This window comes from Hoplias malabaricus, chromosome X1 (genome assembly GCF_029633855.1).
Source record: "Hoplias malabaricus isolate fHopMal1 chromosome X1, fHopMal1.hap1, whole genome shotgun sequence".
In the NCBI taxonomy this organism is placed as follows: domain Eukaryota; kingdom Metazoa; phylum Chordata; class Actinopteri; order Characiformes; family Erythrinidae; genus Hoplias; species Hoplias malabaricus.
The window spans coordinates 4970182-5114360 of record NC_089818.1 but is presented as its reverse complement, the minus strand read 5'-3'; the positions used below and the strand labels follow the sequence as shown (position 1 = coordinate 5114360).

The following is a 144179-nucleotide window of genomic DNA, read 5'->3' as shown; positions in this document are numbered from 1 at the left end:
CAGTTTTAATGTGAAAAACTCACAGACGTTGCTGCGTGAAGATGAAAAGCTTTTAGAATGAAATACAATAATAGCAGCTACATCAGTTTAGCTATTAGCACCTCACTCTCGTATGTCTTGATGATGCAGAGTCATTGGGCTGACTATAAAAACCTCTGTAAGACTGCTATTCTTGAATCAATACGCTCTCTCTCTTACACACAGTCATGCCAGTGTCACCTCAGGGCTAGAAAAGTCCCCCACAATTTCACGTCTTCCATAACACTGTACAGTGTAAATATATTCATTAAAATCTGGGTGGCATGCTGGCACTACAGGGACTGTCTCACCCCCATACAGCTCCAGGGTCCTAGGTTTGACTGTCACCTTAAGCCAGTGTCTATGAATGGTGTGTTCTCCCTGTGCCTCTGCAGGTATCTTCCAGGTGTTCTGGTTTCCTCCCACAATCCACAGGTAGGTGGACTGGCAATGTAAGACTGCCCACAAGTGAGAGAGTGTGTGTGACTGGGTATTTAAGTCGTTTAAAAGCTCAATTGGCTTTATATCTCATACCGCAACTCAATGTGGAATTCAAACAGAGAGCCCCTTTTTTGGCAGCTTTATTAGGAATGTGGTTAAAAAAATTGACAAAATAGACAGGTGTATGATACGCCTCTTTCAATTTGGCCTGTCTCCCTTCACATTTCAGCCTGGATCCTTTCGAATGTCTCCAGCAGTTTGTGTGCGCTGGCTTTGAGACGTGTCTCCTGCGCCCCTCGGCCGACTTGAAGACTCGAGCTGCCACCGCCAGTGACACAGATTCTGTTATCTCAGCTGGAGGCTACAACTGGTGGCAGTAAAAAAAAATATGCCACGGTTCACTCACATATGGCAGCCTCCCACATCGCACTGGTGTCCCAAGGCCTGGTCGTATGTTCAAGATTGACCTTTCCCACTTTTGTCAGTTTCAGTTGACGTTGGAAGTGTTACACTTAGGCAGCTTGTCATGTAATCGCTGCCCGAGTGTGTGTTAAGTGTGTTTGATAAGAGTGTTTTAGCTGACCCATGACGCGCTGCCTCTCACACTGAGTTGGCAGGAAGACAGTCGGATGATTCAGGCTAACCACCATCCAGAGTCTTCTGGACGCTCAGAATAGCCTTTCAAGAGGCACTTTAGACAAAAATAAAAAATAAAAATTGTTTAAATCCTCTCTGTTTGATTGTAGATCTTGTTTTTGGGAATAAAATGTTTTGGTGTGGTTTATTTGTTTTCAATGTATTAATTTTCAGCAGCTTTGGAAGCCAGATGTCTTCAAAACAGATGACATCAACAGAAAGCATCCATTAGCGCAAGCTGAATGCTAAAGTTAGCTCTGGCTTGTTTTTTCCAGCTGAAATTCAGTATAAATTAGAAAAAACTGAACCCTGAGAAATCAGTTGTTTCTTTAACCAAGGTTTGAGGTAATTCAGACTGGGTTGTATGTTTAATCTAAAGAACAGTGGCTAGGCTAAATGTATGCTAACACTACAGAGCTTTCCACTTGCTAAAAGTTGTGTGTCTGTAGTTTTTAGCATTTATTAAAAACCAAATTATCAACACTTGATTCTGTTGAGTGGCTGAATTTGTAATACAAATTTATGCAGGGTTTTGATTAGCATTAAAACAATGAGCGCTAATTTGACTGGTTAGCTTGCCCTCCATTTTCATAATATGATCTTGACCTTGCTATTTTCACTCACTATTGGCAATGTTAGCATTCCGGGTGATGTGGCATTGACAGAGTGATGAGCAAAATATCAAGTCTCAGGTGGGCTTTGGTGGGATGTGGAGTGCACTGTTGGCTTTTAGCACAACTTGATAAACATGGGGGGGATATACCTGAGCAGGAGTTAGCATTTCCTTTGTGTATGAAGGCATATCTTCTTGTAGAACTACAAGCCACACAAGGGTCAATCTTGAAGAACTTGAGACCACTGGCTCTTAGCACACTGCAACACATATCTGATTGAAGGGGCCATCACTTAGCAGGGCATGCTAAGCTAACATGCACTTGGAGGGTTATATCCAGCTAGGCTGGGCTTTTACTTGGGGCTTTTACCACAGAACAAGTGCCTGATTGACTGATCCATCACTTAGCAGCATTTCCTGGGCTAACACTGGGCCAGGGTTCATGAAAGCTCTGCTTTTATAAGGCACCCGTGGATATGCCTATAAAAGCTCCTCCAGAGAAAGCTCCTCAGGTGGATATCCAATTAACTTTGTCATCCAAGCCAAGTCTGAACACAAAAATGAGAAACTTTGCAGCACCCGTAAAATCATGCAGCTCCATATATATATATATATATATATATATATATATATATATAGGTCTTATTAAACTCAGGCCATTTGCGAACTAGCAAACGTTGACTATAAGTACGTGAGTTATTATACTGCTGCTCACCAGAGTAAGTTCAAATTCACTCTGCTTTGTACACTCTGTAATTGGAGGCCAGTTTTTAAGTGTGATGTGTAAGTCAGGTCAGAAAAGTGCAAATCCTTCACAGAATGTTCCTTGGTCTCTAATAACTATGCTGTTACATATTAACAATACATGCTACAACAAGGTATTCACGGTTCCAAATGAAAATAGTACAACCTGCGTAAATGCACATATCGGCACTGTCCAAGGAAAATCATGTATCTCCCTTTTTGTGGATTCTTAGATTATTACATCATTCAAACCCAGAAGCTGTTCTTCACATTGTGAAATAAAATGTCATGACCAATAGAAATGCTTCAAAATTACTTGGAATTATTTTACACTGACTTCCATTGAATTTAAGAAGGGCACTACTTTGGACTTACATCTTCCTCTTTTGAAATTTTCATCCAAAATCAAAGTCAAAAAAGCTTTGTTGTAAATGTACAGCTTGGTGTTAATTGCTTCACTTGTGTGTTGACGTTTTAAACAACAAAATGACATATCTCTCAGTTCAACATTGTGACTGGTTATGATTACGCTATTTATAATCCAAACAAAAATATACTTTCCAAACAGCAATACCCTTGTTTTCTGGAAGCTCATAATTACGTATACAGTAAAAATGGTTATCATAAACATGAAGTGGTCCATTTTACTTAATGAGCTTGCAGTGTGAGGCATGAATAATGCATGGCGGCACTTCTGTTTCTCTTTCTCTCCGAGGGACCCGTGGATAATTTAATTACTTTTTGAAGAGACCAGACCCAAATAATGCAATTAGATTTCATAAGGCTCTCGGAACGCTGGAGCTGCCATGGAGTCTTAATGCAGCATGATCCTCTGTTTAATACGCGTCTAGCCAGAGTCCAGCCGGAGTCCAGCCAGCGTCCGACCAGGACTCACTTGGAAACACTATTGAATTAAAAGAAGAAAGACAACACCCACCGTGCTTACAGGCTCATGCAAAAGTTTGGGCATCTGTTTTGTGTTGATGCAAATGAAAACAAATATATAGCCACTGAAGAGAAAGTACATTTGCATATTTAAATGTGTATTTACTGTTTGTATTTGCTGTAGGCTATTTAACTTATTGAGGATAACACATGCAAACAACCATAACACTCATTTTCCATTTTGTAGTCCTACGATTACAAAGTGTAGTCCATCTGTTGTTGTGCATACTTGTGCTGCAGTGACACTGATGTGGAAGAGATACTCCGTGTTGAGTTGGTACACGTGGATCAGACACAGCACTGCTGTTCAAGTTCTTAAAAAAATGTGCCCACTCACTGTGCGCTCTATGAGTTAGAACTACAAAAGCCTTTATACTGTCAGGGGCACTGATAAAATGGACAGTGACTGTATGAAAAAGGAGGTTTTTTGTTATAATGGACTGATTATTGTACATTTTTAATTAAGTTTGGTGTGTATATGTCACACAAAAACGTGAAGTCCAGCACCACGGACACATAATAAAAAATAAAAAAGGTTGTGGACACTTATTATGTCTTGCTTTCTGCATGAAACACAGTGGTCAGCTGAGCACGCTCACATCGATGAAGAACAGACAAACCGTCCAAAAAAGGGCACAGGTTAGGATTTCAATTTCTTCCAGGCCATGGCAGAATATGGGCGAGGGTCCAGACCAAAAGAGCCCGAGTCCGGCCAGGAATTAATCTCTGTGACACCAAACAAATGGCTTTCGGCCACATGAGAAAAGGAAGACCAGAGAAATGAAGGCAGTACTTATTTTCTATCTGTGGTCGTTGTTGTTCCGAATAAAATCCCAATGTCCTGTGATGCCATTCAGTCCGGAATGGCCACGCATTAGACTTCCTACACAAGGGATTTAGGTCATTGAGTGTGTGGTGGTTATGTTCCATATTAAAAGGTTCATCGAGTCACTACTGACCTGTGACCTCATCAACCCGCCCCTTTATGTCTTCCATTTCTTCCAGTTCATAAATGACAAGGACAAATTTGATAATATTGACAGTGAAATGGCTGGAGATATGAGAACAGTCGCCTCTAGCTTCCAGTGAAAACAATGAATTAAACATGATGAATTGTTTTTAAATAACCACATTAGCTTTAGAGGTTCCTCTGTTGATATCTCGTTGGGAAAAGTCTTTTTATTGTGTCGGATGTTGTCGTGGCCACTCAAGAGTCCAAGAGGTCAAAGATGGCCTTACTTACATGATGCCTAAAACCTTTCTCATAATGCTAACCAGTACAGCATCTGTTAGCTAAGGTTAACATTCTCCTCCAAGCATGTAGAACTTCAATGTTACTTTGGCAATAAATCATGTGTTCATGAAAGTTGCATCGCAGCCTTTTCAACAACTGTCAAACTCAAAATTCAAGCAAGGTCTGGAAGTTTTCTTTTCATTTGACATTTAGCGTTCAAGTGCCTTATAAAACCCACTCTGATTGAATACAGTTAAACACCAGTAGCCCTTGCCTCATTTAGAGGATCTGGCAGTATATTGCTGCTATAGAATCAAATGAGGGCATCACCCAAAGCAGGTGTCATCAACCAGCAGCTGAATTCCTGAAAGCAGTGCAGATTTTTGACACTGCACATGTTCCTCTTTTGACAGTGGATGTAAATTCACTGAGCAATGTCATTCCAAGCTTAGAGTTACCGATCCACAAACACATCACACAAGAAGCAGACAACTTGCCAGTGTTATGTTTCGTCATTTGAGTCAAGGCTCCTGCATCTCGCAAAACTAGCATGGTGCTGTCTGTCGAATCCAAGACATGGATAAGTATATTTGTCCCTGAGAGAGAAACAGAGACGGGATGTTCTAGTCTTAATGCTGCTTTCATCCATCAAGGTAGACTGAGCTATGTATTGTAAATGTGACACTTTTCTTGAAGAGTCTGTGAAATCTGTTCTGGGAAATTAAGCACATTTTTTCTGTTATTTTAGCAGGGCCTTATTCATGTATCTTGGAGGAAGCCATTGTCGTACAATACTGCTGCTTCTTATGATTGGGGGAGGCCGAGTTAGGTGGAGGAATTGGGAACGCTGAAGCACTGGGAAGAAAAGTGGGTAAATACTAAACTGTAGGTGGGATTCTGCCTTGTCTAAGCGTGCCAAAATGGGAACAAATCCTTTTAGCTATGTGCACAAAAGCAAAATGGCTCTTTTTTCACCCACAACTACAGCATTACAGAGGAAATAAATATGACAGGGCTGCTGTGGCGAGTTTCGAGAGCAAACGTTGGTCTAAAGAGTTTGTCGAGACCTGTGTAGTCAGTGCGGACACACTGAAAGATAAAAAATAATGGTATGGAGTGACAAAGAGTGTGAAGGTGGAGGATGGGGGATGAAGGGGAAGTGAAGAATCGCAGAAAGGGGAAGAAGGAGAAGGGAGAGATAAACAAAGAGTGGGTGAGAACGAGAGGGAGGTAGAGGGAGAGAAGTGTGAGCTCGCCTCTGGCCCTCTCGTAGCTCTTGCTGCCATCTCACACTTCATTAGTTTTCAGCCATTATGAACAATATTTGTCATCCCCCCCACTAGCCCCCGGAGCTGTTGGTTTACAAGGCACCTGATAGAAATAAGTACACGACTTCACATGGAATTACATGTGCCTGGCTTTCATTCGCGCTTGCTCTTCTCTCCAAAGGCCATTTCCCTCTCCTTTCGTCTGCACCAAAGTCCTGTTGATTTTCCTGAATTTATTGACGTCTCCGGCAGCCCTGCTGCTATATCTGTTCATGACGAAGGTGTGCAGTTCAGGCAGGCCTCTGGCACATAACTCCCAGTGCCATGCCTCAAATTAAAGGTGGAACTTGTTTGTAGCAAAGCCTGCTAAGGCTCAGATGCACATGAAGTGTTCTCAGACTCAAACAGCTGCGAAAGGAGACTACTTTATACTCTGAGGTCAGCCCACACTGTTATTCACCACTACACAATACACAGGACACAGTCGAACTGAAAAGATTGGATTTCTATTGACTCTATAACATACACTTAAACTCCCAGTGCTATCCCTCAAATTATAGGTGGATGTAACATGTAGCGACGTCTGCCAAGAATCAGATGCATACAAACAGTTCTCAGAATCAAATAAAAACAGAAAGAGACTTCTAGTACGCGGAGGTCAGGCCACAGTTTATGGATATATTTATGGATTTGTGTTTTCAGCTGCATTCTACACTACAACTGTCTGAGGGAAATACCAAATACCATGTCCTAAGGTAAGATCAGCCAAGATCATGATATCATAATACAGATTAACATTCTAGACTCTATATAATCTTATTCTTACAACTTCTTCCCTCAGCTGAGGTTGATCATCAGGCATTATATCTGTTTCCAAGCGTCATCATCACTATCTTTCCCAAGTCATCCATTTTGGGGTCTAGTTGGCAACAGGGTAAGCAAAGGTGCCCAGACAACTGTCCCCACAACTTCAGCTAGCTACTCCCGAGCGAACCCTAGGAGTTCCCAGGCCAGCTGGGAGATCTAATCCCTCTAGCGTGTCCTGGAGCTACCACGAGGCCTCCTTCCAGTTGGCCATGCCAGAGGGAGGCATCCAGGAGCTGACCCACTCATCCCAAATGCCAAGGTTTTTATTTATTTATTTACCTAGTTAGTTAGTTAGTCATACTCACGTTATCACTCAAAAATCAGTATCTGATCTCAACCTTATTCTTGTGGCAAGATGCCATCAAATCCTCACAGACATATTCCGACATCTAATGTAAAGTTTTCCCAAAGGAGAAGAGGCTGTGGTCACTTTAAGGGTGGGGGGCAAACCAGGAGTGTTTCTAGATCACTTGCTGTACTGAGGTGCACACAGAATTTAGAAGGGCTCAGCTCTACAGCTCTGCTTGCAAATAAGCCATAACGACATAGCAGTGCATCTAGTAAAAAGACAGCAAAACACTAAATAACTTACTCTGCTTTGAATGAAAATGAAGAACAAATTAATGCTAAAGAGAAATCTTTTTAATTCCATTTATTTTGTTTATGTGCACTTTCCTGAACGAATAAAAACAGAAAAGGTACTGTGTAAATCTCAGTCTTAGAGCATTTGCCAAAACCTCATCCACATTTCTTCCTCTCACACACACACACACACGGGGAACACTGGAAATGTGAGAGAGCTGTTTAATTAGTTACTTTTCTACAGTTCCTAATTTAGTAGGACATTTCCTGAAATGGAGTGATTCAGAAGCTAGTCTTTAAAATGAAACTGCTCATGAGAATTTATGTTGGGTGCTGTTACAAGCTCTTACCATTATTTTCTGTGGGCAGGGAATGTCAGACTGCTTTAGTATTGTATTATACCTTTTTTGGTAGGTTATAAAGTTGTAACTATAACCAAAACATACTTTGAGCTACCATTAACTCCTTTGATTTGTGGCAGACTTTTGTTTAAATATTTACAAACATTCATTATTCTGTGGGGAAAAAAAAAAACACAAAAAAAACTGGCTCTGCTTTTGGAAAATGTTATTTACAAACCGGATTCCAAAAAAGTTGGGACACTAAACACATTGTGAATAAAAACTGAATGCAATGATGTGGAGGTGCCAACATCTAATATTTTATTCAGAATAGAACACAAATCACAGATCAAAAGTTTAAACTGAGAGAATGTATCATTTTAAGGGAAAAATATGTTGTTTCCAAATTTCATGGCGTCAACAAATTGCCATTGCCAACAAAAGCCATTTTTTACCACTGTGTGGCATCCCCCCTTCTTCATACAACACTCAACAGACGTCTGGGGACAGAGGAGACCAGTTTCTCAAGTTTAGAAATAGGAATGCTCTCCCATTCATGTCTCATACAGGCCTCTAAATGTTCATTCGTCTTGGGCCTTCTTTGTCGCACCTTCCTCTTTATGATGCGCCAAATGTTCTCTACAGGTGAAAGATCTGAACTGCAGGCTGCCATTTCAGTGCCCGGATCCTTCTCCTACGTAGCCATGATGTTGTGATTGCTGCAGAATGTGGTCTGGCATCATCTTGTTGAAAAATGCAGGGTCTTCCCTGAAAGAGATGACGTCTAGATGGGAGCATATGTTGTTCTAGAACCTGAACATAGTTCTCTGCATTAATGGTGCCTTTCCAGACATGCAAGCTGCCCATGCCACAAGCACTCATGCAACCCCATACCATCAGTGATGCAGGCTTCTGAACGGAGCGTTGATAACAACTTGGGTTATCCTTGCCCTCTCTGGTCCGGATGACATGGCGTCCCAGTGTTCCATAAAGAACTTCAAATCGTGACTCATCTGACCACAGAACAGTCTTCCATTTTGCCACACTCCATTTTAAAAGACCCCTGGCCCAGTGCAAACGTCTGAGCTTGTGGAGCTTGCTTAGAAACGGCTTCCTCTTTGCACTGTAGGGTTTCAGCTGGCAACGGCGGATGGCACGGTGGATTGTGTTCACTGACAATGCTTTCTGGAAGTATTCCTGAGCCCATTCTGTTATTTCCTTGACAGTGGCGTTCCTGTTTGAGGTGCAGTGACGTTTAAGGGCCCGGAGATCACGAGCATCCAGTAGAGTTCTACGGCCTTGACCCTTACGCACAGCAATTGTTCCAGATTCTCTGAATCTTTTGATGATGATAACTTAAAAGTCTTTGCTATTTTATGCTGGGTAACACCATTCTGGTATTGCTGCACTATCTTTCTGCGCAACAATGGTGGAATTGGTGATCCTCTTACCATCTTGGCTTCAGAAAGACACTGACACTCTGAGAAGCTCTTTTTATACACAATCATGTTGTCAATTGACCTAATTAGTGTTAATTGGTCTTCCAGCTGTTCGTTATATGCTCAATTTCCCTTTTCCAGCCACTTATTGCTACTTGTCCCAACTTTTTTGGGATTTGTTGACACTGAAATTTTGAATCAACATATTTTTCCTTTAAAATGTTATATTTACTCAGATTAAACTTTTGATCTGTCATCTATGTTCTATTACGAATACAATATTGACATTTGCCATCTCCACATCATTGCATTCAGTTTTTATTCACAATTTGTTTAGTGTCCCAACTTTTTTGGAATCCGGTTTGTATTACTAACTTAATTTTAAGTGTTTTTTATTAATAACTTTCATAAACAACAGCTTAAAAGTTATTTTGCATTTAACAAACACATTAACATCCAAAATTATGGAAGGAATATGGTCACTTTATATCTTCAAATAGTTTGCATTTATTAAACAATGAAATTTTAAGTTAAAAGTGTGCTGCAAACTGAGAATGAGTCGACTCCAAGGGTCTCAACTGTAAGAATTAACCAGCTACCAACTCGTAGAAATGACTCTTTAGGAGCTGGCTCTTCACTATCCGGCCCAGCCACTCTCTAACTCTGACAACAGACAGACAGAAATGCATTTTCCTGGTTATATTTTTTAGATTTTCTGTTTTCAAAACAGGAATAACAGATTTACCACTTCCAGCATTCTGTTTTTCTTTCTTTCTTTATCTTTTTCTTTCTATTTTTCTTCCTTTTCTCTTATTGATTATGTATGTATACATTAATCCAGTTCAGGGTCACAGTGGGTCTGGAGCCTACCTGGAATCACTGGGCGCAAGGCGGGATCACACCCTGGAGGGAGCACCAGTCCTTCACAGAGTGACACACACTCACATATTCACTCACACACTCACACATATGGGCAATTTATATATATATATATATATATATATATATATATTAGAAAGACCATACCAGTCACCCTTCAAAAGAGGCATGAGGCTAACCCTCTGTTTCCATGGTTTTAAATACAGGGATCAAACAGGTGCACCCAGTTAGCACCCATTGTATACCTGCTCTCCTAGTGTAACACTTAGACCCCCTGCTGGTGGCCTGTGGCATCACCAGGCCCCATTACAAAGTAGGTGCGTCTAATAGAGTGGACAGTATATGGTCACAGTGTTTAACAACTCCAGTAACAACTGCTGTGTCCGATCCACTCGTACCAGCACACCACACACTAACACACCGTCAACACCACGTCAGTGTCACTGCAGCGCTGATAATGATCCAACACCCATAATATTCAAACACTGTGGGGGTCCTGATCACTAAAGAACAGGGTGAAAAGGGACCATTGAAGTATGCAAAGCACTCGCATGGAGTGATCAAAATTGAATTGTTAAAAGAATCAGTTTCTTTTTGTGGTGTCACCATGTAGTAAATTGAGCTCATATCCCACGGGGCCAATGGCGGCTCATCATCATTGATTTTTTTTATGATAGATTTACTAAATCAGATAATTGCTCCCCACCCAAATGGAAGCCCTTCGGAGTTTATTTCCATCCCTGGAACGTGTCATATGGCTGAAAACCAATTGATCAGCTCCAACATGATAACAGATGGCCACCAACTGTTCATGCTATTCACAGCATAAGTCGGAACATGCCAGGGCACGCCAGCGACAATCAATAAGACAGAGACGCCATTATTACTGTTACTGAGCTACTGTGGGGAACGTATATTCCTTTCACTGTGAATTGATTGAGAAAATTCAATTAAACTTGTCGCTCCGAGTTGTTTACGACTTTATGAAAATGTATCTGTGGGAACGTCGATTATTTCCTCCAGGATTTATGCCTTTCCCGATACTTTATGTTCTTTTCCCATACACTGCCAATGATTGCATTCACATCCTCCCCAAGAAAAGATATAGAGATATTATCACCCAGCTATTGACACAAATAATCAACTTTGTCAGTTAGCCAGAGGTGCTTATTAGCTCTTATTCCCTGCGAAATCTCCTCAACCGGACGTACAGGTGTCCACCTCTTTCTTTGTTATCTCCGAGTCCTGTAACTTAGTGTGAGGCAGGACAAAATTAAGCTTGTCATTAAAAAGCTTTATACTTGGCTGTAATGCAATTGCAAACGTAGCAAGGTGGATGTCTGCTCAGGATAATCTCATTCTGTCACTGGAGCGTGAACTGGCTGCAGCGGTAGGAGGCTTCAGCATATAGAGCCAGACCACAAATTGGATGGTTCTTGTAAGCGGCCTGAGCAGCGTTCATATTTCCAACGTCCAAAAACAAAGTCCCTCACACTGGACAGTTTCCAAACAGAATTCCGTAATCATGTGAAAAAAGATACGGACCAAAACATCTGGAACTACTAAGAGTCCTTTTGATCAGTTACAATGCCAGTGGATCAGACACAGCAGTGCTGTTGGAGTTTTAATCTGTTACACGTTGTAGACGGTAACTCATCTGTTGTGTTCTGCACAATTTGTACTGATCATCCTCTAGTCCTAATCGCCAAATAATTTTGGTTGGTGGATTTATCTCAGTCCAGCAGTGACACTGTAAGACTTAATAATTCCAGCCGCAATGCTGTATTTGCTCATAATGGAAAAAAAAAAAAAAAAAAAAAAAAAAAAACCTTGGGCGGCGCGGTGGCTTAGTGGTCAGCACGTTCGCCTCCCAGGGCTGGGATCTTGGCTTCAAGTCCCATCTGGGTGGAGTTTCCATGTTCTCCCTGTGTCTGCGTGGGTTTCCTCCGGGGTCTCCGGTTTCCTCCCACAGTCCAAAAGCATGGAGGGTAGGTGAATTGGCTTCTCTAATAACTGTCCTAGTGTGTGTGAATGAGTGTGTATGCGAATGAATGTCTGTATGTGTGTGTGCCCAGAAATGGATTGGCGCTCTGTCCTGGGTAAAATCCTAGTGCCCGATGCAGTTCTCCAGGTGGATGGTCGTTCCTGGTCGAGAGTACGCTGTGCGAGTTTGGATCCTGCTTCTCGCCAGTGTGTGTGGATTGAGCGTTCTGAGCCGTGTGGATTGTAAAGTGTCCTTGGGTGTCTAGAAAGGCGCTATATAAGTGTAACGATAGAATAAACCTATAGTGTAATTTTCCATTAATATTTTCACATAGAAAGGTTTGATCACAGCATCAGTAACAAAGGAGTGCATTCAACGGCAGAAGTAAATTACTTTTTCACCTCAGTATTAAAGTGTTAATCTTTCACATGTAAACTCATCCCTGTTTCCATGGCTTGACTAGAGAGCTTCATTCCACACTCTTCAGCCTCAGGATATCTAAGCGTTGGGAGTTAGGGGAGTGAGCTATGTTGGCATGGAGATTATCTCTTGTCAATGCACTTTTAATGTACACTAAGTGGAATTAACCCCGGATAAAGTCTTTGAAGTAAGAGGCCAGAACATGTCTGTTAGTGTTTTAGTCTCTGTCAGATTTTGGGAAATGCTGGTTGTATTTAAAGCCAGAGAAGATTTTTAGTTTTGCTTTGAATTAATAAAAATCAGTTTGCAGTAAAATGAAAAATGAAGGGCTTTCTGAGGCAAAGAAATCCCAAAGATGTTATTTGTCTTTACTTCTCACCAGTTTACATATAAATACTCAGAATACATGTGGACTCCAAAAGATTTGACAAAAGAGCCTCTGCTATCTGTAACAGTTTTGTTGCTATTTGTTCTATTTTGTAGTAATTTGTAGATTGCTAAGCTAACCCTGCCCACTCATGGCATTCTATTATAAACCTGAAAAAGTGCTACAGAAACAGTGCTGTAAACCGATTTGAGAACTTCTAACTTTTGAGGATTTCAGTTAAGTTTAGGGTTAATGTCAAAGTAGGTAGCATACATTGTAAGAATCCGGGTAATGTTTTTTTAGTCACATGTACAAATTCACCTTGAGATAAGGCCGTAGTGATGTTTTCGATAGTAAAACACATCTATTTTTGAGTTGTGGACGCAGTGACGTCTGGTTCCCATCAACACCACTGAAAACAAATCAGTCTGGGAGTTTCTCTACCATTGCACCATGCACATTTTAAACCACAACAAACCAATTTGAATGCCTTTGTTTATATCTCAATGATTAAATGATGCACTAACTTTTTTAATAAAATTCCCCAACGTAGGTAAAAGAACCAGTAGATCCATCCAAATGACATTTCCAGGATACGGTTTCACTGCAATCAAAATATGGCTGTTGTCTTTGTTTTTGTGTCTTTTTTTATAAAAAAAAAAAAAAAAAAGTGGTACAAAAAGCTTTTGAAAAGCCACTTTAGAAGCAAGAACAATGACCAATCTTGATGGAGCCTCTAATTAAGTGATTGCAATCAATTGGTGGTCCCTTAATGCTAGTTTACTACACAGAATCCTTCTTGTTTGCATCTGTAATCAAGGTTCTAATGGGGCCAGTTTTCAAACTAAAAAGAAAAAAAAAGAAACACACAGAGCCATTCTATTCAGCTGTAGACTTTGTTTCTTTTGTTTAAACTCATATTAAGATCTGAAATAAAAGTGTGGCAGGTTTGACCTACAGGTAATGATGCTGCCACACAGCTCAGGGGTCTCAGGGTTCTATGTTTGATTCTCTATGTGTGTTTTCTCCAGGAGCTCAGGCTTCCTCCCCCTGTCCAAACTCAAAAATTAGTAAGTGGATTGACTATTCCGTGCATCACCAAACAAGCACATCGTAAAAAAAATGGCAAAATGTCTGGCAGCTACATTTTCCAGCAAATTATGTTAAATAATGGTATTTTGCCTGATTTCAAAATACAAACATGCCGTATTTTACCGTATTTGCACATACTTTTAACATTTAAATACTTACGAAACATTTCCATAATTTGATATGCATCTGTAAATTCATTCATTCATTCATTCATTATCTGTAACCCTTATCCAGTTCAGGGTCGGGGTGGGTCCAGAGTCTACCAGGAATCATTGGGCGCAAGGCAGGAATACACCCTGGAGGGGGCACCAGTCCTTCACAGGGCAACACAGACACACACATACACTCACACACTCACACCTACTGACACTTTTGAGTCACCAATCCACCTACCAACGTGTGTATTTGGACTGTGGGAGGAAACCCACGCAGACACAGGGAGAACACACCACACTCCTCACAGACAGTCACCCGGAGGAAACCCACACAGACACAGGGAGAACACACCACACTCCTCACAGACAGTCACCCGGAGGAAACCCACACAGACACAGGGAGAACACACCACACTCCTCACAGACAATCACCTGGACCGGGAATCGAACTCACAACCTCCAGGTCCCTGGAGCTGTGTGACTGCGACACCTACCTGCTGTGCCACCGTGCCACCACATCTGTAAATTGAGTATAATCAAAATTCATATTTACACAATAATAACCATTAAATTCAAGGTACAACCCATTAGCAATCTTGGAAAGTAGATACCCATAATTCACTGCATTGGTTGGTTGGTTAAAAACCCACACAAAATAGTGTTCAAAATCACCCACTACCCTCCTGAATTCAGTTACTTGTTATAACCAATTATATAAGGTATAGGTGTAATATAGAGATAGTGAGTTGGGATCCATTTCAAGCCCTGTGTTTAATTGACAAGATACAAAACTAAAAAGAGTAAGAATGAAGGAAAGGGCCGCACGGTGGCACAGCAGGTAGTGTCACTGTCACACAGCTCCATGGGGTTGTGGGTTCGATCCCTGACTATCTGTTAGGAATTTTGTGTGTTCGCGTGGGGTGCTCCGGTTTCCTCCCACGGTCTGAAAACACACGTTGGTAGGTGGATTGGTGACTCAAAAGTGTCCATAGGTGTGAATGTGTCACCCTGTGAAGGACTGGCGCCCCCTCCAGGGTGTGTTTCCTCCTTGCGCCCATTAATTCTGGGTAAGCTCCGGACCCACCGTGACCCTGAACTTGATAAACGTTTTAGGCATGAAACTCATATGTCGCCTTTGGCTTTGATTCAAATGATCTGTCCTGATAATAATTATCTAAAGCTGCTTTGTGACTACACCACTTTTAAAAATGACTATATAAATTAATTTGATTTGATTTGATATTGTTCTAAGAGAAGGAAATAGACACAAAAGAAGCTGCTGGTGTTCACAGAACTGTGGACTGACCTGGACCCAACACAACCCACAGTCTCTGGGACTGACTTGGATCAAGAGAAGAATAAATTGCAACTCATTACTAAGACTGTACTCAGGAGGAGTGGCTGCACAATTCTTGAAAAGCTGAAAGCAAGTCTCCTGGAGAATGGAAGCAGTAATGAAGGCTAAGTGGACACTATAAGTGCTAGGAAACCTGACCTTATCTGTCACATGTATTTTCTCTGGATGTATAGACACTAAAAAGTTAATATCTTGAATTCCTCCTGGAATATTTACACAACTTGTGAGACACAACTGTCAGATTGTGAAGCTGGTGTCTGTTTGTGCAGCACAGCGGTGTAGCATTCGTCTCCACACTCCAGCGACAGCAGCATGCTTTGTGGAAGGAAGGGCTTTGGCAAGTGAGATGAGTCATGGCAGGGGGCTTCAGGGACTGGAGAAAGCCCCCACCACTATGTCCACTATTTAAGGGAATGTGTGAAAAGGCTCCATCGGGTGGGCCGGGGCCTTCTGCGGGGGGCAGTTTTATGGAAAACGTCCTAATGGCCTGACCCCAGAAATCCAGCCTCAGTAATAACCCTGGCTTTAGGGACGAGTGGGGGCTCCCTGTGGGGAAATGTCATTTTTCTCATATGGATGGATGTATAGATGGAAAAGAAGCCTGAGATGTAAACCTGGTTCATTTTGAGCAGCTGCTCCGTGTCTAAACATCAACGCAGCATGGACTCCGGATTTGGGATAGGGGCTGCAAAGCGGGGTATAACCTATTATAACTAGTGTGAAATATTTAGTGTGCAATAACTAATCTTCCACTATGCACTGTGGCACTTCTTAGTCGTAAGTTTCTTATTTGGAGACACAATGATTCTTCTTAGCAGGGTGATCCAAGCTGTGCAAGAAAAAAACATATTTATAAAAAGTTTTAAATAAGCAGTTTTCCACCTATAGGAATATTTGGGGAAGGCTATTGATGCCAAGCCTGTAGCGCACTTACTTATGGGTTTAGGCCACCCTTCCTACCTCTGGCCACCGTCCAGAATGAAAATCAATATAATGCAGAAGAGCTGGTTGTAGTTTGCTTTATTCTGTACCCTATGCTCCTCCTGATGTGTAACACTGGTCACATTGTAAGGACTGGCTTGAGTCTAGCGAGGAATCCACCAAGGTAAAAGCTACATTATAACCCACAATGGAATATTTACCAGTGAGCCACTTTACTCACTTTATATACAGCCCACAGTTACCCTACAACACTGAACGATCACTGGATTAGGAACAGCTCCCTGTCCATTTTATCAGCTTCACTCAGCATAAAGAAGCACTTTGTCATTCTACAGTTGCAGACTGTACTCCACCTGTTTCTCTGCGTATCTTCTCATCCCCATTTCACCCTCTTCTTCAATGGTCCAGAGCCTCACAGGACCACCACAGAGCGGCTACGATTGACGATGTTGTGTTAATGTATGTTGTGCTGGTACGAGTGGATCAGACACAGCAGGTCTGCTAGAGTGTACACTCTATACACTATGTAATTTACACAGTCTAATGTATATATAATAGCGGCACGGTGGTGCAGCAGGTAGTGTCACAGTCACACAGCTCCAGGGGCCTGGAGGTTGTGGGTTCGATTCCCGCTCCGGGTGACTGTCTGTGAGGAGTGTAGTGTGTTCTCCCTGTGTCTGCGTGGGTTTCCTCCGGGTGCTCCGGTTTCCTCCCACAGTCCAAAAACACATGTTGGTAGGTGGATTGGCGACTCAAAAGTGTCCATAGGTGTGAATGTGTGTGTGTCTGCGTTGCCCTGTGAAGGACTGGCGCCCCCTCCAGGGTGTATTCCTGCCTTGCGCTCAATGATTCCAGGTAGGCTCTGGACCCACTGCGACCCTGAACTGGATAAGGGTTACAGATAATGAATGAATGAATGAATAAATGAATGAATGTATATATATTCTAAACAGTACACATGATATTTACACAATGTAAACTCTATATTCTAAATGGCCTGTGTACTCTACTCTCTACAAATATGCATTAATCATTCTACACAGTTGTGGAAAGGATGTTTGAATTGAAGTGTGAAGTGTACGGCTGAAGAAGTGAGGGTTCACTCAGCAAGGAGCAGGAAGGACTCAAAATAACACATTCCGTGATAATTTATTCAAACATAGCACACGTGATGACGTCACGATGAGAGGTACCAAAAAAGAAAAGAATTAAAAACAGCAAGTTAGAACTAAACAGACCTAGTTTGTCCGTACTGCAGTCCCAGCTACATTCACTGGCTACCAGCCAGATCCCCCTCCTTTTAGTAACTTAGCCCCACCCCTCTCTTAATTGGACTAACCCAACTCTGGGAAAGGGGTAACAAAGTTACTTACAGGAAGATATTTATTCCCTACAATATAACCATTAACCGATATCCCCGGCACATCTTATTCCGGCTTCAACGGTGAGTATTTACCTATGTACATAGTTTGTTACTTTTTTTACTTATTTGCTTTTTCCCTTTCACAGGTTCCCGGATCCAGCTCTTCTATCCTCTCTATACCTCACCGTGGGCCCTTCGGCTAGCACAAAGAGAGACAGGAAATTCGCCGCCATTCCCCCAGGAACAGGACCTGAAACACAAGGTGAGTAATAATACCAGCATATAGTCCTTAACGTATATTCCACAGTCTTGGTGATGGGGCCAATTCACTGACCTCATCACAACAGTGTAATCTATACTCAATACACCTCCCAGTCTATAAACTTATATTCTACAGGCTGACAAATCAATACACTTTCTATCAGTTTATATACTGTAAACTGTCTTTAAATACCCTCTACCCAGGCTTTGAGCTCTATACTGTTCATATGTTAACCAGTCTGTATGTTCTATACACTCTAAATACACACTCTTTATACTCTATACCTCTCTATACACTATATACACTCTACATACAATATTGAATACAGATGTCCTTCACACACATGCGCATTCATGCTGTATACTCGATACACTCCGTATACACTCAGTTTGCAGTCTATACTTTGTACATTATACAATCAATTTACTCAATACTATACACTCTGTACACTCTATACTCCATACACTGCAGAGCTGTAACTCTGTGGTGTGGTCGGACAGAGAGAGTGAGTGGCTCTCACTGACACTCATCATGGTCAGTGATTGATGACCAGGACCAAACAGTCTGGGCAGCAAACATCACAGTTCTCTCTCTCTCTCTCTCTCTCTCTCTCTCTCTCTCGCTTTCTACTCTTTCTCTCTCACACACCCTTCCTCTCTCATCCCTACTCCTTTGTTCTTTCTTTTTCTTTCTTTCTCTTTTATTCACTTTTTCACATTGCTTTCTATCTTTCTCTCTCATTGTCTTCTGTCCTCTTTTTTCTCTCTCACTCTCTTCAACCTCTCATTATATTTTTCTCTCCTTTGATGTCCCTTCTGTTGCTCCGCCCTCCCTTGCCGTATTTTTTTCCCTTTCTCCCCTTCCTCCTGACACTTTTAATCCTCACCTCTCTATCCCTCCCACTCTGTTGTGTCTCTAAGGTGTTACTGAGCATTGTGTTTACTCCTCTGACTTCTTCTCTCCCTCCTCTCTCTCTCTCTCTCTCTCTCAATCTTCACTCTGTTTGTCATTCTCTCTTTGTTTCTTCTTCGCTATCTTTCCTTCCATGTACATCTCTTTCTCTTTCTTTTCCTCCATCTCCTTTCATCACCCTTCTGTTCCTCCACCCTGACTTACTATTTCTTCTTGGCGTTCTCGTTCTCCCTCTCTTTGCTTCGGCCTGACACTTACTCCCCTCCTTCTGTCTCTTCCAGCTCTGTACCCTTCATCTTCTGTTCCACTGCTTTCTCTTTCACCTTTTTTCCCTTCCCCCTGACACTTTCTATCCTCCCCTCTCTTTCTCTCTCTCCTGTTCTGTTCTACTGCTCTCTCTCTCTCTCCCCCTCTTTCCTCTCTCAGAGGTGTTATTCCCCATTGTGTGTTTACTCCTCTGATTTACAGCTTTTCTCTCTCTCTCTCTCTCTCTCTCTCTCTCTCTCTCTCTCTCTCTGTGGTGTATTAAGGGGCTTCACTCTGAGCACATACTCGTGATCCTGTTGAAATTAGCCTGCGGTTGCTGCACAAATACGGCCACCTGTTACATCTTTGTCAAATGTCATTTTTTTCTCTCAGAAACAAAGTGCTAATGTACTGCTCTCCAGCCGCCTCTCTCCTCTCAGCTCAGGAGCTGAGATAACACAGCATTCTGTCGTTTCCCTGTCATTTTCATCACCCTTTGTTCAGTAGAAGGGCCACAGAAAACACAAAGAGATTTCCCTCAGGGCAAAAGCCAGGGTCCACTGTTTTTCTATTAATTTCTAGTCAACACGGACAGTTAAATAAACCTTATTCACATCAGGAAATCAATGCAGAAAATACCCTAATAATGACATTTTAATATCAGAATGTTAAGTATTTACAGTTTCCTCATTTTTCAGCCTGGTCCCAAGGTGAATTCCTATATTTCTGACTAAAAGACAACTCCCAAAATTCATACGATGTGTATTAAGTATAACTGACATGAGAAACCTATACTAATTTTATTTGTGGATATTTGCATGATTTTCTGACAAACCCAGCATGAGAAATCGGCTTTAAAATGTCCCCTAATCATAAACCTCACTGTAAATACCAAAGGGGTAAGTACTCAGTGTTTTGTGTTTGTCTGTGGCTCTCAGACAGAAACCAGCTCCATTTTATAGTTCTTTAATGGGTCCATAAAAGACAATTTGTGAAACATGCCAACTAGTGTCACTACCACAAAATTTTGGGGCCACAGGAGCTGTGCGGAATTCAGATTTCCTGCCCATAACCGCTTCCCAGCCACTGCGGTTGAGCTTGTGCGCTCCTGGTGCCAGAGCCAAGCGGAGGGTGGAATAGGAGGGCAGTGATGGGAAGGGAATCCAGCGTAAAAACAGAGCCAAATTGTTGTGTGGTTGGGTTGGTGGATGATCTGCTACCTGTGCCCTCACGTTGCCTTTGATACATCCCAATGATTTGGAATTATACAAGAAACCCATAGTTCTCTTAAGATCCTTTCCATGGCTTGTTCTTTTTTGAGGATGCTGAGACATTAAGTGAAGGTTATTTAACAAAAGTCACAAGAAGGCAGACCTCAGTTTGGTTATGGTCCCAGATACTGTCCTCTCCAGACCTGGACCTGTAAAGATCTGTAAGCGCTTATCCAGTTCAGGGTCGTGGTGGGTCCAGTGCCTACCTGGAATCATTGGGTACAAGGCGGGAATACACCCTGGAGGGGGCGCCAGTCCTTCACAGGGCAACACACATACTCACACATTCACACCTACGGACACTTCTTGAGTCGCCAATCCACCTACCAAGGTGTGTTTTTGGAGCGTGGAAGGAAACTGGAGCACCCAGAGGAAACCCATGCAGACACAGGGAGAACACACCACACTCCTAACAGATAGTCACCCGGAGGAAACCCATGCAGACACAGGGAGAACACACCACACTCCTAACACACAGTCACCCGGAGGAAACCCACGCAGACACAGGGAGAACACACCACATTCCTCACAGATAGTCACCCGGAGGAAACCCACGCAGACACAGGGAGAACACACCACACTCCTAACAGACAGTCACCCGGAGGAAACGCATGCAGACACAGGAAGAACACACCCACTCCTCACAGACAGTGACCCGGAGGAAACCCACGCAGACACAGGGAGAACACACCACACTCCTAACAGACAGTCACCCGGAGGAAACGCATGCAGACACAGGAAGAACACACCCACTCCTCACAGACAGTGACCCGGAGGAAACCCACGCAGACACAGGGAGAACACACTACACTCCTCACAGACAGTCACCCAGAGGAAACCCACACAGACACAGAGAGAACACACCACACTCCTCACAGACAGTCACCCGGAGCAGGACTTGAACCCAGAACCTCAAGGTCTATGGAGTTGTGTGACTGCGACACCTACCTGCTGCGCCACCGTGTCACCCTCAAATCAAACATGCAGATGCATTTCAGCCAATCAGATTCAATTGTGATTTGAGTAAATAAAACACATAAGGGAAAACACCAGACACTGCTACACAAGGACCAATAAAAGTCTGACATGATTAAAGCTCTTCTTTCATGATGTCACTGTTGTGAAATTGTCTCTAACTGAACCTTTAAAAATGTAACTTAATAATCCTGTTCTATAATGTTTAAAAAACTGAGCCATGAACCACTTAGGAAACGTTCCAAATACAGCCTTATGTGCTCTCTGAAGGAATTTAGCCCTGGACCACTCAAACAGATGTCTGACCACTGACCATTGACCGACACCACTGACCACATGATTAACAGTAGACAGTTTAATGACTGGTGACCAGGGAACCACTGATAGCTCATTATTGACAACACTGAACCCTGTCTATTTTTATGACTTATCACTCTCATAAGCCATATAAAGATTGTTGGTCTGAGTGTCAGGATTATGGCAGTTCATTGTCTCTCCACAGGCATGGAGAGGGGTCTCAAAAAAAACAGCGCTTCTCCTCAGCAGACATGTGGCAGGTAATCGTTGCTCGATTGCAGAGCTCTGGCCAGAGTCTCTTGAGGTCAATCCGTGGCTAAAGGGAGCGAACCTTTGCACGGCGACTGATAGGAGTTCTCTGAAATGAGGTGAGGGTCGCTGGGACCCTAATGAAAAATTAAAGAATGGGGAGCTGGCAGAAGAACTGGAGGAGACCACTCAAGGGGCAATCGTCTCCTTAATTACCGCACGCTGCCGTTTCGCCATCGCATTCGGGGAAAAGTGGAGATTGAGGTTATGTTCAATTTGCCCTCGCTGTTCCCGCCAAGCGGACTGGACTACAGTACCCAGGGGACACTGCTCTGGGTTTTTAATTAATGTTGGGTTTGTTGGGCCCAGTGTCAGAGCGCAGGTAGCAGCTATTTGTTACAGAATGTCTCCTTTATTTGAAGGTCCCATCACAAACATATTAAAGGGGAATTCTTAAAGGAGTACTCTGTGGTTATGTAATATTCCTTAGCGCAGTATTGCATCCCTCAGCCTCATTGGTGTGAATTAATTAACAATTTTGTTTGCTTTTTGCAGTTTTCGTTCATCAGCGTTCTCTCACTACAATACCCAGCAAGCATTATGCTAATATGTCAACCCTCCCGATCCCCTCTTCCCCTTCAGAACAAACACAGATGTGATATTTGATCTCTTTCATAACCTTAAAATAAGAGGAGGGGTCTATTTGGACCCGTATAGTACTTCAAGACGTATCATCAGTAGTGGGGTTGTAGTCTTTAAAAAAAATCTCCCTCGTGAAAGTTTGCAGCATAGGCGTCAGAGGTGGGTATGTGTACAACAGACATAGCAAAGGCTGCTCTTCGAATTTTGCCCAGAGTGCCCCTTTAATATTAACCCTTAACATGCTAACAAATACAACCTTTCACAGCAACTGTTATGACGTTTACAGAGTCTCATTCAACCTTGAGTTGTTTATGTAGTTTGTAGATTAAATTGAACTCATTTGCTATTATAGCCATGCTATTATCACAATCAGCTGCAACAGTTACCAGTCCAACTTGTTACCGTAGCAACTAGATGCTCTACAACGTGTAGTAACTGTAAATAAAAGGAACGGCTGTTATATTTCTCTTCATATATCCTTCCAAAACACAGAACTGCACAGAGCCGGTGGGAAAACTTCATCCTGGAGATGTTAGAGTATTAAAGCATAATGCTAAATATCTCCAGTAATTACACATCTCTCCACTCAGCTTCGGAGAAGAGGAAGTGGCGGAGAGAGGGGTGTTTTGGTATGCCGAGACATGGGTGTAGTAAAAGGCCTAACAGTGCGTATTAAGACTATTAGCGTAATCCCCTGTCTCCTCGTGGCTTCATGGCGCATTGATCCTCCAAAATGGAGTATGGATCCCCTTTTATCCACTGGCTCACAGCTCTGTGTAACTTCATAAGTGCCAACCAGCCTTTGGGATACAAAAGGTACAGAAAGGAGATGTTTTGATCTGGCACAGAGACAATAACTGTAGGACACTAATGTACAATTAGCATGCTAATCATACATTTGGGCAGTTTTGTTGACAGCATAATATAAATTTTCCTAAGTGGGCTGTTGTAAAATAAACTACACTCTGGACTTACACAAAGTGGATGTGTTTGTTCAGGATGTTAGGTCGCTAGGATTGAATCTAATAAGCAGTGGTTAGCCTGAGCCTGTATGAGACCCACTGAACCTCGGCATGCTAACAAAAGCCCCGTCTCCTCCCCACTCCCTGTGGACAAGAGGGAGTGAGCTAAAGAATCCGCTGTGCCACCGGAATGGGGCCCATCGCTGGAATTGATTAGCATTTAGATTGTATCGGCCTCTGATTCAGAAAAGAGGAGAGGCTAGCGGTGGCAAGATTTCAGAAGTAGATTTTGAAAATCGGCCACAAATGGATGCAATTACATGGAACCCTTCGTTTTCTCTCTCTTTTTTGGCCATTTCTTTGTCATGAGATTTTATTTAAAAAGCCCATTATGTTTCTGTAACTTCTACACACTGAATAGTAACCAGTGTGCGATCTAATGACCCCATGAACAGCAGTCCTGAATGGGCTGATTAGCGATCTGTGCACATAATTACAAGGCCCTCGATAAGGCTTTTACATGCTCGCTCAGAGCGGCTCCATTCATTAATCGACTCGGTATTTGTTATTAATTTTACCGTCCCATTACACCGATAAAATAAGGTCGCTAATAAGAACAAGCTGGTGGGAATTTTTTTCCCCTCATTCACATTTTTTCACATTTTTGAATGTGATAATGATCTTGGTTCTCAACGCAGCGCTAAACATAATAAAAAAAAAATTAAGAAACATTTAAAAACAACTTTGCTCCATCTAAGAAAGTATAATATAATAAATAAAAAAGCAATGTGACTATGGTCCTCTTCCAAAGTCTAATAGACAGTTTGAAAACATGGTTGGTTGCAGGTTATACAATGAAAATAAATGCTTAGCCTAATTAATGTGTACATTAGCATTAGCCACTAGCTTGAAGCTCCTGTGGCATAAGGTCAAATATATTTTTTTGTTCCCTTTTTTTTCTTGAAACTTGAAAATTGAAACACTGCTTATAACTTGTGAGGGGTTTTGTGACATCACAAAACTGACTTCAAATCAGGCTTGTGTTGCAGCATAGCCTCTACATATGGACTATAACAGAGTTTTTATTAAAGTGTGAATACCGATGGACTCTCTAATGGGAATGCAGTATTTGTCCTGAAACCCGTGGTCTGTGTAACACCCCCGAGAGAGACCCACCCACCTCTGCAGACCCCTGGCTGTATTAACCACAGCTCCTCACACTTCTATCAGTGTGCAGTTTCCAAGGGCTTGACATTAAGAAGAATAAATGGCACTGGTCTCGCAACACAACATAATTCATCAAAGTCGCTGCGACGAGTAAATTAATCATGGGCTCGGGGTTCTGCACTCTGCGTGAATGTTCAAACACTGGGCCAGCGCCTTCCTCAGCATCACAACCACAGAACTCCACCTTTACATCCACACATTGTGGAGCGTCACTGTGGCAGTGCAGAAACAACCTGCTGTAAACACAGAATATTGTTCCTTGTGAAATCAGGTTTGTTTGTGTGTGTGTGTGTGTGTATGATGAGATGCTGCTGTAACATTAGCTACTGGTACATTGCTATGCATAAATGCTAAATGATAGTCCTGGATCACAAACACCACACAAAATCATCACAAAAATGAATGATGCTCCATATCTCCAGAGAACACCGTTCCACTGTTCCAGAACCCGAAGCCTTTGCCCTTTCAGACTCCTCTCAATGGCTTTATTTGCATAATTACCATTGATTTAAAGTAACAACAGGTAATATTTTAATCTTAATATTACAGCCTCAATATCACTGTCATGCTTCACTGACATGTAATAGGAAAACTAAAGCCTCTGTCTTTGCTACCTTAGGCTCAGCACTGCAGAAACTGCGCTATGTATCTTTTGGTGGAGGGTAGGAATCCATCCCCTTTGATTTCAAAAAAGCACTGTAAAATTGAATTACAATCTAACTGTAAGGGGAGCCCAGGAGAAAAAAATACCTAAACTTACATATTGTTCCTAAAATAAATAAATAAATAAATAAACAATTAACCTTTTAAAGAAGGTTAATGGACTCCGAAGTTTTAACACACAAATAAATAATAATACGGAAAAAAATTTCAATTAGACGTTTGCGGTATTGCACAAACAAACTTTGTGTTACATTAGCACCTAAGGCGCTAAACTGATGTGAAGCATATGCTCTGCAAGACTGCACCTATTGTGCACTAACAAGGTGTTAATGCAACACAGATGATCCTGCTGTGAACATACATGAACATAATCCACTCTCTAATCAGGAACAAAGGCTTTGTGTGGAGTGTTAATGAACTGGGCTCTGCTGCTCATGTCTACAGCTCAAGAGCTGTGATTATCCAATAACACAATACGGCAAAACCAAAGACATACTGTTGACCAGGAGATTAATGCATAGCACTGATTCTTTCATTTCAATACCATAAAGCACCTGGGAGAAATGAATACAAGGCCACAAATGGATCTATTCAAACAGGTGGGCATTTGGGTTCAGCTGCAAGGATGCAGGGTGGGGGGTGGTATGCTGCAACTACAGTAACTTTTAGCACAGAGACACAAAACGGTCAAATAACTGAACTATGTGTGAGTTTCTAATGGAGGTCTAACAGAGAAACAACTAAAAATAAGGCCAAACTGTGTTTACGCCTGGGCTCCCCCTACAGTTGCAGAATGTAATTCATATTTATAGCACTGTCCTGAAATTAAGGCAGAGGAGCTGATTTCCTACCCTCCTCTAAACGTTACATAGTGCCGTTTCTGCAGTGCTGAGCCCAGAGTAGCAACCATAGTAGCTCTATTCTTCCTATTACAGGTCAGTGAAACATCACGATGATTTTGAAGCTTTACTTTTAGGTAAAAAATATCCAATAGTGTTACTTTAAATGGTGTGGCAGTTACATTATAGCGCATCATTTAAGGGGGAACTTTCTAACTTTCACTGGTCCATTGTTTAAATCAGGTGTCCTCATTCAAACCTTGCATTCCAAGGAATCTTGTCTCTTCATGGTGTATCTGGAGAATGAGAGGAAAGCATAATACAAATAATAAAAATCAGCTTTGTCCTCTGGTCCAATCACAGAGCCTCAAAAGCAATTTCAATAACAACAAAGTGGAAATTTGACCTCTCTGTACGTCCAGCTCTTGGGAGGTTTACTAAGTGGACCATTAAGATTCATATTTGAGTGCCCCAGAGCTAAAGATTAGATATTTTTCTTTACAAATATATGTGTAACTTGTTCCCCTTGGCTGCAGCAGCGCTGACTTTTCTGGAAAGGGTTTTTACCGAATGTCAGAACATCTCTGTGAGGATTTGATTGCCTTCAGCCGCATAAACATTAGTGAGGCTTGTGTACTTACATACTGATTGAATATAAGTGACGGGGATTGTTTCTGAAAATGCTTTTACTTTTAATAAATGGTATTTTAGAACTCATCACTCACTGTAATTATTAACATTATTAACTTGGTGCATAGGGGCGGCACAGTGGTGCAGCAGGTAGTGTCGCAGTCACACAGCTCCAGGGACCTGGAGGTTGTGGATTCGAGTCCCGCTCCGGGTGACTGTCTGTGAGGAGTGTGGTGTGTTCTCCCTGTGTCTGCGTGTGTTTCCTCCCGGTGACTGTCTGTGAGGAGTTCGTGTGTTCTCCCTGTGTCTGTATGGGTTTCCTCCGGGTGACTGTCTGTGAGGAGTGTGGTGTGTTCTCCCTGTGTCTGCGTGGGTTTCCTCCGAGTGCTCCGGTTTCCTCCCATGGTCCAAAAACACACGTTGGTAGGTGGATTGGCGACTCAAAAGCGTCCGTAGGTGTGAGTGCGTGAGTGAATGTGTGAGTGAATGTGTGTTGCCCTGTGAAGGACTGGCGCCCCCTCCAGGGTGTATTCCCGCCTTGCGCCCAATGAATCCAAGTAGGTTCTGGACCCACCGCGACCCTGAATTGGATAAGCAGTTACAGATAATGAATGAATGAATGAATTTGGTGCATTTAATCCACTGATAAGTATTTTTCCAGATACATAAATCAAGTCAGAATATATACAGCGCCTGTTAAAACCCCAAAATGGTTATTTGCAGGATTTACTTTTACTATTTACTAGGACTATTACTTTGAAAATGAGTGAAAGGAGTCTGATTTTTTTTTTTTTTCAAACTGATTTTAAACCGTTTGTCATGGACGTATGATGGATGGTATATGGCAGACGTCATTTTTAATAATTATTATGTAAACAATTATACCTAATATATGCTATTATATGACAAATATTTAACACTGAAATCAAGCCTCCTGTAAAATGAACTAAAGATCAAATCAAATCAAATCATCTGTGTTTAATGATCAATAGAAACAAACCTAGGGGTGATACAGATAACGAAAAAGTTCCTGTATTGCTCAGGAACTCCACTGCTGCAGATCTGAGAAGGGCTTAAGGTCCAAACGTTATTTACTCTGCTTGTCTGGCAACTGAACAGCAAATAAACTGCTTGACATAACTGTTTCAGAACTCAAGAGTAAGATCTTCTTTTTCTGCTTGGCTAGGTTGCCCTCTACTGGTCAGTTGTCCAAAAACACACTCCCAGGCAGAAAAGGTCTTTTGTGTTATGGAAACTATTTTCCTGCAATCCCATAGGGACAGCTTGAGTTAATTATCACAGAGAGAATTATTTGAGAAACATGTTTTAAAAAGCACTATATTGTCAGCTATGTCGGTAACAAATTTTAAGCCAGAGTTTTAGACTGAGTTTGAATTTCATGATGAACAGACCAATAGAAATGGTCCATTTAAAACATTTATTGAAATCTTTCAGGTCTATGTGCTTGTGTGTGACCCTTAATGCTGCCCCCTAGAGGGCAGACTAGTGTTCAGTTCCTAGCTTGGGCAAGACGTTTACCAGTAAGAGTCCAATAAGTAACAGGATTAACATTGTAAGCGTCTGAAACACCGTAAATGTAAATATAAATATGTATATACATATAATATGTATTTCTCTAACTTCCACATCACAAGTTTTCCATATGTTAGCAACTGACGAAACATGCCAGATATTGATCACCTGATGATTTAAGAGCTGGATGTTTGCATCTTTCCATCGCTGCTGGCTACAGTGGACCTCATACTCTCCAGCCGTCAACACGACATTCATCAAAGGTGACAAGACTTTGAAGTTTTTGTGTTCAAGAAAGCCAAAAAAACCTGCAGTTTCATTTCCTGCAGGTTGTGTGTGTCGATAAGCAGCGGCTGCTGTGGGCAGCATTGCTTAAGTGCTTTTCCTTTATTCTACTTTAGTGTCAGTGCAGGATAAATCTCAAGAAAGCTGCTGCTTGGTTTTAAGAAGAATTCCACTGATGTCTCAAAATCTCTGTGTAATTCCATGGCTGAGATGTAAACACAGTTATTGGGACAGGCTGAACTTGCTGAGTTTTAGACAAACCTAATGAGTCACAATTGTTTACAGTGGGGATGAAGGGGACCAGATGTCTGAAGAGTTTGAGTTTGCCTCTAAAAGGATCCACAAAGAAAGTTATAACATGTAATTATCAGTTTACAGTGGATTTAAGATATGATTTTGACCTTGAATGTACAGTGAAGCTTCAGTTAGTTTAAAATGCAGCAGCCAGGGTGCTCACTAGCATATAACCATATCACCCCAGTTCTCTCGTCCCTACACTGGCTACCTGTAAAACTTCGCATCGACTATAAAGTTCTCCTCTTAGCTTATAAATCTCTAAATGGTTCAGGCCCGCAGTATCTTACTGAACTCCTCATACCTTATCGCCCATCGCATACACTTCGTTCACAGGACGTCCGTCTACTCTTAGTTCCTCACATTAAGAAAAACAATGCAGGAGGTAGAGCGCTTTCTCACGAAGCTTCTCAACTCTGGAATAGCCTTCGGTTACTGTTCGGGGCTCAGGCACACTCTCAAACAAGCTTTTGGTTAATCACTCACTTTCAGGTTACTCCTTCTCTATTGGTGTTAGAGCTGTTTTCACATTATCACTACTTTGTATTAACTCGGTCATACGACCATACCTACGGCCTTTTTAGTTAGTTTTCTGGTAACCACCAACATTCTGTCTGTTGCTGGGTTCTCTTGCCTGACCCATGGAAGCTTTTTTCGCAGGACAATTTTGCCCGTTCTTTACCATGAACCTACTAACCTCTTTATTTTTATGTGTTCCCTTTGTCTGGTTTTCTTTCTCCTGTCTCTCTTATGCTTTGAGATGTCCTGCTGCTCTCCAGGTGTTGCCCTGATCCAGCCTCTGTGTGTCCTGTACAAGATCCTGGCCTTGTCTCTTCTACAATAACATACCTGGCGTGAATATCATACGTGAATGGATGCTGTTTTACCTCAAATTAACTCCTACTTTTAACTCACACAGAATCACTATTCACCTCCTCCTTCCTCAGACTCATACATCACTAATATTCTACATTCACATTACTATAAACCCTTCATCTGTCATCAGTTCACTTTTACTTCTGTTGTGTCTCCGGTGTCGACTCGAGGAGGAGTTGGTTCCTTCCAAGGTTTCTTCCTGTGTGCTGAGGGAGTTTTTCCTTGCCACTGTTGCCCCTGGCTTGCTCATAGGAGACTTGGACCTGGATCCCTGTAAAGCTGCTTTGTGATGACATTTTGTTGTGAAAAGCGCTATATAAATAAAATTTGATTGATTGATTGTAGGTGGAGATGTATACACAAAACAAAACAGTTCCTAAAGAGAATGTATTTTTTCAGACTTACCACTGTTTTACCATCATCTACTTTCTCAGAAGACGTGTAGGTTCACTGGTGGTTGCGGATACTAAATGTTGGATCATGAAATGGAAGGCCTTTCCATCTCAACAACTGAATTAGGCAGGAATTTTTGAAGAGTTGGTGGAATTGTCCAAGAAGGATAAGTTTATTTTTGACCATTGTCCAGGACCTATGCTCAGACTGAATCTGAGGCTACACCTACTGTGCTGGGCTTAATCCATGCCCACAGAAGCTATGACTTCATGCCCAGTAAAATAAATAAATAAATAAAACAATTTATTAATGGGTCATTAAAAAGACAAGTGTGGAGGGGCATGTTTCAAAAGCACAGACGTTTGAGGGTTTATGAAATAATAGTTATGTTCCTCCCACTCTTCTGAGAAACACTCCGTTTCATGCCAGAAATTACAACATCTCTAAGACTGGCCAAGTTTTTCCATCTCTCCCTCTCTCTGTATCTCTCTCTCTCTCACTCTCTCTCTCTCTGGTTGTCACAATGGTCTAGTTACAGAACAGAAGACCCTTTCACACAATGACTAATCAAACATTCAAAAAAATACAGCACATTGGAAACTTCAGCCAGTGCCTACACGTCTATACTGACAGAAATTCCTTTGCTGTAGGGAATGTGGGGGCAGCTGTAAGCTCTTCCCTCTGCCTCATGCACTGAATCCCCCTGCTCCCTCCTCAGGAGTCCCCACACAAGCCTGGAGCCTTCGCAAAACCGGATTTCTCAGTAAATCTGATTATTATTTCTGATCTAATTTAAACATCTCAAATACCGACAATGTTATTACAGGTATTTTATTATCTAGAACCAACACTGAACCTACTTGGGTGTTCTGAGCGTTCATATATAAAGATTATGATGATAAAACAGTGATTAATCCGAGTATTGTTTTATTCCATTATTTTAAAGTATTTATAAGTATTTTAAATAATACTTTTCCTTGGGAACTACTCTGTCTTGCATGTGCTTCTGCCCCTAGTGTGTATATTAAGGCTATAGTAACTTTGCATATTTGCATCTAGTGTCATTTAATAACTTGATATTGCTTTTAAAGGCATTAAACCCACTCAGACGTCTGGTTCCTATGGCCTCCACTGAGAACATACTCTGTAGGTTTAGCATTTTATATCAAACCACACTGAATGAGATGTACATAGCCATTGAAATACAATGCCCAACACCATACAAAAGCCCTAATATCTTCATTAGATGGTAAAGTTTTCGTATATAACTGGAAAAAGTGGGCCTGGTTCTGTTTCTGGTCAAAAACAAGCACCTCCCCACAGCAGCTGTTCAGCTGTCACTTGGGAGCTGCCTGTGTCTGGAGCATCTCCATTTTTGGTTGTGTAAGTGTAAGTAAACTTCACATTCTGGGAAACCACAGCAAGCTAGTGGTCAGTGCTTGGATTTGTTTTGAGCTGAGCTGGTCTCACAGTGTCCCTGTCAAGCCATTTTTGAAAGGTTTAGCCTGTATGGCCTGTAAATATCTAACAGTTGTGTAAGCTCACATCTGAAATAGATTCAACAGCAGACACTTCTTATAACATACATGGCTTTGCTAGTCAGGAATGCTCCAACTACTTTATGGCCAAGGAAATATTTTGTCCTCATTTGACCTGAGAATATGAGAATAAAGGGGTATGAGTGCTGTTTGCAGTTCACCACTTTTAATGTGTACCATGCAGTGTTCATTAAGTGACCGTATACCTACATAAGCCCTTCAAATCAACTGACAACATAACTGAGCTATATATATATACATTTATAAACCCTTAACACAGTAGGTGTCAATTGATAGTGAAAATAATGACCCCAAACCTTTGACATAAGAGTAAACTGAACTGAACTATTTTCTTTTTAAAAAATTGTTTTATTACAAACAGCAAAAAAAGACCAGCTTTAAAGTTGCTTCGATTGCATTAGTGCTTTACAACATGTCTTTCATAGCCAAGTGTCTCCATAACAGGCCAACAGATATCCTCTATTAATCTAATGTCATCAGAGGCCATATTTTCTGCCCACATGTTGATTTTAGAAGGAGATATGTCCCCTTCGTACGCTAGATTATACAAATTTGTGGATGCGGCAAATGTGAGCTGGTTTATGGCAGCCGGTGCAATGGGTATCCCAAGAAACTCATGTATTCTCCCTGCTGTCTCCTCTGGGAATCGCACTATATCCTCAAATTTCACCCTGAGATAGGTGTGAGGTGGCAGGTCTGTACTTGCCCTGATGCTGCCGGAGGTGTGGGCCAGCCAGAGATGAGCAAGCAGCAGCACAGGGTTAGCATTTGGCTGAGAAAGGATGCTTGCCAGTGGCTGAAATGCGGGGTCAAATTTGGTGCATCTTTGCCCAGCCTCGTTCTTGCTCTGGCTGATTATTTTAAGCAAGTGTTTTTTGATGTTAATGCGAGCATAAAGGCTTGGGTTACTGTTGTACAGCATCAGATAAATCCAGGCGCGTGGATCTCGCACGACTTGGACTGAGCGTAATGAACGTCCAATGACTTCATGAATGAAGGGCAGTTTTAGGGACCAGCTCCCACTGCGGAGGTTCAAGACAGGGCAGGCATTTGGGTAAGTCGCCAAATGTTGCCGGAGGGCCTTAATATACTCCACATTCCGGTCTGTCAGTCTCTTCCCTAAACTTGCCCTTGGCTCCATCAACAGCTTCCTACTTTTCTTGCCAGTTTCCTTAACACTCAAGGCTTTCCCTGATTCAAGATTGCTTTGGTAGACCTGAATGTTCTGTAGATGCATCCTGATACTGTGCATCATAGAATGGAACCATCCCTGAATGGCTAGAAACTTCCCACTTTGAGCATCTGACCTGGACCACTCGCAAGCATCCAGCAGAGAGTCTGGCACAAAGTTGGTTTCAGGTACGGGGAGGTATGCAGAAGGGATTCGGAGGTACACAAAGTCAGAGCTGTTGTCAAAAAGATGCTGAAGGATCTCGGCCCCTGAGCCTGGCAGGGAAGTTATAATTATGAACGGGAGGGGACCGGGGGTGAGATTGAGGATTGTGGTTCTTGTGACCACCTCATTGGAAACCCGCATATCCTGCCATGCCATGCCACACAAGACGTCCCCACAACTGCGAGACATCACCAAAAGTTCCAGCACCCAGAGAAACAGCACTGAAATGAGAATGAATCTGAGAATCTTACTAAAAGGTACATTGAGCATTTTTTTCATGGTCAAAAACACAACAACAAAGCAAATAATCCACACTGCAATTATACTGAACATGAAACCAAAGTCAAATGTGGAATCCCTTTTTTCTTGGCTCTCTTGGCTGGTTATTATTTGAATTCCCTGACCAAACCGAATGACCCTGTGCTTGTCCTCTGCTTTCGCAAATCCTGGGAAGCCCAAGTAGCTGTGCCTGGCACCTATATCTTTGTAATTTGTTGCAATGGAGACGGTAGTCTCTGTGTCGTTCAGAGTAACAGATATCTTGACCCCATTTTTGCTCATGTCAGTGAATTTGCAGTCGGAAACTTTGACAAAAGGGCCATGCATTAGGTAAACTACCCTGCTGACTGAGCTCTCCATGGAAAAAGTCACATTAATGAATTGGGTCCATCTCTTTTTGAACTCTGCGACCTGTTCCACTTCTTGTATACTCGGGTGTGGACTAGACCCCTGACTGTCCAACCAGAACATCTTATAATGGGCATCCCACACATCCATCAGTGCTCCATTGTACCTGCCCAAAGAAGTGTGAGGCACATATTTCAGATCAATGTCCAGGTTGTGGAAAAAGGCACTGAATGAAGTCAGTGGCGACTGTTTCTGCTTTTCCACATGATCCAGCACCAGTAAAGTCTGAGAGTTGAGCAGAACTAGAGCTCTGTATACACTGTTCAGCTTCATCGCTGATGAATAAGCAGAGACAGCTTCCCCACTAACAAACAGAGTGTCTTCGTGGGAGGATGCTGAGATGACCTCGCCGGCACTGTCTCCTTCTTCCTTTCCTCCCCATCGAAGCCATTTGGAACATTCTCCTAGTTGCCCCTCCCATGGTTTATTGCACTGACTTGTGGGGGAGGGGGAAAACACCAGCACGTTGTTAAGGTAACTGTGTTTTGGCCCATACAGGGCCTCTGAGACAAAGACTTGTCCATTGGGAGCAAAAGTGAAAGAGTTCTGATCTGGGTGTTCATGGCCGGGGTTGAAGTTGGTCCACCCTTCGACCCAAGAATAGGGCTTAGAGTGGACAATTTCATATACCGCCCGACCACCTAACTTCCCTGATTTGAAAGAAACAAATGTGTTGTCCTGGGCATAAGGTAATCCTGCTCCGTAAGTGACGACGCCCCAGTTTGAAAACACATGCATGCCTGCTTTTCCAAAGTCTTGAGGAGGTTTGGGAGAAAGCTCTGCATTGTACCAGATGAACTCGGTGTGTAAAGTAGCCCAGCCTTGAGCTGCCGATGCCACCATGGGTCCGTCTTTGGGCCGATGTTTTCGAATCTGCTGTGCCAGCCAGTTTCCTGAACCATTTCTGAGCACAAAAGCATCCAAGAAGACCAGCTGACTCTCTGGTCCATAGAACCAGTTGTAGTTGGAATCTGCAATGCCCACAGTTCTTTGAAAGCCAGGGAGCACAGTGGCATAGTAAAACATGAAGTGAGCTCTCAGCCAGTTGTTCATGCTGTTGTCGATGTCGAAATGACGCGAGGCCAAGAAGACATACTGGGTGATGGATTTGGCTGTGTAGCTTCCATACGCCACGCCTTCATCAAGTGAACCATCCACTATATGGTTCAGGAGGAACATGGTCTTTTCCATGTAGTTCACAGCTACTTGCTTCCAGATCATGCTTTCAGGGTCATTATGCTCCCCCGCCACAATAGCTCCAGTGAGGATGGCTAGGATGTTTGTAGTCTGGTGGTTCTGCAGGAACTGCCTGCCCCAGCCTCTATGTTTAGACAGCTCGCAGAGCTCCTCTGTGACTGCCCTGATCTTCGCAAGGTACCGAACCCTTCGGTGAGTGTCCAAGTAGGGATAAACAAAGTCATAAGCTGTGGCAAAGCCAGTGAGCGAGTGGGCCATTGGGACTTCATCATGTGGCGCACTGCTCACCATCCAGTCTGGATACTCTGACATGCGATCCATGTATTTTATCAAAAACTGGGATGCAGCAGTGTCCTCAGGCCTAAGGAGACAGTACAGCGCAAGCGGTGGCAGGTTGTTGCCATAAATCTCATTCCATTTATTTGCAAAGTCCTCATGGCTCATCGGGGGCAGGTAGAGAGTGGGGTTCTCCAGCATGGTGGCGACTGCGTTGCGGACGATCTTGAAAATGTGGCTGTGTGAGGTGGTGGCCTTTATTTTCAGGCCGTTCACCTCAGTCAAATCAAAATAGAGATGGGGGTGAGCCTGTGACGGCATTTGCTTTTCCTCCAGGAGTTTCCCTCGATCCGAGTCCTCTGCAACTGGGGCAAATTTGCCAGAGGTATCATGGAGTGCAGAAAAAGAAAATCCCAGCATCATGAGACACAACAGAGCCCCAGACCTCGCTCCCCACTCAACAGCCATGATCCAGAAACCAGATGTGGATATTTTTCCAACTCTTTGAAGAGCTCAAAAAAATGTGTAGATCCTTCTCAAGTTCCAGCTGACTACCATTGCTCTTTGCTTTTTACTTTTCTCACTTTCTTAATGGTTAGATTATAGTTCTTCTTAAAAATCCATGCCAAATAAAAATTATACTTAAAAATGTAATCAAAAAATTGATTTGCGATCAAAAAGTAGACAAGGCAGATCACAAAAGTAAATTTCAAAAATTATTCACTCCTCTTTTCAGTCAAGGGTGTAAAAATAACTCAATAAAAGTATTATAAAACAATAACTATATATTTTTTTAAAAATCCAGTATGACACTCAAAATATCAAAATCAAAACAAGTATCAAAATAGCAGTCCAAGCAGATCACTTTTTTCTTTGTGTGAGGAATAATCACTGTGCATAGTGACCTTTAAAATATATATATAAAAAAATAAAGAATAAGATTCTTATGTCAAGTGTGTAGAATCATTTTAGAGTTCTTGATAAAAGTCCTTAGACAAAAAAAAAAAAAAAAAGTCTTTTTGCACCATGCCTCCTTTTGTGTTTCTTATTGGTCAGGTACCCTTCATAATCACGTTGAAGCTCTTGATAAGTTATTTCATATATAAAAGTCTTTCTTTGGTCTTTCCCTTCAAATATGACCGTTATCGGCAGTAATCGAGGTGTTAATAAGAACAATCCTTTTTAAAGTGGGGTTGAGGAAGACCGTTAAAATTCTTCCCAAAAAGACTGAAGAATCTGAGACAAAAGTCCTTTCAAGACGGGGAACAAGTATAACGTCTGGCAGCAGGAGTATCACACGAAAGATAAAGGCAACATCTGATAAACGTTACCTGTAAATCAGACAGCTGTGGAGCACGGAACAACGCGTATATAACCACGGAGAAAAAAATGGGGAAAAAAAGTAGAAAAGAAGAAACCCGTTGTCATTAAAAGTTAGCGGTTACTGCTGGAGTTTTGGGGACTTCAGTCTCCTTGAAGCATCCACTGAATCCTTGACTAGACCCTGTAGAGATGATTGTCCCGGTAACGTCCCGTTTTTAAAGACCATGCGCGAGGTTTACGTTACCGTTCACGCCTTCTTCTTTCCGAGGCGAGATAATCCACCTTAAAATCCTCCTTAATCCAGTCTGCTGATGAGGAGCGGTTTACTCACGGAGATGACCGTTATTAGTTGTAAAAAGCCCCCCAATGCTGGGTTCAAATCATAACACTAAGTTGGCGGTTTGTTATTTTACAGTAAAACGTTTTGTAAACGTTGTGTCCGTCCTGTATCCGACCACACGGTGTGGAATTTAACATTCCTTGCCCTAAAACACAGCGTTTTGCTATTAGTTACTTCCCTCTTCTCAAATAGCCACAGATATTGTTACTCACGTTTGCCACTAGATGGCGCCGTGGTACGTGGGATTATTTCATTAAGCGTCCCACGCGCCAGTCAGCCATAACTTTAAAACCACCTACTTGTTGTTTCACTCGTTGGTCTTTCTCTCAGTGCAGCGAGTATATAGCGGTCCACTGGCATAAAAAGGCTGGCACACCACTGACTGTAGACCACTGCTGGTCCACCATTGGACCCCTCAGATTACTGCCCTGTACAGATTTATAATCTCCTTAAACAGATTTTACATTCACAGAGACTTTTATTCTGGAAAACAAGCTAATACAAATATTAGCAACAACTATGAGAGATATAATAATGAGTATAAGCCTGATATAAAATGATTATGCTAAATATGTTGACCCTGTGCTGGATTAAAATGATTTACTAATCTTATTTATAAAGAACAACAAAAGAACCTAGTGAAGGGGAAAAAAAATGTAAATTGGACTGTGAATGGAAAAGTGCTAAAATGTGGCATTTTGTCTAAAATTCTGTTTAATCACCGGCGGTTCGCCCAGAAAACGCTGTGTAAAACACTAGTGGACCTCCAACTTTGTCCTCAGTGGAACAACAGTGGTCTGCCGTCTCCTTGCTATCAGGGTTGCTCTGCATACTTTGATTGCTCCCTTCTACTCTGTTCTTCAGTGGCCAGGACCCCCACATGTCCACAGAGCAGACATTTTTATGGAGCGTTAGTTTGAAGTCCTGCCCATTAAAGATGGTGTATGAGGATCCAATGATAATGAGGTCCTATCCTCTTTCATATTATTCATGAATTATGAATATGATCGGAATATGTGACATGCATTAGTGAGGATCCGTTATTGAAATTAAGGTGTTGTGTTTATCTATGTTAAGAATGACGACTGAGTCCATGCACAACTGGAGTTAAAGGGGAATTCCACCAAAATGTCTGCATCATTGAATCATTAAGATGTAAATAAATGTAGTGTGGAACAGTGCTGGGATCTTGGGCTCAAGTCCCACCTGGTGGAGTTTCAGAGTTTCCGTGTTTTACCCGTGTCTGTGTGGGTTTCCTGTTTCCTCTCACGGTTCAAAAACAGAGGTTAGGGGAAATGTCTACTCTAAAATGGTCCTGTATAAGTATGAGTGAATGAGTGTGTATATAAATGAATGTCTGTAATTGTGTATGCCCAAATATGGATGGTCACTCAGTGCACGTTTGTCTGTGTGGCACTGTGTGTGTGTTGTTTGAGTGTTTAATGGAATGCTGTTCTTTGCGTTGTTGATTGTAAAGCATCCTTGAGTGTACATTCATTCATCCATTAATTATCTGTGAGCGCTTATCCACTTCAGGGTTGCCACGCAGACACAGGGAGAACACACCACACTCCTCACAGACAGTCACCCTGAGGAAACCCATGCAGACACAGGGAGAACACACCACACCCCTCACAGGTCCCTGGAGCTGTGTGACTGCGACACTACCTGCTGCGCCACCGTGCCGCCCCTTGAGTGTCCAGAAAGGTACTATATAAGTTTAACTAATATAAATAAAAACGTTAAAAATCCAGAAAGCTTCAAGTTGCTCACCAAAGTTTACACCAGCTTTGAGAAAGTTTTCGCCTGAAACATGTTACATCTTCACATAACTGTGGGATTATTCCAGCTTCATCAAGATATATCCAGCATCGACATATAAAAACTCAAAAGACACAGTTAGTTTAGAAACACACACGTTTGGATGGTTTAGAAAAGGGTAAAGCTTGTGTTGTAGATATATACGATGATGTCTGGGGCCCTATCACCAAGCACTGTAAAGGACTCAGTTCAAGCCTCTGTCGGTCAGTCAGTGACTCAGTAAGAAACACTGACCCTTGTAAGCTGTTCCTTTAAAGAACAAACCATCACATTATGCAGAAGTGTTGAGACCTGTGATCACTGCTGATTCAGTGCATTATGCCGACAGTTCCCGTATGTAGCTGTAACGTATGCCACAGTATTAATTCTGATCAAACTGTCTGGAACCTATCATTGATCATAAACTGTGGTGGAGTAATATTAATAGTTACCCTGACTTTCTTGAGCTTTTATAAAGAAAGAAAAATCATTGCTGTTGTGCAAAAAAAAACTTTTTACATTGGAAGCCCTTTTCTCATAAAACAAATTCAAAGTAATTTTCACAGAAATGTGCTAAAATTACCATTAACCTCCTTTTCCAATTTAAAAGAACAATTTGTTCCAACTGCAGGTCACACAGAAGTGCCACGAGTCTTCTTGAGCCACCACAGCTTCCTGGACTTCTTGGAACTCCTGAAACGAAGAACCGTGAAATATGGGACCATCTGGTGAGGGGACACTCCAGACTTGTGTCGCAGGAATGTGTCGCACACTACAGAACTGTAAGGCACAACCCTGAGAGACAAACATCAGAATCTCAGGGGCTTTTTATGAACAACATTTGCTCGACATAAGGAAACTAGAGCTGTAACAATTGAGTCAATACAGTGTGTTTAGGCCAGTGACACCTCCTGTGACACGCTGATAATATGCAATTAATTTGTAAAAGGCTGCTTCTACTTCTCCAGTTGTGTTTTTGGGGAATGTATCAGTGATAACAGTGAGTATAAAAAGAAGAGGGATACATATGGAGTCAGTAGAATGTAATGAGTTACAGCAGGGAATTCCTACTGGGCAGAAAACACACTTAACATTTCCCAAACATGTTACCACTTGCTGACTTTGCAGTAAAAAGATACTTTAAATGCTTTGAAGGAGAGTTCACTTAAAGGACAATTCCACTGAAGTTTTCAAATTTCTTGGTTACTTAATGGTTCAGGTGTAAACATTCATTCATTCATTCATTCATTATCTGTAATCGCTTTATCCATTTCAGGGTCGGGATGGGTCCAGAGCCTACCTGGAATCATTGTGCTCAAGGCGGGAATACACCCTGGAGGGGGCGCCAGTCCTTCACAGGGCAACACACACACTCACACATTCACTCACACACTCACACCTATGGACACTTTTGAGCCGCCAATCCACCTACCAACGCGTGTTTTTGGACTGTGGGAGGAAACCGGAGCACCCGGAGGAAACCCAGGCAGACACAGGGAAAACGCACCGAACTCCTCACAGACAGTCACCCGGAGGAAACCCACGCACACACAGGGAGAACACACCACACTCCTCACGGACAGTCACGCGGAGGAAACCCACGCACACACAGGGAGAACACACCACACTCCTCACAGACAGTCACCCAGAGTAAACCCACACAGACACAGAGAGAACACACCACACTCCTCACAGACAGTTACCCAGAGGAAACCCACACAGACACAGAGAGAACACACCACACTCCTCACAGACAGTCACCCGGAGGAAACCCACGCAGACACAGGGAGAACACACCACACTCCTCACAGACAGTCACCCGGAGGAAACCCACGCAGACACAGGGAGAACACACCACACTCCTCACAGACAGTCACCCGGAGGAAACCCACACAGACACAGAGAGAACACACCACACTCCTCACAGACAGTCACCCGGAGGAAACCCACACAGACACAGAAAGAACACACCACACTCCTCACAGACAGTCACCCGGAGGAAACCCACGTGGACACAGAGAGAACACACCACACTCCTCACAGACAGTCACCCGGAGGGAGCCCACACAGACACAGGGAGAACACATCATACTCCTCACAGACAGTCACCCGGAGGAAACCCACACAGACACAGGAAGAACACACCACACTCCTCACAGACAGTCACCCGGAGGAAACCCACACAGACACAGGAAGAACACACCACACTCCTCACAGACAGTCACCCGGAGGAAACCCACGCAGACACAGGGAGAACACACCACACTCCTCACAGACAGTCACCCGGAGGGAACCCACACAGACACAGGGAGAACAGTTAGTGAGAGTAGGTTGATGTGAAATTGCTCATTGTAGAAGTTTATTTAGTGTTGGTGAAACATCAAAGTTTATTATCAAATTATATTCCTCAGCTGTAAAGCACAATTATCATAGCGTTTTACATGGAACGTGGTCTATAAATACATGTATATTATTATTATTATTATTATTATTATTATTATTATTATTATTATAAAACTCCTCTGGACCATTCACAGATTTTAAAAGGTTTTGGAACTGTTTAAATCCTTTAGATGTCTGTGATTTTACATCAAACCGTTCTTAATGAATTTGTGTTAGCCTCTGATTTATGTGGTAATATTAAAAGAGATTTAAAAATTATTGTTTTTTTAAAGAAACAATATTATTAAATGTGATATTATTTAATGCAGTGCCACTTGTGATCACACTAAACAAAAATTCAGTCATACAATACAAATAAAATGGCCATGAAATTATTATGCTAGTGCCATCATGCTAATCGGTGGCTACATGATTCCATTCACTGTTAGCCACGTTAGCATGTTTAGCCAAGCTGTCCTTTTAATCTTTTTTCTTGTTTTCATTCCTCTTCTGTGAGGTCCCTTTCCTTTGAGTGACAGCTGGGCGGGTCCCAGTCGCCAGCAAAGCTCCTTCATCTGGATTGTCATCCTCCACTGGCACAGCGGTGCAGACCCCCCAGACAATGATGCTCACCAGCCCAACGGGCAGTGAGAAGAGGAAGCAGGTGCCTAGGGGCGCCGATGCAAAACTCGTCTAAAACAAAACAGAGATAGCAGTAAGTTTGCACTAATTACTTAAAACACGAGAAAATAATATTTAATCATTTTTATAAAATCAAACTCACAGATGAAAATTCTGGTTGCTTGCGACCAGTTTATGCTTCAGAGAGTGGGCCCCCCTGATGGGGGTGGCCATGTTTAAATAGGGTTTCTACAAAATTAGGTGTTAGTATAATGGCTGTATCATAAGGTAAAGAAGAATCACTGTAAGAAATGACTGATTTCTTTTTTAATCAAAAGTAGAAGTGTAAAAATAATATATGTTGAAGTATGGTTGTATTTTTAATAATTTAAAAAGATACAAGTTTATTTAACAAAACAGATTTCTAAATTAGTGAAGTGAAATTATTCCCATAAATACTCAAGGAAAGTACAGATACTTAAATAATTGAGTACCTTTGCAATTAACTACTTAAACACTCATATATCCTTACTTCCCACCACTGCTTTGAAATCATGTAAACAGCTGGTAACTAGGATATCATTGCCAAAAATATTTGCTGGTATTTGTTCAGGATGTTTGCACCTTGTGGAAAAACACACAGAGTTAATCTGATTTGACACCTTCTGTAAGAACAACGTCTCACCTTTATAGCGGACTTGGCACGATAATAATGTCGTTTCATTCTTCGCAGAAACCCATTCCCTCCGAGTAACTGGAGGAAAAAAGAAAACTAAGAAACAGGTCCCAAAGCAAGTTATCATAGCAGGAAGATAAAGAACCAGTCAAATGTTTAGACACAACTTCACTATACTTTTGAGTTCTCTTGGAAACAAAGCTATGAAATAAACCACACATCCTGAGACTGTTTTGCATTTAGCTTGTCTATAAAACACAGCTGAAAGTATTTGGATATTTTGGAAATTAAATCAAACACACCATCTCAGCTCAAATATGTATCTAAAAATGTCCATCGTCTTCTATAAATGCATAAAGGTGCTTCAATCTTTGTCTTTACTCAACAGCCCTTGAAAAGACTGTTTAAAAACTCCAACAGCACTGCTGTGTCTGATCCACTTGTACTAGCACAACACACAGTAACACACCAACACCACGTCAGTGCCACTGCAGCACTGAGAATGATTCATGCTTTGTGGTGGTCCTGTGGGAATCCTGATCCTTGAAAAACATGGGAAAAGAAGCTAACGAAGTATGCAGAAAAACAATAGACTGCAATCTGTAATTGTAGAACTTCAAAGTGCATCTATGTGATCAGTGTGGCTGATAATATGGATAATGATGCTACAAACTATGCTCATTTTAATGCCTCGGTTGATTGATGCATATTTAATCAGATGAATCCACATTTCTGGACTAGAGAAAATATTTCTGGAGAAGAGCTGAACTTACATTTAATCTTTCATTCAGGATGTTATTGAGGAACTGAAGGAGCTCTTCAATGGTTTCAATGTCATGCTCTGGTAGGTAATATCCATCGATGGTCATGTTCATCACAATGAGAGACGGCATTTCCAGATCTCTGTTGTAAAGAAGCATTAGATAATTAGGATGTGTACAATGAGAGGTACAGAAGTAAATAGATACGGATTAAACTACAGATCTTTTGAGAACATCCAGACTCTTATCATTTTGGGGCCATTCTGTTGCACAACAAAAGGCAAGCTCTAAACTGGGAAAAATGGACAGAGGGAAAATCAGTCCTGGATTAGAACTTACAAAAAAAGATTGGATTTAAACCCAAAAAATGTATAATAAAAAGAAGTAAATGTCACAAATCAACAGCTTCATAATGTCTCTTACATTTTCTAGTAAACAGTAAACAATCCTTTTCAGGATCATCTGAAATTTGTGGCCTATTTGTGACGACCTCACAGAAGATTCTAGCTTTTTCCATCAGCTGTTTCTTTGTCTGTTTGTCCTTAAGCATTTCGCTATACGCACCCCATAATGAAGCCATTAATGTAGTCGTTTCCGTGCATGTAGCCAAACTGAAAGTTCCTGTAAAGCATTAAAATGACAGATTTAGCACTGTTATTATTTTGTTTCAATTTTTGCAATCAATTACACAGGGTGGGCCATTTATATGGATACACCTTAATAAAATGGGAATGAAACTGAATGAAGCTATGGATACTGGAAGCCTGTGCTAGCCTTTCTCCTGCGGTGTTGCTATCAGTGTGTGAAGAGTGGAGAAGAGGGTTGCACTGACAATCCAACACAAAGGGCAGCACTTTGAACACATTTTATAAGTGGTCAGAAACTTGTAAATAACTAATGAAAGAATAAAGTTACGTTAAAACCAAGCACACCATTGTTTTTCTTGTGAAATTCCCAATAAGTTTGATGTGTCACATGACCCTCTTTTCATTTAAAAAACAAAAGTTGGATCCAAAATGGCCGACTTCAAAATGGCCACCATGGTCACAACCATCTTGAAAAGTTTCCCCCCTCCCATATACTAATGTACCACAAACAGGAAGTTAATCTCACCAACCATTCCCGTTTTATTAAGGTGTATCCATATAAATGGCCCACCCTGTACAATACACAGTTTAAAAATAAACTTGCCTCTGTGCACCACTGTTGGTTTCATAAAAATAATACTTTGGACAAGTTGCCTGTAAGAGTCAGTGTGTCTTACTGAGCCACTGACTGATTGATGTGCAATAGTGAACTGTGTAAGTTCTTTAAAAAGATAGGGTTTTTTGGTATAGCAATGGTTCTTTATACTGCATGGCGATATGATTATTTGTTTGGTGAATTGTCTCTTTAGACTGAGAATTAGTTTTAAATGGTTCTCTATAGCAACAAAATGTTTCTTTATAGCTACGAGGTGCTGGGTTTTACAATATTACACTCACTCTGTTTTTTGCTGTATAGAACCATTTTTAACAAGGTTTACACACGATAGAACTACATACAAAACACTCTACACTAATATAAAGAGTCATTCTACCATATAAATGACTATATTACCAGGTAGGATAGAACCTATTGCTATAAAAACTAAGAACTTTAATATAAGTTTTACGTCAGTATATTGTTCCCCTAAAATCAGTCGAGGCCAAAGTACAGATAAGGAACCCTTTATTTTTAATAGTATGTGAGGTCACAATTTCTACACATTAAAGTTTCTACGTACGTGTAATAATGATCTCTGTGATCTCTTGCCACTTTTTCCAGGAGTGTCTTATATCTAAAAGGAGAGAAATTAAGATGAATAACATTAGGAGAAAACATGAGTCACAACATTTAAAGTCAGATAGCTTTAAAAGATATGTCACTCACCGAATACCGTCTGTAGTTGGATTATTGTCGTCCACTACGGCTAAAGCTACAAGTTTACCTGAAAAAGACATGAAACATACAGTGCATTATTTGTGACTGTTATTTAAAAGTTTTTGTGTTCCCACAGCTTAAGATCCTCTTCCTAGTTATTATTAATTTATAGCTGCCCAATATTATTTATAAAAAATGATGTCACTATGGGGTCTCTGTAGCCTCTCTGTCAATAATTCAGTGTCCATTTATGATTGGAAAAAAATGGGTTACATTTTTCAACCACCAATCAGACATTTATCAAATAAAGGTACCTATGTTGATAGTGCCAATCATTATCTACAATTGGTTAGGACTTCAGTATCTGAACTGAAGGCTTAATATGCATTGTTAACATAAAGAAAAAAATTACAGGCACAAATGTCTGTATATTTTCTAGAATGACAACAGAATGGTCAGCCATATTCCTGCTAGCTTAGCATTCATATATTATTAGGCTCTCATAGATGTGCTAGCTGAAATTATCATTCGTCTAAAAGGTGTTGTTTGCCTCATTTTAAAAAGCTGCTGTCTACTAAGTATTTGTATGATTTAATATTATATTGAAATAGCTATGACACTGAGTACCATTCAAGTGTTATTGTTATGTTATTACTTGTTTCCCCCATCTGGTAAAGAATAAAGCTGTCCATCTGAAAGTAACTGGGGAAACGTTCTTTGCCGACCCAGTCCGAAAGATTACCATCACGTTCTTCTGCATGGAAGAGACAAGAAAATAAAACATGATTAGTCTTAGTAAATACACAGTTCTACAAACTTGGCTATGCATTAAAATGCTGCTCCTAAAAATAAATATCTAAGAAATATAATTAACATAGAATTGTAGATATTTTGGGGGGTTGATGCATGAAATTTGCATAACAAATATAACTTGCAACTAACATTATTGCAGTGGGTGTATTGCTCCTTTAAGAAAACATAGCCAAAAGATACTCATCTAAATCCATTCCACAAGGAAACCTGTTTAAATAATAAGTGACAGGACACCTGTGCAAAGTCAGTTGACAAAGTGGGCGGATAGAACATAAATTTAGACACTTAAACTCTGCAGACAAGTGACTCTGAACATAGATCTGTCCAACATTCGCAGCTAAACTCAACATGTCCAGCTCCTGCAATGACCAGTCATCTGACCACAGTTTTACTGTATTCCCAGTTCATGAAGGAATGTTTATATAAGTGAAGGTAAGTAGCCACAGTCATATTCTGTCAGGTTCTGTGCTAAAATAAATGTACCTTTTTAAAAGTAACTTGAATGCTATGTTAGCATTGTAAGCATTTGTGTTTGTGACTACACCAAACTGGTTCTTCAGTTTTGTTTAAGCAAACAATTCTGTTCCAAGACATGTTTAGCTAAGTGTTTGAAGTGTGTTTCTGTAGTTTTGCAATGGAACCACAATGCTAATGTAGCTAACAAGTAAAAATAACTTTAAAGCATGTTGTTTAGCATGGCTTTATAAACACAAACTAGCATCAAAGCACAGGCCAGTTTGTTACTTGTAATACTGAATGTATTTTTCATATATGTTTAAAAAAAACTTATACAGGTAATTTTGCATGTGAGGGGAAATTATAACTAAATATTTTTCACAATTTTGGTTAGTCTATTCATTACTACATTTCTACACAATGCAGAATCTTCAAATGCAGTAATATTAAACAACAAAAATGAGATAATAATGGGGTATAATTTTTAGTACATCTTAGCTACATTTAACATGGTATTGTTGCTAAGCATTTAGTACACACATTTGTAAAATTGGACCAACGTGTGAGTGCAATTTTTTGTGCCACTAAAGCAGAAAATGCACACACATTTACTACACCACCCCATATGATGCTGATTTAAAGTTAGAATTGTGTTTTTGTTTACGTCTTGGGTTGTGTTTTGCCGTTAGCAGTTAGCAGCATTTTAGTAGTGTGTTTCACACTTTAGAGCCATGTAAATGTGACAGTGGTGCACTAAAATGCTCATTACACACTTTGCCCTGATACGGGTTGCTGCTTTTGCACAGTATCTAATGCACCAAATGTTTGGGGTCTAGAGGAAATTATAGTAACTTTGTTGAATCCTCTTACACACTTTCTGTCATGGCCGAACACACAGTACACAATAACGAATAACGAACAGTGACATAAAGCTGTCATGACATCACTATAGCACCTGTCAGGACAATTACTGGTGATGGAAACATGACATTGTTATTTTACTGAATGCAGTATTGAATAACAACTGAGCTCATGGTACTTGATGACATCTGTGAAGACGTGTTTATTATACAGAGTGTCTCAAAAATTAGGAAAAACCTGTATAAAATTATAAGGGTTTGGCAGATGGTGATCCTATTTTAAACACACGGTATAGGGGACGGTGGAAACCTGTTTGGCCATGGTTTCAGTAGTTGCTTAGAAAATTGTGTAGGTTTAAACTATTTGTTTATGTTTGTGTGTGTGTGTGTGTGTGTAAACTCAGTGTAGCTTGGCTACACTGAGAGTCTAACATCACGTGCACCCCCAGAACTTTCAATATTGTTCATGCCTCTCGTTCAGCAAGTTATTTTAAGTGTCTGAATGTGTATTCAAACACAGGCTTATGACAACACTATTGACCTACTTTTCATCTTTGTGGGTCAGTAACGGATATTGTCGAATATTTTAATCGTTTATAAACAGGAACCCAAAGGGCCTGTAATATCACGTGTCACTGTGGGTAAGAGTAATACCCTTTTATGAATCTCAGCATGAAGATTTGTGCTTTTATCTGTGCTTTTCAATCACTGTGTTATAAATGTATGAATGGCTCCACCCATTCCATTCTAGCCCAATGATTATAAAGTTTAAGCATTAAGATCCAGAAATCTGCGCTATTTTAAACCTATGTCATATTCAGTTTTTATTAAAAGGGCAAGCCTGATTGCATGGGGGTCCGTTCATGCCAAGTGTGAACAGTAATGTAGCTGTCAGATGTAGAGATTATTGTTTCCTTTGTAGCTTGTGATAGTATCTTCCACGTTTTCCTCCAGATGAGCCTGATGGACGAGCTGACCATTCATTTACTGGAGAACTCCATGGACACAGCTGTGTTCCGGATCCAGGTCCGGTGCTCTAACACCTTCTTGCTGGGCTACTGGATCCGGAAAGCCTTCTTCGACAATGGGGAAGTGCAGCAGACCAACCTGCTCATCCAGGAGGACTGCACTGGGCTTGAGTTTGTGCTGAGGGTCCTGCACCGCTGCTCACGTCTCCCCAACGACTACTACCTGAGCCCTTTCCTGGTAACACTGTGCTTAGACGCCCTGATCTTCAACTACCAGCTCCCCCAGCAGCCCAACTGGGACGGCACCATCCGGGAGGCCATGAGAGGAAACTGCCTACAGCTCAGACGCTATGAAGCAGCCAAAGACTTTAAATAAACCCTGCTACACAGCAATGACACTGACATAACCACTCCACAATCTTGTCATGGCAGATGTCACATGCTGTCATGAGTCAAAATACACTATGCTAATAGGTAAATGAGTCAACTTGTTACAAAGGTTATGATTGGTCGATGCCGTCAAGTTTCACACACCCAATTCACCAAACCAACATCTGTTATTGAACTACGAGACAAAACAAGAGCACCTCACAGACAGTGACCCAGGGTGAGGTTTGAATCCACAACTCCTGGACCCTAGAGCTGTGTGACAGTGACTTGTTGCACCACTGTGCCCCCTGTTGACCTTGTTGTAGTTTTTGATAATGTCCTTGCTGTAAGAAGCCCTTACAAAGTCAAAACATCTCACCGTTATACAAGTAGTACGTCCCGTCTTTGAACACTGCAATGGCTGGGGCTTCGGGCAGATGTACGGTCTGTAATAAAATAAGAAAAATAAAAAGCTATAACTCTATTCATTATTTACAAAGTGTCATGAAGTAACATCCTCTTTTACCTGTGATCCTCTGTGAATACACTGACATCTGGATTGGCTTTGACTGTGTTTTCCTGCTCCTCCCCTAAGGCAATATTGCAACCTACAGTTCTGTGTTAATTTTATTTTTCTCCATATGTCAGTGTTTGTCACAGAGGAGAGGTGTAAAACGTTCATAGATGTGCTTCCAATTAACTACTCCTACCTGAATATAGCATATAACATACAAAGACGATTTTACCTGGGGTAAAACCTCTTCAGGAGCAGAGAAGAAGTAGTTGTAGATGATGTATTCAGCTGCCACTTTAAAAAACTGGCCCTGAGGAGAGTAAATACAAACAGTAAGACAACATAGCACACTACAGCATGTTGCTTGTGAACATGGAAAGGATGCTCCACTAGCACTGAACATGGTGACCCGGTGTTTGCAGTCTCTGTTACTAGAACATGCATAAGGCCTTACACACCTTAAGGGCTGACCTCCCTCCAATGTAGAGAAAGAAAAGCTCATGTCGGTTCAAGATGTGCTGGAACAACTGGACACTGGTCAAAGGTCTCACCACTGGCCTGGAGAAACAGAGGAGGATTAGTGTTAATTATATCAAGATGGGGAGCACAGACTTTATCCTGGAAGTCCACCAACCCCTCCCCTGCAGCTAAACTGAGTTTTGAAGCTAAACTTCAGAAGCCCCCGTGTGGATTCAATTAAGGCTAGAACTAACTCAAGCAGGAGGTAAGGCTCACGGCATCCAGACCGAAGTCCAAATTAATTTCCCAGAACTACAACTCTCATGAGATTTAGAATCAAATTGCTTTACAATCCCTGAAAAAATCGGTTTATGCTCCACAGAGCGGGTCCCCCAAATTGGGGCTGGCCATTTTTTAAATATGTTGCTTCCAGGCCACTACGTGTCTGTATAGTAGCTGTTTGAGTAATGTATGTGTAATGCAGAGTTTATTTTTGCATACGATGTATAAATGTTGGCATATACACATATTCATGCACATTAATAAACTCATGCTCATGCTGAATGTAAAACTAAACTTCATTCATTCATTATCTGTAACCTTTATCCAGTTCAGGGGCGCAGGTCGGGAATACACCCTGGAGGGGGTGACAGTCCTTCACAGGGCAACACACACACACTCACACATTCACTCACACACTCACACCTACGGACACATTTGATTCGCCAATGCACCTACCAACATGTGTTTTTGAACTGTGGGAGGAAACCCACGCAGACACAGGGAGAACACACCACACTCCTCACAGACAGTCACCCGGAGGAAACCCACACAGACACAGGGAGAACACACCACACTCCTCACAGACAGTCACCCGGAGGAAACCCACGCAGACACAGGGAGAACACACCACACTCCTCACACACAGTCACCCGGAGGAAACCCACGCAGACACAGGGAGAACACACCACACTCCTCACACACAGTCACCCGGAGGAAACCCACGCAGACACAGGGAGAACACACCACACTCCTCACAGACAGTCACCCGGAGGAAACCCACGCAGACACAGAGAGAACACACCACACTCCTCACAGACAGTCACCCAGAGGAAACCCACGCAGACACAGAGAGAACACACCACACTCCTCACAGACAGTCACCCGGAGGAAACCCACGCAGACACAGAGAGAACACACCACACTCCTCACAGACAGTCACCCGGAGGAAACCCACGCAGACACAGAGAGAACACACCACACTCCTCACAGACAGTCACCCGGAGGAAACCCACGCAGACACAGAGAGAACACACCACACTCCTCACAGACAGTCACCCGGAGGAAACCCACGCAGACACAGAGAGAACACACCACACTCCTCACAGACAGTCACCCGGAGGAAACCCACGCAGACACAGGGAGAACACACCACACTCCTCACAGACAGTCACCCAGAGGAAACCCACACAGACACAGGGAGAACACACCACACTCCTCACAGACAGTCACCCGGAGGAAACCCACGCAGACACAGAGAGAACACACCACACTCCTCACAGACAGTCACCCAGAGGAAACCCACACAGACACAGGGAGAACACACCACACTCCTCACAGGCAGTCACCCGGAGGAAACCCACGCTGACACAGGGAGAACACACCACACTCCTCACAGACAGTCACCCGGAGGAAACCCACGCAGACACAGAGAGAACACACCACACTCCTCACAGACAGTCACTCGGAGCGGGAATCAAACCCACAACCTCCAGGTCCCTGGAGCTGTGTGACTGTGACACTACCTGCTGCACCAACGTGGCACCTAAAACTAAACTTAAATGTCTTAAATACGTTTACCCAGCAACTCTGTTGGTGAACTCAGTGATGCCATCTTTTGTCCTTGGCCCTCTGTATTCGAAAGACTTCTCACCTTTCAAACTTAACAGGAGGTAAATACAGATATAAACTACAGTTATTAAAAATGAACAATACATTCAATTAAACAAAACTAAATAAAAATGCTAAACAAGCACATAACTGTACAATTATGGACTGAATTCTGTAAGAAACGATGTGTGAATGAGGTAATCATTTTTATTTAATTTGATTATTATTGTATAATTATTTAGATATTTTATTGTTTTTTTCATGTTATAAATTTTCTGAAAATAATCTCACACTCACAAGAAAATTGCTGGATATCCACGAATATTAAAGTCTGAAACAACACCTGCAATAAAAGAATGAAGGTGGAAAAAATGTCAGCAGGAATAAACATTCAGAAATAGAAATATTATTGTGTCATTTTATTTTTTCATGTGATTATTTGACTTTTTTATTGGTTCTATTTCAATGGTTGAGAATCAAATTCATTTTGAGCGACTTGATTTAAAATGGTTCCCTGTTGTGAAACAAACTTAGCTTCATCCCAGTAAACAAGGAACGTCCCTGGACGTTCAAAATAGGTCTAAAAGTAGTCTGTCAGTCAAGGACATATTTTAAACGTCAGTGGACGTCCAAAATCCATCTTAATAAGTTAGTTAAGTGGTGACCAATCGATAACGTCAGTGGACGTCCAAAACGCGTTTTATACAAGTAATTTATTTCAGAACCAATTAATAACGTCAATGGACGTCCAAAATACGTCTAACAGTCGTCTTTTCAATGTCTGTGTTTGGACGTCTTTTCAACTTTCATTTTCAACCTTAAGAGAACGTTGATTAGACGGCAGTCATTACGTTATTTCAACGTTGAATCAACGGCTAATTGTTTACTGGGAATAATGTAGATGAATATGTTTTTAAACAGAGGAACATGGGCCATTACACTTTTGCCATGAAATATATGTTTAAGGCTAACATTTTATTTAAGATAAAATACCCTAAGAGCAAACCCTTTCGAATAAATCCATTTATGCTCCGCAGAGCGGGTCACCATGGTGAAAATAGGCTACTGTCAGCTGCCCTGTTTAATACAAGTGCACACAAAGGCCACAAGGTGGCAATATATTGTCTGTTCCTTAATGTAGTATTAATCAAAATCAAAAGCAAAACTGTCTGCACTTTTAAAACAGCCTCCAGGGCAGGATTTGTTGAGGATACAATGCCTATACTGACTTCAGTAATATAAAGCACATGTTCAATGATCACTGAAAACTGCAGCCAGTGAATGGTGCCTACACAGACTGACCATCTGGATATTAATTGGGAGATGGTCAGTGTACGGAGGGACCTCACATCTGATGAGAGACTCCGCAGGACGTATTAGACCTGTAACTAATCTTGTTACAAATAGATAAGCTCTTCTTGTCAGTCGTGCTGCAGCGTGATTGGTCGTTCCACAGCTTCACCCAGGAGTCTACTGAAGCAGGTCAGGTTTAAAATGAGCCAAACAGGCCAACTGATATATATTATGTAATACATTATGGAATACAATGGTATGGTAAAAATGTCATATGTACGGTCAAGATCTTGGTCTTACTTCCAATCCTTGGGCGTGTCCTGCACCAGTGATTGTATGCGGTAACATGAGTGAGGTGCTTCAGTGGATATTTAGAATTTGACTCACTGTTGTGGAGGGTGGTGTCCAGTTTCCCCACATTAACAGGAGACCCCAGACTCTTTAGCTCTGAGCCTACTTCATACCACACCGGCTCAAACGTCTTGCAGTACTCACACCACGGAGCGTAAAACTAGAATATACAACATATACACATCATATAGTTATTACATTTATATTTCAATAATATCTTATACATATCATAAACATCTATGAATACAGCTGGTGCAGCTGAAGTTTTACGTGTTATTTCTGTTGGGACCAAACCAATCATCTCTCAAACGTTAACTTTACAGGAGAATGTGGTTTGACTAAAATTGTGCATATGTGATCAATCACATGTAATATATATTAGAACAGTCATGCTGCTTGTAGCAAAATAAACCTGGAATAAACATCACACTCACTTCCACTAACCACGGCTCACTCTTTCTGTTCTCGTTAAATCTACAGAGAAGTAAATGAAAATTAAAATCTTTATCATTTCTGTTTAACCCAATATGCACACAACAGTATTTAAATAAGAAGAAAGTACAACAATGGCTTACCTCTCATCAAGTTCCTCAACATACGCCCACACAAGGGATGAGCCCAATATAAAAGCTGAGAAACACAGAAACAATCACAGGACATGAATAATTACTACTGATCAATAAATAGTGTAAGATATCAGACATGAAATCAGCTCTTTGTAATAACCCCACACCCCTCCTGTGATTATATTACATACTTCTTTCAGTAGTTAAACTGTTCAATTATTATTTGCTCCCTTTTGTTCCAATCTGAAGTTTAATAATAAAAAATAAAGTGTTCTATATGATTTTTTTGTTATCTGTTGTATGTTGATATATCTCATACCTGCAAAGATGAAATGTCTTGTTCCTGCCATAACTTTCAATTGTGAAAGAGGTTAGACTCTAAAAATAAGGCGACGTTTGTTAGCATAATTGCCGAACAGCGGACTAGTAACCTACTGATGACAAGTCAGATTAGGCTCTGGGATTAGAGGCTGTCTGTAAAGAAAATCTGGAAGAGCACCTCCCTCTACAAACAGCCAACTGGACAGTTTATGGGTAAATACATGGCCACTTAATACGCTTTATAATCCAGTTATTTCAGTTATACAGCTTCCAGCCAAAGCCCAATTGATGATCATCAATTAATCAATTTTTTTTTTTTTTTTGGGGGGGGGGGGGGGGGGGACTGTAAACAGACGTAAACAGAAGTATCAGTTTAGTTTTTTCAGTATTTTTTTCTGTCCACACTTTTTTTTGTTTCGAATATCTGCAGGATTTTTTCCATACGTCAGAAGCCAGAGAGTATTTAATGCTGTTGTCACCCCACATTTTTTTAGGATTATATATATATACAATTAACTGCACTGGCCATGATTCCTGGAGCTGATTGTAAAGTTTTCTCAGGACAGAAGATGGCGCTAAAGGCTAGTTAGGTTAGTTGTTTCAGTTTATTCATTTTCTGATAAATAAAATGTCCTGTTTCCTAAAGGGATATGCGTAGGGCTATGTTTTAACCATCAATTACCCGTTAATCACCAACAATATCTTCCTTTTGTGTCTGAAAAAAAGAATGTAAAATAAAAATCCTTTCAAACTCTATCGCGAAGCCTCAAAATCAGCCCGTTTTAACTGCACTATTTTGTGTAAAATTAAATGGATACACAGATCTGCCGAGAGGTTAAACTTTCACTGTAAATAAACTCCTTTCAAATGTTAAAAGCTAAAACGCTCTCTCTAACCTCAGCCCTTTTCTCTTTTCGTATTGGGCAAAATTTCCTCCACTCAACGAACGTTCTCGCCTCTGATTGGCTGACGGGATTGTTTCTCAGAACGAGCATGAAAGCAACACGAGAGGAAGGGGTGTGAAGAGCTGTTTGAATCAACTAACGAATCGATTCTTTTGGTTTGTTCATTTTAATTAATCGTGTCAGAAGAGTTTAGATATATATTTTTTTATTCACAATAATAATAAATGTAACTCAGAACAATTCAGTATGTCCGGTAAATTTCAAAAGATTTTCCAGATTTGTGTGTAACCGTGTATTCGTTGGGAGTGGATTCCACAAATCAGGATTTCTGAGTTGAGCTAGATAGGTCTCAAATAAAGGTGTCAAACAGCAAAATAACAGAGGACAGTCCTCAAATCTTTGCTTTATCTGATTTAATAATTTTGTTTCTAATAATGTCATAATTTTACCGACCTAAGATTATTGTTTATAAAGTGACAATAGTAGTGAGAAATGGTTGCGTCCCCCTTTAATTTCACAGTGGATTAAAGTTTAATGAATAAGCCAACATTTAATTGATTCCAAAAAAAAACTTTTAGCGTTAAATTAACAAGATTTGTCACACAGGAACACATGTTCAACAATCACAAAAGGAGAATGTTACATTTTGGCTGAGTAGAAGCTGTACATTTATTTACACTGGACACTTTAGAAAATGATTGTATAGCCTCGTGAATCGATTCGAGTGATTCATCGGTTCTAACGATTTGATTCATTCACGAGTCTGTGGAGGGGAGGAGGAGTTGATTATCATGGAGTATCCCCCCCACGGTGGAGGATATTTACTTCACTGTGTTTTGATGGAGATTAACTTCAGTGTCGTTTCGAACGAGGCTTCGTTTACAAAATTAAGGCACAGTTTGGGAGACTAACTGAAACACAGGCAGCGAGGAGGTGGGGAAAACTCTAGAAAGAAGAGAGAAGGGAACGGAAAGGCACCTCCAGCGTTGTTTATTTATATTCTCTTGACCACTCCAGCTTCTCTTTCTCCTGTGGAGAGTACGCAGTTTGTCGCCTGTACGATTCCTGGATTGTTTCACGCTTCAGACATGTCTCAGGACCTTTTTTCGTAGCGGTTCGTAACATTTGAAGTGTCCCAAACAGTCGCGAGTGTGTAACGTTAGTTCAAATGACGCTGACGAAGAGGCTGAAACTTTGAACTCTGCTCAAACCTGCTAATAAACACTGAGACGTCTGTGGGCATTTCTGTAGCCTGTGTTTATGGCTTGGACGATGAAAACTGCTTAATGTCGTGTGAAGAAATGAAATGGGATTAAGTGAGGCCTTTCGACACAACACAACTTTGCCTCGGTGTAGACGGTCAGGTAAGAGGACACTGAGCACCTAAGGCACCTTTGGTCAAATTACACGATTTGTTGATGTACTTAGTCAAAATGTGTGTAAAAAAAACTTTTCTACATGTGACATACTTCAACATGACACTCCTCTTCTAACGGCAGTGCCCAGTTGCTACTTATTTGGTGAATGTAACATGTGCAAATAGAAATGACAGACTAAGCTGTATCCAAACTTTTATGTGTGCAGAAATTGGCTCTAATATTATAAACCCAGTGTCCATTTTATCAGCTCCACTTCCCATATAGGGGCACTGTGTAGTTCTGCAATTACACACTGCTCTGCTAACTTCTTTAGCCCATTTTCCATACTCAGGATCCCAACAGGACCACCAGGGAGCAGGTATGATTTGTGTGGTGGGTAAGTTCACTGCACTGCAGTGACGCTGACATTGTGGTACTGGTTTGAATGGATTAGACACAGCATTGCTGCTGGAGTTCTTAAACACCTCGTTGTCATCGCTGGACACAGAATAGTCCACCAACACAAAATATTCAGCCAACATAGTCTTATGTACAACGTCCTGTGTCCACTAATGAACAAGGCGATCCAACAATGTGTGACTGAAAGTGTGAACGGTGAGTCTGTGCGGTAGAACGATCCACATCCCAAACAATGTCTGCCCTGTGGTGACCCTAAACACTGATGACAGAGTGAAACAGGGCCAAATGGAGGATGGAGCACAGTCTCCAACTGCAGAACTACAGAATTCATCAACAGTGAAGCAGATAACATTCAGAATGGGTGGAACATTTTAAAAGTGACCCTTTTTATTTATTTATTTTCACCCAGGCAGTACGCTCATGTTCAAATGAGAAGCTCAGTCAGCGTTCCTAAACCTGTGCACAAGACTGTGTGTCATATTTTACAGTCACAGAGGAAGAGAGTGGTTCAGCAACCATTTAGCATAACTGTTTCCTCATAAAGCCATAGTCTAACTTCAAATGAATGGTTATTTGGGTAGAAGTGAACTCTAAAGTGAAAGCTTTTTTTTATCAAGCATCTTAGAAACCTAAAGAGGAATTCCACAGGTGTTTTAAATATTCTGCATAACTCTGTTGCAGATATGTAAACAAAGCAATGCAGGGTGTTTTGATAATTGAGCTTTCTAGTCAACAGAAACTCACTGAATAAATCTTGCTCATGGGTATGGTGATGGGAAGAAGACATCTCAAGGGGTTAACAACTTTAAATGCTCCCTCAGAGGCAGGTAGCTTATTACATTAAACATTTAGCTTAATGCTCAAGGCGTTGTTTATGATGGTTTAGACGTACGGATTTGGCAATTTGGCGTGCCAGGCATTACAAAAGAAAGCAGATTTTACAATGGTCAATTTAACATACAGCTAAAACCCTGAAGTTGTTGAGTGATTTAGGATATTGAATAAAGTATCGAGGCTGTACTTTCTCTGGTGATTGGAAGCAGTAATCCGGCTTGATATAAAGTCAGACTCTTTGACTAAATTGTGCACAAATGTTGAAACATTTCTTGAATTCTCCCTAAATTCCCCTTGCTGCTCCTGCAGTACACGCTTTGGTGTTTTCCCTGCAATAAACCTCCTGCTTCAACTGTCTGCTTCATTAATAAACCCAAACTGAGGTGATTTTATGGGTTAGAACAGGGAAAGGTTGCAACATGTGAACCACTGCTTTAAGTGGATCCGTGTGCCTACAAACAGCGTGAACCACAGAAACCCCCAGACTGTTGAATAGTCGACTAGTTGCAGTTGTTACATCGACAGCACGGTTGCAAAGAAACTGCTGTAATTGCAAGTGTTGCTTCGTCATATGCAGCAAGTGAATTATAGGGACAAGTGAAACTAACATGAAGACAGTTACTACCACAGCGTTTTCACAAAGCACTTTTGGTTGCTTAGTAACTGTTGACAAGGGGTGGGTGGAAACGTAGGGTTCAATATGAAGATGTATTGTTTTTAAATGATGTCCTTAGCAGTGACTCACCGAACATTTGTATAATTCAGTTGGTGAAATGTTGAGGTTGCTATAAACAACGGTATGAGTTAATGTTAACAGTGAAGAGTGTAGAACGAACCAAACTGGTAAAATCGATTATTTAATTCTGAGTTTATTGGTAATGGCCGTCTTCAAAGTGAGGCTCAGAACTGTATCCACGAACACACGCTGAAGTTTTCTAAACTAACCAATGAAAACAGATTGGCTTAATTAAGTGGAAGTAGCTATGATTAAAATGCCTGATATTTTTCACTTGGGTGAAAAAATGTTAGCACTCCCTGTCTAAACATCCTTGATGCAATTACAAAAATGTTCTGCTCATCCTTGTGCCCTCCAGTCTGTATTTCAGATCTGAGGAATGTCAGGCATGCTATGGTTCAGGTAATCTCTGTGTACGATAGATAGTGCAGCCTGGTCAGGCCACTGAAAAATACATGTGGCCTTGTGTAAGTGTCCGTGAATGGGTTGTTTTGAAGGCCTTTGCTGTATTTAGCCTACTGTTTACAAGCTTTTTTTGGGTTTGATTTGCTGCCAGATGCTGAGACTAAAGTATGGACGCTGGGGCTTACCAAACATGTCCTATTTTCTGAACATTCGGTCTTTGTGACAGTCATTGTGATCATTGTTTTGGGGGGAAATGTGCCTAGATTGCTGAATCATAGCCTTCGAATTCAATGGGACTCCAACTAGCCAGACGTTTAGTATTGTGTTTTTATGTTTACTACGTTGTAAAGTGCACTCGCCAGCTGCTGTACACTTTTAGAGCAGGCCACCTTTGCTGTTATGTCATAAACCAAAACAGATAGGATCTCCAAAGTCTGTATGAACCGAAAATGTTATGATTGTGTTTATAGCCAAAGCAGAGCCAGAGTTGCTTTGCCGAATGTGACGAAATGACCATCAGTAAAGTATCCAGGTAAATTTTAGCGTCCAGTACAAAGTAAAAATGTCTTTGTAGATTTCATGGCTCTGACAGAATTTACTTCAGTCCTCCCATGAATATTTTACACACTTCCCCATTCTAGGTTTGAAAGGCACATTGATGGATCAGTCATGACATGGTATTGTTTAATTATACCTTCGTGAAGACAGCATCATCAAACAACAGGCTGGTTGAGGTGCTCAGTGAGTACATTTTAAACATCGTGACTTGGTTATTGCTCTTTTGCATATTATAGCCTTTTCTGATAAGTGCATTGAAGTGTCTGTGCAAGGTAAACAGTAAAATGTGCAATATTGCTGTAGATGCTCGCGGTGCACATTTGTCTGAAGCTTTCCTCCATTCCCCCTTCCACAAAGAATATAAGGACTCCACAGAGAAACAGTTTTGGTGATTTATCACATTGTTGTGAGAGCAACCAGCTGCTGAGAAGGCTAACGACTGGATGAATGTTTAGCCTCTGAAAGTGGCTCTAAACTGGGGCGCGGTGCAGCACTGCCTGAGAGGAAAGCCAGTGTTTAGATGCTGGCAAAGCCACACATTATGCCTGTGTTTTCTTTTTTCGTTTTTTTTTTTTCTATTTCATTTCAATGGGGGATGAAATGGAATGTCAAGGGGTGGCACTTTATCCAGTATCCGTCCACTTTGTTGTTTTCTAGATGAATAAAGGGAAACCAGAAAGTTTATTTGGAATCTAGCTTTATTCCAAGCATATTCACAATGAAAAAGCATCAGGAGGGTGGTGTTCAAACTCCTTTCTCGTGGTGGTCAAGACAAGGTGAAAATGGTTCTGGAAAAGACAAGAAATCCCTTGTGTTGAATTTAGCTCTCGTTGTTTTTACTGCAAAAGAGTTTTGACCAAGTAGGAACTGGTGCTGTTAATCTAGCCTTTTAATGGCGTTAATGGTGCACTGCATGTCCCAATATTCAGATGTATGCCCATTCACAGTAATAGGTTTCTTTGGATGATTCAAAGGAATGTTTTTGTTTTTTTTCTTCCTCAGGTTAGAATTTTTTGCTAGTCTTCAATCTAGAGTCACGGATGGGTTAAAGGCAAGCCTGAGTCAAGGTGTCAGTTGGTCAACATGCAGGTTGAATGATTTGCTGACTCAAGTCTCCATTTCTGCTTTGAGCAAGCTGTAAATATACTTGGGCAGGGTTGAGTTTTCAAGGCCAGAAATGGAATCAGTAAGCATTTTTAGGCCCTATTATTGTTCCAGATTTCACCTTTGGTCAGCTTCCAGTATCTGAAAGTCTGCCTGTGCTACAGCTGTAGAATTCATTCACAAGAGATCTTTGGATGAAGTTTCGTGTATTACTACATGGAATACATCAAAGCCCATGAAGCAAGAACTAATCTCTCTGCTAAAACAAAAACAATGAAGAGTATTTTTAGTGGGATTTGTGGTGTAACGACTTCAACAGACGTTTAATGATATGTACCATCAAGACAACTTGTTTTTCTAAGTGTCTCAAGATCATTAAAATGATGTATTTGTTTCTTGTCTTGTTTTACAAGGTCTGCTGAGGAAGGTCACACCCTAGAAAATGTGAAAGTCTCATTAAAAAGCCCTCCACCACATCAGTTGTGCAGCAATAGCAATGGAGAGGAGCAAGCGCAACTCCATTGCTGGGTTCCCTTTGCGGCCTGATAGGCTGGAGGACCTAGACGGTGGTGTTGGTGGTGAGACAGGCCCCACCCAATTGGACAGGGTTTGCCCCTCCTCCTACCGCGCCCTCATCAGTGCCTTCTCCTGCCTGACGCGCCTTGATGACTTCATTTGTGAACGGATTGGCTCAGGCTTCTTCTCAGAGGTCTACAAGGTAAAACATTTACATTTTCCCCTTAATGGCTGTGGTTATCATTCGGTGAGAATTTGCGCAAGTCAAAACTAAAACATTGTTTGAAACTCAATTCGGCAAGTACTAGTCCCTGAGGAACGCCAGCAGTCACATTATACACTTTGTTTTGTAATTAATGTAAATTTAATAATATTTATATCATTTGTTCTTTGCTAAAAACGCTACAGTAGCAGTGCAAAGCTGTCAGCATTCAAGTATTTTTTACAAACGTAGATGCAGAATTGCTGTCGCGTATCAAATCTTGGTCAACTTCACCTGGCAAGAGTGAAGTTCAGGCTACTGGTTTAAACTCCACTCAGTTCATTGTTGCTGACACCCCCCTCCCGTCAATAGAAGGCCACTATCCCTCTGTGCATTGGATGACAATTGGAAACTATGTAAGCTGTGAACAGATGGTGGTCTTTTTTGCCAGGAGACATGCTTTGGGACACCAAAATACAAGAGAGCTGCCGTTCCAGGAAAATAAAATAAGCGCTAGACAAATGAAGCCGAGTGAGTGCTAAGAGTTCTTTTCCCTGGACAATGAGATTGCGCTTACTACGTGATGTTGCACAGCTATTTTCACACTACACATTTGCGTTTCACAACCAGTGTGGGAAATTGGAAACCACACTAAAAGCGGTTCATGCAGAAGGTTCGTGCACAGACTGAAGATACTGTTATTTATTGCTTTAAATAATTATACACACATTCTACATGGTCAGATTTCTTTTCAATATATTCTCAGATGTGTCTACAGGCGATAAACCTGTACATGTTGCTGACTACTGCACTTTATTATTAGCATCAGAACCAATTTGGCACTGTTGTCATGCTGCCCTTAGATTCAGTGGTGCACTAAGCTATCTGTTACTGGTTTCCATGACTTGCTCTGTACTAGTGCAATGCCCTGAAAGGATCCTATGGAGTTTGGAGGTCAGATGAGGCCTGGAAGCAGATCTTCTCGCTTGGCCGGATCTAGCCCATTACAATAATCAATTCTCCTGTCAGCAGGGCTTGGAAGTCTAAAAATAATCATTTTTATTTTTTTCATTGTTTAGAGGAATGGAATTATTGATTAATTTTGTATAATGATATAAACCAGATCCCAGACATGCTTTACATCATTTGAGACTTTTCCTTTATCGTAGAGGAGGCAGAGCAGCGTTATGTAGATGTTTTGTAGCGCTCCTGGTTATATTGTTTTGTTCTAGTGAGAATAGGTTAATAGGGTTTGGTGCTTGCTAAGTTTGGCGTTGTCTAATCATTTGAAATATGACTAATACATCGGGCACCTGCATACAGAGAAGTGACTTATTAAACTTAGTCTTTTATAGAGAATGTGTTAGATTTTACGAAATCAACCAACAACTGAGCTTCCTTTAGGGGAAAATCCCTTCAAGATGTAAAGTGCCAATGCATCGATTTGCACAACTGCAATCCCTGGAGTTAGCATGCTTGAAAGAGAAAGGCTAACTATCAATTCTTTGACCAATTTCTGTTAATCATGAAAATTTCACGCAAAAATTAGACATGGTTTTTACAGTTATATAATAAATGGCACACAAACCAAGTGGAGTTATTAGGTCTAGATATGCACTTATCTATTGATTATTGTAATAGTTTAGTATTTTCCAATCACCATTAGCTGTATATCCCACTCATTGTTTTGCTGTAGGTATATGCTCATGTTTGCTGTATATACTGTGTTAGAAGGGAGAGAGAACCTAAAGGGGTTGGGGGGGGGGGGGGGTCATGCAGATCATCAAAAGCCCTTCTGAACATGTGTAGCATGTGGCACAGATAGGGTTAACCCAGTAAACCAAATGCCCTGTGAGATTGGGGGATGGGCTGCCTGCTGTCATCCTGTCTGGAGTGGCATCTCACTGCATTTACTGGTGAATTTTCACTATCAGTTTTGTTTTGTTTTAAAGCTCTCTGCCTGTTTGACAGAGAGCTTTATGTTAAATGGTGTCATATTTGAAGCTGTAATCTGTTCAGCTGCAGTCAATTTAAAGAACTGGTTTTGTTCCTAGTCACTCACCACTAATCTTTGTGTTTTTCCCCTTTCATGTCTGGACCAACAATGGGGTGCATAATCCTTGATCCTAGTCGAACATGAGGATGTATACAGCAGCATACTGATTGTTTTGAGAGCTCATCTCCTAGGCGAGGGATACTTAAATTTCAGAAACATCGATAAAAATGATAAATAATAATAAAACAATAGAACGAAACCTGGCTGTAAATGTTTAATTAGTAAGTGGAAAAGAGGAAGAGATTATCATTTTTTTAACAGTGGAGTTACTTCAAAAATTAACCGTTTGGACAGAGAGAAGTGATCGAATGATTCTATAGATGGATCAGTACGAGTTTTCATGGGTGTCTGAAGGTTTGCCTGGACCCTTGTCTCAGCCAGGCTGTTCGCTCTCTAGGTGGGCTGTAAGGTCATTGCAGGGGGCTACAGATGGCCATCTGCCGTCAGACTCCTCCTGAACACGCCTTGGTAACCAGGCGACGGATAAATCACCTGGATCAAGTGCGCTGCAGAAGTGGAAGCAGTCTCTTTGCGTGGGAGGCGAGGGTTTCATTTGAGCAGCTGTGATCCCTTCACTGAAGATCAAATTTACTTAATTTCCCTGTTGCGACAAGTGTAGCCAGTCAGCCCAGACATGTTTGTGGTTAGAATGTTTTGCTACGGAATTACAAAGCACATGTAGCAAGTAATGGGTGTTTTTCATGTGTATTCCATATCTAAATGATGTTTACCATTACTTGCCATAAACTGTGTAAATAGCAGATTAACACAGTCACAATGCAGGCCTCAACTATATGGGACTGTATGTTTTTAGCTGTGCGTTGTCCATTTCTGCCGAGCTCTTGTTTTAAGCCGAATGCAGAAGACATAACCTGCAGGACACCACTTTTTAGAACCATTTGGATTACATTGGATTCGTTTATGTGAATATGTAGGTGGCTAATACATTTCATTTGGGGAAGCTCTGATTTCTTTGAGAGCTTCTATTTTGGTAGAGCACAATGTGGTATCCTCCTGACTCCAACTAATAAGTCCTCACACAGCACTTTGTCTGATGTGATGTATGAATTGTTCTGTAATAAAAAGCAAATCCATCACTGACCTCAGCATCTTATTTCTTCAGAAATGGCCTTGTCCAACACTGAACTAGATTAAAGCAAGTAAACGGCACTGTAATGTTTATTCGACATGTTTGTTCCTCTCTCTTCTTGTTTGTGTGTGTAGCCCACAATGGTTTATTGGTTTATCGAGTGTATTTCAGCTTTAGGAAGTTAACCCTGGCCGATATAAGAAGTCACTTTTTTCTCACTCAGTTGTTGAAGCTTCCTGTGGTTTATCTTTCTGAACATATTTCTGTCCATCAGAGGAAAGCAGATGAAGAGGAAGCTGAGAAGTAGGTCTGCTGCAGCATGCTATTCAAAGGAGTCTGTGGACCATTTGACATGATTCTCACTATGAGAAGTTCCTCCAAGAGAGTGGGCTTAGTTCTGTAGAGTTGTTTTTATTTGGGCGCACCGCTGGCCTGCTTTCAAGTTGACTTGGTCTTGTTTTTTGGAATTACCCAATGTTAGACAGCCCATTTGCTATGAAACAACTGATATTTGTTATAAATTTAGTTATTAATAACAGTTCTGATACAGAGGGCTTCAGTTTTTAAAGAAACCTGATGTCTATTAAAAAACTTGGTGGTGTTACTAGTGGTAGTGGTTTTTAGTGACGTCTTTGGCCTAATCAAACAACAACAAATGTCTCAAACAATTTTCTTAGAAATATAGGTAGCTTACTCTTTCCATATTGGTGACTGAACTTGTGTAAAGTAACAATACAATGTGCTTACTGTGTAATTGCGTGTCCTCTGTTCGCTGTGGTCAGTGTCTCTGCTTTCAAATTCCACATAGCACATGCTGTTTTATGGTCACATTGTTTTCTTAGTCAAACCAGTTGACACTGTGATATTTGAAGAACAGATAAATGTTTTTTTTTTCAGTTGTCCTTCCATTGCTGATAGCTAAAGGTGCAGCGGTATCTACTAGGTAAATACCTTTTGAGCAACATGTAGGAGGACCGCAAGGGTGAGGGTCTGTGGATCCATAGGTCTTACTTATTTCAGTGGAAGTAAGATTTAAATTAGTTTGTTCTGTTTATTTATATCTGTAGAACTACGGAATGTAGTCCCTGATGCTTATTGAGTGTGTATATAAAATAGAACATTACCCTACTTTGAGATATTTACATCCTATAAGTGCATCATTATATTTAGTTTTCTTAAGTTTGATTAATTGGGACTACGAATGGCTGGTTTGATCATCGTTAACGCATAATTGGCTTTGCTTTCAGGGGTGGGTGGGATGCACATGCACTCCTCCTGCCTCTTATTATGCGACACAATGCCAGCCAGTGTTGGTGTCTGTCATCTAACGGGCAGTCAGCACACTCCTCCGGCACATTGGGCTGTCAAAGAGACATTAGCAGTACTGTAAATACAGCTGTGTATTTAGGATCACTTGGTCATTGCAGCCATTAATGTGTTAAAATTTTGCAGAGACGTGTATTACAATTAAATTAGCCTTTTATAATATATTTTAAATTGAGTACACAATGAAGAAACTTGTATTTTTTGCTCTAGGTGCGTCACAGAGCCTCAGACCAGGTCATGGCTCTGAAGATGAACAAGCTGAGCAGTAACCGAGCCAACATGTTGAAAGAAGTGCAGCTCATGAACAGACTCTCTCACCCCAACATCCTCAGGTACGTTTCTCTCTCTCTCTCTCTCTCTCTCTCTCTCTCTCTCTCTCTCTCAACATGTATTAAAACCTGCCATTATTCTGCCAGGATGTTTTAGTATAAACCTCTGAGTTTGAGTGTGTGACAGAGCTAGATGGAGATATTGGAACTGTGCTGCTCAGGAGGCTGGTTGTCTTCTTTGTGAACTACACAGTTTTTCTAATGAAGGGTTCCTGTTACTCAGCTTTAACACGATCTAAAGGAAATTTCCAATGGCAGCTGTTCACTTACACTACATTTTAATCCAGCACAGTGCTCTCATTTATGCCATTTGTTAAAGTCAGATTTTTGGGAGGGGATTTTGACTTTCTGATATTTTATCATCCTATTTCTTTACATTGAATGGCTCCATTAATCATTGCAATCTTTAGGGAGACTTTGGACGGGCGACTTGTTTTTGGTCCCTTTTTGTGCTGCAGATATGCATGACCTCTTTTTGTTGTGTCCCTCCGAAAGCAGGTCAGAAATCCATTAAGAATGGATGGACTGAAACATCGTCCTCGGTTTAGATCACTCGGGGTCTTGGCTGTGCTCTCTGACCTTGTTTTTGGTGGTTATAGTTGTCTGAGCCTTCAGGGTGGTGGCTGGTCTCTGATCGAGCAATTAAAGGAATGTAGTTCAAGATTTCAATCCACAGATTGAATGAAAGTATCTACACACCAGATAACAGGATGAGGTCATGCAACTGTTGTATTCACGTGTTAATCATGTGAGTACTTTTGTGCTAAAGTGAACCTTGGTCTAGATTTTTGCACAAATCTTATGTAAAATGTTTTTCTTTGTTACTGTTATTGTACTTTATATTAAGCAGTACATTTGTACGTTGATTTAATCAACATGTATCCTGACCTTGCTGGCAGTTGTCAAGGTATTCATCAATCAGAATTTGCTGTTAGAATGATATTGATCTTTCTATTTATTGGTTTTGAGGAAGTGTGGCACTTTCATTTATTTAAGGCCATTTATTTTTGAAGGGTATGAGTAATCATAATGTTTGTTTTCTGTGTACCAAATGTTGACAAAAAGGTTCCGTTGACATGCTACAATTGTATTTGCTCTCACATCTGCTGAAGTGTCCATCTAAATATTTTTAGGTATTTAGGTTGGTATTATTATTATTATTATTATCCATCCATTATTTGTAACCCTTATCCAGTTCAGGGTCGCAGTGGGTCCAGAGCCTACCTGGAAACATTGGGCGGAATTATGGGAATACACCCTGGAGGGGGCACCAGTCCTTCAGTGCAACACACACACTCACACATTCACTCACGCCTACGGACACTTCTTGAGTCACCAATCCACCTACCAACGTGTGTTTTTGGACTGTGGGAGAGAACCGGAGCACCCGGAGGAAACCCACGCAGACACAGGGAGAACACACCACACTCCTCACTGACAGTCACCCGGAGGAAACCCACGCAGATACAGGGAGAACACACCACACTCCTCACAGACAGTCACCCAGAGGAAACCCACGCAGACACAGGGAGAACACACCACACTCCTCACAGACAGTCACCCGGAGGAAACGCACGCAGACACAGGGAGAACACACCACACTCCTCACAGACAGTCACCTGGAGGAAACCCACGCAGACACAGGGAGAACACACCACACTCCTCACAGACAGTCATCTGGAGGAAACCCACGCAGACACAGGGAGAACACACCACACTCCTCACAGACAGTCACCCGGAGGAAACCCACGCAGATACAGGGAGAACACACCACACTCCTCACAGACAGTCACCCAGAGGAAACCCACGCAGACACAGGGAGAACACACCACACTCCTCACAGACAGTCACCCGGAGGAAACGCACGCAGACACAGGGAGAACACACCACACTCCTCACAGACAGTCACCTGGAGGAAACCCACGCAGACATAGGGAGAACACACCACACTCCTCACAGACAGTCATCTGGAGGAAACCCACGCAGACACAGAGAGAACACACCACACTCCTCACAGACAGTCATCTGGAGGAAACCTACGCAGACACAGGGAGAACACACCACACTCCTCACAGACAGTCACCCGGAGGAAACCTACGCAGACACAGAGAGAACACACCACACTCCTCACAGACAGTCATCCGGAGGAAACCCACGCAGACACAGGGAGAACACACCACACTCCTCACAGACAGTCACCCGGAGGAAACCCACACAGACACAGGGAGAACACACCACACTCCTCACAGACAGTCACCCGGAGGAAACCCAAGAAGACACAGGGAGAACACACCACACTCCTCACAGACAGTCACCCGGAGGAAACCCAAGAAGACACAGGGAGAACACTACTAATAATATCTGTTTTCATTACTAGTGTTAACTCTTCCTTGAAGCATCTGTACAAGTGCTTACTGAAATAGTAGTAGTAATACTAGTAGTAATAGTAATAATGATAACAACAGCAGCAGCAACAACAGCTTGTCTTCTTGATCTAGTACTTAAGAAAATGAGAGCAGACTCTCTTTGTGAAATATAAATAAAAAGATAATACAGGGATAAAAAAACTCTTCAAATTGATAAAGCGGGGATTAAAAAGTACTCTTTAAATTGATGTCGGAACAAGAAGGTAATGTTCAAACATTGGTTCTAATTACAGCAAACTGACTGATTTCTTTTTTCTTTTTCTTTTTTATTTGTGAGCGCTTGTTGCAGACTTCTTGGTGCCATTTGAGTACCATGCCCACATAACCTCTCCCACTTTAGAATGAACAGCCAAGGCTAATCTTATCACAGCATCATCATCATCATCATCATCATTATCAAGACACCAAGTTTAGACCAAGACTCGATGAACAAGTGTTGGCGGTTAGTTGTTGTACATATGAGAAGAAAAGGCTCAAACTGAAAGCAAAATAAAAATGTTCTTTTTATAGCAAAAGGCTTTCCAGCGTCTCTGTATGGCTAGCGGTGGAAAGCGTCAGTCTCATAAAGCTCATACATGTGCACATTTGTCTATAAATGGCTCTCCTCTCCAGTCCGTACACCCTCTTGTGGGTTGTTTAGGGCTCTATTTTTGTGATGCCCTCTCTGTGTTTGTACAGCAGCATATCTGCTGAAGCTACAGAGTTAAAGAGAGAGAGAGGGAGAGAGCACGAGAGACTGTGATTTATACAATTGTGCCATTGTTGCATTTCACTGAATGGGGGTGGAGGGCCCCTAGCGCTGACGAGTGGTCTAAGGAGATCTTTGTTTAAAAAAATAATAAAAACCCAATGAGGGCCAGCAATAAATAGCAGGATGTGACGTGTGGGACCTTACCACTCCAAAACCACTACCAAATCAGGGTACTGTGTGCCCACTGGTATGAGGGGATGCAGGGACATTGATACGGTCTCTGTGTGTCTTTACATCGTCACCTACCGTCCTGTGTTGCCTTGTTCTTGTAAAGACACTGACATTCCCTATTGTGCACCCACAAGCGGAATATGATTTTAATATAGCCTATGGGGTCATGGTCCCCTGTGTTTGCTCTGTTTATAAAATGCCAGCACTTGTCTGCCAGCCTTAGGGTGTATTTCACAAAGAAAGATTTCCCAGCAAGAAATATCTCCTTCCAAGAAACATTTGTGGCACATGGTACTTTGTGGCATAAAACAAGTGGCAAATGTTTTTTAATTATTTATTGTTTGGAAGAGAAAACTGTAAAAACATAGTCTGTGGTAGCAGTGTGCATCTGGTGTGTGTGTGTGTGTGTGTATATGTGTGTGTGTGTGTGTATATATATATATATATATATATATATATATATATATATATATATATATATATATATATATATATATATATATATATATATATATATAAAACATGCTTTATAATGTTTTTGAGATATATTGCTGAGAGATCATTTTTATATCTCCCCCGGGTAAACACTTGCCTGCATGAAAGATGTGCTTGTTTTTAGAGAAAAACAAGTTTATTTCAGCAGATATCTCACTTTCCATATCTGCAACACTTCTCTTTGGAGGTGTGTAACCCCCCCCCCCCCCCCCTTCACACCCTTTGCTCTCATCTTGGAAGATCTAAGCAGCATTAATGCATGGCACCGTAATAAATCTCTCCATCTCTGTTGGCATGTGATGTGTAAATGCAAATGAAGACAGCTCTACATTAACACTTATAGTGTTATGAGAGTGCAAGTGTTCTCTTTTATACTGAGCAGTTCCCATTAGATCTTTTTGCTGTCTGCCTGCTTCTCGAAGGGGGAGGGGGGTGGGGGTTGGCAGCAACTGAGATCACACATTGCTCTCTCACCAAACACACAACAGTGAGACAATTCGGATGTTTCGGTTTTTTCAGATGAACTGACAAATGTGCACTTTGCAGAGTTTGGATCTCAAGGAATCTCCTCCGTCTTTGGTGTCGAGTGCACGTCTATAACAATGTACAGGATGCATTCCTTGATTATTTTATTATAGGCCTCATATGCTGCGCTAGCTGTGGCTTTCACTTACAGTAGCAAGCTTCTTTCAAAAAGACTTGTGAAAAGTTTACAGATTGCATGATAGCACTTCTGATAGAAATGTCTCAGGCCATTGCTTTATATACACTGATGCTTGATCCTATTAGTCAGTACCTTTTTAATATCTCCCCGCTTCAATACATTGAAATCATTGGTTACTGCAACCCGATGTTACTATGTGTTTGTTTGTTTTTGTTGTTTTTTTACGCAGATTTCAATTTTAAATAAATAATAATGCACAATTAAGTCATATAAACCATTTGGGCTTGTCTGTTGGAGACCTGTTTGATGATAACAGTGTGAAACGGTTAGGTATAAGCTTCCAGTAACAATGCATTAGCTACATTAGCTTGGTAGCTCCAGTACAAAATTATAGTAGCACCCATAGTTCACACCCAGAGCATGTCTTGGGGGATTGACTACATTTGTTGGTTAGATTCTTCTCCATTTCTGTAGCTACAGAAAAAATGCATTGTATGTATATATTTTTTGCTGTGAATTAAGAAAGGAAAAGCCTGCTTGTTCATTGTACCCTTGGGTTATTGACTGAGTTGTTGTTGTTTCTTGCCTCACAGGTTTATGGGTGTTTGTGTGCAGGAAGGTCAACTCCATGCCCTCACAGAGGTAAGAGGAGCCTCCGGGCAGGCACAAACACGTTCTCCTTACCACACGCAGCCCCATTCATCTCCAAATAGCTTTAGAGCCCACTGCACTTCACTGCAACTGTTTATTCACCAGGACTGGTTCATTTTGATGCCCTGTGGCTTCTTTTATAGAGTGTTTAATTTAAACATACAAAATCACTTCACATAAAGGGAAATGGAAAAAGGTTAGTTCATAAGTGTCATCACATATGGACCACTGCATCATTGTGGCAGAACGTGTCCAAAAATGATAATGTTATGGTTGCTTGGAAGAACTAAAATCACTTAAGCACTGAAACATTATTTCAGTAAAGATTTAATTTAAAAATAGTAGCTAAATAAATGTTTCTCTTAGTTTCTTGCACCATCAGTAAACCATAAAGTTTTCAGACATAAAAGTGAAGGCTTTTTCTAACTGTGGTGATTATTAAGCCATTGAGTAGCGTATGTAACGGTCAGATAAGGTCTAAATCTGCATTTACGTTGTGTGGTGGAATATTACTGTAGTTTCTTACATAAATGAGTTTAGCAATTGAAATTTATTTGGTTGAATAAGCTTGAATTAAGAGGTGATGTGGCGTATAAAACTGTTAAAATCTCTCGGTTAAGCTCAGTTTTTGAATGTCAGAAATGATAAATTAACATTCTCAGAGAATTCTTAAATCAAGGGGATTTTTGTATTGTTTTTTTTTTTTTCTGGAACTGATTAAGATGTAAGGGCTGTGTGGCGTTTATCTAGAGTTTAAAAGCTATTTGTTGCGTTATGTAGAGGTCTGAATGTCGTTTATCCCTTGTCTGGTTTGACCAAATTTTAAATTCTGTATAATTTGTCATGTTTTTGTCTGTGTTTTTGCACTAAAACACACAAAATGCATAAAGCAAAGGGCGTACAGCTGTTTTGAATCTCTGTGGTGTCAGGCCATCTTGACAGCTAGCGTATCTTTGCTTTAGCTTGGTTAGCCTTTAGCTTGTTTTTCTCCATATTTGAAGAAGTACCTCTTCTGCAGTTATATGGCTGCAATAAACTACTTATCTTGGGAGCAGTGATATCACCCTTTGTTCTGCCTTTTAACCAAAGAGAGAGAGGAATTTAAAATGGCTTCAGAAAATCTCCCTCAAAGCAGCTGCATTTTTTTAAAAGCTCCTCCCAGCTTCAAGATTCATCATTAGAAATATGTTTTCCTGGCCTTTTAACTGGAACTTCTCACAGTTGAGAATACCATGGCATCAATTATTACGATTTTAGCCAGAGTGTCTCTCTTTAATACTCAGGCTAGTTGGTGTACCGTTGGTTCATAGGTGACTGCTCTGGTCGTCTGTATCTCCACTGAGACTGTGTTGTGCTCCGGGTGATTGGCAACCAAGTATAAATGCTACTTCTCTGGCATGTGATGCTGTAGTAGTGGAGTTAATTAAAAGTTAGCTGTGTGTGTGCGAAGATGATGAATAGGAGTAGGGGGCTGGCGGCAGCACCCACCCTCAGCAGAACGACAATGGAATGTAACCTTTAAACAAGCAGGTTTGCACATGTCCTTGGGGGAAGAAGTTGTATTTATGAAAACAGCACTGGAATGCATGATATTGGGCCTAAAATCAGTAAGGTAATAGGCAGTGTTGCAAGGTTTAATCAGCACAAAATAGCCCAGATAATCATACTGTTGAGATTTCAGCATTTGTCAGATCATGGGTGTGTAATGAAGTCTCAGACCTGGACTATTACTTCCCTACATTGTACAGCTTTATAATGCCTACAGTGCAGTTGCCGCAAACACAGGAATGTTTTCTTTTTTTTTAATTCAGATTAGTTCCTTGTCTTTATTTCACAAATAGTGGATACAGGATAATCTCATAAAACAATGACAAAAGCTTTTGCAGTCCACATAGATTGTCATAGAGGAAGAAAGGTGTCTAAAAGTTGACCTTGCAATATACAAAAACTACAAAACCTGGCGAAGCAGGTTAGTGTCGCAGTCACACAGCTCCAGGGGCCTGGAGGTTGTGGGTTCGATTCCCGCTCCGGGTGACTGTCTGTGAGGTGTGTGGTGTGTTCTCCCTGTGTCTGCGTGGGTTTCCTCCCACAGTCCAAAAACACACAAGTGTCCATAGGTGTGAGTGAATGTGTGTGTGTGTGTGTGTCTGTGTTGCCCTGTGTAGGACTGACGCCCCCTCCAGGGTGTATTCCAGCCTTGCGCCCAATGATTCCAGGTAGGCTCTGGACCCACCGCGACCCTGAACTGGATAAGGGTTACAGATAATGAATGAATGAATGAATAATGTTGCAGTATAAAACGGAGAAAAGCTTAAATATCCATACATTCATTTGTTTTCTGTAACTGCTTACTCAGTTCAGGGTTGTGGTGGGTCCGAAGCCTACCCGGAATGACTGGTTGCAAGGTGGCGCCAGTCCTATAGGGTGCGCCAGTCATTCCCAGGGCGAAACACACTCGCACTTTCACTCACAACTATGAACAGGTTTGAGTCGCCAATCCACTTACCTACGTGTGTTTTTTTTTTTTTTGGACTGTGGGAGGAAACCAGAGCACCCGGAAGAAACCCATGCAGACATGGAACACAACAAACTCCTCACCCCAGAGCAATATAGTGATAACAATATAGTGCAATATCTATGAAGATATTTACCTTCCAATACAAAAGCAGCAAAAATCATAGGCTTGCTGTACAAAAAGTATAAAAAACAACAAATGAAATCCTTACAGTAAAGAGTGTACAAGTTCGCACTTTTCACTTCTGTTACTCCATTTGTGATGTTTCTAAATGGTGATATTTAAAATTCACTGGTGAACCTTTTGATTTGAATTTGTAGATTGTCACTTTAATTTATTCAAATTCATTTTTTTAGATGTGTCATTCAAATATTCACAACAGCCATATCAAAATCGTAAAGTTCAATATAACAGTAATGACCACACTGTGCAGCCTGGACCTTTTTTCAGACCGTTTTTAAGGGATGTATTCTTTTAGAGAGAAGAGCATTTTAAAAGCTCTCAGCCCATTTGAGGGTTACGGTCCAAACAGATAACCTCATGCTATCGATGAGTATTGATTAAGCAGGGAAGAGCGTGCAGACAACTGATTAGATAAACGAGTTACAAGTTTTTACTACTTGCTCGTTGACTAAAAATGTTATTTGTTATCAGCTTATGTTCCTGTGTGAACTGGACCCCTGTGTAAACAGGATGAGTAACAGATACCACACCATGTGCTGCTTTGTCTGTAATCTACACCTTAGGTCTTAACCTACAGCCCGCCACAAACAACCTGAAGCCTGTCATCAATAAAACTAAATACCTGGAACCACATCAAACACCTGTGCTTTCTCTGTTCAGGAGGTGGACCGCTGTGTTAGGGTCCAGTTTTGGGTCAGGAGCAAGGCCTGAGGGCAGTACCAGGGCTTCCTTTAGCTGATAAAGGCCTGGTTCTTACATTGACATGTATTTAAAAGTCTCTTTAGATAGAATGTCTAATGTTCCTCCAAAATGTTAATGTGTTAACTTATGACATGAACTCATGACTCATGAAATTAATACACAAACTATTGATACCCTTCGCTGATTTTAATTCTTGGTTTTCATAGGCCTTTGCTGCAAAAATTTAACAGAAACAAAATAAATGACCAATGATATGATTTCCACCAGTAATTTTAATTATTGTCATTGTGTCTTAGCAATAATGGCTTTTACCCAATTGTTCAGCAAACTGAGCCTTTCCCGGACATACCTTCAGTCTAATTCTTGCCGTTGGCGCTGTGACCTTTGTTCTGTTTCTCTACTGCCTGATGACCATTATCAGAAAGGCGTATTACTGCAATTATAATCATGGGTAATCTCTGGCCTGCTGGGGATTATACTATTATTCCAAGCTGCTGTAACACAGTCTTATTCCAAACACTGACAATTCCTAATCCTCCTGAACTTAAGGCAGCAAGAGTTCTTTCAAAGAGGTTTAATTTTTACGCTTCACAACCATTGTAGAGGATAGTTCTAAAAAGTATATATTAAACATATTACAAATTACCCATTACTTATCTCATTTTCCCTGGTGAGAGCTTCCTGTTTGCTTTCCTCTTTATCAATACACATGTTCAGTCCTGAAATTACAAGAGAAAACCCAGTAGATCTTGTCAGCACTTAATCTCAGCCACAGACACTCAGCACACAAGTAGACGAAGGGTCAGATAGCTTCAGGACGTAAAGTTCGCTTCATTATCAGGCATTGCGTTCTGATTGGCTATCAGTACATCTGTATATACGCACTTCCGTGGCTCTAATATTGGTCTGATGTGAATCAAAGATAGCTACCTTCTACATGTTTTGTGAAAATAGCAGACTTGTGATTGGTCCTTTTGCCTGTCCATCAAATTTCCCTTACTGTGGAAGTAGGCAGTTGTTGGCCATTCTAGTCTGGCTCATTATAATCGATGTTCTAGGCTCGATTTCACAAAAAGAGATGTGCCTAATCTGTTGTCAATTGCACTTAAAGCTGCATTTGTAATTTTGGTTTAATATTTAATATATAACTAAAAATGTTTTTTCACTGACTTCCATTGAAAGTTTAGAAGGTTTTTTCCTTCTCCTGTAAAGTTGCCCTTTTGGAAGTTCATTTTTTTTCTCTTGGTCAGCTGTATGCAGTTTTGCTCTGGTTCTGGTCCTTCACAGCGCGACACACACTCACACATTCACTAACACCAACTGACACTTTTGAGTCACCAATCCACCTACCAACATGTGTTTTTGGACTGTGGGAGGAAACTGGAGCACCCGGAGAAAACCCACGCGGTCACAGGGAGAACACACCACACTCCTCACAGACAGTCACCCGGAGGAAACCCACGCAGACACAGGGAGAACACACCACACTCCTCACAGACAGTCACCCAGAGGAAACCCACGCAGACACAGGGAGAACACACCACACTCCTCACAGACAGTCACCCGGAGGAAACCCACGCAGACACAGGGAGAACACACCACACTCCTCACAGACAGTCACCCGGAGGAAACCCACGCAGACACAGGGAGAACACACCACACTCCTCACAGACAGTCACCCGGAGGAAACCCACGCAGACACAGGGAGAACACACCACACTCCTCACAGACACTCACCCAGAGGAAACCCACGCAGACACAGGGAGAACACACCACACTCCTCACAGACAGTCACCCGGAGGAAACCCACGCAGACACAGGGAGAACACACCACACTCCTCACAGACAGTCACCCGGAGGTAACCCACGCAGACACAGGGAGAACACACCACACTCCTCACAGACAGTCACCCGGAGGAAACCCACGCAGACACAGGAAGAACACACCACACTCCTCACAGACAGTCACCCGGAGGAAACCCACGCAGACACAGGAAGAACACACCACACTCCTCACAGACAGTCACCCGGAGGAAACCCACGCAGACACAGGGAGAACACACCACACTCCTCACAGACAGTCACCCGGAGGAAACCCACGCAGACACAGGGAGAACACACCACACTCCTCACAGACAGTCACCCGGAGGTAACCCACGCAGACACAGGGAGAACACACCACACTCCTCACAGACAGTCACCCGGAGGAAACCCACGCAGACACAGGGAGAACACACCACACTCCTCACAGACAGTCACCCGGAGGTAACCCACGCAGACACAGGGAGAACACACCACACTCCTCACAGACAGTCACCCAGAGGAAACCCACGCAGACACAGGAAGAACACACCACACTCCTCACAGACAGTCACCCGGAGGAAACCCACGCAGACACAGGGAGAACACACCACACTCCTCACAGACAGTCACCCGGAGGAAACCCACGCAGACACAGGGAGAACACACCACACTCCTCACAGACAGTCACCCGGAGGAAACCCACGCAGACACAGGGAGAACACACCACACTCCTCACAGACAGTCACCCGGAGGTAACCCACGCAGACACAGGGAGAACACACCACACTCCTCACAGACAGTCACCCGGAGGAAACCCACGCAGACACAGGGAGAACACACCACACTCCTCACAGACAGTCACCCGGAGGTAACCCACGCAGACACAGGGAGAACACACCACACTCCTCACAGACAGTCACCCGGAGCGGGAATCGAACCCACAACCTCCAGGCCCCTGGAGCTGTGTGACTGCGACACCACCCTGCCGCCTCTGGTTCTATTCTTTTTTTTTTTTTTTTTTTTTTTTTTTTTTTTTAAAGAATTAATTACATATTCTCCACAGATATATCACCTATGCTGTATATTAGCTGACTTTAAGATTTGAGGAAATGTATGTTTATTTATTATTCACATGCATGCCAGAGTAGTACATACATATGTTGAATTGATTAGCATTTTTACTTAAAATCTCCATACAAGTCCTTAATGATTTAACAGCTTTATTATTTACTTGCAAGTGTCCACAAGATCTGAGTTAAACACTGTGTCCAACCGAGCAGTATCCAGCTCCTCCAGGTCAGCATTCCACACCGAGGATTAACTCAATATAGAGCAGTAGGTGGACGTGCATCAGTAACCTAATCACCTCCAGTAGGAAACAGTGTATTTCCAGCCCTGGCTGAGGAGCTCATCGGTTCGCCCAATCAACAATGATCAAAGGCTCAAGGCAGGAGCCAGGGATTAAACTGAGCTTTAACCCTTTAGTAAAGAGGAGGATGGGAGGAAGGGGAGATGGGCAGACACCAGATGTAGGGGGGCTCCAGAGGAATTTGGGAGTAAAAATCTGGTAATCCAGTGCTGGGTCTTAGAACTCTACACTGAATGAGGGCAGGTCTACGTCTAGAGATGAAGGGATGGAGGCTGTGTCAATCAGTATAATGGCCTAACGGGGCGTAGTTAAGCAGGGCAAAGAGCACGCACACACACGCACCAGCACAAATGCTTTACTGGGACACTCATCATTAATTCCTGTACACTTCAAAATCCATTTGGACTTAGTGATGTTTAGAACAAAGAGTTCTGCTTAAGCCAGTTTTACTTAACTATCTATGGTTAAAGTTTGGCAATTGAAGCATCGCTGTAACTGTTGTGACAAGGAGCTGGCTTGCTACGGTGGTGTCACACCAGGAAGTACCATTAAAACCATTTATTTTTTGTTCTATAAAAGATATTTACTTCGCTTTACATCCCAAGCACCTTAACATTCTTCACTCTGCTTTGGGGCCTCTTAGATGGTTTATAGTTTGGCCGTGTTTGGGCCACCTGTCTTCCGATTGAAGTAAACAAGGCAAAAATAGACCAGGGGGATACCATGAGGACTGTATATTTAGCCTAGATGGACTGTTGGTCAGCTATGAGGAAAGTCGGCATCTACATCACCTCTTGCATTCCTCCACTTAAAAATAACCATTGCATCATTCTTCTTTACATACCAGTTTTGCACGTAGGCAAGATATCATCCAAGTGATTGTGACTCGAGCATTAACGGTTGTTTATCAGACGGTTGTATTGTAATTTAACATCCACTGAATATGTAACACATGGCTTGGTCAAGATGATTAACGTACTAAGAGTCGAATGACTGATGGTTTGTTTCAGGGTCTCTTAGCTGCCTGTGTGGATATCGGAGACGTCTTATTTGCATTCAGGCGTTCGGTGAATCCAGTTAGGCTCCAAAAAGAGGATGTCTAAACAGTGTGACTCAAAATGACAAGTCAATTTCTCCTCGTTACAGATGATAACATCAACTGTCACGTCAGTCTCACCCTGTGCTGGTGTCAGCACTGTTTAAAGCAAAGCTTTAACGTGTGACACTATGCGTGTACTTTAGCCTTGTCCGCTAATCCCATTCACACAGATTAAAATGTAAAAGATCCAGCAGTGGAGGTGAGAGGAAACAGTTCTATTTACAGTCACTACCTGGTCAAGACACCAAAGCCTAGAGTACACCACGCTCTGTTAGTGTGCAAGAGGTCACATGATTTGCCCAAGTGTCTCGTCAGCAATCCCAAGCAGCGATGTGTCATTTGGAAATGAGTAGGCCCTTTGAGCTCAAGGTTCAGAGCTACAGTCATGTGCAAATGTTTGGGTGCCCCTGGTCAAATGACATGTTTTGTTGATTGTGAAGAGAAAATAAGTGCATATTATCTACAGCAGGGTTTCTTCACCACAGGGCTGAGGACATCAAGACTGGTGGTCCTCCAACCAACACTAAAGGGAAGCCAGAGGTCTACAGTGGACACTTTAGTCAGTGACACTTCATTATAAACTCTAATGGAAAAGAATAATCAATCTAATAATAAGAAAGTTAGCTCATGTTCTCGGTTTTGTGTCATCCTCAGTTTATTTCTGTTGGTAATTCATTGGTATGGAGGTCATTTCAGGCTGCATATAAATTGGGTCACTGTCGAGTATATTGCCCTGTAGCTATTTTAGCTGTGAGATCAAAACTGAGCTTTTAAAGTTCCTGGAAATGCTTTCAGTACAAATACAACTGTATGTCTGTTATTTCTTGAGGAGCACTGTTCTAGCATAAACAGTTAATGATGCTTGTTTGAACAGACTAACCCCAACCCTGGCAAGTTTGCTTATTTTTTTATTATGAACCAGTACATTTGTATATGATTGTACTGGTATTAAAACATTACTTTTCTTTGGCAGCATGTAGGTCAAGATTTACTCAGTTAATATTATTCATTCATTCATTATCTGTAACCCTTATCCAGTTCAGGGTCACGGTGGGTCCAGAGCCTACCTGGAATCATTGGGCGCAAGGCGGGAACGCACTCTGGAGGGGGCGCCAGTCCTTCACAGGGCAACACACACACACACACCTACGGACACTCTTTGAGTCGCCAATCCACCTACCAACGTGTGTTTCTGGACCGTGGGACAGTTAATATCAGCTCATTGGATAAACTAGTGGCCATGCTGAGATATAATATAAATGATAAACACTTCTAAGTCTCCTTCTAAGACAAACTTGTTTTTCCTCCTTTAACTGATTCTGTTATCAGACATGGGTTTCTATTTTTAGGCCGGTTCCACAGAAACCTTTTTTTTTTTTTTCAGTTTTGTTCTCAGTGTGGCGTTCTTGTGCAGGTCGATGTTGAAATAACCACCAGTCTTTGAGTCACTAAATATTTGATTGCTGTTGCCCCTCATGACTTCAATTGGAAACACTGACGAGAATATTGTTGCTCATTTCCTCCTAGTTGCTAAATTTGGTACAGCACTGGTCAAATTACATGCATTTGGTGTTTTCTAAATGAGAATAATCACATTTTTTACAGAGAACACAAATTCGCGGATATGATAGACTATAAAATGAGGCATTTCTTTTTTTTGTCATTAGTTAACTCAGCTAATAAATAGACTTGATGAATATTTGAATATATTCTCAGTAGAAGTGTTTTTTTACTTAGTTTCACTTGGAAGAACAAAAAAGGACAAGGGCACTTTTTTAAAAGTTACGTCTCAATGCATGAACTAATCACTACCTTGTCCTACTGAGTGCAGATCAGCAGTCATATGACCACATTTTGTATTTTCTTGCAGTACATTAACGGTGGTAACTTGGAGCAGCTGCTGGACAGCAACAAGTACCTGAGCTGGGCCAGCCGGGTTAAACTGGCCCTGGAGATAGCTATGGGCCTGGCCTACCTTCACTCGAAAGGCATCTTCCACAGAGACCTCACCTCCAAGGTACAAACTCCTGATACATTCCTAAAAAGCTCTAAATACAAATAATGAATGAAATGCATTTGTAGTTTAGATTAAATGTCTGTTTTTACACACTAAATGTTTTTAAACTCTATAACACACTTTGCACACACAGTACGACTTTTAGAAAGGACTGCGTTATTTCACTGATTGTTAGGGATCAGTACGTTTGGGATTTAAAAATACACAGGTAAAATCCATTATGTTGTTACACCATTTATTGTATTTGGAGTTAATAGTTAATCTCTTCATTTAGATTTGTCTCACTCATTTGAACATGCTTCCAGAACAGAACCTCAAATTAGGGGGATCTTAGACAGTTTAGATGATCAGTTTTGACAGGTCTGGTCAATATACGTCTACTCTCTCTTTTGAAAGCATGCAGCATTTCAGGTCATTTTCTTTTTCCCTGGTCATATCAGCGATAGACGATCATCTGTGGTAGCGAAGCATTCCTTACCACTTTAATACAGAGCACAGCCCAATCAACAGCAAGACAGGTGCACATCCCTCAGCTGTGGCTGGAATGCACTGGCATTTCCTGTGTGAACCATCAGCTGCTGAACTTTCTTTCACTGTATCTGTACGCTTTGGGAATCACCCTTGACATTGGCTTCACCAGCATCATAGCTTTGTAAACATTCTAATAGTCTAGCTAACCTAATTGGTCCCATTATAATCTAGGAGGGAAGCCACTCATTTATTCAGTGTTTACTTCCATATTTGTCTTTTTTTTCTGAAGTTGACTTATGGGTTTAATTACAAAGGTGAATGTGTGAAACTGTCCACAGGTGTGAGTGACTGGGTGAGTGTGTCCACAGGTGTGAGTGACTGGGTGAGTGTGTCCACAGGTGTGAGTGTGTGAGTGACTGGGTGAGTGTGTTTCCACAGATGTGAGTGTGTGAATTGGTCCATCCACAGGTGTGAGTGTGTGAGTGACTAGGTGAATGTGTGACAATGTCCACAGGTGAGAGTGTGTGAGTGTCTAGGTGAATGTGTGACACTGTCAAACAGTGAGTTTGTGTGAGTGACTAGGTGAATGTGTGAAACTGTCCACAGGTGAGTGTGTGTGAGTGACTAGGTGAATGTGTGAAACTGTCCACAGGTGAGTGTGTGTGAGTGACTAGGTGAATGTGTGAAACTGTCCACAGGTGAGTGTGTGTGAGTGACTAGGTGAATGTGTGAAACTGTCCACAGGTGAGTGTGTGTGAGTGACTAGGTGAATGTGTGAAACTGTCCACAGGTGAGTGTGTGTGAGTGACTAGGTGAATGTGTGAAACTGTCCACAGGTGAGTGTGTGTGAGTGACTAGGTGAATGTGTGAAACTGTCCACAGGTGAGTGTGTGTGAGTGACTAGGTGAATGTGTGAAACTGTCCACAGGTGAGTGTGTGTGAGTGACTAGGTGAATGTGTGAAACTGTCCACAGGTGAGTGTGTGTGAGTGACTAGGTGAATGTGTGAAACTGTCCACAGGTGAGTGTGTGTGAGTGACTAGGTGAATGTGTGAAACTGTCCACAGGTGAGTGTGTGTGAGTGACTAGGTGAATGTGTGAAACTGTCCACAGGTGAGAGTGTGTGTGAGTGACTAGGTGAATGTGTGAAACTGTCCACAGGTGAGTGTGTGTGAATGTGTGAAACTGTCCACAGGTGAGTGTGTGTGAGTGACTAGGTGAATGTGTGAAACTGTCCACAGGTGAGTGTGTGTGAGTGACTAGGTGAATGTGTGAAACTGTCCACAGGTGAGTGTGCGTGAGTGACTAGGTGAATGTGTGAAACTGTCCACAGGTGAGTGTGCGTGAGTGACTAGGTGAATGTGTGAAACTGTCCACAGGTGAGTGTGCGTGAGTGACTAGGTGAATGTGTGAAACTGTCCACGGGTGAGTGTGCGTGAGTGACTAGGTGAATGTGTGAAACTGTCCACGGGTGAGAGTGCGTGAGTGACTAGGTGAATGTGTGACACTGTCCACGGGTGAGTGTGTGAGAGTGACTAGGTGAATGTGTGAAACTGTCCACGGGTGAGTGTGTGTGAGTGACTAGGTGAATGTGTGAAACTGTCCACGGGTGAGTGTGTGTGAGTGACTAGGTGAATGTGTGAAACTGTCCATAGGTGAGTGTGTGTGAGTGACAAGGTGAATGTGTGAAACTGTCCATAGGTGAGTGTGTGTGAGTGCCTAGGTGAATGTGTAAAACTCTCCACAGGTGTGAGTGTGTGTGAGTGACTAGGTGAATGTGTGAAACTGTCCACAGGTGAGTGTGTGTGAGTGACTAGGTGAATGTGTGACACTGTCCACAGGTGAGAGTGTGTGAGTGACTAGGTGAATGTGTGACACTGTCAAACAGTGAGTTTGTGTGAGTGACTAGGTGAATGTGTGAAACTGTCCACAGGTGAGTGTGTGTGAGTGACTAGGTGAATGTGTGAAACTGTCCACGGGTGAGAGTGTGTGAGTGACTAGGTGAATGTGTGACACTGTCAAACAGTGAGTTTGTGTGAGTGACTAGGTGAATGTGTGAAACTGTCCACAGGTGAGTGTGTGTGAGTGACTAGGTGAATGTGTGAAACTGTCCACAGGTGAGTGTGTGTGAGTGACTAGGTGAATGTGTGAAACTGTCCACGGGTGAGAGTGTGTGAGTGACTAGGTGAATGTGTGACACTGTCAAACAGTGAGTTTGTGTGAGTGACTAGGTGAATGTGTGACACTGTCCACAGGTGAGAGTGTGTGAGTGACTAGGTGAATGTGTGACACTGTCAAACAGTGAGTTTGTGTGAGTGACTAGGTGAATGTGTGACACTGTCCACAGGTGAGTGTGTGTGAGTGACTAGGTGAATGTGTGACACTGTCCACAGGTGAGAGTGTGTGAGTGACTAGGTGAATGTGTGAAACTGTCCACAGGTGAGTGTGTGTGAGTGACTAGGTGAATGTGTGAAACTGTCCACAGGTGAGTGTGTGTGAGTGACTAGGTGAATGTGTGAAACTGTCCACAGGTGAGTGTGTGTGAGTGACTAGGTGAATGTGTGAAACTGTCCACAGGTGAGTGTGTGTGAGTGACAAGGTGAATGTGTGAAACTGTCCATAGGTGAGTGTGTGTGAGTGACTAGGTGAATGTGTAAAACTCTCCACATGTGTGAGTGTGTGTGAGTGACTAGGTGAATGTGTGAAACTGTCCACAGGTGAGTGTGTGTGAGTGACTAGGTGAATGTGTGAAACTGTCCACGGGTGAGTGTGTGTGGGTGACTAGGTGAATGTGTGAAACTGTCCACAGGTGAGAGTATGTGAGTGACTAGGTGAATGTGTGACACTGTCCACAGGTGAGTGTGTGTGAGTGACTAGGTGAATGTGTGACACTGTCCACAGGTGAGAGTGTGTGAGTGACTAGGTGAATGTGTGACACTGTCCACAGGTGAGAGTGTGTGAGTGACTAGGTGAATGTGTGACACTGTCCACAGGTGAGAGTGTGTGAGTGACTAGGTGAATGTGTGAAACTGTCCACAGGTGAGTGTGTGTGAGTGACTAGGTGAATGTGTGAAACTGTCCACAGGTGAGTGTGTGTGAGTGACTAGGTGAATGTGTGAAACTGTCCACAGGTGAGTGTGTGTGAGTGACTAGGTGAATGTGTGAAACTGTCCACAGGTGAGTGTGTGTGAGTGACTAGGTGAATGTGTGAAACTGTCCACAGGTGAGTGTGTGTGAGTGACTAGGTGAATGTGTGAAACTGTCCACAGGTGAGTGTGTGTGAGTGACTAGGTGAATGTGTGAAACTGTCCACAGGTGAGTGTGTGTATGTGACTAGGTGAATGTGTGAAACTGTCCACAGGTGAGAGTGTGTGAGTGACTAGGTGAATGTGTGACACTGTCCACAGGTGAGTGTGTGTGAGTGACTAGGTGAATGTGTGAAACTGTCCACAGGTGAGTGTGTGTGAGTGACTAGGTGAATGTGTAAAACTGTCCACAGGTGAGAGTGTGTGAGTGACTAGGTGAATGTGTGACACTGTCCACAGGTGAGTGTGTGTATGTGACTAGGTGAATGTGTGAAACTGTCCACAGGTGAGTGTGTGTGTGAGTGACTAGGTGAATGTGTGAAACTGTCCACAGGTGAGTGTGTGAGTGACTAGATGAATGTGTGAAACTGTCCACAGGTGAGTGTGTGTGAGTGACTAGATGAATGTGTGAAACTGTCCACAGGTGAGTGTGTGTGAGTGACTAGATGAATGTGTGAAACTGTCCACAGGTGAGTGTGTGTGAGTGACTAGATGAATGTGTGAAACTGTCCACAGGTGGGTGTGTGTGAGTAACTAGGTGAATGTGTAAAACTCTCCACAGGTGAGTGTGTCCACAGGAGCCATTTCCAGCCTCTCCGTATACTTGTGTTTAGAATTAAAAACGTATCCATGTCAATGTGTCTTTAAAATGTTTAGTCGTTATTATATATCACCTCTTCTGATTGGCTGCCTGTATGTAGGTTCACATAGGCAAATGCATTGGATTCTAATACTAAATTAAACTCATTTTAATTGACAACAAACAAGGAATTTATTTAGTAATTTACTATAAAGCTATGGACAATGAACCTGTGTGAACATTTCACTGCATTCGCTAAAACACGTTAGTAACACAGTAGCTGATGAACTTGGCTGTGACCTCAGATGGTCAGGGGTTTGCAGCAGCTGTCCTAGAATGAGGTCCATAAAGGGAACTGTCCCTGGAGCTGGGTAATTGGTCATTTAGAGATGAGTGTGGTTCAGATAATGTGTTAAATAGGACAGGATTAAACTGACGTTGTACTGAAGACCCATGGGTCCTCTACTACACACCATAAAGTAGGGCCATCAACTCTGATCCAAATTAGGCTCTAGCTCACAATCAGCCTTTCAAAGCATTATTTTTGTTTACATCTTAGAGTATGAGGAACTAGAGTGTAGCAAACTGTAATTTCTGCTTTGGTTCAGGAAGAGTAAACCAAACCCATATGTAAATAAATATATCTAATAGTCTTTTTTGTTGTTGTTTTTTTTTTTTTTTGTGATTGCAGAACTGCCTGATTAAATCAGATGAAAATGGCTACACTGCAGTCGTCGGAGACTTTGGCCTCGCAGAGAAGATCCCCAGCCTTGAGTGCGTGACATTCTTTACATTGTATTTTAAATATCCTGATACATTTCTTCCATTTAAATTCGTTTGCATAAATGTTCCTTTGTTAAACAGAAATACATCCAGTTTGCATCTGCGCTGCTTATCCTGCATTACATGCAAATCTTATGGATTATTTTCCCAAAGAATAATTTGTGATCAGGTTACTGATGCTTAGGGCCCAGGCACCACAAGCCAACAAGGAATAACTTGTTTCTGTTGTAGCCACCTTCTTCAGGGCATCTGTGTAAAAGGTAAAGCAGTCTGTAAAATTTGAGTATTTAAAGTCAGCTTGTTTGGCACAGTAATAGCAACTTCTCCAGTATTCATGGTGTTCAGTGTTTGCTCATAGGGATTACAATATTAAAATATGTGTTATTTTGGGCGGCACGGTGAAACAGCAGGTAGTGTCTCTGTCACAGCTCCAGGGACCTGGAAGTTGTGGGTGCAAGTCCTGATCCGGGTGACTGTCTGTGAGGAGTGTGGTGTGTTCTCTCTGTGTCTGTGTGGGTTTCCTCCGGGTGAATTCCTGTGAGGAGTGTGGTGTGTTCTCCCTGTGTCTGCGTGGGTTTCCTCCGGGTGACTGTCTGTGAGGAGTGTGGTGTGTTCTCCCTGTGTCTGCGTGGGTTTCCTCCAGGTGACTGTCTGTGAGGAGTGTGGTGTGTTCTCTCTGTGTCTGTGTGGGTTTCCTCCGGGTGAATTCCTGTGAGGAGTGTGGTGTGTTCTCCCTGTGTCTGCGTGGGTTTCCTCCGGGTGACTGTCTGTGAGGAGTGTGGTGTGTTCTCCCTGTGTCTGCGTGGGTTTCCTCCAGGTGACTGTCTGTGAGGAGTGTGGTGTGTTCTCTCTGTGTCTGTGTGGGTTTCCTCCGGGTGACTTTCTGTGAGGAGTGTGGTGTGTTCTCCCTGTGTCTGCGTGGGTTTCCTCCGGGTGACTGTCTGTGAGGAGTGTGGTGTGTTCTCCCTGTGTCTGCGTGGGTTTCCTCCGGGTGACTGTCTGTGTGGAGTGTGGTGTGTTCTCCCTGTGTCTTCATGGGTTTCCTCTGGGTGACTGTCTGTGAGGAGTGTGGTGTGTTCTCCCTGTGTCTGCGTGGGTTTCCTCCAGGGGACTGTCTGTGAGGAGTGTGGTGTGTTCTCTCTGTGTCTGTGTGGGTTTCCTCCGGGTGACTTTCTGTGAGGAGTGTGGTGTGTTCTCCCTGTGTCTGCGTGGGTTTCCTCCGGGTGACTGTCTGTGAGGAGTGTGGTGTGTTCTCCCTGTGTCTTCATGGGTTTCCTCTGGGTGACTGTCTGTGAGGAGTGTGGTGTGTTCTCCCTGTGTCTGCGTGGGTTTCCTCCAGGGGACTGTCTGTGAGGAGTGTGGTGTGTTCTCTCTGTGTCTGTGTGGGTTTCCTCCGGGTGACTTTCTGTGAGGAGTGTGGTGTGTTCTCCCTGTGTCTGCGTGGGTTTCCTCCGGGTGACTGTCTGTGAGGAGTGTGGTGTGTTCTCCCTGTGTCTGCGTGGGTTTCCTCCGGGTGACTGTCTGTGAGGAGTGTGGTGTGTTCTCTCTGTGTCTGTGTGGGTTTCCTCCGGGTGAATTTCTGTGAGGAGTGTGGTGTGTTCTCCCTGTGTCTGCGTGGGTTTACTCCGGGTGACTGTCTGTGAGGAGTGTGGTGTGTTCTCCGTGTCTGCGTGGGTTTCCTCCGGGTGACTGTCTGTGAGGAGTGTGGTGTGTTGTCCGTGTGTCCGCGTGGGTTTCCTCCTGGTGAGTGTCTGTGAGGAGTGTGGTGTGTTCTCCCTGTGTCTGCGTGGGTTTCCTCCGGGTGACTGTCTGTGAGGAGTGTGGTGTGTTCTCCCTGTGTCTGCGTGGGTTTCCTCCGGGTGACTGTCTGTGAGGAGTGTGGTGTGTTGTCCGTGTGTCCGCGTGGGTTTCCTCCTGGTGAGTGTCTGTGAGGAGTGTGGTGTGTTCTCCCTGTGTCTGCGTGGGTTTCCTCCGGGTGACTGTCTGTGAGGAGTGTGGTGTGTTCTCCCTGTGTCTGCGTGGGTTTCCTCTGGGTGACTGTCTGTGAGGAGTGTGGTGTGTTCTCCCTGTGTCTGCGTGGGTTTCCTCCGGGTGACTGTCTGTGAGGAGTGTGGTGTGTTGTCCGTGTGTCCGCGTGGGTTTCCTCCGGGTGAGTGTCTGTGAGGAGTGTGGTGTGTTCTCCCTGTGTCTGCGTGGGTTTCCTCCGGGTGACTGTCTGTGAGGAGTGTGGTGTGATCTCCCTGTGTCTGCGTGGGTTTCCTCCGGGTGAGTGTCTGTGAGGAGTGTGGTGTGTTCTCCCTGTATCTGCGTGGGTTTCCTCCAGGTGCTCCGGTTACCTCCCATGGTCCAAAAACACACTTTGATGCATTGGACGACTGAGTGGATACCTGCAGTATTTTGCCCATGTGGAGTAAAAGGGAATGTAAGGAAGCACAGCCAGTTTCAGGATTGTATATGTGTGCAGGGGGTCATCTGATTTGGCAGGAACACAGTGTTCAGAAGTGAACTCCTAAGAGGGCTAATAATACCATAGCAGCTGAAGGAAGTCCCTGTCTGTAACTCTCTCACACTCTCTCCCAGCTCTCATGTCCTCATATTAACCTGATCAAAGACTTCCCTCCTCACCTTCAGTCAGGCTGCAGGGCGTGAGATCAGACGGCTCTGTGAATGTGCTTTGAATGTTTAGTATCTTATCCTCATGTAAACCTGTTTCTCTGTGCCTCTTTGTGCAGCGCTGATGGGGAAAAGCTGTCTGTCGTGGGGTCTCCGTTCTGGATGGCCCCAGAGGTGCTGAGAGATGAGCCATACAATGAGAAGGTGATCTGTTCTGCTAGAGGCAGTTCTGGTTAATGATGTCCGTGAGAAATTTACATTGGGTCCAGTACTAAGCCCAATTTTGTAATTCAGCAGATAATACTTATATATTTAATAAATACAGTGGCACAGGGCACAATGGAAGGGTGCTAAAGCTACAAATAATATTAAGGGCAGCTGGGATGTTTAGATTTTTCTGAACACACATTTTTAAATTACTTCAGAATGTTACAATAAAATTATTTAATTAGAGTGGGTTTTTATTAGTAATTTGATTATGAAAATGTCCAAATTTGTTAATAATATCCATCCACATGACCTCTACTATTATGGTTAGATTACATTAGGTTGAGCATAGTACATGTTTAAGTATCAGAATTTGAAAGGGTTTAATGTAGCTGCTGTTCTTAGAACAGTTCTCAGATTACTCCAGAAAGCCCCTGTTTTTCTCAAGTCCAACCGGCATCACTCTGGACCTTCTTAAGATTTGTGACGACTAGTTTGATCCACTACGTTCTACTGGTTCTACAAACAACCTTTGGATTGAGAACGAACCATAATGTTTTTTGTTTTTTTTTTCCTTCCCCTATTTTCCCCTAGGCTGATGTCTTCTCTTATGGCATCATCTTGTGTGAGATCATCGCCAGGATACAAGCTGATCCTGACTTTCTACCCCGCACTGAAGTGAGTTCAATTTGAAATTCAAGCTCTTAGCAGTCATCCTCAGATATAAGTTTAGGCCCGATATGCCTCCCTCAGCTGCGTTACGATAGGTCCAGTATCTAATGCCAAAAACACATGTGGTGTCTAAGGTTGTGTTTTAAAAAAAGTCTGTGTTCGCCGGCAGAATTTCGGACTGGATTACCACGCGTTCCAGCACATGGTCGGAGACTGTCCACCCGACTTCCTGCAGCTGGCCTTCAGCTGCTGCAATGTAAGTTCTATCCCTCTTCATGCTGTCCAAGAAATCTGTTCTCCATGCACCATACCCCAGTGCAATATTGGTGTCACACAAAAAGTAAAAGCACACAGACAAGTCATGAATAGCTGAGTTAATATTCCAAACACTGGTGCATCAAACAGGGAGCTGGGTACTCGTTTCGAGTTATTTGCCTGAATGGAAGGTTACAGTTACTTGTTCTGTTTCAGCTGTGAGATCTGATTCTAAATCCATTCATCATTTCATTTGGCACATGTTTGCAGATGGACCCAAAGCTCAGGCCCTCATTCCCAGATATCGTGAAGAGGCTGGAGGAGATCCAGAAGCGTCTGAAAGCTGAAGAATCAGAGAGGGAAAGACTTCCTCCAACAGATATCTCCAAAGGTATGTATGAGAAGAAAAATGTCCCAAGTGCATATAGTATAGGGCCACAGTCAGTTATATGTCAGGGCTTGGTTATGGTTTTTTATTGGTTGCATAGTTAAAGATTAGCAGAACTGGCCTGTGCCAAGATTCTTGAATAGTTTCGTTATATTTCGGTTTGCCAAAGGACTGAACATGAACGTTGCCATTAAATTTGCCCTTTCTTCAGTGTGTGGGAAAAAGCTGCCTGCATGACCACACTAAACACACTCTCCCCAATGATTCACTGAATCAGCTGCTGCCATACGAGTACATAGTTGTTGTGATGAAACCATCTGTTTGTATCTACTGTGGAGCAGATTTACAAGTGATTAAACCATGTATATTTTGAGAAGGAGACCACGCAGCAAGACCCACATGGCCGAGATCCCGCTTTTCGCCACTGGAGTTCCACGTAATAGCTGAGCAGCCATGATTTTTTGGAACGGGGAAGCTGTAAAACATACAGGATCTGTCCTCAGCCAGACTCGACGTCAAGTAATCCTCCCACGTCTCTTGTCGGTCAGCTGTAAATGGGCCCCCGTGGTTGATTCGTGGCTAGCTGTTCATAATGAGAGTTCCTTTGCTAATGCAGTGTCTGCGTGCATGCAGGCTCCAGTTGCCCTCTCTGTCTCTCAGGCCCACGCTCTTCATTTCATTTGGCAGTTAATCATGGCCAGGGCACAAAACAAGGAGTGAGTGGCTTCTCTGAAGTCTTCATCTCAGTCAGCGTCCTGGTTCCATTACAGGAGTGTTTTTGCCACCTAAGCAGGCCCAAAGATACTTTTTGTTGTGCTTCAGTTTGGCCTTGGTTCGACAGTGTTTCGTCATTTGGAACACATTCTGCGAGTGTAGCTGTGTTGCTGTCTCTAAATGGTTTCAGTGCAAGAGCCTCCCTTGTAAATGGCATGTAGCGCACCACAATGAAATTGTGGTATGTGCGGTATTAACATCAGTATTGCACTTTTGACTCAGCCTTTGGCTCTAATCCAGTATCTGTTAAATACATCTCTTTGGCGCCCTCTGGTGTTTCTTTAGCTATAAAACACGTTGATTAATGCACGCTGAGTGCTACTGAATGCTAACTTCATGCATCAGTAATAATGCATCAATCTCTCTATCTCCAGGCGACAAGTTCCAGGGCATAAAAAGGTTGAATCCTTTGGACTTCCAAGACGACAAAATCCCACCCAAGTCGCCTCGTCCACGCCGCAACATCTGGCTTTCTCGCAGTCAGTCGGACATCTTCTCTCGCAAGCCAGGCCACAAGGGAAGCATCCAGGATTCTCAACGCGGCCCTGGGACGCCCCGCTCACGAGGAGCCCCTAAGGTGAACCCTTTTAACGCCAGGGAGGATCTGAAAGGTGGTAAAATCAAGTTCTTCGACATGCCCAGTAAGTCTGTGTTCTCCCTCATGTTTGACCTGCACTCTCCTCATGGCAGTCCAAGCGCTCAGCAGCTGCAGTCCAACGTCAGCAGTGGCGCCGTGTCCTCGGCTCCGTGGCCAGAACTGTGGCAGCTGCCCGGAAGGCAGTGCCGATCGCTGCCCAGCTCGCCGCAGTCCGTGTCTGAAACTTTTTGCATGGCCAAGAATGAGGTCGGGGAAAACAAGCCTAAAGTGCTCAGCAGCTGGGCAAAAAAATACATCGTTAGGGAGATCCCACCCTACAGACCCAGAGAAGACAGACAGGTGGAGCCAGACGAAGAGGAAGAGCCAGATGAGGAGACGGGGCCTGAGATGAGCCAATCATGTCCTGCCTGTACGTACTGGCCAAGGACTGAACCAGATAACGGGGTGGAGCCAGATGATAACTGGTCCTGCCCCGCCTCCACGGACACTGAGGCAGAGGCCATGGACTGCTCTAGTAGCAGAGGAAGCCCCATCGATGACAACAAAGAGCAAAACCTTGGCTTGGTCCAGATGCAGAACAGGAACAGACAGAGGCCACTTCCCTGTGAGGACATGGAGGCTGAGGACCAAGAGGATACACTCACCTTGTCCTCGAATAGGAATTCTCTTGGCCTGAGTGTTTCCATGGAGCCCCAGGAGCTCCGCCCCATCGTCCTGGCGCCCTGCCGGACCTCTGCGTCACCGGACATCCTGTCCCGCTGTGATATCTGAACGATGCTGCCTCAGAATTAATCCTGAAACATGGTTTTACATAGGAGTCCTATCAGTCGAGAATGACAGGATCTACCGAAGACAGAGATGCACATATTTTTCATGACTCTGTAGAATACACTTAAAAGATTATTATTATTTTGGTTCTTGGAAGAATAAAGGAAACCCTCCTAACTTAAGCACATTTTTTTTGTTTGTTTTTTAGAGGGGGGTGTGAACAGAAGTGTGTATGAGGTGTAGATCCAGACTGTTACCAGAGCTCACACAGAGGGAGAACAAATAAGCTAACGTGTTCCATAGGGCTAATGGCTTATTACAATCTACTAGTTTTGTTTGAATGTACTTTTAACCCCCTTGCCGGCACTATATTTTCAGAACAAGTACAACAGGTTCTTTATTCAACAGAGACTCTGTATTTATGAAGATATACATTAGTTTTTTCCAACTGTAAATGTTCAAATAAACAGACCGTTTTCAGAGGTTATTGCTGCATTTGTTTTGCTGGTATATGGCCACCCAGAGTCAAAAAGAAAACATTCCATCCAATCATATCACACTTATTTTTATTTGTTTTTGTCTTTTCTTTAAAGCACAGGCAGGTTTTTCCTCTTGCAGCCCTCTGTAATGGTTGCGAATGGACTTGAGGCACCAGCTGGATCTTTTTCACTATTTGACCGCTCAGGTCTTCTTAAAAAAAAAAGTCCATGACTAACTACTTAAAGCTTGCAAATTGCACTTGAAAGGATTAAAAACAATGGTTTAAACCTTTTAATTTTTTTGAGCTTGTCACTACATTTCTATGCAATAAATGTAACCGAGACGGACTAGTTTTATAGAGAGGATCTATTTTGATATTTATGAGGAAGAAAAAGTGATTTTACTATGTCTTACTTCCCTGCTGGTCAAATACGTGTACAGCATATTAATACACTTTGATGGTGAACACAGATTTATGTAAATAATTGTTTGTTTTGCCCTTTTCTTTGACCTTGATGTCTTTGGTTTTTCGTCCTGACTGTGAAGAGATTTGTAATGGAATCAGAGTTGTATATTTCTACCAAAGACAGATCAGGACATTATTTTCCATTCATACGGCTACATTTTTTTAATGTTTAAGTGCATGTATGTATCAGTCGGTTAAAAAATAAATTTAATTGTTTACTTTTGTTGTTTAAAATCGTCTTGTTAATTGCACTGTATTTTTGCCAGTTTTTTGGTGTTGTCCCAGGCTACTGGGGTTTTATAAATTGATGATATTGCAACACACCTCACACTATAACAAGACATATAGATTATCTGTAACTCTTATCCAGTTCAGGGTCGTGGTGGGTCCAGAGCCTACTTGGAATCATTGGGCTCAAGGCAGGAACACACCCTGGAGGGGGCGCCGGTCCTTCACAAGGCAACACACACATTCACACACCTACGGACACTTTTGAGTCACCAATCCACCTACCAATGTGTGTTTTTGGACTGTGGGAGGAAGCCAGAGCACCCGGAGGAAACCCACGCAGACACAGGGAGAACACACCACACTCCTCACAGACAGTCACCCGGAGGAAACCCACGCAGACACAGAGAGAACACACCACACTCCTCACAGACAGTCACCCGGAGGAAACCCACGCAGACACAGAGAACACACCAACTCCTCACAGACAGTCACCCGGAGGAAACCCACGCAAACACAGGGAGAACACACCACACTCCTCACAGACAGTCACCCGGAGGAAACCCACGCAAACACAGGGAGAACACACCACACTCCTCACAGACAGTCACCCGGAGGAAACCCACGCGGACACGGGGAGAACACAGCACACTCCTCACAGACGGTCACCCGGAGGAAACCCACGCAGACACAGAGAGAACACACCACACTCCTCACAGACAGTCACCCGGAGGAAACCCTCTCGGACACGGGGAGAACGCACCACACTCCTCACAGACAGTCACCTGGAAGAAACCCACGCAGACACGGAGAACACACCACAGACAGTCACCTGGAGGAAACCCACGCAGACACAGGGAGAACACACAACACTCCTCACAGACAGTCACCCGGAGGAAACCCACGCAGACACAGAGAGAACACACCACACTCCTCACAGACAGTCACCCGGAGGAAACCCACGCAGACACAGGGAGAACACACTGCTCACAGACAGTCACCCGGCGCGGGAATCGAACCCGCAACCTCCAGGCCTCTGGAGACTGCGACACTACCTGTTGCACCAACAAGACATATGTTTGTTTTTTGGAGAGCAATCATATATTGTTCAGCACAGAACTGCAAACACCAGAGACCACCTTTTAACCTTCTTTATTTATCCAGGTTAAAAAAATAAAATCATCAACATGGGAAAAAAAAAACTTCATGCAGCTCAATCTGCTTGGACAGGTCCCTTGTCACTGGAGCCTTTCCCCCACACTTGCTCCATCTTGTGGGTGTGAGCTTTGGAGGACTTGGAGAAGGTGCTTTTGACCACATGAAGGGGAATAGACTTGCCACTTAGGTACAGTTTGTTGACACATGCAGCTACTTCAGACTCTGAGTTTTCAGTTTTCAAAAGGCTGGCAAAAGCAAAAATGTAACCAGTCATGAAGGCATCAAAGCCTGCTCTGTGGGTTCCTCCCTCTACTTTTCTCTCCCGGCCTCCAGTTAAGCCTTTCGATGTCGGTTCTGGTCTTTTGCCGTCATCTGCGGCCGAATCCTGTGCTGGAGGATCACCGCCTCCATTCTCTGTCTCATGAACCTGATGAGGTTCATCAACAGAGGCCAGCTTTGCCTCCTCGCTGCTGATTTTTTGCTCAGACGCTGTGGTTTCACACGGGGTTCCCTCTACATCCATGTCCTCCAGGTGCGCTTTCTTCTCTCTGGGGCAACCACTATCTTCCTCTGCTTCCCGTGCAGCCTTCTGCTTCTTCCTCCGTTTTCTCTTTTTCTTCTTGTCCTCTTTGCTTCTCTCATCTTGCTGAATGATGAGGTCAGTGTTGTGGGACATTGGGCACTGAGAGCCGTTGGGGCACCATCCATAAGCCTGCGAAAGCAAACAAACACAGAATAACTATCAGGATACCACTACAACAACGGAATAAACAGGTCCTGCTTATTTAACTTCAGTTGGTTTAGATCTGGGGTGTCACGGTGGCGCAGCAGGTAGTGTCACAGTCACACAGCTCCAGGGGCCTGGAGGTTCCGGGTGCGATTCCCGCTCCGGGTGACTGTCTGTGAGGAGTGTGGCGTGTTCTCCCTGTGTCTGCGTGGGTTTCCTCCGGGTGACTGTCTGTGAGGAGTGTGGCGTGTTCTCCCTGTGTCTGCGTGGGTTTCCTCCGGGTGACTGTCTGTGAGAAGTGTGGCGTGTTCTCCCTGTGTCTGCGTGGGTTTCCTCCGGGTGACTGTCTGTGAGGAGTGTGGCGTGTTCTCTCTGTGTCTGCGTGGGTTTCCTCCGGGTGACTGTCTGTGAGGAGTGTGGCGTGTTCTCCCTGTGTCTGCGTGGGTTTCCTCCAGGTGACTGTCTGTGAGGAGTGTGGCGTGTTCTCCCTGTGTCTGCGTGGGTTTCCTCCAGGTGACTGTCTGTGAGGAGTGTGGCGTGTTCTCCCTGTGTCTGCGTGGGTTTCCTCCGGGTGACTGTCTGTGAGGAGTGTGGTGTGTTCTCCCTGTGTCTGCGTGGGTTTCCTCCGGGTGACTGTCTGTGAGGAGTGTGGCGTGTTCTCCCTGTGTCTGCGTGGGCTTCCTCCGGGTGACTGTCTGTGAGGAGTGTGGTGTGTTCTCCCTGTGTCTGCATGGGTTTCCTCCGGGTGACTGTCTGTGAGGAGTGTGGTGTGTTCTCCCTGTGTCTGCGTGGGTTTCCTCCGGGTGACTGTCTGTGAGGAGTGTGGCGTGTTCTCCCTGTGTCTGTGTGGGTTTCCTCCGGGTGACTGTCTGTGAGGAGTGTGGCGTGTTCTCCCTGTGTCTGCGTGGGTTTCCTCCAGGTGACTGTCTGTGAGAAGTGTGGCGTGTTCTCCCTGTGTCTGCTTGGGTTTCCTCCGGGTGACTGTCTGTGAGAAGTGTGGCGTGTTCTCCCTGTGTCTGCTTGGGTTTCCTCCGGGTGACTGTCTGTGAGAAGTGTGGCGTGTTCTCCCTGTGTCTGCGTGGGTTTCCTCCGGGTGACTGTCTGTGAGAAGTGTGGTGTGTTCTCCCTGTGTCTGCGTGGGTTTCCTCCGGGTGCTCCGGTTTCCTCCCACAGTCCAAAAACACACGTTGGTAGGTGGATTGGTGACTCAAAAGTGTCCGTAGGTGTGAATGTGTGCGTGTGTCTGTGTTGCCCTGTGAAGGACTGGTGCCCCCTTATGAGTGTATTCCTGACTTGCGCCTGATAAGGGTTACAGATAATGAATGAATGATTTTTCTGTAAAATGATGTCGGACTACATCAAGAGTCTGCAGGCTTTGAAAATAACATCACTATTCTTCTTTTATTTAATACAATAAACCTAGAAGATATCCACTGGCATGTAACTAAGCTTCTAGAAGTGATGAAGCTTGTCATAATAATAACCACCTGATCACAGTTATTAAAATTCCAAGTATTTTCCACAGATATCCAAAGCCTCATCTGACACAAGAACACAATGTAAACTGAGTTCAGTTTAATCCAGTGGGATTAGAAAACATTCCTGAAATATTTACAATGAGAAACACTGAATAATGTGGAATTTCTTTGTCTGTGTTCAGCTGGGAACTACCGAGTGTTGACAGTTTAAAAGCCAGTCTAAGCCTTTCTCTATAAAAGCTGAATATTAAAATAATATGAAACATTTTTTGCTAATCCAACTAAATCATATCTGGCCGTGCACTTGTGGTTGAGTAACTCACGGAGAATTGAATGCAGATGTTTAGGGATTCGTCTTGACCCTGACCGTCTAAGCAAGGCCTGTAGTCCACATAACTCTGCAAGCGTCCAGTGTAATTACAGAACTCCAAGAACAAGCAAGGTCCCTCCGTGCCAGCCTCCACGGACCTGGCATTGTCCAGTTTACTGTAAAAGACGATATGTATGACGCATAAATAAAGTCTAGGCTTTTTAGACATCTGACACCGTGTTAAAGACACGTCCATTTTCATAAACATTTCTATTTGTTATTAAAGGGCCCACATCTTCAAGTTCCTTGACGTTTATAGTTGCACAGCGAGGGTTTATATATTAGTTTAGAGTGTGTTTGTGTGTGTAGGTTGTACCTGTTACTGTGATATTGGTAATACATGAGACAATATGTAATATGTTCTTTAATGACATCACAAAATGCTTGCTCGTATGGGCACTTTAATTCTTATATATTCTTTGCAGACTTACCACTTTTTGTAGGCGTATTCCAGGTAGGAGGCAGTGAAGCGTAGTTCATACTCCGTGACATATTTGGTGTCGTAAATGCCAGCAGGGAACATCTGCGACAGATCTGCTATAAACGTACCAAGCTTTTCAGGAAGGTGAGCGTAGAAGCACTGATACAGGAACACCATGTCGATCAGACCGTTATGGACCACTAGAGGCTTGTTCGCCCGCAGGAGCTCCACAAATAAAGTGCGCATATTAACCCCATGGGTATCTCCTCCCTGGTGATAAATCCATATACAAGCATTAATCAAAAAAGATTTAAATATCACTATTTAAAGAATGTAAAGCATCAAATTATAACGAAATAAAACCCAACCCAAATCCCAAACACATTGGGGCGCTGTGTTTAAAGCACGTAAATACAATCAGAATGCAGTGAACAGAAGATCAAAGAGTTGATGTTTTTTTTTAAATGGTCTCCATTTCAGCAACTGATGTGTGTTATATGTTTTCTGTACTACTGTTAATAAAATTCATTTTCTTCCCTACTTCTCAAGCTATTTACAAATGCATATCTACAACTGGGTGAAAGAGTTAAAAACACAATGTTTATAAAAACATGAATAAAATCATTGAGGGTCAGGGACACACTACAGTCTTATAAAATATTACAAAATTAACACCAGGATCCTTACCAAGAAACCTCATTTACTGAATATTATTTACAAATCTGGGGTGGCACAGTGGTGCAGGAGGTTAGTATCGCAGTCACACAGCTCCAGGGTCCTGGAGGTTGTGGGTTCGATTCCCGCTCCGGGTGACTGTCTGTGAGGAGTGTGGTGTGTTCTCCCTGTGTCCGCGTGGGTTCCCTCCGGGTGACTGTCTGTGAGGAGTGTGGTGTGTTCTCTCTGTGTCTGCGTGGGTTTCCTCCGGGTGACTGTCTGTGAGGAGTGTGGTGTGTTCTCCCTGTGTCTGCGTGGGTTTCCTCCGGGTGACTGTCTGTGAGAAGTGTGGTGTGTTCTCCCTGTGTCTGCGTGGGTTTCCTCCGGGTGACTGTCTGTGAGGAGTGTGGTGTGTTCTCCCTGTGTCTGCGTGGGTTTCCTCCGGGTGACTGTCTGTGAGGAGTGTGGTGTGTTCTCCCTGTGTCTGCGTGGGTTTCCTCCGGGTGACTGTCTGTGAGGAGTGTGGTGTGTTCTCCCTGTGTCTGCGTGGGTTTCCTCCGGGTGACTGTCTGAGAGGAGTTGGTGTGTTCTCTGTGTCTGCGTGGGTTTCCTCCGGGTGCTCCGGCGTCCTCCCACAGTCCAAAAACACACGTTGGTAGGTGGATTGGCGACTTAAAAGTGACCATAGGTGTGAGTGTGTGAGTGAATGTGTGTGTGTTGCCCTGTGAAGGACTGGCGCCCCCTCCAGGGTGTGTTCCTGCCTTGCGCCCAATGATTCCAGGTAGGCTCTGGACCCACCGCGACTCTGAACTGGACAAGGGTTACAGATAATGAATGAATAGATATTAACTAGTCGAACCAAAATATGCCAGAAAATACAGTAAGAGTACAACAAAAGTCCTATTATTATAGACACAATGGGAATAAACAGGATAGTCAATAACTGACCTTATCGTTTCCCTTGTTATAGGGGACACCGTGAGCGTACTGTTTGTTGAAGTCAAAGCCGTGCTGCACAAGGAACTGAACGGACTGAGGCTCGATGATGTATTCCTCTGAGCACAGCAGAGTCAGGTTATAAACCTGGACCAGGTATGTCCTGTCAGCCTTTAAACAGAGATTAAAAACCTGGCATTAAACATAGTTGCACAGAACTCCAGTGTAATCCAGTGAAAAGACTGGACACTTACCTTGTCATCAAGCTTCTTGTAGCAGGCGACGCCCAGAGACAGAACTGAGCGTGTGCGAGCAGCATGACATATTGCTTTATAGCGGTCTTCAACTGACCTTAAAAATAAATAAACAAATTTGACTCTCAACTCCTTCCACCAGAGTTAATGGTATTTTGGGCAAGACCCAAAAATACAAGGACACAGTCAGGATTGATCTTTTAAACCAATTTTATCACTACGTTCACATTGGTACAGAACTTTGTTTTAAAATGATAAAATAAGATTTGTCTTTAAAGTATTATTATTCATTCATTCATTCATTCATTCATTATCTGTAACCCTTATCCAGTTCAGGGTCACGGTGGGTCCAGAGCCTCCCTGGAATCATCGGGTGCAAGGCAGGAATACACCCTGGAGGGGGCGCCAGTCCTTCACAGGGCAAGTATTATTATATCATATGTAGATTAGCCTTTGGATATTTCTAAAATCACTGCAGAAAAAGCTACAACAGTTGACTGCTGAATGAAACAGGCTTTAAAGTGGGACTCCAGCAATGGAAAGCACTGTATTCTAAAAGACTATTTCTCCAGACTGAGGGGGGGTGGGGTGTGTGTTTCCTATCCTCCTCCAAAAGATACACAGTGTAGTTTCTGCAGTGCTGAGCCCAGAATAGCAACGACAGAGGCTCTATTCTCCTTATTACTGGTCAGTGGACCATCACAATGACTTTAAAACTGTGTTTCCAAGATATAAATACTACCTGGTGTTCCTTTAATACTCACTCAGCAAGAAGAGCTTTCCTTGTTCCAAGTCCACTCAGCTCCTACAAGAGCAAAGGACGGTTAAAACGTACATTAAAACAGCACTGTGAGTGTTATCCCTGTTAATCATTAATCTGTGTGAAACCTCACCGTGTCCAAAGAAATAAAAGAAGATGTTTTAAAGGAGAGCACCATTGAGGGCCATAGCTCTTTAAAGTTGTCATTCTGTACGTCTATTACAGGCACCACCATAGAATGGCTCATAATTTCCTCTTTACTCAATAACAATAATGGTAATAATAATAATTCAACATGAGATAAACACCGTTGCGGAGTTCGCGGCTGGTTTATATCACATGGAGAGCGTTAAAGACAGAGCTGGAGACGTTTTAACTTCGATTACAAGGGAACAGAAAGATATCTGTTGTTCTATGACCCTTTGTAAACAGCTACTACAATAATGCGATAATCTACTTCAGAACGACAATAAAATAGGAATTAAATCCGCTTTCTCTCAAAACATGCACTGTCTCCATATCCATGAGTCTCAAGAGTAGCGCTTTCTAAACCGTGAGTTCCGCCAGAATATAATTAAGTAAAATGGGACAAGTTAGCGTCTAAAGACTGTGGGATTATTTTGACGTATATTATATACGTAGTTTATGTATACAAGCTCATAACTGTTTTTAAAGTTAATAGTTTTCTTGTAAAAAATAAAAATCCCTTCACGCAGGCAACGGTACAGCCCGCTAACGGACGTGTTCTAAATGGTTATGTGCTCCCTGCGTAGTGTACTATCTATTGGCTCTTGTCCGTTACATTATAATATCAAATTAAATTAATACAGAAACAGATCTGGAATGTGTTGAATTTCTAAATATGTCTGTAAAGTGACACTTGGTGCACTACTTTAGTCGGTGCCTTATGTATTACGTAGTACACTATGTAGGGAACATGGAGCCGTTTCGGACACGCCCCGAGCCACCAAGGTCGCCCTGTAAAAACCTACAGGCGCCATTTTGGCTCAAACAAACTCGGGATTGCACTCTTTCTGAAACAAATGTGAGTTAATTTAGACGGATGTGTGATTTAGTGCAATCTAAAGGGTTGTCTCGGCTTTTGATGAACATCTGTGGGCAGTTTTATTCGTGCGAAAAGCGGTAGTGAGCCCTAAAGCTTTTGGTCAGTTATCTAGCTGTCACACTGGCGTTAATTTGAGTGCAGTACGTATGTAAAATGGGCGGCTGTTCAGCTCCAAACTGCTCCAACTCTACGACCATCGGGAAACAGCTTTTTCGCTTCCCAAAAGATCCAGTGCGGATGAAGAAGTGGCTTATAAACTGTCGGAGGGACTTTTTGCCCACTCCCTGCTCCAGACTGTGTCAGGCAAGTGTGTGACTTCCTAATATCAGCTGAAGAAACGATACACTGCTGTTTAAAGGTGCACTAGTCGGTTGCACAGGAGTGTCCGTCTGTTGTTTTAGTTCATCTGCCTAGCCACCAGAGGTTGGGCATCCCAAATCCTGACTGATGCCCTGGTGCGTTAGTGAAGGCGACCTCCAGTGGCCAAGCAGGCGAACCACAACAACAATGACCAATTATAGGCAAAAAGCAAAGGTATCAATAACATCATCACAGGTGTGTTTTGTGCCTAATAACAGCAGTTAAAAATGTTTTTTGTTTTACCCAGAGTGTAGTTTATCAGACAGATTTTCTCAGGCACAGAATGCATTGTGCTAATGCCATTTTCCAAAATAACTTTTTTATCATGTTCATAATATTGTACAGTTAATTTGTACTTGTTAGAAAATGAAAAGAATTTGTCTTCTTCACCTTTAAAATCCGCTCGTACCCTTTGGTCTCTGCAGGACCATTTTGAGGACAGCCAGTTTGAGGAGGTCGCACGTTCTCCAGCAGGAGGAAGGAAACTGAAGCCCAATGCTGTGCCCACACTTTTCAATGTCCCAGACCCTCCCTCTCCCATCACTCCACATGTAGCACTCCCACTTAAACTTGAACCAGGTACTAGAGTGTTAAGACAAATCCATTTGGGATTTTACTCCTCGAATGTAAATGTTTATTTCATCCAGTCTCAGAAAGTTTGGCATAATGTAAATGAAAACAAATGGTCCCAAATAAAACGACAAGTAGGGTATGCACAATAAAATAAGAATCAAATGGGTGTTGGCAGATAATCATAGGTGTAAATTAATGAGTAAGTAAAAATACACATCAGATTTATCAGTCTTTCCCCTAATTCCAGCCACTGCCGTATATGGTGCAATTCCGCTCTCTCTCTTCGCCAATCGCATTGGGTAAAACAATAAAACGTAGGTTAACGCCTTAGTAGGGCATTTAAACATCAGTCTTGCAAGAAATCACACATCTAAACAATATTTAAGTGTCTCTAACAGTGTTGTAATTCTTTGTGTGCAAAACTACGTGGAACACAACACATTTCCATTTCGTGACAGATATTTCCCTCAGTGTAAAAGTTAGCTTAGCGGTTAGCTTCCTTTTCTCTGAGGGGAAAAATCTACCGCCATTTGTAGTCATTACATGTAGAGTACGGATACCAACACAGGACAAACGTAATCTCATTGTGAACCTCTTAAAACCACTGAATGTGGCAGCAACGGTCTCGTTTGACTGTCACAAGCAGGGGAGGTGGCCGAAGTTAGGGGGCGGTAGTAATCTTAGCAGTATTAGCACCTACTTAAACAAAAGCGTTTTTATCTAAAAACATATATTCTTTCAAAGTCAAGCAAGTCTTGGACATTAATCTACACACATATGACTCCTGAAAAATGTTGATTTGAGTGAGTAAAGTACTTCTATTTATTTACAGTCAGCTAAGATTTTCCAATATTGTAACTAAAGTGGCCGGAACTTGAGGTAACTACGCTACATTTGTCTTTTGCAGCACAGTCAACATAAACAAACATGTTCTCAAGTGAAATTAACACACTTTACAATGGATTTCACCCTGTTAAGCAAATTTCATGGTGAATAAATGTCTAATTTTGTCTTCAAATATCTAGAGAAGGATTTGAACGTCGGGGACCACGGCTATGCTCGAAGGCAACCGAGAGTGGACCCTGAGGAGGAAGAACGACAGAGAGCAGAGGAGGAAAGGCCCTGCTCTCTCTGTCAGCACTACAAGAGTCAACTGGAACAGCAGCAGCAACACACTGCCCGGCTTCAGAAAGAAGCAAGTACTTTTTCTAATCCTTCAACAGAACAAACAAGACATGCATCACAGGGACTCAGACCCACCGTAGAGCTGGAGAATAATAAAAGAGTTACACATTTATTTGACGCTTGTGTGCCTCTGTGCTGTATAATTGTTTTGGCATGACTTGCCCCCTCGAGCACACTTGTTTATTAGCCCTAAATAAACTTGCTTAGTGGCTTTGATATAAAAATACGTAGGTCTGCTTGAGAATGCTACAAAACTGAACGATGTTTAAGGCAAGCTTGTGATAATTTGCCGATTTAATTTGCTTAAAAACCAGGTGACCATAAAAAATCACCTCTTGTTTTATGGTGCAGGCGGAGGAGATGAAGAAACGTCTGCACAAGCTGAACAAGATGGAAAAAGGACTGCAGATGTTTCTGTTCGAGGACCAGATCCGGGCGCTGACTTTGGCCAAGCGTTCGCGGCGGGCCATGTGGTCGCACAACACGGTTCTGACCGCCCGCAAGATCCGCTGCGCAGTAGGTGTCAAAGGATATGAATTCTTGAGAGAACTGGGCTACCCTCTGCCCTCCTACAGGACACTGTGTAATCGTCTGGAGCCAAAAATGATGATGACTACTAGCATGCAGGAGGACCTAGCAGAACTGGGCCTGGGCATCATAACAGCCTGCAATAGCCCGGAAGGCAATGGAACAAATGATGAAGGACTTATTGGAATCATGACCTAAGACTTACTTCTTTTTCAATTCGGTGTGTGTGTGTGTGGTAATAATGTGTGAGTGTGTGTTTTCTATTTTTAATGGAGGATAATGCAAAGGCAACATCTGATTAAAGCTTGTGTGTAGCAGGAGCCCTCTACACTGTACGAAATGGTACGTTGGAACAGGTTAGACTCTGTTTACTTCTAGATTCTCAAATCATCAGGGTCTGACATCGTTGTTTTAAATGAAAAGGGTATTTAGTCAGAATGCTGCTGTTCTTTGTTGTAATATTGTACAAATCAAGAGCTTTTAGACCATAATAACATCTGTATATTTGTACAGTAATAGTCTACTGTGTAAAAACGAATGTAACCAAAGTCACTCAGAATTGGAAGAACATGCCAGCAATCCTCAATCAAGGCATGGTCTTTTCATTATGGTTAATCAGTCATGGTAATCCTGCAAAAAATGCGTTAAATAGATTAATAATGGCCATGGAAACCCCTGTATCTGTTTAGTCTACGTTCCCAAGGCAACCACATGCACTATTACAATATGGGGTTTGATGTGGTATATTCTGTAGAAGCCAGACAACATTTCCTTAAGATTTTATCAGTGTATTCTTTAGTCATCCTCTCTCCCACCAGTCTTTACTATGCGCTTTCATCCGGAGTGTTTGTGTCATTGGCAGAGGCACTGTCTATCGGTTTTCACATGGAGGAATGTTGCAGGGGATTACATCTTCCTTAAAGGAACACCTCCTCCTTCATAGCGACAACGTGAAGTACGTATTCCTGAGTCTGCCATCATTTCAAAGTTCAAACTTGAGAAATATACTGCTGTTCCCGTCTCTCTGACTGGATACATGTGATGCTTATTGTTGTGATGTCTACAATAAGTGGCGCTCAGTGCATTTGCATAATTATGGATCTGTATTTGTTTTAAATGTGCATGTACACAGAGATTTTCCTCAGACTGTTGAGTGAAGGCAATATGAATACATGAATATACTTTGTCTATCATCAGAACTGATGCAGTGTCACTGAGAACACACAGTAAGCTAAGATCCATATACTCTGCTAAAGTAATGAATATTCATACAGATTTAAATCAGTGTTTATTGGTTTTGTTGTGACCCATCCACCAGGGAACCCTCTCCCCCAATACCTCTGCCTTTATTCAAAGCCTTAGATATATATCCTTTTTGTTCCAGTGCAAAACCTAAGAAGCGGATTGTGTATTTGCTCTCCTTGGTCAAGAGCGAAAGAGTGTGTTTTGTTTACTATTTATGTTTTTTTTAATCAGGTCATTTTCCAGTAAATGAATGTAAATTTGGATTTAATTCATGTTGGTACCTGAACCAGTTCAGATCATTTGTTGAGTAAATATTGTTCCTTTTTGCTGCTTTGTGCTGTTTAATGTAAGAACACTGACGATACAAATTACGCATTGGCTACTGTTGGCGTAGGCACTCCTCAGAAAAATAAAATGAGTTCAGGGAACTGAAAGTGCTTTCATTTTTCCCCTGGTATTGATTGCTGGCCCTTTTCCAAGCCAAGAGACATGGTTTCTTTTCATCTGTACACATTTAACCACAGGATGTGGTGGCGGGTTTCAAATATAGAGGTGATGGCTCTAATATATATATATATATATATATATATATATATATATACACACAGGGTGGGCCATTGATAGGGATACACCTTAATAAAATGGGAATGGTTGGTGACATTAACTTCCTGTTTGTGGCTCATTAGTATATAGGAGGGGAGAAACTTTTCAAGATGGTGGTGACCATGGCAGCCATGTTGAAGTCGGCCATTTTGGATCCAACTTTTGTTTGTTCAACGGGAAGAGGGTCATGTGACACATCAAACTTATTGGGAATTTCACAAGAAAAACAATGGTGTGCTTGGTTTTAACGTAACTATATTATTTCATGAGTTATTTACAAGTTTCTGACCACTTAAAATGTGTTCAAAGTGCTGCCCATTGTGTTGGATTGTCAATGCGACCCTCTTCTCCCACTCTTCACACACTGATAGCAACACGGCAGGAGAAATGCTAGCACAGGCTTCCAGTATCCGTAGTTTCAGTTATATATATATATATATATATATATATATATATATATATATATATATATATATATATATATATATATACTCCAGATGCAATGAAATTAAACCCAATAAGAATGAATGTGATTGGCTAAAATGGAAGTGAGGAAAAGAGAGAATAAGTTCCTCAGAAATGTGTTTGAGTAAAGCTAAAACAATCATTTGCAAACACTGAAAAGCACAAAGGACTGATGTATTTTGATGATATCCCACACTGATTTAAAGCCTGCACTTTGGTCACTGTTCAGAGGGACAGGAGCTCATGCTGCTGTTTGCACTACAAAAATCAATTGCTCTCACAGGGTTTTGCAGTGTCATCTATTAAAAGTGCCCTTTCCTATACATCTCTGTACTTCAGGTTGGATTTGTACTTGCCTGAGCTTTTAAAATCCTATGTTTATTACTAGTCCTCAAGGTTGTAAAGTGTCTTTGATGTGAAGCACTGAATAGCAGCACCCCTTGTGGTGCAGTGAAGACATTTAGTCTAACGTTGACCTAGTGAGTTACAGCCAAACCATTCTGAAGGTTCTATGTCTGTTCTGCTCAGAGCTGGGTTTTCCAAATCTTCATATTATTAATATAATCGTAAAAAGTGGAGAGAGCACTATGTTTAATACTCTTTCTCCCAGTTAAGAAAAAAAGTGTGAGAGTGGTTTTATGGCCTTCGATGTGTGACGAAGACCAAATGTTTAGCTCAAACAAACAGCGACAAATGGTGAGCAGTGTGTGTTGATGAGTAGGAAGCTCAAATAAAACTCAGCAAATGGCCAAGTCATATTTAACTCGCTTCTGCTTTTGTGTTATGCTCCATAATGGTCGTATTCAGTGCCGAAGATTGTATACTGCATCATTTTTCTTCAGATTTGGTACATCCACCCAGTAATATGAACGTTTAGAGCTCCTCTCCAGTTATTTTCTGTCCTCTACTGGTCTTGTTTCTCATTGCTCATTGGTCCAGTGCATTCACTGGTGGGAATGGTCTTTGTTTTCATATTTCACTCTGTATGCTTGACCCACTTGCAAGTAATGTCTTTACGCCCTTCCAACCAGATCAACAGCACAGAGCGTAACGGATTATTTGGATGAGAAAATCAATGGCTTTGGCTGGAGCGAGAGCCCAAGGCCCTGAACTGTGCCTGCATTGGTTGTGTGTTTTTAGTGGGGGAGGAAGGGGGTGCTTCCACTGGATGAGCCTTTATAAAGTGCCAAGTAAACAGACACCACTTGTTTTTGACTTCCAAACACAGGGCACGTGAGATAACGGAGGTAAATGCTTATTACTTACTTGTTTCTCAGTTGTTGTATGTGTGCTTGTATGTATTTAGCTCTTTTGGGGACTCTAACCATTAACTTAAAAGCATGTAGAAGCAGTCCTGCAGCGTTTATTACATTATCACCTGATCACAGTGTTTAGAGTTGACTGGTTCAGTGTGTCTGCCATCGCCGGACTCATGTTAAGCCTTTTCCATTCATTTTTCAACCAGACATGACCTCCTACAATGTAGTGTGTATGTGTTTTGTTTAACTAAGGGTCAGACCGGGATGATGCAGGGTCTTTGGACTCTGTGGTTGTCCACTCTGTCCACTCTACCCGCTCTCCTCTGGGCGTCTTCGCTGGTGGTGGAGCGAGATAACAATGGATCCCGGATCTGTAAGCCCTCTCCAACCTGGGAGATCAATGGCCAAAACCCCATGAATGACATGCTGGGGAAGGTAGCTGTAGTCGCTCTGCTGAAGGCCAGCTGACATTTTTGCCTAACGCAAGCTTCCAGGTAAAAACAGAAATCATTTCTATTCTTGTTTTTTTGAAAACACGAAGCAGACCAAATGCACCAGATAAAAATAACAGGGCTACGTTTGAACATGGCCACAATGTTATTAATGCAAAGCTCCTTATAATACACCATGTGGAGTACCTTGTTGATTTTAATTGAGTGAGTGAGAGAGATACAAACATTGACAAGGAAAATCAGGAAGGGAGCTAAGACGTGGTCCCAGCCCCGTGTGAATATCAGATGTGTGTTTTGCGCAGGCTCGGTGGCTTGCGTGATAAACTGTCCAGGAGTGGGCTGACCAAGGTGGGCTTCGTGGTTGTGAATGAACAGGAAGCCCACTCCAGAAGCATGTACTGGGAGCTGAAGAGGAGGACAGCAGAGGACATCCCCGTCCTCCAGCAGGATCCACTCCAGCAGGATGTGTGGGACGTACTGCAGGGGGAAAAGGATGACTTTTTAGTATATGATCAGTATGTGAATGGTTCAAATCACTTTGGCTTATCATTATTAGGTTAAGGGAGTATACAGTTTTTATTTAACACTAATTATGTATAATAAACCTGAAACATCTCTCTCTCTCTCTCTGTAGATGTGGCCGGTTAACTTTCCACATTGTCCTGCCGTTCAGTTTCCTCCACTACCCGTATGTGGAGGCAGCCATCAGAGCCACGTATCTCACCAATATTTGCAACTGCAAAGTGAGTTTAAATCTGAAACTATGCTATTTCTAAGCTTACAGTTCCCCTAAAACTAACAAGCTAATGTAGCTAACAACAGGAGGATGTTAGCTTAGCTATGAGGTTAGCATTGTGCGTACCAAGATCATCACACTAAACTACTGCCCTCCTTGTTTTGTATTCATAACTACACGTCAACAGATATATAAGAGTCCAGTGGCTTTGTAGAACTTTATTCTCCACAGCAAGGGTCATCCACATGGAGTGGGTATGTTAAAAATAGGTTTAATGCCTGCATCTGTGATACAAGCCAGGCCACTAGATGTCAGCATAGCAGCAGTTTGAAGAGACTGTTTCCTCTTATAATTTCCACTCAAGCCTTCTGTCGACTGAACTTAAATGTATGTGTTTTAGGAGGATATCAACTCGACGCTTTCCGTAGATCAACGAAATTCAACTAGCAAAGGGCTAAACCAGACTGTGACTACTGTGGAGCCTGTGGATCGAACAGTCCACCATCACCACCATGACCATTCCAGTCATAGCCATGACCATTCCTCACACAGCACAAACCCTGTTATTGTCACAATTGGAGAAAGTCACGGTCACCATGACACACATGATCACACAGAACACAAGGGTCAAATCACACACACACAGGAGCATCACTCAGCTAGCACGTAGCCTTTTGCTAATACACCTGTAGGGGAATTACAGCAGTGTAACATTTTATGTTCTTTTAACTTACAAATATGTTAAGTAAACATTCACATTATGAGCAAAAACATGTTCAGTGAACTGCTAGTCATAGAGAGCTAAAATGGTGGATGCAGCTTTTATTTATTTACTAATCGCAGCTAAAAATATTACCTTAGCAGCTACCGTTTGAAATGCTAAACACATGTAGCTAAAAGCAATGGATGTTTAACAAATTCATGACAGGGAACGTATCTTGCATTTGTTCCACTTCTGGGCGGTACGGGGAAGGCAGCCTTTATGTTTGGTTACTACTGGGTTTCTACTTATAGCTCTTAATGAAGCGTGCACTTTAAACCTGCCGCAGGTGCGTGCGTGCGGACGCTGAGCTGGGGAGAATCACAGGAGGTAACATCACATATGGCCTTCTCACTGACGCACTGGGGGATCATCTGCATGTAAGAAGTAAAAAGAAGCAAACAATATTTATGGAAATAATTCTTGTTTTCTTTTAATGTATCACCTGAGATGAAGAATAAAGCAGCATTGTAGTCTATATGGGCCTTTGGGAAAGTTGAGCAGAGAGAGGACTTGTGGAATTGTGGATACAATTGGTATTTAGGGGAAATCAATAAATCTCTAGAAATTAAAAGATATTTTAGAAAATCATCTGAGCTGAGGAGGACCCTAAATGAATAAGGAAGCTGAATAATATCAAACAACGTTTGTAATAGTAACATTATAAATGAATGTATTGTTGTTGTTGTTGTCGTTTGTTTTGGTTTTTTTCTCATGCTGTAAATGAAACAGTTTCACTAATAAAGAGAAATTAACATTGTCTTTCTTGTGGACAGTGTACGTCATATTGACATTTTACGTGTATTTCAAAACTAAAATGTAGGCCTTGTGACGGACAGTGAACTGGTGTAGTATCCAGACTCACCATGACCCTGATCAGGATGAAGCAGTTAAATGAACTAAAATGAATGAATAAATAAATGAACCGTACTTTAGGGTAGAGATCATAGTTATTATAATTTATTATTATTCATTATTACTTTATTATAAATTATTAATGTATTATAACACTTACTCTACTCCAGGAGGTGACATTACCTCTCACAGCTACAGTAGCATAGCGACACAGTGGTCTGTAATAACGCTACACAGCATTACAGCATTATATCACTGGGAACCTGCTGTTCCACCTGCGACCACTAGATGGTATCTTGCTTCAAGAAACACTAGAGTGCATAGATTCACCACAGTTACAGTAAGCAGTATCCCTCCCTGGTGTCCCCTTTACTGGTTACTTCTTGTCGACCCACACCTCTGTGCAACGTGAGAGACCACCATTCGTTTGTTTAATGTGATCTAGGTGGCCATTTATTACATGGGGAAAGAGTAAAATACAATTATCAACAACCTTAAGCTAGAAAGTAGCTAATAGGTTTGTTCACTCCAATAAAGACTGGGGAACACTATTTCTAATGCTATTGAAGTTAAAGTGCTGCAACATTATAACCCTGTACACTAGTACCTCACTAGAATAAAGCCCATTAACGACTTTGCTGAGGTATTTTTGTCCTTCTCAGGATGTGGTAGCTTTATTTCAGATGATAAAAATGTCCACTAGTTCTAATATTGGCTCTGCTGTAAAGTGTGAATATCATGACTCTGTTAAATTCTTTATCTGTGAACTGTGTGTGTGTGTGTGTGTAGCCCTTCTCTCCTCCTGCCCATCCCCCTCTGGTCATTAGGGATCCGGTCTGTAACGCTCTGGTGATCTGGCCAAATTGAAATAAACCCAAGTGGACTTTACTTATCTAATCTCCCCCCACACAGTGACACTTCATTTATCTTAGAACTCACTGGATCAAGAAGGTCCAATCACAGCTGACCTGGGGGCGTGTCCATCTGATCTGCCCACGCCTCTTTCCCGTGGACACGCCCATGTCATCAGTGTTTTACAGCAGTCTGAGTGTCATCCAAGGTAAAGGACTACCAAGGTACTGCAGCATTACATTTTAGAAACAGTACATGTCCAAAAATATATAGACACCTGTTCATTTAATGCTTGTTCTGAAGAGCACTGATGCAACAACAGTCTCTACTTAAGTGTGAACTCCTTACACCACCTGAATATTGTTTGTGAGGATTTGATTGCAGCCATTATATATAGGTCAGATGCTGTTGTTGTGTGATTAGTTCTGGATCTCACACCATAATCCAGCTTATCCTAAAAATACTGGAAGGAGTTTCATTAGTGGCTTTATGCTGTACCTCTCTGGCCAGCATTTGGCATTGAGCGTTGTGAGTTTAGGCTTCAGAGCAGTGTAACTAATGCTGCTGTATGAAGGAGGACATTCCATGGACACTTCAGGATAATAGTTTCAGGTAGTTGGTATGTGCTGGAAATAGAAAAAAAAACAGCCCCAACACCTGAGTGGCATGTGTCACAGCTGAATGGCTCTTCTCTCCTGGCAGGAGAAGGTAATGATATGGAATTGGTGTCTGGAGCAGTGCTGCCTGGAGGAGGGAGCTAAAGTGTACTGGAACATTCCTCACCACGTTGTTCAGAGGAGTGAGACGTTACTGCAAGCTGTCCAAAATGACACAGGCTCTAAATGTCAGAGAGCCATGTGGACATCTACAGTATGGATAGAGTCTCTAAAACAGTGTCACTCCTACAGTTGGCTGATAGATTAATTCCATTCATTGCCAGAGTGTTAATAAGTATAATTTACAGCTGCGTTATATAACCACTGAAGTAGAACTGGGTGTTTGGAGACCTCTCTGGTGGAAATGAGTTATTACACCCAAAGTTTGGAAGAACACTATGCTTCACGAAAGTGGACTGATCCACTGATTGCATATGAACCTGATGATTCTGGATGAATCTCATGATTGTGGTTGAATCTGATGTTTCAGGATTAAGCTGATGATTGGGTGTGGATCTGACAAGTGTGGATTAATTTCATGATTGCCTATGAATCTGGTGATTGTGAATGAATCTCATGATTATGGATGAATCTAATGATTGCGGATGAGTTATATTTGTATGAATATGATAATCATTTGATGGAAGAGGACATATCTTCCAAGGTATAATCTTATGTTGATTTTACATTTGGAACCTCTTAAATGTTCACTTACCAAGCCCATGACAAAAAAATCAGACATTGGAAGAGTCAGAGGGGCGGCACAGTGGTGCAGCAGGTAGGAGGAGTGTGGTGTGTTCTCCCCGTGTCTGTGTGGGTTTCCTCCGGGTGACTGTCTGTGAGGAGTGTGGTGTGTTCTCTCTGTGTCTGCGTGGGTTTCCTCCAGGTGACTGTCTGTGAGGAGTGTGGTGTGTTCTCCTTGTGTCTGTGTGGGTTTCCTCCGGGTGACTGTCTGTGAGGAGTGTGGTGTGTTCTCCTTGTGTCTGCGTGGGTTTCCTCCAGGTGACTGTCTGTGAGGAGTGTGGTGTGTTCTCCCTGTGTCCGCGTGGGTTTCCTCCGGGTGACTGTCTGTGAGGAGTGTGGTGTGTTCTCACCGTGTCTGTGTTGGTTTCCTCCGGGTGACTGTCTGTGAGGAGTGTGGTGTGTTCTCCCTGTGTCTGCGTGGGTTTCCTCGGGGTGACTGTCTGTGAGGAGTGTGGTGTGTTCTCCCTGTGTCTGTGTGGGTTTCCTCCGGGTGACTGTCTGTGAGGAGTGTGGTGTGTTCTCCCTGTGTCTGCGTGGGTTTCCTCCAGGTGCTCCGGTGTCCTCCCATGGTCCAAAAACATACGTTGGTAGGTGGATTGGCGACTCAAAAGTGCCTATAGGTGTGAGTGTGTGAGTGAATGTGTGAGTGTCTGTGACTGTCCTTAATTCTCTTTTAGTTCTAGAGTCCTGAATACATTTATCACTGACAGCTGGATATCAACATTGGTCGTTTCATTTTACAGAGTCTTGTTTTTTTTGTCTTCACCATTTAGAGTCAATCAACACAAGGTAGTTTTTTATCTTTAACTTTATTGGATTTAGGGATTAGAGACTATTCATTTCAAAGCTAACTATGACATCATAGATATTCTCAATATTTGCATTCAAGCTGACATCCCCCTTTTAACTTCTGTATGTGTGTAGATGAACACTGGGGAAGGCTGAATATCTGAAAGGCTGAGAGACCTGCGCTGTCTCTCACTCTAATGAAAGAGAGAGAAGCATCTCCCCGTGCTGTCACACAGCTGACAGAATGTGCTGGAGGAGGGCTTTTTTCCCAACCTGCCCAAATGCGAATCTCCCACAATGCCGTCAGCGTGGTTTACAATGGCCTGCGTGCGGCCTGTAGCGCAGTAAATAGCTGACAGTTCTCTGGGTGTGCCTCCAAATGTCACTTTCCCCCAGAGATGCCACATGAAGGCCATTCTTTAATGCTGCTGTCACTTTAAGTACGAGCCTTTCTTTCTGCAGGCACCCTTTGTCGAGGTGTATAGTGAAGGTCCTTCTTGAGAGATGACAAAAAGTGCTTTCAGAGAACAGCAGACGAAGAGATGTCTGCCCACCCCCTCCCTTCCCCCCTCCCTCTCTATTTCTCGCTTTTCAATGCATGAACTTTCTCGTTCATTTGAAATCAAGAGTATGATTAAGAGTTTTATCCCTCAAATCCCAGTTACTTTAAGAAGGCGTTGCATGATAGATTGCAACATTGCTGTGAGCGTTTGATAGCATTCAGACACTAAGTACTGATGTCGGATGATTAGAATTGGCACTGCAAATGATCTCAAAGTTATTGGAAGGAGCTCTAACACTCCCAACAACACCTCAGTCCAAACCTGAGGTGGCTTATATCTTGCTGGCCAACACTTGGCCTTGGGCAAGCTGCCCTTAGACTCATTTGTGAGCTTATTTAGTGATGCAGGGCAAGTAAACTCAAACAGTCCCTTTTAAACTTGTCTAGTTCCTTAGCGCAGTGTAAAGGCAGCAGTGCTTCTCTAAACAATATCCTCCCTAGTGCAAAATGTTGAGTTTAGTGATCGTTCCTCAACTTCCTCTGAGAATCCTCAGTGTGGGCTTTAATTAGTAATCACTCAGAGAGAGGCCTGGACGGTCCCCTCTGCTGCCGGATGATAATTACACAGACACACACTCACTGAGCACCACACGAAGCACGGATGACGGAATTTTACGTTAGCTGCCTCTTTCAGACAAAGAGGGTTAACGAGGAGTGGTGCAACCTTGGCCGTGATCACACATTTCAGCTCTTGCGCTGAGGAAGCACAGGTCAGGGGTCAGTCACGTGACGTAGGGTCACTGCAGGATGTGGTGTCAGGGGGTGATGCTGCAAACATTTCATTCCAGACAGCAGGAAAACCCCATGGAGGATGAGGTGATGCTAATGGAAAAACATTGAAGGGTGGGTTAACACACACATATGTACAGATGTCTGTTTTTATGCCTCTTGAGGACACAATGTCTTTCATGTGTTCCATTTATACTCAAAGAGCCCTTTTCCTTTTTTTGTGGGTTTTAGACATGGACCCTCAAATTAATACTGGCCCTTTTCTTCTTTTTCTTCCTCTTCTTCTTCTTCTTAACAATGTACAGGACAATGTCCTCTTTTTCTTTAAGAGAGAAGATAATGTTGGTCCTTTTTCTTTCATTTTGGTCACAAAATTATACTTAAACAAATAAAGACTCCTAGTCGAGGTCATGGGGACGTTCATGAACTAAGCCACACTGCTGAAGATATTCAGGGACTTATTTATTTATAGTATTTCAACTGGGATTACAACACAGTTGCTTGGCCAGGTCCCCACACTGAAGCTGTAATCTCACATCACAAATACGTCACCGTGAATTTATCACTTTAAAGCTATTAAAGACTCTAGTTAATGCAACAGAAAATGTGTTCCACTTAATTCGCTTCATTCATTTGTCATATATTTAATTAATTAAGGGAATGATGTAAATGTTTGAGGTGTGTAAATTTGATTAATTTTTACTGTTGAATATCTTCATAAAACAAACATTATGTGCTGTGTATTAACAGACGAACAGTGAATATTTGAGAGTGAGACTCATTTTCATCATTGATTATATGTCTCACTTGGGATGTGTGGGAATAGGATTATGGACCTTTAACTCCAGAAAGGAAAGCCCCATCTGTGTGAAAAGGACCCCCATTTCAAGACACAAGCAAGCCCCTATCAGCAGCACTGAGGGCTTATCAATCACCATGAGAGCCTGTGGAGAAAGATTTATGTTTGGACGGTCAGAGGAGGAATCATTTAAAGAGGCAGACATTTTGTTGCTAGCATTTACTCTCAGTGATATTTATGTGCTGGGTTTGTCTCTGAAATTCCTCTCGGTTCTACAGACTCATACTTGTATATTGTGTCCATTTCAATATCCTTTCCCAATGTATAGCCATATATTAAGCCAAGAAACAAGACATGATGAGAAAAGAATAAGCCTAGCCAACAGAAAAACGGCTTAGCAGAGGTTAATACACAATACCTGCTAGCATGGCTAGTAGTTAATTTAGCTAAACAGTTAGCATTATCGGCTGTTTCGATATTAGGCACATGATGAAATAATCCAGCTCTTAGAGGAGAGGAATTATGTGCTTGGAAAAGCTATGGAGAAATCATTTAAAACAGACATATTTTCTCAAACATTCGAGAGTGAGTGACATAGCAAAAAGCTAAAAATGCAAATACTCTGTAGCTCTATTCACCAACAGGACAGACCTTATCAGCTCTAAATAGTCAGGAAGATAAGAGGCAAAACAATTCAAATCAATCAAATATCAAGGCTAGCACTGAATTTAAACCTACTTAAGCTAGCAAGATACAAAGTGCTAGCTGCTGTGTTGTGTTCGTTGTTAGACACATTTAGAGATAATCCTGCTCTTAGGCTCAAGAATTGTGACAGAGGAGAGGTCACTTAAGGAGGCAGGAACTTTGTCACTAGCATTTATGCTTATCATATTTCTGGATGATGGGTTAGCAAAAATGTTAGGGGGTTAGCTTTACAAAAACATTTTAGTCAACTTCACAAACACTTAATAACTTCATACAGTGGCAACAGTAAAACATCTGATCTAAATAGCATCGCTACTAGTAAAGAGCTAGCAATAAACACCAGAATCACCTAATCATCCAGTGGATATTTTTTTGTCCAGTAGGTGGCGATCAAGCCCTGAGCCAATGAGTCACAAGCATTTTTCAAAATCTCTGTTGAAGGCAAGAAAAGAAGCCATTTTCTGACCAATGAGTGCTAATAGTGTTGCCTATTTTCGTGGAAGGGGCAAACTCTTGCCCAACATTTAAACAAGTGCTGTTGCATCCAGTAAACTCTCAGCTTTAAGTATGCAAGAGTGTTCCAGCTGGAGTTTGACATACAGGAGTTGCATCATTGTGAGCTCATTCTGCCAGGCCCTTGGCTGTCCCTCGGCCTTCACATCAGGGTGGCTCTGTCTGAGCAGTTTTTAGATGCACAGCACGCACTGGTGAGAAACACGAACTTATTTTTCAGCGCAAGGACCAAGTTTAACAACCATCACCTGCTGCTGTTCCACTGGAAACTTGTGTCAATATTTTGACAGCAATCTATGCTTCTATTTTGCAATAAGCCTAGGTTCTACCTACATTTTAACAGGTAACATCTAGCTAATGCCTGTATTATAAAAATAACCTTGTAGGCGTATCTTATTGTTCCTAAGTCCCTGTAATAACCTTAGACATAGGACAACAACACTCTTCGTTCATTTTTACTGTTATTATTATTTTATTTTTTATATACTTTTGGCAAGATTTAGTATTTTTAACTCTGGGCTCCCCCTACAGTTGCAGAGTGTAATTCACTTTAACAGCACTTTCTTAAAAGCAATGAGACGGGTCTCCTACCCTCGTCTACAAGTTACAAAGTGCAGTTTCTGCTGTGCTGAACCGGTCAGTGGGGCATCACAATGATCACATTGTATTGCTTTAACTGAATATTCTGGGTTTTTATGTGACATCGCAAAAGCAGTGAATTCAGACTGTCTCTATTCCATATGTGAATCTTTATGGAATTGTTTGTACATCTTGGAATCTCAAGGTACATTCACATTGTTTATTACATTCTGAGGACAGTCAGTTTTCTATTATGGGTCCTTATGGAAACGTGTGGGTGTCAGGTCCATTACGATAAAGCCATGGAGTGTTGTAGAAAGCAAGAAGAATATTCTGAAGTTGTTACTGAAACATTTCATTGAACACAGTGACCTCTATGTAGTAGTCTATAAATGTATTGAGTATATTCTTCACTACCAAGGCTACGAAATCCTTCTTTCGCCCGCTCTTCTATATGTTGTACTCAATGCAGAGGCAGGGTTAGAAAAGCCTTTCTATAAGCTAGCCTCTTCATGCTGGTCCAGTTACTTCTTTGTCCTGTTTCTTTGCATTATTCACCAATGAATGATGCTTAGCCGAAGCACTCTCCTCACGGCCCTCCATTCGAAACACCTTCGTCTCCACTCGCATCGCAGCACACTCTCTCCTGACACAAAGACAAAGGGCCTTGTACATATGGGTATCTCCCAAGTCCCTGACAAGATTAAATATTAATGTTGCCATAATTTCTAAAGCTCAGAAGGAGACAAACACTTCAGGCCCCCGACAGTCATCAGTGAGTTATGTGTTTTTCCCAGTAGCAAAAAAGATTGTCAAAATCAATTCTGTTCTAGAGAGAGGAACAGTGCCGTGTTTAAGGCCACGTTTAAGTTATGATTTTATTAACACTGGAGAGGCAGTGGCTATTTATTCTTATTCACCTGACTTTTATTATGAATATCAGATCATCTCCATTTTTATTTTTTATTTTTTCATTTTTATATTATGCAAATTCAGGTTGAATTGGCCAATAGGAATGCTCCAAAATGACTTAAGTGTGCTTTTTCATTCGGGATATTGTCAGACGGTGACGATTTTAATAATTGTTTTTAGTAGCACTTTGTTGATTGTGGGCTTTCTGCTTGCTGTATTCACAGGTTTCATGTTTTTCTGAGGTGTGTGTGTGTGTGTGTGTGTGTGTGTGTGGGGCAGTCCTGAAACCAAGCCATGGTTATAGCTGCAGAGGCTCAGTCTTCCTTTCAGACCCATATCGCTAAGTTGAACGATGGACAGAAACACCTCTGGATTTGTTCAAATCTGAAGAGTGATAGATTTTTACTCACCTTTTAAAAATAAAGGCTGAAAGTGCATAACTTAATAGCCTCTCAAAAAATGACGTTTGCAGAGTACTGTTCAATCACAGGTTCAAGTAACTATTGAGTTACAGTGGGCTGTGGTTGGAGGCATGGTCCCTCATATCACAAATAAATTACACGGTCCATCGACCAAGCCAGTGTAAGCAGAATCGTTATTGAACTGACCATCCGACTGCTCATTGGCTGCTCGGGTCTCCTTTTAGGCCGCTGCGTTTCATGAGCCACTTTAACATCAAAGCCTCGTGCTCGTGTCTGTCTCGTCTTCATCCCGCAGGAGCATCCTCTTTTGATTCTCTCATTCTCTTTCTCCCTCTCTCTCTTCCTCTTTCTCCCTCTCTCCATCTGTGCTCGTCCCTGCCCCCGTGTCCCGGGTCACCTGACGCAGAGCGGGGGTCTGCAGAGGGCTGAATTACGCTGCTGTTCCACGTTATTAGACGTGACACTCCAGCGAGATAATGGAGCCTTTCTTCATCCCCCATTTGAAATCCTAATCGCATTTCTTTGATTAATAGGCGCTGATCTGCATATCAAGGGCTCTTGTTAATTTACTCCAGCACAATCCACCCCCCCCCCCCCACCACCCTCCACCCCACCACCAACCACCCCCTTCTTTATGATGCACTTGTGAAAAAGATGAAGGGGAGAATAAGCAAGATATACATATCTATCTTCCCCATCTCGTGCTGGGGCCATGCGTCTGAAGGCAGAGGAGGAGGATCATGGGAGCAAAGTTTCTGTTTCTGAAGCAGCTTTACTTTTTTCTCTGTAACAGTAGAGGTCTGCTAGAGCAAGATAATGAAGTATATCATAATAAGCACCAATCAGATTGATTACTCCAGATGTAGTTGATCAGCTAAAACGTGTTTGGCATCAACATTGTCCTTCTTTTGTTTTAAATATCTCATTCCTGAGCCACTGTTAGCATGTTGCAGCTGCACAGCTAGGGCTAATTTGTAAGGTACATGGTATGAGCTGATCACCCATTCCAGTGTGTGCTCTTTCCTTGTGCCCCATGATCCCAGGGAGTCTCTTGACCTACTGCAAGTCTCATCAGGATAGAAAAGAAAGAATGAATGAGTGAATGAATGATTAAGCCAATAGCTACGCTAGGTTTATGTAGCTACATAGCCATAGTGCGAAACTACGGAAGCAAACTTCAGACCCTTAAAATGACTGTGATGTGGCGATATAAAATAGACCACTTTGCAAATTTGAACCCTAAGGTTCCTGTTAATTTCCATGTTCTTCTCTTGATATAACTTGGCACTGCCTTGAACAATGGGTATGCTGACTTAGCTAGTCTTAAGACTTGTCTCCTTGCCCCCTCCCTCTCTTCCCCTGTAGGTGTAGCACTCTAGCACTCTCGTCATTTCAGGCCCTCGAAGTGACCTTTCCAGCTCAGTGGAGCCAGCCAGGCCCCAGGAATCCCCCAGCTCTTCTCAGACTCCCCCTCACACCATAGGCCCACGTCCCAGGGCTGAACACAGCTGAGGAGGAGGGTTGATAATAACTCTACAGATATGGAGCACAGTGGGTGGTGGTGTCGGAACTGAGGGGTGTCCAATCCTCCTTTATCTGTGGTTTCTCAGTGATATAGTAGGAATGTCCCTGTTAAATTTAGAACAGCCACAAAACAATTGTCTACCAAAAGATAACTTAGCGCTAACATGATATTATAAATCCTATAGGAAGGCTAGCGGAAATTACCTTTAATGTTGAAGTGTCTTTTTTTCTTTCCAGTTTTTTGATCAAAATGTTACATTTATGGGCCTAAGGGACTTTAAGAATTGCTTTTACTGGACTAACTGTGAATTTGAAAAAGCCCCATCGTCCCATACATCCATCACTCCCTCAGATAGTGAGTATATTCGCATAAATTCGACAAAAACACAACACAAAGTGATAAAAATAGCTTTAAGAAAGGACTGAAATTGGATGCAATAGTCCACTAAAATATACTTAGATCAGGTGCTGACACCAGGCGAGAGCAGCTCTAGTGATTAGCCCTCATTAAGCCTTTTGGGATCCACCTTCAGGGTTTCGGAGCGCGAACGCTGCTACGTGAGAAATGCTTCTCGGTTTGTTTAGCGGTTGGTAGACGCAGAGTTGAGAGAATAATGGCCATGCCATCTTCAGTAAAGCGAGGGAGAAGAGCTCTTGAGAGCTTGATGAGGGACGCATGTGACGGCAAGCACAAAAGATCCAGTTTGTGTCATAACGAGGGGTTTCTGGGTGTTTTACCCTGACACTGGGCTGTCATCATGGCGCATTGTCTGGGACGATAACGAATGAGCAGCACCACTTTATGGCCTTTGTGCAGGAGCCATTGACTGTGCCGAAGGACGAGCACTTTGGGGGAAAATGGCTGACTGTGTGTTTGCCTTTGGCTCCGCGTAGTCTTTAAAGTAAAGGTTCTTGTTTGTACGGTTCATGGAAAAATGTTTCTATCGCCTTAAATGCTTCTTAACAAGGCGCAGTGACTGTACAGGGAATGTTACTGTGAAGCTTTCAGTGATATCTGTCTCTCTCTCTCTCTCTCTCTCTCTCTCTCTCTCTCTCTCTCTTTCCCTCTCTTTCTATTAAAGACATGGAGATAATACATGGCTTATAGCCAGAGGCACAGTAAGGTAATTAACCAGCTCATTTCCAGAACACCTCGGAGGAACTTAAAAGCCAGCGCTGGCTAATTTATGGGTTAATTAATAAGATGGGGGAAAGGTAAACATCGTAAGAATCAATTTACCAGAGCCGACAGCACTGGGTGAACCTGGTGCCCGAAGACGGAGATGCTCCCCAGTTGAGCCGTAGTGGATTGTTCCGGAAGAAAATGGAGGCCCATCTCGGCTGGCACCAGCTTAGGAAATGCACTCACAGCTTTGTCTGCGCAGACAATTAAAGTCTTAAATAGCCAGCTCCTTTCACTCGGACAAAGTAGTCGTCTTCTCTAAAAAAAGAACAAACTGGTCAGGACAGGTGCCAGGGTCCAGGTGGTGGCAGCTTTTCCTCCGCAACGATAAGATGCCTGTGTGTCTGAGATTAGAAATCTGAGCGAAGGCATATAAGCTTGGATTCAGGCGGCTAAATGTTAGAAATGATAAACTGGCTGCTTTGCAAACTTTCTGCATCACCGTGCCAGTGACTGGGACTGGGATTTCCTTCTCTTAAACAAAGGCCAGAACGGTCATTTTGATTATTGTGTACATTGTTAATGTGAGGGGGCGGCACGGTGGCACAGCAGGTAGTGTCGCAGTCACACAGCTCCAGGGACCTGTGAGGAGTGTGGTGTGTTCTCCCTGTGTCTGTGTGGGTTTCCTCCGGGTGACTGTCTGTGAGGAGTGTGGTGTGTTCTCCCCGTGTCTGCGTGGGTTTCCTCCGGGTGACTGTCTGTGAGGAGTGTAGTGTGTTCTCCCTGTGTCTGCGTGGGTTTCCTCCAGGTGACTGTCTGTGAGGTGTTTGGTGTGTTCTCCCTGTGTCTGCGTGGGTTTCCTCCGGGTGACTGTCTGTGAGGAGTGTGGTGTGTTCTCCCCGTGTCTGCGTGGGTTTCCTCCGGGTGACTGTCTGTGAGGAGTGTGGTGTGTTCTCCCCGTGTCTGCGTGGGTTTCCTCCGGGTGACTGTCTGTGAGGAGTGTGGTGTGTTCTCCCTGTGTCTGCGTGGGTTTCCTCCGGGTGACTGTCTGTGAGGAGTGTGGTGTGTTCTCCCTGTGTCTGCGTGGGTTTCCTCCGGGTGACTGTCTGAGGAGTGTGGTGTGTTCTCCCCGTGTCTGCGTGGATTTCCTCCGGGTGACTGTCTGAGGAGTGTGGTGTGTTCTCTCTGTGTCTGCGTGGGTTTCCTCTGGGTGACTGTCTGTGAGGAGTGTGGTGTGTTCTCCCTGTGTCTGTGTGGGTTTCCTCCGGGTGACTGTCTGTGAGGAGTGTGGTGTGTTCTCCCTGTGTCTGCGTGGGTTTCCTCCGGGTGACTGTCTGTGAGGAGTGTGGTGTGTTCTCCCTGTGTCTGCGTGGGTTTCCTCCGGGTGACTGTCTGTGAGGAGTGTGGTGTGTTCTCCCTGTGTTGGCGTGGGTTTCCTCCGGGTGACTGTCTGTGAGGAGTGTGGTGTGTTCTCTGTGTCTGCGTGGGTTTCCTCCGGGTGACTGTCTGTGAGGAGTGTGGTGTGTTCTCCCCGTGTCTGTGTGGGTTTCCTCCGGGTGACTGTCTGTGAGGAGTGTGGTGTGTTCTCCCTGTGTCTGCGTCGGTTTCCTCCGGGTGACTGTCTGTGAGGTGTGGTGTGTTCTCCCTGTGTCTGCGTGGGTTTCCTCCGGGTGACTGTCTGTGAGGAGTGTGGTGTGTTCTCCCTGTGTCTGTGTGGGTTTCCTCCGGGTGACTGTCTGTGAGGAGTGTGGTGTGTTCTCCCTGTGTCTGCGTCGGTTTCCTCCGGGTGACTGTCTGTGAGGAGTGTGGTGTGTTCTCCCTGTGTCTGTGTGGGTTTCCTCCGGGTGACTGTCTGTGAGGTGTGGTGTGTTCTCCCTGTGTCTGCGTGGGTTTCCTCCGGGTGACTGTCTGTGAGATAATGAAAGAATGAATGAATGAATTGAACTGCTGTGAGCTCAGTCTGAATGCAAAGCTGACAAATGATCTTAAAGGACAACAATGTGGTATTTTTACTTTAAAAGTACAGATTCAAAATCATTGTGATGCTCCACTGACCTGTACCAGAGAGGATAGGACCTCTGTCGTTGCTATTCTGGGCTCTTCTGGAACTGCAGAAACCACACTATGTAACTTTTGGAATAGGGTAGGAAAGCATCCCATCATTACCCTTTCCCCTCAACCTTGATTTTAGAGTTTCTTTAACAGTCATCTTGCCCATAAACATTAAGCTACGTCGGGTTAGCCATTACACTCGTAGCTTCAGTGCTAAACTAAAAAGAGCTAATTTCATACCAAGACTGTCTCAGATTTGTACATCTTGGATAAAGTAAAAATGGTGTATTTTTGATTCTTTTTGGCCAAAATATTTGCCGTAATGATGCATCGTCCGGCATCTCTGAAAAAGGCAGGACCAATTTGGCGACAAACTGCAAGCCCACAGAATTGTGATTACAATCACACGGGCTAAATCACTTTGCAGTCGGAGAAAATAACCTGCCTACGATAATGAACGGTTGAATCTTCGGCTTGATTGGCACTCGGAGCATAAATAACCTGGAATTATTCGTAATAACCATGGTAACAGAGTGGTAATTGCCAGAAAGTTCTCTTGTCTCCAAGCTGTGGTCGGAAAAAAGGGGGAGAGGGGAGGGAAAAAAAATGGAGGAAGAAATTAGTCCTTGCTCACAGTTAAACCTCCATTAATTGTATGCATTGTGCGCGTTTATTTATGTCACAAAGGACAGCGCTGGCTCCGACTCTCAGGGGTTCTTTCTTTTGCCCAGAATGAAGGCAATTAGCATTTAGGCTCATGAAATGTTTTCCCCTTCTTAGAGAATAAGAGTCAGATCCAGACTAATCCACAGATAAGGGCTGTGGAAATTATGTAAAGTGCCGACATTTAAGCCTAGCGCATATGAAAGCCTTCTCTTTCCACCGAGCAGAAACTCTTTCCTGGACCAAAATAGGCGATCCTAAAAATACACGTTTCTTTTTTTCCCCCCTCATTGTCAGGAGCTCCTGTAATTTGGACTTTTTAGTTAGCCGTTAGCCGTGGAGTTGGACTCTCCGGGGCTTTCAGGAAATCTTCCCCTGAATGAGCCGTATGGGTCTATTGGCTAGAATGACAGGTTTAGCCCCTAAACAATAGTCACAGCTCCACCTGAAGGTTTATCATTGCCATTGTTTAGCCGTGGGGCCTCTAAGAGCATTATATGGACAGCAGGTTTCCTAGATTTCATTTGTGGGTGGACTTCCCCTGAATGCACACGCCGTCCCTCGACTGCATGCCAAGCTGGAAGGCCGTAATGCACGGAGGCAGTGGAATCTTGTGATTAATAAAGATACTATGCAAATAACATTCTCCCTCTGCTTGGTATGGGCCTCGAGGCGCGAGAGAATGGCAGGCACGTGCTGAGTGGGAGAAAAGGAATGATGGCGAGCTAGGTGGGGGGAAGTGACGGAACGAGAGCGATTAAGTCTCTGAGAGAGAGGGGGAGAGAGAGAAAGAGAACCCAAACTCGAGAATGCTCCGCCCGATGTCTAAGAAGCCGAATTTACACTCGTGCCAATCATGAACAAGTTTAGACTGCAACCAAATGCCATTGCTTCACTGCAACATATAGAACACAGCCTGTGTTTACGGCACCACACGGTACCACCCTGACCATGTGACTACAACGGGGCAGGCCTAGGTCAGTGTCCAACAATAAACACAGTGCTATACATGTTCACAATACTATTCATGGGTTGCAGGTGACATCACGGTGTAGTTTGGCTCCATATAGGGTACCTACTCATTACTCAAACAAACGACTCCCATAAAAAGTACGACGTTTAAACAGTTTTATTGTTTCATTCAACAATTTTAGCCCTCGGTTAGATATTAAAGGAACATTCATGGATCTCCGTTCATTTGTCTCAGTCAGTAGAGGAGCTAGGGCTGCGATCCTAATAACACACAACTCCCTAAATACTGCATATCACAGGTAATAAAACTACAAACTGTAATCATACGCTAATTCAACAGTGAAACGTGAATCTTACAGCTCACTAAATGTTATTTTTGAGGTGCAGTGCACTAGGTGAGTGCAGAACCATTTCTTCTATGACCTTTTATGGCGCCGCTGCACCATGGAAACATCACATCACTGATCTGTTGTCTATTACATGCTAAATCAAAACACAACTGAAATTACATGACAAATGGAGCCTGCATATGATGTGTATATGAGTAACTCAGATTTGATCAAAGGCAGAGAAATGCGCACTAAATTTGCCTTTAGAACCTTTGACGGAAATGCTAATATGGCTAACAGAGGATAACTTTTTCTTCTCTTTATGCAGCACAGTGGAATCATTTAACCCCCAGACGCAAAGAAGCAATGGTCTTCTGTGCTGCTGATTGTTGTGAGACTCTCCAGCATGGAGTGCTGTGTATTAGATTCATTTACCCATCTTTCCCAAATGTTTACATTAGTGGTGCACTCTGAAATGATCGATAAAATTACGTGACTGCAACACGTGGATACTTTCAACATTTCTTGTGAAGTTAGTTTCTCAAAGCCCCCTTTTGCTGCAGTAGTAGCTTCTTTTACACTGGTTATTAGAATATTTCAGTAAAAAATAAATGATACTCAGCCCCACAGCTTTAGTGAGTGTCAGGTAACGGATGTTGGATGATTAATTCTGGATCAAAAACTACAGTCCAGCTCATGCCAGATGTATTGGATGGAGTGCTATCACTTCAGAGAACACAGTTCCATTTCTGTGCATTTCTATGTAGAATATACAATCAGGTCAGTTGACCACAGTTGGTGCACCTTAAAATGAGTTCCATCGTTGTAAGGTGTGTCTACAAATGTTTGGACTTACAACATAGTGTCTGTTCACATAACATAACACCTCATACCGTGTGTGCACTAGGACCATGTACTTTACTGCATGTGTGTACATGCTTAGTGTACATTTCTGGCCTCAAAGCTCCAGAATGTGTAATAATCCTGATGTAGTGGTTGGAGCTGGAAGCCAAGCGCAGGGGTTAGAGCTGAGGCCCTGCAGGGGCTATGGCTCTCTCTAGGGGACAGTACAGGGCTTTGTTCTCCCCTCATGCCTGGCATTCCCCACGCAAGCCAGCCTCAGAGGAAGGCTGGGTTCACTGCCTTTTCTCCTTGGCCAAATCCAGCCCCTAGGCGAGGCCCATTCAGCTCAGAGCTGGGCCTCCACTCCGTTTAATTAAATACGACCAGGAAGAGACAATGGGAGTCGAGAGAAGTGGCTGTAAGGTGCTACCAGCTTGGCTTCGAGGAGGAACCCGGAGATATGTGTTACCGAGAAGGATGGAGGGAGGGATGGGGTGACTGTGAGGAGGGCGTAGGGTTCAGGAAGAGCCTCTCAGGTCCATAAATCAGCAGGTTGGGTGGAAAAACAGCCCCCACTGAGAGATGATCTCAGTAATAGGAACATTGTGTACAGTAAACATTTACATGGGTGGAAAACTCAGTCGGAGATGATAGTATCAAACTGTGCGGTAAGCTAATACTATTGCTTTTAGCTCATGAAATATTCAGACGCAGCCAAAAGAATGAGGACATCAACCACGAGTAGATGAGCAGCACGATCCTCAGTGTGGATCCGTTGAACATTTCTGTTGTCTTCCGTCTCCAATACCGACCAATGGCGGACCTCCTGCCTCCCCGCGATTGGCCGCTTGTGTTTAGCTGAAAGGAGAGCGGGGTGTAGCCCCCCTCAGGCCCCCTCCGTTACCCCCATCTGAAAAAATTGGAGCAGACATTTCAGGGCTGGATGTGCGCTCCCTGCGGAGGATTTGTTTAATGGAAATTTGGTGTAGGGAACATCCCCCCGAGGGACATGGGGCTGGAGCAAATCACAAGGACGTGTGCAGAAATATGACATTTTACCCGCTGCTGGCACCACTAATCATTCACACCATGATGTAGCGGCACACACACACACACTGAAACTACACCCAATCTGTGACACACACACCCCACCCTGCTTTGGCCTCCTCTGTCCTCGTCTGGCGTCCATTTTGCGTCCTGTTCATGGGGTCCAAAGCAAGCGTTCTTGAGTATTCCAGCCCAGACTCAGGTAATAATGTGGCAAGGCCCTCTCGTGACAGTCTTAGAAGATATTTCCTCCACCACCTGACCTCTGAGGGGTATGGAAGGCTTTTCCGTTTCACTCAAAAATGCCACATGACTTACACTAATGAGCATGATCTCATTTTCACGTTTTAGCCTCCGTTTGTCACCAGCCACAGCATTTTTGGATTGCTTCCTCCCTTTCACCAGGGGAACAAAGCTTCTCTAGGGTGGGAGAGTTAAAAGAGGAGGAGGCGGAGAGGTGGGCGGGCGAACACGTCCGATGTCGAAGGGAACGAGCTCCGACAGCTCGACTGAGGACGGAGGAAGGAGCTTATTTCATGGCTGATTTGTTTTAATATCTGGAGCAACAGCAGGAGAGCGAGCGTGGGGCGGAAAGATGGAGAGCGAGGGATGGAAGGTGGAGGAGCCGTCCGGGTCCATGAGAGGGAGAAACAGAGACATAGAGAGAGAGAGAGAGAGAGAGAGAGAGAGAGAGAGAGAGACGGATCACCAGAGAGTGTGAACAACTGAAGGGACAAGATAGAAGAATAAGAGGAGGAGGGAGGCTGGGGGATTGTTGCGGGGTGGTCAAGGCCAGGGGAGACATGGGGGAAGAGGGTGAGAGGGACAGAAAGAGAGGAAAGGAAAGGGAGAGGAAAGAAGGGGCAGTTCTACTTTTAGTGTTTCAGTAATGTCATCTTAAAAGAAAAAAGAAAACAACACAAAAGTGCAAAAACATGACAAAACATCTGTCACGGCCATCAAAAGCATGTCTCACTTCCCCCCTCAAAAGACTGAGCAAAGAGGAGGAAATAAGCTTTGACACTGGCAGGAAACGTTTCTAGAACTTCTCTGATCGCATTTGAAGTGAGAGGCTCTCTGAAGAGTCGGACAGGATCTGAGGCGAACCAAAAAACAATGATGCAACCCTGACAAGAAATACGTCCAGATACAAGTGATGTCTTTTTCATTCCTCAAAAGACTTTTTTCTGACACCTTGTGTTTTATCCCTCAAGGTAAACAGCAGTAGTACCTTGTACAGTGTGACCACCTCAAGCCAACGAAAGACATGTTTGTGTGGGAGATCTGAAGTGCACTGTACATGTGAGTGCATAAAGATGTGGTCTCCTGCTCTGTAGGTGTCTCAGCTGCAGATCTGATTTCAATCTGATTAAAACCCTATTCCAGAGTCCAGAGGTTTCCAGGTCTATTTCCCTTATCTACCCAGTGCAAGCTTGTGCATTATGGATTTGTTATAGGAGAGGTTCATGATTTACTTTGGGTACAGCTATGGTTGGGCCTGGTGGGTCCTAGGACCTCTTACATAGAGGTAAATCCCTCCCAGGTTTCTGACTGAAATATTATCCTCCAAAATGGAATTTGTCTAATGCCCTGGATGCATATGGACTGAACTCTTCCATCCTCGTGCATTTTATTCTAAGTCTGATGAATAATCATAAACAATTGACAAGTGTCTGTGAGGAGTGTGGTGTGTTCTCTCTGTGTCTGCGTGGGTTTCCTCCGGGTGACTGTCTGTGAGGAGTGTGGAGTGTTCTCTCTGTGTCTGTGTGGGTTTCCTCCCGGTGACTGTCTGTGAGGAGTGTGGTGTGTTCTCTCTGTGTCTGTGTGGGTTTCCTCCGGGTGACTGTCTGTGAGGAGTGTGGTGTGTTCTCTCTGTGTCTGTGTGGGTTTCCTCCGGGTGACTGTCTGTGAGGAGTGTGGTGTGTTCTCTCTGTGTCTGCGTGGGTTTCCTCCGGGTGCTCCGGTTTCCTCCCACAGTCCAAAAACACACGTTGGTAGGTGGATTGGCGACCAAAAGTGTCCGTAGGTGTGAGTGAGTGAGTGAATGTGTGAGTGTGTGTTGCCCTGTGAAGGACTGGCGCCCCCTCCAGGGTGTATTCCCGCCTTGCGCCCCCAATGATTCCAGGTAGGCTCTGGACCCACCGCGACCCTGAATTGGATAAGCAGTTACAGATAATGAATGAATGAATGAATAATTGACAAGTACATTTCTCCTAAAGTCGTTTCCAATTTTCAGAAGTTGCTGTCACCGTGGCAACGCTTACACAGCTGCATGTCGAGAAGAGAAGAGAACATTGCAGTTTTCAGCCATTGTCCATAGCTATCTACAACTTAGTCTTGCATTGCATTCTCTAGGGACCACATAACATGACCTGGGGTCGCCTACTATAGCAGGAAAAAAAATCTGACTGATATACCAAAGGACCAATCATACGCTGATACAAGGAAGTGCATATACGCAGAGGTACAGAGGGCCAGTCAGAATGCAACTGGCAGAACCCTGACGGTGAGGCCAGATTAAAACACTGAAAATATCAGACTCCCCTTCAACTTGTGGGCGGAGCATCTGTGACTGAGATTATCTACAACTAGGCTAATACACACCATGATGTACTATGCTATGTGCTAAAATTCAGGTTACTTTATTGCTACAAACTGCAGTCTGTAAGACAGTGTACACGGTAAGAGTGTGTGACTGCCCAAAACCTTCCTAAATTTCAATGGAAATCAATGTAAAAAAGATTATATTCCAAGCAATTTTGGAGAATTCTATTGGTCCATTTCTCATGAAAGTTTCACACAGCTGCTGTATTCAAATGTTGTAGTAAACTAAAAATCCACAGACATGGTTTTTCCTTTGATAGCGACAATATGCAGAATACAACACACTACAATTTACCATTTTCTTTCAGCCTGACCTCATGAACTGTGCAGAAGTATTCATGCCAAATTGGTGGGCGATGTATGTACAACCATATTTTCCAGTAGAACCACAGTTAAACTGGCTTCTCAGAACACAAAGCCCTTTTTTGTGCCCTGTTTATATCTGTATCTGCTCCCCTTCATCATTTTGTTTCATGCATAAGTGAGCTTTTGGAAAGTCGTTTGCAGAGCTGTTAAGGGCTCTCTTCCTTTATGTATAGCTTAGCTGGCTCAGAGCTTGGCATAGAACATGGAGAGTGAAAGCCAAAGTGGCATTCTCGTTTGAAAAGAAGTCCTTGAATACATCCCAACAATGAATGTTTTAATTTTTTTTATTAACATTAAGCAAGGCCTTGTCTGTTGATTCCAAATGCTGCCCGTGCCATGGGCCTGCACACAAACGGATGGCACTGTTATCCATGTGGTAATGCCACTTACTTCTCTTGGCATCGTAACAGCTGGTCGTCATGGCACTTTGTTCGGCCTGATTAATGACATCACTCATCGACTGGGGCATACACTTGGGGTACCATATAAACACAGTTTTGTTACATTTGGACAGCCTTTGTCAATGGAGAGCTATGAATTAGTTGCAGTCGAATAACTGATCATTTTAGCGATGTTAGCTTTTGCAAGTTTGTCAGCTGTAACTTCATCATCAGTCAGCGCTATCTATGATACTACTGAACTAAATGGACCATTGGTCAATTAAAACCAAGGTTTGAATTGTTAAGTGTTGCTCAGGACACTTCTAGAGTTCCAGACTTGGGACAATAGTAGATAATTAGCTTGGTTTACAAGTGTGCAGTTCCAGTCTTATTACACTGGAGACATCACTGGAACAGGGGTGAAAAAGGGTCTCAAAATGACATCCCTCTAGGTCTAAAAATTGGTTGAAATGTGGTAAATGATCTGAAAAAGACATATGTCATGTGCTAAATTTGGGCCAACTCAAATAGACCAAACAGAGCCCAAATTTCAGTATCTGTTTTTGGGCTAAAAAGAGCAATGACGTACCGACCAGACGTTCATATGACGTCTGATGTTTGGTGGGTTGGTCCAGTAAGTAAGTGGCCATTAGCTCAGAATGTAGAATCAAAACTCGGGCCAATGATAGGGTAGCTAACTTGCCAAAGTGGTAGAGGCACCAGCATAAGGGTCTATTTACTCCAAGTCAAATTATTTTGTACCCAAAAAGAAAATAATCCTTTATTATAGTGGAACCATCACACCAAGTCTGATGCGGTTTTGTCTAAACCCTGAAATTGCAGGAAGACACTGGAAGAGGAAGAAGTAGATTTGTTGAGTAAGAGCAATGATAAATTATCATCTTATTCTAAGGGCGGCAACTAAATGACACATACGTTGAATTCACCCAGTTCTACAGAACAATGCGTGGGGTTTCAACACTTCATTCAGGATCTAAATTTGGGTCCATTGGGATCGGATTGGATGAGTGTTGCATGTTGCTCATTTTTCTGCTCTTGATGCTCATTGGTTTGGTCTACAAGCCTCACAGCTGAGCTCTGATTGGTCGGCCCGATTTTATCACAATTGTACAACGCAGAAAATAGAACATGCTTTAAGTGAAAAACTGAAGCAGCGTCACAGTCCATCGGTTTCGGACAGGGCGAAAGACACCATTAATATGGTACTGTTGGACAATGATTGAATCATTAGTTCTGGACAATGGTGTAGTTGCTAGCTTGGGACTGTGGCGGAGTCACTAACTTCGACTGTAGTAGATTCACTGGCTCTGATCACCAGCATGAGACAGCAGGAGCCAGTGCCTGATCTGAATGCAGCCCTCGTCCAGCCCCGTATCTTCATAAGTGACAGAAATACAAAGACTGCCTGCATAGCTATGTGAGTGTATGTGTGTGTGTGTGTGTGTGTGTGTGAGAGAGAGAGCGAGCGAGAGAGAGACACAGTGACACAGTGACAGAGACAGTTTTTCAGTGGGTATGTGCCTCTACACTGACCTCACTTGGTCATGAACTCAGCTCTGAGTCACTACAGAGCAGAGAGAGGCTGCTTTGTGCCCTAACTTTTCTCCCCCATAAAGAACATGGAAATAATTGCCTCCTTTCAATGCTGCCTTCAACACTGGCCCAATAACCTCTCTGTATTTCCTATAGTGTTCAATTACTCCACCGGATGTTCTGTAAAAGGCAGATCTTCCATTAGAAAGGTCCCTGAAAATCCAACTGCTTTTCTGTGATTATTTATTCAGACATATTTTTTTTATTCTTTGTGGAAAGTAAAGCTGAGTGCTCATGTATATGCTGTGCATTTGAGTCCTGTTTCTGTGTTTGGGCTGCTCTACTTAGCTAATGGTCCTTGCAGTCTGTTCCCTCCATGGTGTCATTATTCTGCATTCCACATGGCTGGCGCACTAATAAACACACTGTGAAATGCATTATAGGCTGGAGAGAAATTTGCAGGGGCCAAAAGCATGCCCTCTTTTTTCGGAAGCAGCACCGATTCTTTTCATTGTGGATTTTGAGCAGTGAGGGCTTTTTAATTGTCCGTGATTGGAAAGTCACTGAGGCCAATCGCTTCTCCGCCCGCTTTGTAAACAGATCTGTTAAAAATCCCTTGAAAAGCGTGAAATGACTGCGGTGTCTGTAAGTTCTTCCAAATGAGCGCTGCTCATCCCCCACCCACCCGCCTTCTGGTTGCAGGGATGGCTGGCCCCTGGTCCACATGAACTCCCTGTCTGCTGATGGAGCTGACAGCCATTTGTCAGTCTGGCTCGAGGATGAAACACACACTCTGGAAAGGCTAAAGCTGAAAGGAGGGTGGTGTGTCAATACTTAGTGAGCACACTATGGAGGTACCATTTGGTGGCTTTGATAATTTAGCTGTATTCATTCATTTTATACCATTTTCAGTAGATCAAGGGTATTTCTAGATTAGCATGCTAATTTGCTCCACCAGCTCTGGCTATTGTTTCAACTAGCTAGGTATACGGCTAATTTTTAGCTCGCACTTGTAACAATCCTCATGTTATTAAGCATTTGTAGAAGGTAGAAATGGCCTTTGATGTAATTACTGGCTAAAGCAACTCAATTAATTAAAGCTTGGTTTGGGTTCAAATGCTACCTATGTATTAAATAGGGAGGGAGATGTTGGTAAAGAGTAGGGACGGCCCCTTAATGCCCTCCACCCACTTCCCCCTAATCTAAAGAGTGGTCAGAAATAGCTAGTCCCATATCACACATGAATTATCCATCCTCTCTGCCCTTTTATCTAATTCACTTAATTAACCAAGGTCAATAGGATCTCGACCCCATGTCTGTCCCTGTGTATTCGGGATGATCCTGACCCTTTCCCCTGACATGATTCTCAGGTAGATAGGCATCAGTAATTTTGGAAAGCGGCCTCATACAAGGGTCAGCCATACTGCTTTGATAGAATGAGACAATGTAGAGGGGTGACAAATAGGCTACTTACACCGAGGGGACATTCCAATGTCAATATACCACATTTCCTGTGTACTCCCTCAGCTGTGTGTGCAGGCAGGAGTGTGTGTTTGATGGGTTTAGCTGTTTGTTGGGGAGCAGGTTCTATGAAAGATGTCTAGCCAGCTTTTAATTAGGAAGACTGATGGCTGTTGATACACCTTCCCCACCTCAGGTTATCCGTCATTAGCCAGAGTGGTCCACATAATATCAGCTTTCTCAAACCAAATTACAGTTTTCATGATTTTCTAAAGGCTAAAATTTGAACACGATGTTCCTGTAATCTTTACTGAGCTTATTACAAGACATAACGTCATTTTAATAAGGAGCAAACATTATCCCATATCACTGTAGTGGGTTGCAGTCAAAGCTGCCATTTCCGTTTTGATTTGTCAATGCATTAATATACGGCTAACAGCAAAGAGTGTCTGAATTTTCAGGTACCTGTGTTTGTAAATGAGATACACGTGTGTGAGGGAAACTTCTTAAAGATTAATAAACCTCTACATAATAATGTTTTCTCTGGAATCATCCGTCTAAGCCTAGAACCACTGAGGAACTCTTAGACTTTTCCATCAACGTGAAACAGGTTTAGGTCCCGTCCGCAAATCTAATTTGGCTCTGCACATTTCTACCACCATAATTTGGTTCATAAACCAGAAAAGGCCTAGGGATTGTAGGTTGTTCAGTGTGGAATATGTAGGTGTCTGTGTGTATGTTGGGCTAACGAAGCTCCAGAAAGAGCACAGAGCCTCAAATAAAGCTTTATTACGCAGAGAGATGTACACAGTCAATTACAGCATGTTATATACATTTATAAAAGGAAATAAGACTCCGGCTGTGTGTTTTCTGGGGCTTTTTTAAGCACAAGGCACGTTGGCAAGTTTTCTCTACTGTTCACATGCTCAGTAGGTTGGTTCGAAAACTTGACAACATTTACACACATGTACCATACAAATTACTATGATCTGAACCAGCTGTAAACAGAGGACAAACCATTCTTGATTCACACAAAGATCCAAGAATTCTGAACGGAAACCAGTTCAATAATTACTTATTTTGGTGGAAAAGGGACATTGGAGAACCAGTGAGGACTGTTCAGTGCTTGGCCATGCTTAAAGATCCCTTCCTATGGTTCTTGAATGAGCTATGTTTGTAAATGAAATATATAACCTTGAAGAACATCTGAGCCACGAACCACTAAGGAAGCACTAAATATTACATATGGTTCCTTCATTAGAGGAGCGTTCTGTGTCAAAGCACATCATAAGAACCTTATGTAGGAGGCTTGTCAGTGAAACAAAAGAGCAGGACTGGGCCTTCAGTTTTTCTATTGTAACCAAAGTTAATTGCTGTGGAGGATATCCCCCAGTGGTCGCCCTGGTGTAAAACTGATACCTCTGCCGATCTGGTACAAACCATCTGGTGGCTTCTCCAGCAGACAATGGTCCAGAGCTTGATGGTGTGTATGTGTTTGGGAAGGAGGGGCTTGATGGAGACCATTTGGCCATGCCCAGGGTATCAGCTTTTAATGCAGCGGTCCAGAACGTAACACTCGGTGGAAAGGGCCTGGGCAGAGAGTTCTTGAGGTGTATGAAAGCTCCCGGCCATTAGCTGGGGGAAGGGAGAATTGCCAGTGGAAAAGGTCCTGAATGGAGCCTCTTATGAATAGTGTATGATTTATGATCTTTAATTTACTGTGCTTTTACATATTCGGATGTTAGGTGGGCTGAAGGTTTTCGCGGACATTGAAAGCAAGGCAAGTCTGCCGATTAGACCCAGGCTGTTTCTCAATATGAAGAAACTGCTGACGTACGGGGTGTGTTTCCCTTTTGTGCCCAATGTTTTCAGTAGGATTTTCTACAGCTTCTTGCAATCTTGAGTTTTGGAATCACACCTGGGCTGTAGACGACACTGACACCTATTGAGAAATGGCCTCTGTCAAACAGAAAGGATTGAGGTAAAGGTGTAGGAGTCTCTTTCACAGGTACCAGTCGTGCAACACATTCGCTTTGTCGGCGAGGCCTAAATCCTCAAAGAGACAGAGACAGCGGGGAAGTAATTAAATGCAATTTCACAGCACTGTCTGATTAAGGACTGTTGTGATTCTGTTTGTGAGGAACTCATTAAGCTCTCCGAGCTCTTGGACAAGTGTGCTTTTGCAGAACAAGTGGCTGAGCGGCTAGATTTCTTCGCCACACGCCTCTTTAACCGCAATAAGCATGGCGGAGAGGTCTGGAAAACAAGCGTGGCATAATTTGGACAAACTCAAACTCCAGCAAATTAAGGACTCTGAGAAACCAACCGCGATCACGCTGACAAAAGTGCGGGAAGAGGGATTGGAGGATTTCGGGAGGATTTATCTCTCAGTGGTATCAACATTTATTCTTCACCAAGTGTCCGAGCAAGTCGGTCAACACAGAACACTCAAACCAAAGTCCACTTAATTATCGTGACTCTACTCTGCTAACTCCACAGCTGTTAGCCTAAGTCTAAATAAAGAGTTAACAAAGCCATCGAGGAGGAGAACTAAGACTCCAGATCAAACACAACACATATTCCTGACCCAGTGGGTGCTGCTGTCGTTATGAGTTTGTGGTGTGGTTAGTCTTTTGGAGCAGTGTAATGGAAATGGTGCTGAAAATGTCATCAGACTGTTTCATCTCATTGTCATTCCTTCAAAGCGTTGCCCTTTTGTTGCTATTTATTCTATGGTCATTTCCTACGTATTTGAACATGCGAATGAGGTGTGATGACACTCAAATACACACATCATGCCCCCCCCACACACACACACAATATTTACCCACACAGAGCCGTCCCATCAGCCACCAGGGCAGCATGGATGCGAATGAAACCCAGTGGTGGCCTGCTGTGTGTGAAATCAGCCGCTAATGCCATTAGAGGTGTCCAACCAAATCACCCTCACTGGCCAAAGGACAGCGGGGCTTTGGGAATTCAGGAAATATTTCCATTTCCCTCATTCTACCAAAATATGGAAGATTTCGCATCACTTGCAATTTTCTTTTTTAGGAAACAAGAAGTATACTGCCAACTACAGGCCTAGATATTTTTAGAGACCCTTCTAACACTGCTAATCCCATTTTAAACATGGCAAACCTCATGTGGGGGCCCACTCTATGGAGCCTGAACTGGTTTACTGATGGACTACAAATCAATCTGATACTTCATCTCATGTGAGTTGCACTTCATATGAAAAAAGAATTAAGAATATTGAATAAATCTCTCTTATCAGTGTTGTTTATGAGCTGGTGGTGGCAGGAAGGGAAGAGGAAGGAAAGGAAGAATACATATTTCACGTGAAATGGCAACATTTGGATTACATTTTGAGCTGCTGATGCCAAATGTAACTCTCGGTGTGGATGACATTACAGCTGTACATCTGTCTCCTGAACGGTCTTTTTTTCTTCTTTTTTGTCCCCTGCAGCTGCATCCTCGGCCCCAAAGGACACTTCGGCGACTCGCCGGTAAATATGTCTCTAACACGGCCAATAAAAGAGACCGTCCTTTAGAAAACACCCATTCGTCAACTGAGATCACTGACCGGTCACTCCTTCTGTTTGTGCTGGACTCTCTGGAGACCTGCCTCTATCCCTGCACTTCTAAATGGCCCTGGGCCTTCACACACACACACACACATACACACACACACACACACACACATTCATACTCAGAGAGAGAGAGAGGAAAGCAGGAACAAGAACATGCCTGAAGACTTGCTAAGAGCATCTGTCACCTCTGGTGTGAACAGCACTGAGCTATAGCAGGTCTTTGATAAATTAATTTAGGCCTGGTCCTTATTTTACAGTAAAGCAAAAAAACGTATCTATACAGTTCCAACCATTTTCTACAGTCTTCGTCTATGATTTCCAATTTCAATATGTATTGATTTTGAACCTGTTTGTTTATTACAGGAAGTGACATAAGAGATTTTCAAAAACACCATTCATTTTAATGAGAAAAGGCACAGACCTCATACTTTGGCCCAGACTTCTTAATATGGGCATGATACCAACGGCCGACTGGTGCACAAAGACGCCTAGTCCTTTTCACACAAGCCTTGTATCTCTAGCAACAACAACAAAAAAAAAAGTGAAAAACCATCACTGCAGCCTCTCATCAGATCAGAAGTGTGGACAGAGGAGGTGTGAGCAGAGGAAGTTAGTGGAAGTGAGACTGGCACACTTGTGGGAAGAGCCTTGTGTTGTAAAGTCACACTTTCTAAATGCTCTAATAGAACCCCAATACACACACACACACACACACACATTTTCTCCACCTCAGTGTCTCAATAAACATTACTTCCACAATAAAGTAAGCACAGCCTGGTCTGAGGCTCATAAATACATAGTTAAATAATAATAATAATAATAATAATAATAATAATAATAATAATTAGGCCTTTATACCAGTTTAATGTACTTCACACAAAAAAAGAATGAATGAAATAAATGGAAACAACTGTAAGAAAAAATGGTATATATTCTGTAAAATAAACAACTTTCGCTGTTTTTTTGTTTTACAAATGTATTTATGTTTACTCATATTTTACCATAATTACCATCATATAAAGCATTTCAAGATTCATTCAGCTTGTCCTTGTTTCTGCAGTAAGAGCTTCTACTCTCCTATGAAGTCTTTAAAACAGTTGTTGGCACATCTTATAAATTATGTGGTGGCATTGAACCATGAGTGATGTTGGATGATTTGTTAATAATAATAATGTGAAATTATTTATCATTGTACAACATACAACAGAATGTGTCTTCCGCATTTAACACATCTGCATGAACACACACACACACACACACACACACGCACACAGTAGTGCACTAGGGGCTGTGAGTACACACCCAGAGGGGCGGGGCGTTTTCGAGATCTCAAACGGACTTTTAACTCATTCAAAGTTGGACTACGCTCCATCACTCCTGAGAATACGGGTGATACTGCCCCACTGCTCAATTTTACACCGCTCTTGCTAACACTTGCCATTGAGCATGTTAGCTTAGGCTAATGTGAGGCTACTATAGAGTCTCCCAGTTCATTTAATGTTTTTCATACATCACAAATCTGTGCATTCATGGTTTAGGTTTTATGAATAAAGTGTGTGTACTGAGAAAAGGCAGCAAGTCACACAGATATGTTTGTGTATGTGAGAGAGAAAGAGAGAATGTGTGAGAGAAAGAGGGAAACTTGTCACTACAGGCAACAAAGAGGCTAAGCTACATAAGTTTTGCATGCCAAACTACATGCTATCTGCCCCCATTGTCTGGGATGAGGGCTTTGTGGTGAGAGTAGCATGCCTGCTAGGCATTAGCTTTAAACAAAAGGTGGAGGTAATTCCCTTTTTTCGCACATGGGCGAGTTTTTGCACAGGCTCTCTCTCTCTCTCTCTCTCTCTCTCTCTCTCTCTCTTTCTCTCTCTCTCTCTCTCTCTCTCTCTCTCTCCACCCCCTCTTTTCCTCCCTCTGTCTTGCTCAATTCTGACTCACTTTAACAAGAGCCAGGCAAAGAGCCCCCAGGCTGGGAAGGTGTATGTGTGTGTATTGGGCCTCCATTTTGATAAAATCAAGCTCTACAGGTGTAGCTGGGTCGTCTATCAACACCACCATTGTTCCCCTTGCCAACCGCCGCTCAGCGGATAAAGGCAGCACAACCTGTCCCAACCATGCTAATGCTAACATCACTCATACACTGACACACACTCACACACAGCTGAGGAAACCATTTCTACTTGAAAGAACTGTGCTATGTTAACTCGGTTGTTGTCTTTCAGCTTATTAAAAGTCTGTCTGTAATTGTGTTGAGGTAATAGATCACCGCTGTCATTTTTTAATATATACATTCCTTCCATTTACATTAGCTGCTGTGTGTACGTTTTTCAACAAAAGGACAAAATGGTCCAATGTACACACTTGAGCCGAGTCCATTCAAAGCTGTTTTTTTTTTTCTTATACATTCACACCCACACATACCCACAGAGCTCCAGTGTGAACCAGACAACCATGACTCGCCCCCAGCCCCGTATGAGATTTCAAAATCTTCTTCCTCCCCTCACCGTTCCCATGCTCCTCCCCAGAAGACTACAGTCTTGGAACCGTTTGCTTTGCTTTGTCATGAATGATTCTCGGAAGAGAGATTCAGACCTTGTGATGAGTAGACATATAAAACGTCATGACCCTTGTATACGTCTGTAAATCTATCAATCTCTCTGAGAATCCATCAACGGAGCCATCTACATGTAGCCTTAGGTTCATGGGGCTGGTCCTTTATGAGAAAGAATGGGTTGAAGCTTTCCAAAGAGTGTATCCTCAAATTATCCAACATTATTAAGAACAATGCTCATTACTTTTGCGTCTCGTATGTTGTTCTAACAGTTTTGGAGTTGAGCTTTGTACATATTACATGGTCATTGATGAATATTAATGGGTATTACATAATTAGTATGCTAATAATAATAATACTCACAGTAATAATAATATTATTATTAAAAATATATTACATCTATGTTTCAAACAGCTGTATATCGACTTGCCTATCTGTCTATCTGTCTGTCTGTCTGTCTGTCTGTCTGTCTGTCTATCTATCTATCTATCTATGTCAGTAAGTCTGGTGCAGGTTATGGTTGCTGTGCCTGAGCTCCGACCCTGAGGGTGACTTTACATTCTTACGTGCCGTGTCACAGGATAAACAGGCCAAGTCCCAACAGAGCTGTGAGGGAAGAGGAGCAGCCGACAGTTCTCAGGAGCGCAGATGAGCTAGCAGTGGATTATGAAACCTAGTGATGTCACTCATGAACAAATTGTACTTTCTAGATTAAACGTTTGAGTTAACACTCTGAACTGATTCACTGCTGTGAAAGCTTTGTTCTGCTCAGGTAAATATTAGCTGTTTGTGGTGGTATTGAGTCATGGATTTCTGCTGTGCTAATGCCTAAAAACAGACACGACTCTGACACTGTTAATTAAGTACAAGTCTGAGGATACCTATGTAATCACAGTCTAAAAGATCACACTGCTTATGTGATATCTCAGATGCTGGTGTGTGACCTATTGGCTGAGAAAGCTTAAGGGCTGCTCAAGTACTAACACTATGCAGTTTAGAAAAATGTGAGGCTACAATTAGACTAAACGTTTATAGACTAGAGGAAATAAATTCACATTGGAAGCATAAAATATCTATTTACTGATTACGCTAAAATCTGCTACGTAAATTAGCATACAGGCTAATTTGAGAATGATTTTGGACCAGTGTGAGCGTAAAATATATATATTTTAAATATATATATAAATATATTATATATATATTTAAATTAGCATACAGGCTAATTTGAGAACAATTTTGGACCAGTGTGCTGAAAATTAGCCTTATCCAAATTTGTGTATCCATGATTGTAAAGAGTAACTTTCAAAACCATTCCTTAAAACGTAGATGTATTTCACGGGCTGTGGTTCATGTGCTAATCTCTCTAAATTTTTAATGAAGTTGCAAATACTTCATATGTAATTGAGAATGAATTTTTAAACTAATATTTCCAATAAAACATCAATGCTCACCACTTGTTGGTCGTTTCAACATGAAACAGATCCTTTATTTCTCTCACACCGTAGAGGGCTGGCAAAAGTGTCGGACGTGTCAAAGCTGGCGGATAGTGCCTTTATCTAGAATAGATGGACAGAGGGATCGTGACAGTTGAAAGAATGCAAGCTCCAATCGTTGTGTTATAGTTATTCCCAAAGAGAGTTCCTTTGATGGTTTTTTTTTGCCCCACTCTCTTGTCCCCCCATCAATCTTTTTCCAATTACCTGTCATGTCTACCCCCAAATCTATCATAATCGTTGCCTTGGAAACTGGTAGCATCCACCATTAGGTTTTGGTCCATTGTTCGATTTGTGTGGACACAGTGATGTGAGGTGGACAGGAGAAACCCCACCCCACCCCACCACCAATAACGATCATTAAGGTTCACGTAAAAGAAAAATACACTTCTTCCAAATTTCATAAAACAAGACAAAGTTTTTTAGATTTAAGTGAATTTAAGTTAGCATTAAATATGCAGAGAAAATAAAACAGAAAAGTCTTAGAACATACTGCTAAACATTACATTTTTTTATATGACATTTTGTAACCGCTACAGAGCTCCAGGATCCTGTGTTTGTTCCTAGCCTTGGGTCAAAGTACTGCATGTACACCCTGTGTCTGTGTGGGTTTCCTCCAGGTGCTCCAGTTTCCTTCCACAGTTCGAACACATGCTGGCGGATTGAGTGTCTTACTGGCTGAGTGTGTGATATTGTGATAGACACGCCTCCCGTCCAGGGTGTGTGTTCCTGCTATGCACCTGATGACCCTGAACTGGATGAAGCACTTGCAGAAGATAAATGACTGGATGAATTTGTATCAAAATAACCATTAAGTACATACCGAGATGTTGAAGTCTGAGATCTGCAGGGGTCTATCCATTGTTCTGGGAAAACCAGCAGCTTCTGTGTTTGATTTCCTATTGTTATTGTTTTTGTCTATTTCCTTTTCTCAGCACTGGTTTCTTCACAGCGCCAAGTCTTTTCTGTCCCATTCTCACGGAGGAAAGACATAGACTTTTGAAACTTTTTCTAAAGCAAAAGTGCGGTTTAATTTGACTTCTGTCCCTCAAAGATGGCTCTTAACCTGATCTTTGTTAACAGTTTTAATGGTGAAACATAGCAAAGGTCTATGTCTTACTATTTTTCTTGTAATCTCCTGTTTTCTGAACGTCTGTGTTATTTAACTTAATACTTAGTGTCCATTGGGTCTGGAAATTAAATAAACAGGAATTTATGACTTTTGCGCAGCACTAAATATATTAAATGAACCGTTCATTTTTGCTAAAACAACTACATTGGGATATTTTTAAGGTTAATTAATTTCTAACTTGGATTTGCTTGGATTCAATGCCGGGTTCAGGTTTATAACTGTATACACCTGATAGGAAACAGTAGCAAGGGTCAAATATAAAAATGTGTGTAGTATTTTGGATAATGCCGCATAGGAATAATAAGCGCTATGGTTAGCATATGGGTATCCATGAGAGACAGATGATGTCTGCAGCCCTCAAGGACATCCCCCAATACCAAGGTTCCGAGGCACTTTGAAAAGCACCAAAAGTGACAACACCCCCACTTCCAGACCGTCATGCATACACAAACATACACACACACACACACACACACAAAGCATCGTGTCCTGTGTGTGCTGCTCTGTCAGCTTGTCATCTCTCACTCGGTACACTCGACTAGACAGCAGCGAGCATGCTGGGATACGACAGGCAGCAAAATGGAGTCTTCTCATTACCTCTCCACACACCTGCTGTTTCTGTCTCCTTAAGAGCCCACAAACAAACAAACAAACAAACAGACAAGACATGCAGAAACAAACAAGCGGATGCAGCCTCCGGAGCTGAATGCCTTGCCAAGTCACTGTGAAAATGGCGTCCACTGAGGTGGATGCACAAAGCTGCGGATATCAGCCTTAATTTAAATGGCCTTTCGCCGAATGATCCGTCAGTGCAGTGTTTGCTTGTGGTTCAGCAGGAGAAACCTGTCCATGAGATGAAATCTGAGATGTTTCTCATATAATGGCAAAATAGCACTGTGTTGTCATATCAAAACCATTTGGAAATACCAGCTGCCCTTGTTATTGTTTGAACATTTCGGGACGTACAGGCTGAGAGAAATGGGCAAGAAAAAGCACATGGGATAATATCTTATGTGAACTGAAATGACTGAGGCAAATCTATTCTGAAAAACCATTCACTCGCCACATTAACTATGGGATTACTGCCGCCTCTCCGTGAAAATCACAACATATTTTCCGTAAATGCAGTGGTATACTTTCCCAGTGGAAAAACCCAATAAGCTTCTCTGTAGCGATATGATTTATTTTTGCTTGCTTTAAATGATCAAAGTGCAAAATGAACCTTTGCACTTGGTTAAGACATGGCTTTGAGCGTTTTATAAAACTGATATCAGGCTTCAAATAAATCCAAATTGTTTACAGATGTTGCATTATGACATGAACAAAGTGAAAGCTTGGTTGCTCCAGTCTGGCGAGGAAAAGACAGTCATGACAGAGGCCACCCAGGCTGGTGAAAAAGAGACCCGAAACAGAGAAAGAGAGACAGACAGACAGACTGACTGAGATTCGGAGAGAGGAGGAGAGAGAGAGAACCTCTTTTCACATCTCTCGCCCCACTCCCAGCTGGACTTCGAAGCTCAGAGTCTTCAAAGGTCCAGAGGAAGCTTTAAAGATCCCCTCCCTGCTTTTTTCAAGGGGACAATGAGGTGAAACCATCTCAACAGGCTGAGAAAAAAGCAGCTCACTGGCTGAGGGGCTGTGAGAAGCTGAAGAAGAAAGGCAGGACAACGATGGGCCGGCAGGAGGGTCTCTCACTGTCTGCCAAGGGCCATGAGGTGAGAGGCCCTCACACTCTTGCGCTTGTGTGTGTGTGTGTGTATGTGTGTCTATTATGGATTCGTAACCAAGAGAGAGAAAGATTGAAAAGAACTTCTAAGTGTATCTGAAACAGCTGAATGCTGAGCTCCAGGGGTGTCCCCTAAAACCATCCTAACACAAATAAATAGTCCAGATCAAACAAGGAGATGAAGGGAATTGGTGTTTTGCAAAGAAATCTAACTGGAGGGTGGTGTTGAACAGTATATTTCACTCTCAGGCTTTCAGCTTAGGTCATAATGTCAAAAACTGTACAGCCCCAAAACTCTCTGTTATTATGACTCCCCTGTGTGTTTCCAGTTGTATGTTAATGGTCAGCCATTTTTTTTGCC

General features: G+C 42.7%; 6 protein-coding genes across 6 annotated transcripts; 3 read left to right on the top strand and 3 right to left on the bottom strand.

Moving 5' to 3' along the window:
• Positions 1–32197: 32197 nt before the first annotated feature.
• On the bottom strand, positions 32198–35857 carry LOC136675805 (dermatan-sulfate epimerase-like protein). The gene has a single exon (XM_066652564.1). The coding sequence runs from the start codon at positions 35824–35826 to the stop codon at positions 32200–32202; it is 3627 nt and encodes a 1208-aa protein (XP_066508661.1). The 5' UTR covers positions 35827–35857; the 3' UTR covers positions 32198–32199.
• Positions 35858–41667: 5810 nt separating this feature from the next.
• LOC136675963 (protein disulfide-isomerase tmx3a-like) lies at positions 41668–54052 on the bottom strand. Its single transcript, XM_066652790.1, has 16 exons — positions 54022–54052; positions 53712–53766; positions 53571–53610; positions 53173–53296; positions 51790–51835; positions 51463–51543; positions 49602–49701; positions 49376–49453; positions 49009–49075; positions 45819–45917; positions 45173–45230; positions 45027–45080; positions 43826–43882; positions 43274–43403; positions 42510–42578; positions 41668–41896 (listed from the first exon to the last, which is right to left on the bottom strand). The coding sequence occupies exons 1-16, from the start codon at positions 54050–54052 to the stop codon at positions 41684–41686; spliced, it is 1302 nt and encodes a 433-aa protein (XP_066508887.1). The 3' UTR covers positions 41668–41683.
• Positions 54053–55705: 1653 nt separating this feature from the next.
• LOC136676132 (dual specificity testis-specific protein kinase 2-like) lies at positions 55706–93256 on the top strand. Its single transcript, XM_066653000.1, has 11 exons — positions 55706–56292; positions 60757–61061; positions 65744–65865; positions 70963–71011; positions 80562–80708; positions 85755–85837; positions 88579–88663; positions 89261–89344; positions 89508–89594; positions 89864–89984; positions 91130–93256. Exons 2-11 carry the CDS (start codon positions 60840–60842, stop codon positions 92122–92124), a joined length of 1995 nt encoding a protein of 664 aa, XP_066509097.1. The 5' UTR covers positions 55706–56292; positions 60757–60839; the 3' UTR covers positions 92125–93256.
• A 1183-nt stretch (positions 93257–94439) lies between these two features.
• On the bottom strand, positions 94440–100761 carry LOC136675818 (target of EGR1 protein 1-like). The gene is made up of 7 exons (XM_066652579.1): positions 100187–100761; positions 100058–100098; positions 99294–99390; positions 99052–99210; positions 97460–97719; positions 96982–97144; positions 94440–95165 (listed from the first exon to the last, which is right to left on the bottom strand). The coding sequence occupies exons 1-7, from the start codon at positions 100298–100300 to the stop codon at positions 94509–94511; spliced, it is 1491 nt and encodes a 496-aa protein (XP_066508676.1). The 5' UTR covers positions 100301–100761; the 3' UTR covers positions 94440–94508.
• A 279-nt stretch (positions 100762–101040) lies between these two features.
• On the top strand, positions 101041–105425 carry LOC136675949 (THAP domain-containing protein 2-like). Its single transcript, XM_066652773.1, has 4 exons — positions 101041–101422; positions 101905–102058; positions 103078–103247; positions 103589–105425. The coding sequence occupies exons 1-4, from the start codon at positions 101273–101275 to the stop codon at positions 103961–103963; spliced, it is 849 nt and encodes a 282-aa protein (XP_066508870.1). The 5' UTR covers positions 101041–101272; the 3' UTR covers positions 103964–105425.
• A 1831-nt stretch (positions 105426–107256) lies between these two features.
• Positions 107257–109661, top strand: LOC136675867 (selenoprotein Pb-like). The gene is made up of 5 exons (XM_066652658.1): positions 107257–107325; positions 107590–107831; positions 108092–108304; positions 108424–108532; positions 108926–109661. The coding sequence occupies exons 2-5, from the start codon at positions 107602–107604 to the stop codon at positions 109193–109195; spliced, it is 822 nt and encodes a 273-aa protein (XP_066508755.1). The 5' UTR covers positions 107257–107325; positions 107590–107601; the 3' UTR covers positions 109196–109661.
• Positions 109662–144179: the final 34518 nt, after the last annotated feature.

Bases quoted from the DNA above. Each gene is read 5' to 3' on its own strand.
- LOC136675963 (XM_066652790.1), bottom strand. From the start codon at position 54,052: ATGGCAGGAACAAGACATTTCATCTTTGCAG. The intron at 53,611-53,711 runs GTAAGCCATTGT...ACTTCTCTGTAG, and splicing joins GTTGAGGAACTTGATGAGAG to ATTTAACGAGAACAGAAAGA. The intron at 42,579-43,273 runs GTAAGTTCAGCT...TTTTTCCTCCAG, and splicing joins TCCTGAATGAAAGATTAAAT to TTACTCGGAGGGAATGGGTT.
- LOC136676132 (XM_066653000.1), top strand. From the start codon at position 60,840: ATGGAGAGGAGCAAGCGCAACTCCATTGCTGGGTTCCCTTTGCGGCCT. The intron at 65,866-70,962 runs GTACGTTTCTCT...CTTGCCTCACAG, and splicing joins TCTCACCCCAACATCCTCAG to GTTTATGGGTGTTTGTGTGC. The intron at 89,985-91,129 runs GTATGTATGAGA...CTCTATCTCCAG, and splicing joins TCCAACAGATATCTCCAAAG to GCGACAAGTTCCAGGGCATA.
- LOC136675818 (XM_066652579.1), bottom strand. From the start codon at position 100,300: ATGAGCCATTCTATGGTGGTGCCTGTAATAGACGTACAGAATGACAAC. The intron at 99,211-99,293 runs GTAAGTGTCCAG...CTCTGTTTAAAG, and splicing joins ACAAGAAGCTTGATGACAAG to GCTGACAGGACATACCTGGT. The intron at 97,145-97,459 runs GTAAGTCTGCAA...CGTCTTTTACAG, and splicing joins GAATACGCCTACAAAAAGTG to TAAACTGGACAATGCCAGGT.
- LOC136675949 (XM_066652773.1), top strand. From the start codon at position 101,273: ATGGGCGGCTGTTCAGCTCCAAACTGCTCCAACTCTACGACCATCGGG. The intron at 102,059-103,077 runs GTACTAGAGTGT...TCAAATATCTAG, and splicing joins CCCACTTAAACTTGAACCAG to AGAAGGATTTGAACGTCGGG. The intron at 103,248-103,588 runs GCAAGTACTTTT...TTTATGGTGCAG, and splicing joins CTGCCCGGCTTCAGAAAGAA to GCGGAGGAGATGAAGAAACG.
- LOC136675805 (XM_066652564.1), bottom strand. From the start codon at position 35,826: ATGGCTGTTGAGTGGGGAGCGAGGTCTGGGGCTCTGTTGTGTCTCATG.